General features: G+C 44.7%; 18 protein-coding genes and 1 pseudogene across 20 annotated transcripts; 11 read left to right on the top strand and 8 right to left on the bottom strand.

Moving 5' to 3' along the window:
- LOC8068493 overlaps positions 1–749 on the bottom strand; it is a 6,017-nt pseudogene extending 5,268 nt beyond the window's left edge.
- LOC8079599 (wall-associated receptor kinase-like 8) lies at positions 2,381–5,905 on the bottom strand. Its single transcript, XM_002447184.2, has 3 exons — positions 4,504–5,905; positions 4,279–4,392; positions 2,381–3,744 (listed from the first exon to the last, which is right to left on the bottom strand). The coding sequence occupies exons 1-3, from the start codon at positions 5,492–5,494 to the stop codon at positions 2,543–2,545; spliced, it is 2,307 nt and encodes a 768-aa protein (XP_002447229.1). The 5' UTR covers positions 5,495–5,905; the 3' UTR covers positions 2,381–2,542.
- Positions 6,061–15,451, top strand: LOC8079598 (putative wall-associated receptor kinase-like 11). Of its 2 annotated transcripts, XM_021462566.1 has the most exons (7): positions 6,061–7,391; positions 7,594–7,701; positions 8,089–10,002; positions 10,181–12,305; positions 13,388–14,320; positions 14,526–14,631; positions 14,726–15,451. In XM_021462566.1, the coding sequence occupies exons 1-3, from the start codon at positions 6,443–6,445 to the stop codon at positions 9,288–9,290; spliced, it is 2,259 nt and encodes a 752-aa protein (XP_021318241.1). In that variant the 5' UTR covers positions 6,061–6,442; the 3' UTR covers positions 9,291–10,002; positions 10,181–12,305; positions 13,388–14,320; positions 14,526–14,631; positions 14,726–15,451. The 2 variants fall into 2 exon arrangements, with proteins under 2 accessions (XP_021318241.1, XP_002448661.2); XM_002448616.2 differs by having other exon boundaries at positions 8,089–12,305.
- On the top strand, positions 19,276–20,992 carry LOC8079597 (peroxidase P7). The gene is made up of 3 exons (XM_002448615.2): positions 19,276–19,551; positions 19,960–20,151; positions 20,260–20,992. The coding sequence occupies exons 1-3, from the start codon at positions 19,339–19,341 to the stop codon at positions 20,818–20,820; spliced, it is 966 nt and encodes a 321-aa protein (XP_002448660.1). The 5' UTR covers positions 19,276–19,338; the 3' UTR covers positions 20,821–20,992.
- On the top strand, positions 21,765–31,343 carry LOC8068492 (alpha-N-acetylglucosaminidase). Its single transcript, XM_021464002.1, has 19 exons — positions 21,765–22,225; positions 22,660–22,733; positions 23,423–23,634; positions 23,762–23,883; positions 24,382–24,467; positions 25,459–25,553; positions 25,807–25,888; positions 26,332–26,438; positions 26,679–26,709; positions 26,792–26,909; positions 27,143–27,190; positions 27,889–27,998; positions 28,089–28,191; positions 28,289–28,387; positions 28,571–28,681; positions 29,049–29,293; positions 29,789–30,026; positions 30,335–30,413; positions 30,670–31,343. Exons 1-19 carry the CDS (start codon positions 21,980–21,982, stop codon positions 30,960–30,962), a joined length of 2,499 nt encoding a protein of 832 aa, XP_021319677.1. The 5' UTR covers positions 21,765–21,979; the 3' UTR covers positions 30,963–31,343.
- LOC8079596 (D-3-phosphoglycerate dehydrogenase 3, chloroplastic) lies at positions 32,242–35,713 on the bottom strand. Its single transcript, XM_002447183.2, has 5 exons — positions 34,993–35,713; positions 33,598–33,974; positions 33,366–33,476; positions 33,189–33,284; positions 32,242–33,107 (listed from the first exon to the last, which is right to left on the bottom strand). Exons 1-5 carry the CDS (start codon positions 35,597–35,599, stop codon positions 32,436–32,438), a joined length of 1,863 nt encoding a protein of 620 aa, XP_002447228.2. The 5' UTR covers positions 35,600–35,713; the 3' UTR covers positions 32,242–32,435.
- Positions 52,557–56,038, bottom strand: LOC8079595 (probable isoaspartyl peptidase/L-asparaginase 2). Its single transcript, XM_002447182.2, has 3 exons — positions 55,499–56,038; positions 53,464–53,550; positions 52,557–53,336 (listed from the first exon to the last, which is right to left on the bottom strand). Exons 1-3 carry the CDS (start codon positions 55,892–55,894, stop codon positions 52,806–52,808), a joined length of 1,014 nt encoding a protein of 337 aa, XP_002447227.1. The 5' UTR covers positions 55,895–56,038; the 3' UTR covers positions 52,557–52,805.
- Positions 70,372–77,245, top strand: LOC8068490 (small RNA degrading nuclease 1). Its single transcript, XM_021463127.1, has 12 exons — positions 70,372–70,576; positions 70,669–70,848; positions 70,982–71,071; positions 71,191–71,259; positions 71,620–71,760; positions 74,746–74,862; positions 74,933–75,002; positions 75,113–75,213; positions 75,506–75,640; positions 75,726–75,833; positions 75,916–76,020; positions 76,444–77,245. Exons 1-12 carry the CDS (start codon positions 70,544–70,546, stop codon positions 76,792–76,794), a joined length of 1,500 nt encoding a protein of 499 aa, XP_021318802.1. The 5' UTR covers positions 70,372–70,543; the 3' UTR covers positions 76,795–77,245.
- LOC8079594 (protein COFACTOR ASSEMBLY OF COMPLEX C SUBUNIT B CCB4, chloroplastic) lies at positions 77,248–80,142 on the bottom strand. The gene is made up of 8 exons (XM_021463128.1): positions 79,909–80,142; positions 79,631–79,815; positions 79,449–79,548; positions 79,273–79,346; positions 78,410–78,591; positions 78,269–78,339; positions 77,925–78,008; positions 77,248–77,694 (listed from the first exon to the last, which is right to left on the bottom strand). Exons 1-8 carry the CDS (start codon positions 80,020–80,022, stop codon positions 77,641–77,643), a joined length of 864 nt encoding a protein of 287 aa, XP_021318803.1. The 5' UTR covers positions 80,023–80,142; the 3' UTR covers positions 77,248–77,640.
- Positions 80,402–82,366, top strand: LOC8079593 (UDP-glycosyltransferase 89B1). The gene has a single exon (XM_002448611.2). It carries the CDS (start codon positions 80,785–80,787, stop codon positions 82,240–82,242), a length of 1,458 nt encoding a protein of 485 aa, XP_002448656.2. The 5' UTR covers positions 80,402–80,784; the 3' UTR covers positions 82,243–82,366.
- Positions 84,405–89,109, top strand: LOC8079592 (putative ripening-related protein 5). The gene is made up of 2 exons (XM_021463663.1): positions 84,405–85,120; positions 88,635–89,109. The coding sequence occupies exons 1-2, from the start codon at positions 84,552–84,554 to the stop codon at positions 89,107–89,109; spliced, it is 1,044 nt and encodes a 347-aa protein (XP_021319338.1). The 5' UTR covers positions 84,405–84,551.
- Positions 91,091–92,047, top strand: LOC8068489 (putative ripening-related protein 5). Its single transcript, XM_002448608.2, has one exon. It carries the CDS (start codon positions 91,472–91,474, stop codon positions 92,045–92,047), a length of 576 nt encoding a protein of 191 aa, XP_002448653.2. The 5' UTR covers positions 91,091–91,471.
- Positions 92,270–96,799, bottom strand: LOC8079590 (CDT1-like protein b). 2 transcript variants are annotated; one of them, XM_002447180.2, is made up of 8 exons: positions 96,612–96,799; positions 95,244–95,602; positions 95,033–95,152; positions 94,719–94,947; positions 93,813–94,460; positions 92,917–93,115; positions 92,737–92,827; positions 92,270–92,638 (listed from the first exon to the last, which is right to left on the bottom strand). In XM_002447180.2, the coding sequence occupies exons 2-8, from the start codon at positions 95,585–95,587 to the stop codon at positions 92,581–92,583; spliced, it is 1,689 nt and encodes a 562-aa protein (XP_002447225.1). In that variant the 5' UTR covers positions 95,588–95,602; positions 96,612–96,799; the 3' UTR covers positions 92,270–92,580. The 2 variants fall into 2 exon arrangements, with proteins under 2 accessions (XP_002447225.1, XP_021318801.1); XM_021463126.1 differs by having other exon boundaries at positions 96,616–96,787.
- On the top strand, positions 96,849–99,810 carry LOC8068488. The gene is made up of 3 exons (XM_002448607.2): positions 96,849–97,887; positions 98,161–98,327; positions 99,196–99,810. The coding sequence occupies exons 1-3, from the start codon at positions 96,973–96,975 to the stop codon at positions 99,401–99,403; spliced, it is 1,290 nt and encodes a 429-aa protein (XP_002448652.1). The 5' UTR covers positions 96,849–96,972; the 3' UTR covers positions 99,404–99,810.
- LOC8079589 (reactive oxygen species modulator 1) lies at positions 100,067–102,258 on the bottom strand. Its single transcript, XM_002447179.2, has 4 exons — positions 102,105–102,258; positions 101,900–101,992; positions 100,810–100,847; positions 100,067–100,488 (listed from the first exon to the last, which is right to left on the bottom strand). The coding sequence occupies exons 2-4, from the start codon at positions 101,973–101,975 to the stop codon at positions 100,375–100,377; spliced, it is 228 nt and encodes a 75-aa protein (XP_002447224.1). The 5' UTR covers positions 101,976–101,992; positions 102,105–102,258; the 3' UTR covers positions 100,067–100,374.
- On the top strand, positions 102,493–106,476 carry LOC8079588 (UDP-glycosyltransferase 89B1). The gene is made up of 3 exons (XM_021463129.1): positions 102,493–102,983; positions 103,144–104,281; positions 105,206–106,476. The coding sequence occupies exons 1-3, from the start codon at positions 102,715–102,717 to the stop codon at positions 105,320–105,322; spliced, it is 1,524 nt and encodes a 507-aa protein (XP_021318804.1). The 5' UTR covers positions 102,493–102,714; the 3' UTR covers positions 105,323–106,476.
- LOC8068487 (probable glucuronosyltransferase Os04g0650300) lies at positions 112,693–116,440 on the top strand. The gene is made up of 3 exons (XM_002448605.2): positions 112,693–113,882; positions 114,054–114,548; positions 115,898–116,440. The coding sequence occupies exons 1-3, from the start codon at positions 113,122–113,124 to the stop codon at positions 116,004–116,006; spliced, it is 1,365 nt and encodes a 454-aa protein (XP_002448650.1). The 5' UTR covers positions 112,693–113,121; the 3' UTR covers positions 116,007–116,440.
- On the top strand, positions 124,940–128,769 carry LOC110436266 (oryzain alpha chain). The gene is made up of 5 exons (XM_021462825.1): positions 124,940–125,497; positions 126,559–126,794; positions 126,886–127,026; positions 127,782–128,231; positions 128,337–128,769. The coding sequence occupies exons 1-5, from the start codon at positions 125,032–125,034 to the stop codon at positions 128,436–128,438; spliced, it is 1,395 nt and encodes a 464-aa protein (XP_021318500.1). The 5' UTR covers positions 124,940–125,031; the 3' UTR covers positions 128,439–128,769.
- On the bottom strand, positions 134,901–136,882 carry LOC8079587 (protein IRX15-LIKE). The gene has a single exon (XM_002447178.2). The coding sequence runs from the start codon at positions 136,407–136,409 to the stop codon at positions 135,426–135,428; it is 984 nt and encodes a 327-aa protein (XP_002447223.1). The 5' UTR covers positions 136,410–136,882; the 3' UTR covers positions 134,901–135,425.

The following is a 137,143-nucleotide window of genomic DNA, read 5'->3' as shown; positions in this document are numbered from 1 at the left end:
TCGCCCAGCAGTTCGAATCCGTCGTCTGCGCACAGCGCCGCGCAGACACTGACGTAGTTGCCCTTGCCGCCCCCCGAAGCGGGGTCGTCGTCGCCGCCATGGACGACGAGGGTGGCGAGGAAGTTGCAGCCCATGGCCACGAACCGGTTGTGCGTGGTGGACACGAAGAGGCGCCCCGCCGTGTCCATCACGCCCGCGGACCACGAGCCGTTGAACCGTATGGAGCTCGAGTTCCCCGGGACCGGGAGCGAGACGCCCAGCATCTTGGTGTGGATCCGCACCGTGCCATCGGCGAGGGAGATGCCGACGACCTCCACGCCGCCGTCGCCCACGAGGAGCCTCGGCGGCCGGCCCGGCGTCTCGTCGCATGTGAGGTTGAATCCCTCGCGGAAGCAGCCGTGGCGGGTGCCGAAAGGGTAGGGGACGGTTATGTTGCCGCACGTCTCCGGGCAGCCGGGCAACGCCACTGGAGCTGCTGCCGCCACTGCTGTTGCCACTGTGAACAGCAGGAACACTAGGGAGACGACGACGATCCTTTTTGCTTCCGTGGAAGTGGAACGGCTAGAGGAAAGCAGCTCCATCTTGCAAACGCTGCTCCAGTCCTTGGCATGAGGAAAACGCCGCGGCTGAAGAGTGAAGACCCGCTTCTTGTTGGATCAGAAAACGCGCGCCGGGCCATATGGAACGGGGAAGCTGAAAGTTCGTCGCGATCGCGTATCATCGCGCGGTCCGCGGTCCGCGCTAATAGAGAATATTTTCTTTGGAGAAATTGTCTATCAGAAGAGAAGATTAGAAGGTGATGTGATGACTAGCTATCCAACAAAACGCGTGCAGCATATAAAACTCTGAAGCAGCTGACTTGCTTGGCTAATAATCTTCTTGCTTGGCTAATAATCCATGGCTGAAGTATTGTTCGCTTGGCTAATAATTCATGGTTTGCTGATTTGTTACGAGAGAGAAAAACACTATTGAATAACTGATAGATTTGATATATAAGCTCAAGTGAACAGGCTGCGGTTAGCCGCTTACCTGTTACCACACCCAGCAATATTAAGGGGGCGTTTGGTTGGAGATGTTAAAGTTTAGTATAGTATTTTTATTTTTATTTGACAATTAGTATGACTAATAAAACTTAAAAGATTTGTCTCGCAAATTATTCTTTATTAGCTATGTTTTTAGTTTCGTAAATAGTCTATATTTAGTACTCCATACATGTGTCTAAACATCCGATGTGATGTGAGTTAAAAAACAGGAGCATATTTGACGAACTTAGCCGTATATAGTATATCTACAGTCCTACTGCTTAATAAATTCAAAATGGATTTGGCTTAAATTCTAAACAAAATCAGAATGGCAGCTGCCGGTTTCGAATAGTTGCCTTCTTTTAATCATTGCAAACGTCCTGCTGAGTCCCTTCTGAATCCTGATCAACGATGAGCGCCGCTCTGAAACCCAAGATAGCTGGGTCAGCCTGGTCGGTGGAGTCTTCTTTCATTTACTTAAGATCTTGTTCTATGTTTCTTCTTCTGGGTGAGAAGAACCGGGTGGGGGGTCCTAGTTACTTTTTTATCATTTTGATTTTAAGTGATGCATTTTCCTTTTTTTGCATAACCGTATATGTTGCTGTGATTTATCTCTAAATGGCCATTTTTCAACATATAGCGCTGCTGTGATTTATCTCTGAATGGCCATTTCCTGGTCAAGAGACCAAGATTTACTTCGATTCCATTACAGCATTAAGCCAGCATCAATCATTCAATTTTCAGGTATCAAGAACTCAACACATTCAAGTAGGATGGCGTAACAGTGCAAAGAAAGATGGAAAAATACGACGTGGGTCGTTCCGTCTTGCTTTGCTTGTGCCGTTTGCACCCGAACACATCATCTGGGGTTGCAGACTTGGCAACGAAATCTGGAGGAGGCTAGGTCTCTCATCGGTGGTATCCTTGGAGGTGAACTCCCTGCATACTGTGACAGCTCAGGTGCCGGCCCAGGAATTCCCCACCTTCATGGCTCTAGTGTGTTGGCAAATTTAGAAGGCAAGAAACAACGTCGTCTTCAGATCAGAACTGCAGTCAGTCGACTAGGTCCTCCTATCCTGCAAGCTGGCTGCTGAACAGTGGCGAACTAGGCTTCCCAGGAAGAAGCGGCATATAGCTGCAACATGGTGCACCATCTTCAATATGGCAAGACAAGGCCAAGGCTAGCGCCAGTTTATACTCTGCCATGATCCAGGACTAGAACCTGGAATTTGCCCTATAACCTCTATGTACTACTACTTATACCTTTGAGCCAACATGGGCTAATAAAACATTTAGGTGGGGATCGTCCCCCCCCCCCCCCCCCCCGGTGACCATAAAAAAATAAAAAAAAAATAAAATGAACAAAGTTCACTTATTTACTACTAGTATATAACTTATTGGTTCTACATCAACCATAATATTGTGGAGGTGCACAAGGTATCTCTAAGTTTAGAATTGATGCCAAGTTAGCAAAATGGCACTAAAAGTTACTAAAAAATATGAACCCATAAAATCAAATATCATCTTGGAATTTCAAATGATTGTATGAACTCTTTCTCCAAACTGTATAGAGTAGTTCCTTCATTGCCTTTGCTTCGGTTGTGTGACTGATCTTTTTGAACAATTTGAATTGTTCTTGAAACTCGAGAACTGGAGTGGACCTTTGATCCTGGCACACCTTCAAGAGTTATCTCCACTTGCCTTATTGTAGGCCTTTCTTCACCTTTTAAGCATAAGCATGCTTCTGCAAGCCTCGCAACAACCTCAGCATCGTCAGCCCCTCCCTCTTCAACAATTTGTGGGTCTAGAATATCTAACAAACGATGATCTTTTATCACAGTCACGAAGTGTGATGCTAGGCTTTTGACTTCTAACGAATGAGTAGAGAATACCGGTTTAACCCTTGTTAATAGCTCTGCTAAGATTACACCAAAGCTATAAACATCACTCTTCTCGGTGAGACGACTAGTGTAATAATATTCAGGATCAAGGTAACCATGCGTTCCTTGAATGGCAGTGTGTATCCCTGTTTCATCTATTGAAATTGACCTTGAAGCTCCAAAATCTGACACTTTTGCTGTTAAAGTATCGGTAAGTAGTATATTTGTAGATTTGATATCTCTATGAAACACTGATATGGAAGCTGAGCAATGCAGATATGCGATTGCCCTTGCAGTTTCTAGTGCTATCCTCAATCTGTCTTTCCATGGCAAAGGCCTTTCACTTTGTCCATGAAGATGGTATGATAGGGTCCCATTTGATATGAACTCATAAACTAGTAAAGGAACTTCCGTCTCGAGGCAACACCCAAAGAGCTTCACCACATTTCTATGGTTGGTTTGTGAAAGTATGACAACCTCATTTATGAACTCATCAATTTCCCTTTGAACCACAATTTTGGACCTTTTGATGGCCACAACGCGTTGATCAGCTAAGATGCCTTTGTATACTATGCCATGGCCTCCACCACCAAGGATCCGATTCTGATCAAATTTATTGGTTGCTTGCTCTAGATCTTCTAAGCTAAAAATCTTTGTCCTTTCGGCAATGTCTTCATTTGAAGAGATCAACTGTTGGAGAAGCAATCCATGGTTTCTCTTGAAAAACTTCTGTTTCAATTTCCTGGCTCTTTGTTGCTTAAGTTTTTTGGAGATTTTGGTAACACCAAGAAGTGAAAACAGTAGTCCAAAACCACCACTGATTGCTATTATAGTAATTAAACCTGTAGAAGATAGCCCAAAGATTTAAAATACATATACGAGACCAACTTTTCAAATTACTAAATTGTACTACTGCAACTGTTAATAGTGCCTATGTGTATTTTTTAACGAACCGGTATTGACAGTGTTTTTATTAATTTAATTAATATGAGAAGAGAATAGAAACAGGTAACGTTACCTAGCTGTGAGGTTATTATCTACAGGGAAAAGTAAACATCGATAGCAACTAAACTCAGCGAGCGGTCGGGCAACTCCCTGTGTTTTTAAATACATGATTTTAGGACAAGTTAATTAGTTTAAAGATGAACAAAATATTGGTCAGTTGTGTTTATTTTGTTACAAACACATGGTTTACTGCCGAGACATAGGAGTATTACAATCTTCTAGTCTTTTACTTGTGCTCTTCATGTACAGCTGGTTCTCTAGCTAGTATACTATTACTAAAAGAACGTGATATATATATATATATGCAGCGGTTCATCATTAGTGCGTTGAAGGAAAACCAAATTTTATTTCAAGCAAGATGTATTTGGTACCTGGAACTGAAAGGCTCCTGGTGCTTTTGTTTGGTGAGCATTGGTATGTTCCTGGCACATTGACGCAGGTTCCACGGCATGGATAAACATCCGGCTGTAAACACTCATCGATGTCTGAAACGGCAAAAGGTTATATATAGGTGAAAAGGCAGAGCAGAAGAACTTCAGAAAGTCCTAAAAAAATAAATCTTCTTGAAATGAAATGTGAAAGCAGCAGTATAGTACCTTGGCATCCATCTCTGATGTATGGATTGCCTTGGTATCCTTGGGAACAGCTGCATCGTTTCTTGACATGTTTTCCGTCCGAGTAATATATGAAACTGTTGTTGCTCAGGCATCTAGACATAAACTGAAGAGGCCCGTCCCCGTCCCCGTCGCCGTCCCCTGGCAGCATGTCCTCGTCGTGGATTCGATCCAACCACCACTCCAGCACTGTCGGAACGCTCTGCGGCCAATACGAGGAGGTGGTATTGCTTGGCATGTCGTATCCGTAAATGCTGTACCATGCCTTGTCAACAATGAACGCAGCTGCATGTGTTGTGTCGAGCAGCTGCGATGTAGTAGGAGTAGTAGGCATCGAGACTTGCACGGACACAACTTTTATATGGTACGTAGGGGCCAAGGCTTTGATAGGTGTGCGGCAGAGGCCAATACCCGAACAAGCAGAGATGATATCATCGTTCCTATCGTGGACGCACATGGCGGCGCAGATGCTGGCGGCGTTCTTCTCTGAGCCGACGGGGACGAGCTGCGCCACGATGTTGCAGCCCATGGCCACGAACCAGTTGTATTCGATCGACAACACGAATGGCCCCGCCGAGGCCTGATGAGGGGGGTGTGGGAGAGCCAGAGACCATGTGCCATTCAACACTGGGACTGGAGAGTCGTCGTCGGTGTCAGAGGCTGATGAGAACACGGTGCTGTTGATGCTTACCGTGCCGTCCGCCAAGGAGATGTTGAGCACCTCCACTGCACCGTCGTCGCCCAAGAGCAGCAGCTTCGGCGGCTGCTGCGTGTCGTCGCAGGTGAGGCCGAAACCCTCGTGGAAGCAGCCCACGCCGATGCCGAAAGGATACGGCACGCTTACTTCGCCGCAGCTCTCCCGGCAGCCAGGCAGGGTTACTGGCGGCCCCGCTAAGGCTGCTGCTGCTGCTGCTGCCACCATGAGCTGAAGCGACACCCATCCGATCGTCGCTCGCCGGAAGATGGGAACCATCGATCGTCGTTTCTGAGAGAGGGGGAGTGCTTGACGAGCTGGGAAGGGATGGTTGGGGAAGACTGCAAGAGGAAATCAGCATCATCTTCGCGAATGCTGCTTGAAGAGATCAGGTAATCGGGAAATTTGGCCACTCCACTAGCAGAGCACTAGGCAAGTGTCGTAGTGAGCAGGGAAATTCCAGTGCCGTCACACATCATTTGGGTTACTGGTGAGCGCTGCTGCCGCCAGGGCCAGGGAGGAGCTGAAGCGACACCCATCCGATCGTCGCTCGACGGAAGATGGGAACCATCATATCGTCGCTCAGCCTCAGCGCGAACGAAACCTCTTCGATCTTGTTTCTTCGAGTGGGAGTGCTTGACGATGGCTGGGATGGTGCGCAGAGGAAATCGACGAGCACCATCATCGTCTTTCGCGAAATTAGCCAGAAGGTAAAAGAATTGACCATCCACTATGCAAAGTGTCGTAGTGAGCAGGGAAATTGCAGTGCTGTCACACATCATTTGACTCTGACAGATGCCGAAGACTTCCACGGCGCCGTCCGCCCATCGCGCACGAGGAGCCTCGGTGGCTACTGGGTACTGGCTGGCCCGGCATCTCGTCGCTCGCATGTGATGTGAGGCTGAATCTCTCGCGGAAATGCTGGGTGCATGTCTTGGCAGGTTGTCCATGGAAGGAGCCAAGGAGGGGACAGTTATGTTGCCGCACGTCTCCGACCGGGCAGCCGGGCAACGGCACTGGAAGAGAGGTGCCGCCACTGCTGCTGCCGCCATGAATAACAGGTGGAGGCCGTGGTGAGGGGAGGCAGTCAACACACTGACTACGTGAATTGCCGGATCACATTTGGACCAATAAATATCCTACAACCATAATCTCAATTTTCAGTTAGTCCATCCATTCGACAAACGAAACGCGCAAGTCGGTTGTAAAGCGAGAGCAGAGAGATAGATGACGGTCGCCGCCTCGTCCCGTCGACCGACGACGACGATCGTCGGCGCGATCGGAGCCCTCACGCTTCAGCTCGTGGCGACAGCGGTGGCGGGCCCGATAGCCCTGCCTGGTTGCCCGGAGAGCTGCGGCGGCGTGCAAGTGCCGTACCCGTTCGGGATCGGCCGGGGCTGCTTCCACCAAGGCTTCAACCTCACCTGCGACGAGGCGCAGCAGCCGGCGAAGCTGCTGCTGGGGGAAGGGGACGGCGCGGACCAGGTGCTCGGCATCTCCTTGCCGGACTGCACGGTTCACATCCAGAGGAAAATCTCGTGGGTACAGTACGCCACCGAGTTCAACGGCTCATGGTCCGTTCCGACGCCGCCGGACGACGACGACGGGCCCCTGATGGTGTCGAGCGCGCGCAACTCCTTCGTGGCCTTCGGGTGCAACGTGCTGGCAAAGCTCATCCCCTACAACGCCATGGTCACCTACACCAGCGCCTGCGCCGCCGTCTGCGTCAACACACCCGACGCCTCCTCGTGCTCCGGCGTTGGCTGCTGCCGCACGTCCATCGCATCGCTCGGCGCCGACCTCCCGTCGTACGGCATCCAGGTTAAGCATCTAGAAGGGGAAACAAGTTACTACCATAGAGCAGCTTTCATAGTTGATCAGGACTGGTTCAGCAGAGTCGAGGCCGAGATGGCGAGGAACTTCAGCAACCTGTTTTTCCCAGTCGCTGTTGTTCCGGTGATGGTGGATAGTGTTCCGGTGGTGCTGACGTGGTCGTTGGATCTGATACGCGACGCAGGCTTGTTCGTGTTGTCGCCTATAGGACCCCAATCTTCAGACTTCAGATGCATAAGCTCAAACAGTTTCTCCTATACTATCGATGGAAATTACGACCGAAGACGGTGCAACTGTTCTCAGGGATACGACGGCAATCCCTATATTGCTAATGGATGTCAAGGTAGGTACCACTTTAATTCTGCCTTATCCCACTAGTCATCTCTTTGTTTCGTCCTTTAATTTTGTATAAGTCCTAGTTATACGAATGACTGAGGTGCTTATCTTAGCTAGAATTAGTTTAGTCATTTATGTTTCAGACTGCATAAGCAAAATTATGTGAAATGCTTTATCTTGATGGTTCTGTTCCTTTTTCCCTTCTCCAGATATTGACGAGTGCCAGCTGCCAGATATTTACCCATGTCATGGAACCTGCATCAATATGCCTGGGACATACCGATGCTCATCAAAGAAAAGCATCAGCAGCCATCCTGGTACAAAATACTACTCGCTTTGAATAAAGTTTCTCCTTCAGTGTTTTGAGAACCACCTGTCATGTACATCAATGCATGAGTAGTTCATCTCTAAATACCACTACTTCTATATTTTTCACTTTCCAAATTAGTTTTCTCCGTTGTTAATGTCAAGTTTTAAACATGTGATACAACTCAATTTAAGTGCAAAAGGAAAAGTCTATTTTTTACAAGAATGTAACATGATTTAGAATTAAATCAAGTGACTAGTAATACGGCTCTAAGAAACATTCCAAAAAAACATTTTTTTTCTACACATTTAAGTGACTAGAAAATTTTGAAATGGATGTCATCCTGCATCTAGATTACTGTAATTAATCCTTGACTCTTTGAGTTTATTTTCTGCAGGCTTAATTGCTATAATAGCAATAAGTGCTGGTTTTGGTCTACTATTTTCAGTTCTGGGTGTTGCCAACATCATCAGTAAACTTAAGCAAAGAAGGGCAAAACTCCTAAGACAAAAGTTCTTCAAGACAAACCATGGATTGCTTCTAGAACAATTAATATCTTCAAATAAAGATATAGCTGAAAGGATGAAGATTTTTAGCTCTGAAGAACTAGAGCAAGCAACCAACAAGTTTGACCAGAATCGCATCCTCGGTGGTGGAGGTCATGGCACAGTCTACAAAGGTATCTTATCTGATCAACGTGTCGTTGCCATCAAGAAGTCTAAAATTGTGGTGCAAAGGGAAATTGACCAGTTCATTAATGAGGTTGTTATACTTTCACAAACTAACCATAGAAATGTGGTAAAGCTCTTTGGCTGTTGTCTTGAGACTGAAGTTCCTTTACTAGTTTATGAGTTCATATCAAATAGAACCCTATCCTACCATCTTCATGGACAAAATGAAAACCCTTTGTCATGGAATGATAGATTAAGGATTGCACTGGAAACTGCAAGGGCAATTGCATATCTACACAGTGCTGCTTCCATATCTGTGTTCCATAGAGATATCAAATGTGCAAATATATTGCTTACAGACACTTTAACAGCAAAAGTATCTGATTTTGGAGCTTCAAGGTCAATTTCAACGGATGAGACAGGAATACTTACAGCCATCCAAGGAACTCATGGTTACCTTGATCCTGAGTACTACTACACTAGCCGACTCACTGAGAAGAGTGATGTTTACAGCTTTGGTGTCATCTTGGCAGAACTATTAACAAGGGTTAAACCTGTTTTCTCTTCTCATTCCTCGGAAGGAAAAAGCCTAGCATCACACTTTGTGGCAATGATAAAAGACTATCGCTTGTCAGATATTCTAGACCCACAAATTGTTGAAGATGGAGGGTCTAAAGATGCTGAGGTTATTGCAAGGCTTGCCGAAGCATGTTTAAACTTAAAAGGTGAAGAAAGGCCTACTATGAGACAAGTTGAGACAGCACTTGAAGATGTGCTAGGTTCAAATGTCCACTCTAGTTGTCGAGTTACAAGGAGAAGTCAAAATGCTCTTAAACACCGGCCACAAAACCAAACCAAAGGCAATGAAGGAACTAGACTATATAGCTTGGAGAAAGAGTTCATACAGTCATCTGAAATTCCAAGATGATTTTCGCTTTTGTGGGTTCACATCTTATTTAGTAATTTTGAGTGTCATTTTGCAAATTGGGTCTAAATTAGAAACTTAGAGATGTATCCTTACACACCTCCACAATATTATGGTTGATCTAGAACTAATATGTTATATCAGCAAATAAGTGAATTTGGTTATTGTATTGACAAACTTCGGAGGGCTTTTATCTGGTGTGGCGGACATTCAGTGGCAGCCGGCAAGTGCTGTAGGCCCACTGAGTTAGGTGGGCTTGGCGTCATTGACTTACGCCAGGCGGGCTTTGCGTTGCGCGTTAGATGGCTTTGGTTGCGGCGAAGTGATCAACACCGTACTAGTTGGTCCCTACTGCCAGAGGACAGTGAGCGGCCAGTGTTGGCAGTCTTCCAGGCTACTACTACCAGGCTGGGCAATGGGGAATCCACTTTATTTTGGACAGACAATTGGATTGGAGGGTCCTCGATTCGTGCTTTGGCGCCGGCGGTGTTCGGGGCTGTCCCTAAGCGTTGCCATGCAACTTTGGTGTCCGCTGCTCTAAGAGGCAGAGCTTGGGTCGGGCAAATTAAGGGTCCGCGTTCGATGAGGCTGATAAATGAATTCCTACGTCTTTGGCCAGTGCTGGAGCAGATGCAGCTTTTACCTGGCGTCCCGGATGCGTTCTCCTGGCCATGGTCCAGTGATGGTACATACTTTGTGGCATCTGCTTATGGAGGTATGTTTCTAGGATCATCTTCCCCACTGGGAGCCAAGCTCATCTGGAAAATTGCAGCACCTCCGCACCGCGGGTGCGGTTCTTCTTCTGGTTGGTGTTGCATGGGCGCTGCTGGACGGCGCACAGGAGGCATAGATTTGGGCTGCAGGCCACTAATACTTGTGTCTTTTGCGATCAGGCAACCGAAACTATGGATCACATTCTCTTGGGCTGTGTGTTTAGTAGAGAGGTGTGGGCGTTGGCACTGCGGGACTGGCGCCTCGCTAACTTCTTTCAGGTTGTTGAAGAGAACGCAATGGTCTGGTGGTCAGCAGCCAGAAAAAGGCTTCCAAAGGAGCTACGACGGGGCTTCGACTCCTTCTTCCTGCTCTTGGGTTGGCTCCATTGGAAGCGGCGGAACGCGCGGACTTTCAACCAGGAAGGCTTGTGTGCCCCGCTTCTAGTCAAGCGACTTCGTGAGGAGTCGGATCTGTGGGTCGCAGCCGGGAACAAGCACCTTGCGAAGCTACAGCTTTGGAGAGCTCCCCCAGAGATGTCGCCGCCTTCTGTCCCTCCGGTCTTGCTATGTTGACCGGCTTGGTCCTCTTCTTTGGTTTCTCGGTGTTTGTTCGGTTTTTTAGTTGTTTTTTTTTTACCTCCGGTTAACCGTTTTCTTTCCTTTGGTTGTTTGAGTCGGTTTGTCAACTCTGCTTGCTCTACTGCTTAATGAAATACGTGCGTCTGCACGATCTTGAAAAAAAAGTCTACTTGTTTTTTTTTAGAATCTACAGTCTACCTGGTCGGTGTATGGTATTCATTTTCTTATGCATATACAGTATCCTGTTTGAAGATGTTCATACGCCACAAGCAAAGCAAAACAGAACGACCCAGTCGCATTTTTTCATCTTCCACTGTTACGATAACCTATGGATTGATGTAGGGCTTAATGCTAGTGCTTTAGAATTTTATAAGCTACAATGTTTTTTTTTTTAGGAAAAGCTACAATGTTTTAATTAGTTAGATAGCTAGTCATCACATCGCCTTCTAATCTTCTCATAATTTCTCCAAAGAAAATATTCTATTTTATGCGCTGAACTGCCAGTTTTCTTGTTTTAAAGGCCTACTGTGATGATTTTACTCTCGGTTTTTTTTCCCAGCTTTGCAATTTTATCCTTGTTTTTTCAATCTGCTGTAGAGGGAATGCTGGAGCTGTCATTGGCTGACTGGCGCGGTTGGTTGTTGGTCCAATCAATCGCAGTACTATACGTCGTGGAAAAACCCATGACACTATCCAACGATCAACCCTGTAGCAAAGCAAAGTCCTGGACTCCTGGTCACCCGTCCTATCGAGCCACCGTCCAAGACCGTGACCTTCCACCAACGTGACATTTGCCTAGTTCTCAAAAAAAAAAAGTGCGGGATCACCTTCCTCTGGATCGCTAATTGCGTTGAATCCAGGGGTTTGAAAGGAGCGCTTTGGAATTCTAAGCATACAGGTGTTACGTGTTTGGTTTCTCCAATCCAATCTCTAACACACTTACACCTGTAAATAGTTGTAGATGAAACTATTTGTAGCTCTTGATTCCTTTCGATTTGGTTCAGACTGTGACTGACTCTGTGCACGATTTCCCTGGATCTCGGTTTTTTCATTCTTCCTTATTAAAAAGTTTATACAATCTACCCTCACAGGGGCAGATATGAAGCTGCAGACAGGGCACGGCCCGGCCCAAATATTTTAGAAACAACTCTTCATAAGATGCAGCCCAAACAGCCCGTTAGCGTCCGACGCCTCTCCTCTATTCGGCACCGAAAAGCCCAAAACCTGCCTCAGTCCCGTCCCGCCCACTCCCAATCCCAAATCGCCGACCCGCTCCGCCGCAACCGCGCTCATCGGCCGGCGCCCCTCCTCTCCGACCTTGGGAAACCACGACCGCGCCGAGCTCTGCCGCAACCGCGCCCATCCATCGGCCGCCGCCACCTCCTTTCCGTCTCCGCTAGACCACAACCGAGCCCAGCCGGGAGCTGCCCTTCATCTCTCTGCACCTCCGCCCTCCTGTGCTCCAGCTTCTTCTCACCCGTGGTGGCTGGCGGCCGGCGGGCTCCTCTCGACTCCCGTCCTCCGCGACTGCCTGACTAGGAACCGGGAAGCGGGAGAGTGGCGCGCGGCGCGCTAGCAGATCTGCCGCCGCCGTTCGCTCCCCCCTGCTCTGCCTTGACCGCCGGCTGGGCACTGCCTACTCCACACTGGCAGTGCCACGTCGACCCCAGGCTCCGGCGGCACCGCGTCACCGCCCCCTGCACCAGAGCACAGCTCACGCCTCACGGTGATAGCATGCCTAGTTTCATCATATTTTGTTCGATTCTGAATTTTCTATGAATGAATGCCGATGTCTGGTTCTTAATAATCGCATTTTAGTTTGCAATATTTCATTCATATCGATGGACATATGAGGTAGGATGGAAAGATATTTTAGTAAGATTTTTTAATATTTTTATGTATTGTTTGAACACTTTGAATTTAAATCGCCATTTGTATATCTGTTAGTGTAAGCCTAATATGATTTCTAGCCTTATATTATTTACTAGTCACCCTCTTGCCTCGTTTCTAGATTCTAGTTTGGATCAGCAATAAATCCCCATGGGAATTAGTGGGGATTGAGGGCCTGTTTGGAACATGGGAATATAAAACAGAGGAAAGGAAAAAAATATAGGAATATGATAGATGTGTAGTAGCAAAACAGAGGAATGAAAAACAAAGGAAAACTTGCCAAAAATGTGTTTGGAACAGAGGAATTCTAAACATAGGAAAACTAGATCAATGTGGGTCTCATGAGTGTATAGGCTTAAAACAAAATTGCATGTGTATGCTACTGACACATTTGACCCACCAAACAACTGGTCTGAGAAGCTTCATGTGACATCGTTCAACTGCATCGTTCTCTCATCTGTCATCCAGAGCGAAGGGAAATCAATTGGCCATGAGCTGCAGCTGATAGAATGCATCTTTTCTCCTCAATCGCCTCGGGCTTCCGCAAAACCACGGTTCGGAGTGGATGTTATTTTTCCCATGTTTTGTGAAGCAAGCAATTCCTTTCCTCTGGAATGGTTGGCTGCTTTCCTCCATTCCAAACGGTGTATGATGTCAGCAAAACAAAGGAATGGAATTCCTTTGAAATTCCTGTGAAAATCCTCTAATCCAAACAGGCCCTGAATGCGAAACCTAATCCCCATGAGGAAATTAGTGACTTAGTTAAAGAAAAGAGGATCGATCGTCCTACTCATGTTGTCAAAAGTTTCAGAATCCATTATGAATTAGCTTCCTTTTTGTTGAGTAGTAGTATTGCTGTCTTTTATTTTGCATGCACGGTTTATTTTCTCACCCTCCATACCCATGTGCTTTTGGCAGATAAGCAAGACAATGCAGCTCTGTTCGGGACGCTGCTTAGTGTACCTACCGTCGGCGCAGCAAGGAGGTCGCCATCTCTGCGAGCCCCAGCACAGCTGAGGGCAGGATCAGCAGACTCCCTGAGGACCTGCTCCACGAGATTCTCACCCGTCTCAGGTCTCCCGATGAAGCTGCATGCGCTGGAGCAGTCTGCCACAGCTGGCTTGACCTCTGGACCAACCTTCCCGAGCTCACGTTCAGCTGCGTCCACCCCCTCTCTGTCGAGTCGTTGCTCACCAGGATCACCCGCACCTCGCTGGACCTCCTTGACATCACTTTATGCGCAGACTGTGCTGACGAAGAAGATTGGCCTAGGCAGGTATCCTTGCTTCTTCGTAGCGCCGCACGGGTGTTGCCGAAGAAACTCATCTTTGTGTTGGTGCGCCCCCTAGAAGAGTATGTTGTCAAGCTTCCCTGCTTCGAACACACCTCCTACCGTCTTGACTTGATTGGCAGCCTCCCAATTACATTGCCACAGTCTGGCGAGTTCACTGCGCTCAAGAACCTTTACCTAGAATCATGCTGCATCGGCATTGGCGCTTTGCGCCCTCTCTGTCCGTGCCTGCACATCATGGACATCAGGGATCTTAGATGTGCTGTCACGGTGATTGTTCACTCGCTGTTGATTGAGGAGTTTGGCTTGGAGGTAAGAGATCATGACATCCACCACATTGACATCGCGGCCCCAGTGCTTAAGGAGGTGACATTGGAGGTCGATATTGCCAAATCCTTCAGTTTGTCCTTCTTGGCGCCAACGGTGAAGAAACTCAGATGGGGGTTACTTTTACCCGTGTGTTGGTGTTGTGTTCGATCAGATATGGCACCTCATGGGCATAGAGGAGCGCGAGCTAGATGAATTCTATGCCGTCACACATCATGAGAAGTGGTGCTAATGTGCGTATGCTACTTTCTCTTTAGAAATTTTACACTGAAATTATTTATGTTATATGCAGTCAAATGGTTTTCTCCATGTGATGACAATTTTCTCTTTTGATAACATTGGGACATTCACTTTGTTGGTATGCAGTATGGTCATCTGGATGCAGAATGGAGCATTACACATAACTCATCTTCTAATGACTGATTTTTTCTATTTTAGAGCTGGATCTTGAAACAGAGCAGCATGCTTTTGGACCAATGATGTTGCGTCTTCTTAAGATTCAGTCAACAATACAAAGGCTAATGTGGTGCTAATACGGAACAAGGTAATCATTCGGTTGTTTATCCTGTAGTTATGCATTCTGTTCGGGTACAAAATTTTAGATAGCAGTAAGTAATCTTACTCCATTTTTCTTTTAGGTACGAGTGCCATGCCTGTAACTTGTCCTTGTGAACAGCCCAGCAACTGGAGAAGTGAAGATATCTCTCTGGCTAATCTTGAAGTTTTTAATTCATAGACACCTGCAAGAAGAAGATGATGAAGTTGATTTCCTAAAACTCATACTCCGATGTGCAGTGGCGCTTCGAAGATTAATACTGACTATTTCTGATGATGTCTCACCAAGTGACAATGGCTTTGAGAAGATATGCAGAACTATGAAGGAGTATCCTGATGTGGAATGACATATTGTGGCATTCAGTTCTGAGGGGTTTGTTTATCCATGATGAATAGAAGAATGTTTGTAGATGGCAACTGGTGACATCCTTATGCTTTCGTCAGTTTTTATCTTGCTGATCAGGATATTTATGTATGTGGGTTTCATGACTTAATAAATTTGGTGGTGGGGTGTCATTGCTTATAGTAGATCAAGTATGTGTACCATGGTTATCAATGATTTGTATCCAGATCAAAGTATCTCTAGTTTAATGTGTCTCGCAGTAACTCAATGAGGTTCAACTCCTTTGTATTGCCTTGTCTGTATTCATGTCAAGCAACCAAACAGGCGTGGCCGTGTCTGTACTCATGTCAATCCGGACTGCACTCTCCACAATGTAATGTGCAAAGAGCACTTCAGAATCTCCAATGGCAAATGTGTATCTTTTCAGTATGCCTATGATGAAATGAAATCCAGTTTAACTTTGTAAGAAAGAGCTCATGTAATTCGTGAACTAAATTTCTTGTTTGGTTATCATGTCATTTACTGGTCGAGATAGGGCGAGTTCAGTTTGTTGACGATGCCGCTTCGTTAGTTTTTATGGAAAAAGTAACTTTCATCTGGAGGAACAATTCTGCATGATTTTAATTTTTCTTAACAGGCCAAGCAAGGCAAATTGCTTCAGATTACCTTCATTTATTTATAGATAGATCATAGATAGATTCAGTATTGTCCTCGCATGACATCTAGAACATGCATGTTTTAGTAGTATTTTTTATGCAATTGTCAACACACGTTTCGGCGCTTAAAACTGTTGTTGTTCGCCCGAGGCCCGAGCAACGCAATTAGCTAGCGCGAATGATGCGTGCATGCTCGCACGCGCGCCACTTGGGAGGCACACGCACGGTGAAAAACTAAAGTCTTTCTTCAACTTGCACTGTTGGTGTGCCGCACTGACGACCACTCCATTTACGTTCAAGATGGCACGATGCACTCGGCCGGCCGCCGGCCTTGTGGCGTCTTGCTCCGTTGGAGAGTGGAGACTTGGAGTTGGAGTGGTGGACTGGCCTGGCCTGACGTCTCGTCGCCTCTTATCGACAGATGTCAAAAAAGATGCGTGGAAATTGGCATCACCGTTGTCCACTGTAGAGCAGAGCAGAGCACACCAACCCAATTACTGAAAGCTCAGCTCAGTGCTCTGACTGCTCTCTGTCCAGGCGACCGGTGTAACGGTATCTGCCTTGCTAAGCTTTTCTTTACTGCACATTAGCGTTGGCAATTTGCTTCTGGCTAAACTCGTGGTGTGTTATCCAGATAACTAGCTAGTGCACAATGCGATGTGTTCTCTGCTGCTTAGGTATACCTGATGAGGTTCAGCCTGATGCCCTGATTGGAATTACTAGTTTTTACCGTCCTTAGGTACCCCAGACGACATGTGGTGGGATAGTTTTCTTTGCAATCGCCAGGTGATGCAAGGATTAATAGAGGTTGTAGGCAAAATGAGTCAGACTAGCATCCAATCCAAGCGTCAAGTGATCCGACCACTCCCTAATCCTTTCGCAACGTACGGCGTACTGTGTAGAATAGAAAGCCGAGGACCTACACCTAGTGCCTGCCTCTCTCTCTTCAGAATCAACAATCACTTGCCAGTGTCGGCCGGAGCAAACGCATGTCGTGGTCGTGCGCCACTGGCATGCGCGCGCTTTGGCGGACCTGCATGCCTTAGCTTGCAGCAGCGCATGCAGGTTGCGTCTTGATGTTTTACTCAAGTTTGGCAGGTGCATATGCCAGACACCGCCGTGATCGGTGCTTGGACCCATGGTTCTTCGTCACGACTTTTCAGCAGCCTAATCCATTTTTTTAGTCGCGTCAGAAGATGAATATATATACTTCCACATGCATGATTTGATTTGGTTTTTGAGGGCTATGATGTGATTATTCCATGGACAATAATGTACCCTGCAAATGGGAACTTGAGATGATAACCATCTGGCTGCTAGGTAGGTTAGGACTTACTTTCTCCATTTCAAATTAAAAGTTGTTCTAGCTTTTTCTAGATATTTTTTTTTCTATAAATCTAGATGTGTATCTAGAAAAACTAGAACTACCCAATCTAGATTTTCTCTTTTTTTTTAATATAATCGGCAGCTCTCCTACCTGATTCATTCAAAAAAAACTAGAACAGTATGTAATTAAAATGGAAGGAATAGTACATAGGAGTAGTTGATGTCATCTTCTCGATCGAACTGAATCTAAGTGACTATCTCATTTGTTTCTCTCTTAAGTGAATGCATGCTAGAGCTGCCTGTCTTTCTAAAAGAGATTAAAATTCATTGAATTGAAAGATAGCCTAACTAACGTTCAAGCACAGTTCAAGTGGTAACCTACTAGAGCTAGTTATACCACGTCGGATAGCTGTCAGCGCTGTGATGCAACTATGCAAGTAAGACAAGTTTGAACTGTCATTCACTTCTCAAATATTAAGAACAAGGCTATCTCCAGAACCATATAGTTTAGTGAAGAAGTGAAGACAAAGGGACGAAACCCTTTCAAAAAAAAGACAAAGGGACAAAACTCTGGCACGAGGTCACGCCAAGTTTGGGAGATCCGCAATCATCTTGCATGGGTTGCAAAAAGGTACTCGATCCTATATGAGCACGCCTTTGTTTCTTTGCTTGGAGTTCATATTTGCTTATATTTAAAATGCTGTTGCTGCTGCTAAGCAGTAAGCACTCCGCTTACAGCAAACTGCAAACATGCTGCGCGCCTAATTTGCTGACCCTGGTCATACTACTTGCGACCAGCCGTGGCCACACTATTCACACCTGAGCTTAAGACTAAACGGGGATTTGGGTCATGTTTATTGCTTGATTGGTGGTTGCAAAGTCGTATGCTATGCACCGAAGCTCCACTAGCTTAGCGAGACTGTCCCACATTTTGGCAGTGGCTTTGACATTCATGTCCCGACCTGGAGTACAAAATTGCAACTGGCTGGATCTCGCTTGATCCTCGCTCCAAGATACCAAGCGGGGAGCACTTGAAGAGTGGCCCTTTTTAGCAGGGCTTTCAGCTCTAACCTTCTCTAGCTTTTCAGATGATGAAGTGCCAAACATTAGCTCATAAAACAGCTCTACAAGAGAAGGTGAACAGGGAATAAAACATTTTTAGCTCATAAAACAGTCCTTGGTATTTCTTGTAAGCACTTCCTTTTTTTTTTAATAAATTACAGTAGGGGCTTGGCCCTCCTGTTCTCTTCAAAAAAAAAAGAAGGTGAACAGGGAATAAGCCGTTTTATAATAGAGAAGTGAAGCCTGTTTGTAAAGAACCCCTGCCTACAAATACAACGTTACTTTGTGTAAACACAACTACATTAATTGGGAAAAGACTACTAAATTCTAAAAGTTTTGCGTAACAAACTTACATACATCATCTCGTTTCAATTAGTTGTGTTTTAGTGTGACCAAATTATAGACGATATGCATGGCATCACATAAACACTCAGCTTACCTCTGGTATTAGCAGGCCGCTGTCTCCAAGATCATGCAGGTAGTAATCTTGTAGGTAGAAGTACGTTACAGAGCACAGCAGCAGCATTCTTCTGCATGCTGACAAAGCTTTCTTTCGCTACATGTAACATGTGTCCCCTCATTTCTTGCTTTCGGGCTGTACAGCACTAAGTTTTTTTAAAAAAGGAAGATAAAAGAGCAAACAGAGGATGTACCACCACTGTCCAAACTGTACATGACTAAACCTGACAATGGTTTGGGTTAAAACCGTTTTTTTGGTTTGGTTTTACTTTTGGGTTGTATTGGTTTGGATTGAAACGGGCTTGGGCCAGTTTGGTTTAGGCCCTTTAAAGTGGGCTGAACTGGTTTGGCTGTAAATAATAGAGTTTATAATAATTTTTTATTCTATCTATTTATTTTTTGCTTTTGTTTATGGTTAAATATAAACAATAGCATGAGGTGCTGGTGAAATAGTGGGTTGGAAATATATTTTAATGGGTGTAGCGCATAAGTGGTTTGGTTTGGTGCGGATGATTGAAGTCATGGTCTAATTTGGTTTGGATTTGACTTTCACATATATATGTTTTGGATTGGTGTGGGTTTGGTTTGGATCTCAACCCACTGTCAGGTTTATACATGACAGATAATAATGAGATAACAATAGCAACATGTAAATTTCAAAAAAAAAATTCAAAACAATAGCAACATGTAGGTAGTATAGACACTGCGCAGTAAGCATTCTGGTGATACCGCGATGCCTATAAATACCATGGCGCGTGGAACTATCTTTGCACACCACGCACTGACAGCTCCAGTCACAGAAGAACTCTCTGTGCTTAGCGGGCGGCTTATCCAGCTCCAGCTACCAGCAATGGCGCCCTGCCGGCAGACCTTCGCCCGCTACACCATGGCGCTGCTGTTTGCTGCGGCTGCTGTCTCAGCGCAGCTCTCCACCGACTTCTACGGTGAGACATGCCCCGACGCGCTGGACATCATTGAGTCCGCCGTGAGAGCCGCTATCTCCAAGGAGTCCCGCATGGGGGCCTCCCTGCTCCGCCTCCATTTCCACGACTGCTTTGTCAATGCAAGTGCCATTCATAAGCCGCCTCCAGATTTTCTTTTTCTTTTCTTTTCTCGAGATTATCTAGTATTCAGTAATGAAGTTACATTAAACTTCCATATATGAGTCTGAACTGAATTAACGAACTCCAGTTAGATCTTCTCAACTTCTACTGTTTTAGGGAATTTTGCTTAGGCGTAGCATAACAGAGCATGCTGGTTCAGACGTCCAGTACTCAGTAGACAGTTTTACGTCGGTACTGTTAACTTTACGACAAGTCAGTTAAAAAGTGGCGCGCACTCTGCCGCGTGCTTCGATTTTTCAAATCAAATTGTCTCTGTCGTTTCTAGAAGACGGTTTGCCTCTGAGTACAATGATGGAGTGTCTTTTCGTGGACTAACCGTTGACTGCAATTGCAAACTGACTTTACAGGGCTGTGACGGGTCAGTGCTGCTCGACGACACCACGGGCTTCACCGGCGAGAAGACGGCGAAGCCGAACAAGAACTCGCTCCGTGGGTTCGACGTGGTTGACGACATCAAGGCGCAGCTCGAGGACTCCTGCCAGCAGACGGTCTCCTGCGCCGACATCCTCGCCGTCGCCGCCCGCGACTCCGTCGTCGCCGTAAGCACAGACACCAAGACTAGCTAGCTGCATGCTTCTTCCATTTCATTTCCATGCATGGTTTACAAGCTAGCTAATTAACTGACAACCGTCTCCTGTGCATTGCAGCTCGGTGGGCCTACGTGGGACGTGGAGCTCGGCCGCCGTGACGGGACGACGGCGAGCCTGGACGACGCGAACAACGACCTCCCGGCGCCGACCCTGGACCTCGGCGACCTCATCAAGGCCTTCGCCAAGAAGGGCCTGAGCGCGAACGAAATGATCGCGCTGTCGGGCGGGCACACGATCGGGCAGGCGCGGTGCGTCAACTTCCGCGGCCGCCTCTACAACGAGACCACCAGCCTGGACGCGTCGCTGGCGTCGTCGCTGAAGCCGCGGTGCCCGAGCGCGGACGGCACCGGCGACGACAACACGTCGCCGCTGGACCCGGCCACGTCCTACGTCTTCGACAACTTCTACTACAGGAACCTGCTGCGGAACAAGGGCCTGCTCCACTCGGACCAGCAGCTCTTCAACGGCGGCTCCGCGGACACGCAGACCACCTCCTACGCGTCCGACAAGGCCGGCTTCTTCGATGATTTCCGCGACGCCATGGTGAAGATGGGTGCCATCGGCGTCGTCACTGGGTCCGGAGGGCAGGTCAGGCTGAACTGCCGGAAGACGAACTAAATGCATGGCCGGTGTCAGGTTTGGTAGTGTTGTGATGGGAGTGATCAGTGCGTGTAGTGTGTTGTGGTCTACAGAAGTGCAGAGTTATCTGTTCCTTCTATGATGGCGTAGTCTGCTTCGAACGGTTGTAGTACTACACGAATAAAACGAATGATAAGACTGGTTTTGGATCTCACCATGCCTTGTTTGGGGTCCTGAATTTGTTCTGGTTGATCTGAATCTGATCAACGTACGCATTGCGAGTTTAGAATTTTCAGAAGAAAACACTCCACCGAACCTTGAGTTTTGGCCACCACACCCCTTTGCCATCAAGCCCAAAACTTATAGCTTAGGCCTTTTTGGTACAAGATATGGGCCTCTCTGGGCCAACATGAATCGTATGCGACTAGCTACGTGGAGCAATTTCCTCAAACAAACAAACAAAAAACTACGTGGAGCAATGAGAATAAACATTTGGATGAACACACGTTCTGTTTGGAGTGAAAAACAAACTATGTTCAGACGGCTGAAAATAAATATTCAGACGGCTCACTAGCTGTGTGGCTTGACCCTCTGTGTTTTCAGATCGAGTAGACATTTGAACATACGTGCTTCTGAATAGCAACAAAGATGTTAACATCACAAAAGTTTGGTATCCTCTTATGATAACTAAGCTCAGCCGTCACTGAATCTGTAAATTAAAGCTCGGTGTCAAGTGACAGAGAATCCACTAACTTGGAACAAAACGTAAACGCCTCATATTTTGAATCAGATGAAGAATAATACTAAAATAATCAGCATTCTATCCCCATTTCAATTTTCAATTAAATTTAAAAAGGTTTCTAAATGAAACAAAAAAAAAAGACAAAAAGAGAGAGCAAACAGATTTGACTGACGTCACGGCCCCACCCTACCTCTCCGTTTCCCCTTCCCCGCGCGGCCTGCCGCTCTTGTCGTCTTCGCCTCTTCCGTTCGCCTTCTGCCCGTCGCCGTCCCCAACCCCAAGCTCTCGCCCTTTCGCTGTCGCCTTCCACTTCCCAATCACCAACAACTACCTCCGCTCCCGCTTAGTTAAACCCGTCGTCATGCCGTCCGCCGAGGCGCACTGGCCACTCCAATCCTCCCCTCCCGCTTCCTCCTCCCTCTCCCACTTCTCCAGTCCCTACCCACGGCCGCCGCGATGCCGACGCGGCCCTCCTCCACCCCCGCTTCCCGATTCCTCCAGCTATTCCTGGTCGTCGTGATCGCCTGCGCCGTTCCGGGGGTGAGATGCTCCGACCGGCGGTTCCCGCACCTCGACCGCGTCCGCAAGCTCCACCGCCGGGAGGGCTCGTCATCGGCCGAGCAGGAGGCCGCCGCGCGGGGACTTCTCGCGCGCCTCCTACCGTCACACTCCACCAGCTTCGAGTTCAGGGTCATCTCCACGGTACGCGTGCTTTGCTGCTTGGGGATCGTAGGGTCTGTACGTGATGTTGAACGCATCAGACGTCAGGTGTTGCTTCGGTGTTGCATAAGCATATTAGGCAACGTACTGAGACGTACCCAATCGGCGTTGCATAAGTAGAGTTGCCGAGAGATAAGAGTGCAGTGAGAATGTTAACTAGAATCAGAGACCAAGGAAGCACGCCACGAGGAGGTGAGGATATCATAGAGTAGGTAATCTTAGTAGAAAATTGTTTGTTTATATATGAATTCAGATAACCTATGTAATAATCTTATCCATCGAAAGTGAGGTCTGGACCCTACCCCATGATTTGTAATCTTTGCTATTTGAGTTCATAATGGCTTGTTCATTTTCTAACTACCCGTTAGCTGTTACTGACTGACAATGATTTACTATGTACTCCAATTCATTGATAGGAACAATGTGGTGGGAAGGCATGTTTCATCATCAACAACCACCCGTTGTTTGATGAAGGGACTACAGAAATATTGTATGCTTTCGCTTTATATTTTGTCATGCGTTGCACTTGCAAATTATATCTTCAGCTTGTTCATTTATATTTCTTTCCCAGCTGCAAGCAGTAGCCATTACCACCTTACTGTTTCTTTTCATACAAGAGGATAATCCAGATGCATTGGCTTTATTTATTCTTTGTTATTTTCTGAAGTTTGGTTTTAGGTGAACCACTGTTGTAATTGTGTTTTGAATATATTCACAGCGAGTTGGTTACATTTACTCTAAGTAAATGTGACCCATTAGGTCATTAAAAGATCTGACATGCACCAAACAATGAGTTAGTGGACCACCATATCTTGCAGTATGTTCTCTTGTGCTTCTAAATCAGGACTCTTTTAATTTTGTTTGTTATAGCCTATTGAAAAACCAGCTCATAACACAACTGTGTCTCAGCAGATTCTGCTAGAATCACGTGTAATCCTGTTTGCTGTGCAATTGGTTTATGCTCTCAGTAGGACTGCTCTGCTGTGCAGATGTAACATGCCATCTGCTATAGTATTAGAAAGTTTTGTATTTCATGTCATGAGTTATGCTACTCACCATACAAAAATAAAACAAGTTATGCTACTCAGGCACTCAGCAACACATGTGTGCATCTGTTGGTTTACATGCTGAAATTAGAAACTGCCTAATAACTTCACATTTGTCATTACTTGTTGTCAGGATACTCGGAGCAAGTGGGGTGGAAATTTCTGCTGGCTTTCATTGGTACTTGAAACACTACTGTGCAGCACATATATCTTGGTATAAAACCGGTGGTGCACAACTATCATCCATTCCGCGTCCTGGGTCACTACCTCGTGTTCCTGATGGTGGTGTATTGATTCAAAGACCCATTGACTGGAGCTACTACCAGAACGCAGTTTCATCCAGCTGTAAGCTGATAGCTTACTTATGTTGCAATTTTGGCTGTTGATTCCAGAATTGATGGCATCAAACTTTCTGATGTAAGCTGAACCTTAAACATATTTCTCCGTTTAAAATTATATTTTCGTCCTTTAGATTCTTTTGCTTGGTGGGATTGGGAGCGCTGGGAGAAGGAAATTGACTGGATGGCTCTTCAAGGAATCAATTTGCCTCTTGCTTTCACTGGGCAAGAGTCTATATGGCAGAGGGTTTTTCAGGTATGTATCTTTATTCTTTTTTTAAGCATTCTGTGCAGTGGATAAATTACCACTGTGTTTTTGTGACATTAGTGTGAAACAATGCACAAAAGCAATTAGGAAGGCATTGAAGGAGATGGATTGATGCATAACAGTAAATGCGGTACAGTAGGAAGGCAGTATGGATAAGCAGGCAAAGATGCACATCACCAAATTTCGACATGTAGTGTCATGTTTTGATGTTTTTTCTTGGCAAAATTATTTTGGCACAGTTCTTAAAAATGGCATTTTGTGGTGGAATGAATGGGTCCCTTCTAGAGTAGATGCAACTTCACTGGTTCTTCCTGTTGGCACTATTTATTATTATATTTTATGAGAATATTAGCACTCTTTTATCTAAGACAAAAACAACTCAGGTTATTGCACCTTATTCTCAGGTTATTTCTTTAAATTTACTCATCCTGTTTTGCTGCAAATGGTCTGTGAATAACTTTGTTTCATTTCATTAAATTCTTGAAGAGGTACAACATTAGCAAATCAGATCTGGATGATTTCTTTGGTGGGCCAGCCTTTCTTGCATGGTCTCGAATGGCTAATATGCATGGGTAAGTTACACATCGGATTTGTAATTGGTCTCTCGCATCTTAGCTTTTAATTTTATATGACTCTATTGATTTCAATATTCTTTTGCATTAATAATTTGGCATGCTGTGTCTTCTAAAATTATTTTCATTATTCCTCAACTCTGCAGCACAAGATAGATTGTCATTTTGAATTTTTTTGCTATAAAATACTCTCTCCATTCCAAGTTATAAATTGTTCTGGCTTTGACATAGTATATATCGAGGTGCATAGATAAAGGCAGAATGACTTATAATTTGGAACGGAGGGAGTATGTAGCTGCAATTGGGATGCTCACATCTAGACATGTCAGATTAAGACAGCCAAGGAGACTGTTTATACTCCCTCCATACCCATAAAATAAGTCGTTTTGGACAATGGCACGGTCTCCAAAGTCTAACTTTGACTTCTTTTTTTTACAAAAATATTTATCAAAAAGTGGTATAGTTATATTTTTATGAAAGTATTTTTGAAGACAAATCTATTCATATGGTTTTCATATTTTCAAACTCAACAACTTAAAAGTTATTCATGATTTATATTCCCAATGTTTGACCCAAACCTTGTCCAAAACAACTTGTTTTATGGGTATGGAGGGAGTATGTGGAATGTCAGGAAAATAAGATGTGACTATGAAAGCTCAAGAATTTTTGTTTTGAGCTTTGATTCCCTTTTCCTGAGTCCTATGTTTTGATATTTCTTCTCAAGCATGTTATGACTGAATGTTTTAGCTGCCTACAAGACTTTGTTATCATATTTAGTACTTGTAACTAATAGATAATTACAAGTTACCCATATTATTTAGTTTTATCTTGGATATTGATTTTTTGGAACTCTTTGTTGCGAACATATGCCATATATTACTTATTTTCAGCCCTTTATCTAAAAGTGAAGATACTGGCTTCACATGTTACATGTTTTTCTGTTTTTGCCTTTTATGTATTTACTCTTTAATGACACTTCCTGATTTATCAGATGGGGTGGACCTCTCCCTCAGACTTGGCTTGATGACCAACTAGCTCTTCAAAAGAAAATCCTATCTAGGATGTACGCTTTTGGCATGTTCCCAGGTGACACTTCTACAGTTGTAGCATTTTTGGATTTTGTGCAGTTACATGAGCAACTTTTCTATGTTAAGGTTACAGTATGTGATATAAATATATCTTCATTGGTTTGCACTTCTGTGCGTTTTCAGAACTCCTGCTCTGCCTAATAAAACCAATCTAAATGTTTAATTTCTCAGTCTTTGTTTCTTAGTACATGAGGACCCCCTCACTTTTTGTTACATTTCTAATAATAGACTAAAATCTACATCTGTTGCAGTTCTTCCAGCCTTTTCTGGCAACATCCCAGCTGCATTAAAGTCAAAATTCCCTTCAGCTAAAGTCACTCACCTTGGAAACTGGTAACGACGATTTTCTATCTTCTAAATAACATTGGGATACATGATTTTCTGTGATCAATACTTAAATATAAAATACAGAATCTTGGTTGCAGCTCCTGTTTCGCTGCTGAATTTCATGCAGTTTTGCACCTCCACCTTTGCTGTATTTCAGTTATGTAATTTCGATTGCAACTTTTGCATGCATCTCACATCTTAGCAGTTTGAGCTGCTACCACTGATCAAACTGGAACAGTCACGCTACATTCATAACAAGCTTATGCTCATTTGTATTCTTAATGTTCATTTCACCTTAAATGCTTCATCATATTATTCATAAATGAAGTTAAATATTAATATCCTGATTTGAGACCACTGTACCCTAACACTACTTTTCTTGCTGACATCCTTTGTTTCATCAGTGTTAAGTCACATGTGCTTATTTGACTATGCTCTGTGATATTAAGGTTTACAGTTGACAGCAATCCAAGGTGGTGCTGCACATATCTTCTTGATGCATCTGATCCTTTATTCGTAGAAATTGGGAAGTTGTTTATAGAAGAACAAATCAGAGGTAGGATCTGTTATTTTGTTCAAGTTGATGTCTAACATCATGTGCATGATATTTTAATGCCAGTCCTGTAATCTTGTATTGTTTCCTACCATAAGAGTGATGGCTAGCCATTCTTTTGGAACGAATGATGGCTAGCTTTTACCTTATTAGTTTCCCTGTTTTGTAAGAGTACTTTTTACACCTTTTCATCAGAAGAAAACAAACCTTGATGCATGGGAGTTTTCTTGTACTTTTGTGCAGAATATGGTAGGACAAGTCACATCTACAACTGGTATGATTATTAACCATCCTTCTCACTTGAAGTTCCCAATCAATGAATTTTTCTCATCTGTAATCATTTTTTACTTGTCTAGTGATACTTTTGATGAGAACACTCCTCCACTAAGTGACCCGAATTATATATCTTCGTTGGGTGCTGCAACGTTTAGGGGTATGCAAAGCGGTGACAACGATGCTATTTGGTTGATGCAAGTATGTTCTCTGTGTGTTAGTATTTTGCTTATTATTGGATTTGTCGTAAAACCAGTTATTAGAGATATGAATATAGATCATGGATGTCTTGGTTGTTGCACTTTACTTTTTTACTTCTGGAACTACTTTCAGATGCGTGATTCTCTTGTCCAGTTGAGAGAAAATTCTTCCTCTATTTTCACATTCTTGGATATATGGATATGCAAGGATCTGTAACATTTATTACTCTGCAGGGTTGGTTGTTTACCTATGATCCTTTCTGGGAACCTCCACAAATGAAGGTGAAACTTAATTTCATGGTTTGATAAGATATGAATGCTGATAATTTTATTGGCTCTTTTCATTTGGCTTCTTGTTTCTTCAAAAACATTATTGGAGTAGTGAGGATTGAAATTCATGTGACCTTCATTTTTTAATTAACTGCTTGTTCTAAATGTCATATATTTAAAAATGGAGGGAGTCTGTTGGATATGATATGACTGCAATTAATGTTCCAATGGTGTGTGTTGATCACATTCATTTAGTCAGGGTAAACCTTGTGTTTTCCAATAACATATTATGATTTTTGAAGTAACACCAAGGAGGTACAGTTTGCAGTGGTGTTATCTGTTATTTTTATTTGGCTCATACAGTAAAAACTAAAAAGTCCATGCCTGTAGTGATTTCTTTATGTTGATAGCACAGTATTTTCAGGTTATGCTTGGAGGAAAAAAAATTGATGTCCCATTGCCAAATGATTGACAACCACACTGTATTTCCAATAATCTAATAGTTAGTTCTGCACTCAGTTTCTTCACCTTTTCTGCTGAAACTTGAATAAGTCTTGTGAACTTAAGGTGGCTACTATCTAATACATCAGGATTTTTTTTGTTTCTGTTGTGAGCATGCACCTTTGTTATTGTTGTTGTGTTTCAGGATTCAGCTTTAACATAACCAATTTTTTACTTATCTGATTAAACTTAATTTCTGTTGTTTTTAGGCACTACTGCATTCTGTTCCTGTTGGCAAAATGATTGTTCTTGATCTTTACGCTGAAGTTAAACCAGTGTGGATAAATTCTGATCAGTTCTATGGTGTTCCTTACATCTGGAAAGTTCTCTTTTTCTCATTCTGCCAACTCCATGCATTATTACCCTCCTTTTATTTTCCTAAATAAAAACTCGTATGACCCTTTTTCAGGTGCATGCTCCACAATTTCGCTGCAGATTTTGAAATGTATGGTGTTTTGGATGCTTTGGCTTCTGGGCCTATTGATGCTCGATTAAGCGATAACTCCACAATGGTATACATTGTCAAGATTAATCAGTTGCTTATGCTACCGAGCTAGCTTATATAAATACAGATGGTGATGTTTTACCTATTAACAAATTATATTTTAGGTTGGAGTTGGTATGTCTATGGAAGGTATTGAGCAAAATCCTATTGTTTATGACCTTATGTCAGAAATGGCCTTCCATCACAGACAAGTTGATCTTCAGGTGAAATTAAAAAAATCATTTTCTAGAAGAGCTTCTTGCACAATAGATGTGTTCTTTTTATTCATCTTATCTACTTACTGTGCATCTCTTATTTATGTTTCTATGGAAGTCTCCCTTTGCACAATTGCACTAGCTAATGAATGCAAGCAATTTTTGGGCTGATCAGTTTCGTATCATTTCCAGGTTTGGGTCGAGACATATCCAACAAGAAGATATGGAAAACCAGTGAAGGGACTGCAAGATGCTTGGTGGATTTTATATCAAACTTTATATAACTGCACAGATGGTAAAAATGTAAGATTTTTTTAATATAAAACATGTTTAGCCATTGTGCCATGTGTCCATTGTTCTTCCAACATTACTTAAGCATGTACAAGGGATAGTAGGTTGTGAGCAAGTTGCAAAATCACAAATATCTGGTACACTATGCTACTAACAACCTGGAGTTTTTATTATTTTACACTTAAATCTTACTCTATATTGTAAAGATCTTTGCTAGACAAAATTATTCTGTGAAAATACATTTCTCATTATATTTTTCTTTTTGGCAATTGTTGCTACATGCCAAATATGAATAGAAGTAAAACATCAATATATCCTACTTTTTGAAGATTCGGTGGGTTCTTATCTGTTACTCTTATCATAAATTTTATTCTGGCAGGACAAAAATCGGGACGTGATAGTGGCCTTCCCAGATGTTGAACCTTTTGTTATTGAGACACCAGGGTTGTATGTGAATACTAGACAAATGTATTCTACAATGCCATCGAAGAATTACATAGGGAAGGATGCCTCTAGTGATGCATATGATCATCCTCATCTATGGTACGATACTAATGCCGTTATCCCTGCCCTGGAACTTTTTCTTCAACATGGAGATGAAGTATCTGACAGCAACACCTTCAGGTGAGAACGCAGGTGTTCCAATTGCTTAATCTGTACTGTAAAATAATTATTCTTTCAGTGGTAAAAAATTACAAGCTAAAAAAGTGCTCGTTCAATGTACTATGTGTGAATACAGTAATACTCATGATTGTCAAAACATCAATTCTGTCGTCTGATTTTTACAACTTTACGATCAGATTTAGATGGTCTGATTCTACGATTTTAGTTAATAGAATAAATTTAGTTTTGCCTCATTATTTTCTGCCAACCTACAAACCTTTGATGCCATACAATTCTTTCTATTGATTTTGAATTCCCATTTACCTTAATTCTTACTTTACAGTTCAAAGTAATCCATTCGTATTTTGATGATCATGATCTTACTTTCAAATTTTGGAATTAACCAAACATGTATAAACACTAAAACATTATATGCACAGGATACTGAGGCACCGTCCATTGCACTATTGTTTTGTAAATGAGGAAAGGTTCATAAATGTTTCATCATATTAACAGGTATGACCTTGTGGATTTGACTCGTCAAGTTCTGGCTAAATATGCCAATGACGTTTTTCTGAAGATCATCGAGAGCTACAAATCAAACAAAATGAATCAAGTCACCATCCTGTGCAAGCACTTTCTCAACCTTGTAAATGATCTTGACACACTACTATCCTCTCATGAGGGTTTTCTGCTTGGGCCTTGGTTGGAAAGTGCCAAGGGCCTTGCACGAAACAGTGAGCAAGAAATACAGGTAATCTTTTTCTTTTGCCATTCTTTGAAACTGAATTATGTCTAATGATATGGCATCATTACCATATTTATCAAAAATCCCAAATTACTATAGTTGTGAAAGTAGGAATCGACCTGTTTGATTCTTCCTGTTGTTAGGCTGTTTATGAGCATTAGGCTCAAACTTGGGCCACTATTCACATTGAACCAATCTAAGATTTCATATATGCACTATGGTCATGACCTTGTGATGTATGTCACTCTAGCATTGATGACAAGTAGTCATGTTCATCAAATTTCTGACACACAACTTTGTTGAAATCCTTGCAGTATGAATGGAATGCTAGAACACAAATTACAATGTGGTTTGACAACACGGAAACAAAAGCAAGTTTATTGCGCGACTATGGTAAGACGCATGCCACTTGGCCATGTACTGATTTAGGCCTTGTTTAGTTCCAAAAATTTTTGGAAAATCGACACTGTAGCACTTTCGTTTGTATTTGATAAATATTGTCCAATCATGGACTAACTACACTCAAAAGATTCGTTTCGTCAATTCCGACCAAACTGTGTAATTAGTTTTTATTTTCGTCTATATTTAATACTACATGCATGCGTCTAAAGATTCGGTGTGACAGGAAATCTGAAAAATTTTGTTGCAGCAAACAAGTACTGGAGTGGCCTGCTGCGAGATTACTATGGGCCAAGGGCCGCCATCTACTTCAAGCACTTGTTATTAAGCATGGAGAAGAATGCACCTTTCGCGCTCGAGGAATGGAGGAGGGAATGGATCAGCCTCACCAACAACTGGCAGAGCGATAGGAAGGTGTTTTCAACCACACCTACAGGAGACTCTCTGAACATATCATGGTCGCTTTACATAAAGTACTTAAGCAACACTGATCCACTTGAGCTAGAAGGTACAGGCTCCCCTGGGAAGTCTGCAAGCTTATAAGTAGTGATGCGTGCAGTGGTGATCATGCATCATTTCAGTTTCGCAATTACCTCTTTTTCTTTTTTCTCGTGTTTTTCCTCAAACTCTTAAATATCATTTGCCAGTGACATGGTTCGTACGAATCAGTCATGTGTGAAGTACCCAAGTCTTTCCGTGTAGCAGGACAGGCTTATTTCCTTTTTCTAGTGTTCCTTGCCGTAAAGTTCTCAGTTTTGTAGCCCAATTTAGGAGAGAATGGCCATCGTCCCGGGTGCTGGAATTCTACAGATCCTTCATAAGAATCGTGTTGCTTTTGGTGAAATCCATTGCTGTAATTGGCTGCACTTACCTAGCTGTGGCTGCAGCCGTTGATGCAGAAATTCAAACCAAAAGGTTTCTGTAGATTACCACTGTATGCATGCAGCTGTCGACACGACCTCGATCATCTAAACTAGATGCATGTGTCGCGTGTAGGAATGAAAACGGATCGGATACGGACGGATATCATTGATATCATATTTGTTTTCATATTTTTGGTCGGATACGGATTCGAATACGGATAATGTCAACAATGTCGGATAAGATATGATTGGATGTCGACATCACAAATATACGATTTAAGTATTCGGATACGGATACGGTATCGGATGCTGAATATTCGGACTCGGATACGGACAGATCTAAACCCCTCTAAACGAATTCGGTCTCGAATAAGGTCGGAAAATATCCGTACCGTTTTCATCTCTAGTCGCGTGCATGTAGAATTGGTAAAAATGTTGACACTGCCGAATCTATGGCTTCAACCAACAGTTCCATTTACATTCCAGTCTTTACAAGTGATGTGCTCGTAAGAGCCACGTGCAGAATTAAGATGATTAAAAAAAGTTGTTTAGGACAATGAGATGGTCTCTAAAACCTAACTTTGACTCTTTGTTTTTTATAAAAATATTTATCAAAAAGTGGTGTGTGTGTATATATATTTACAGTATTCTTCAAGACAAATCTATTCAGATGGTTTTCATATTTCTGAACTCAATAACATAAACCTTATTCAAAACAACTTTCTTTACATGTATGGAGTGAGTACCGAATAAACATTTTTTACATGTATGGAGTGAGTACCGAATAAACATTTTAGTACATGTAAAATTATTTCTTACGACCTAGGAAACACTTATAACTGAAAAACACACCAGGTACGATCCTCGCTTTCAATCTCCCTGTCTTATAAAGGCTACATGCAACCAAGCAAACAGAGTAATGTACCGATGAGCCAAGTAAAACAGACAAATGAGCCAAATATGGAGACAAGTTTTTATTAATAAACACCCCCGTTCAAAAGGAGGCAGCAATACTGCACCAAATTCAAGAGCACCACTACAAAAATACTCCTAAAAGCTTATTTCAAGGAGAACCATAAGTCCTCTAGATTGCTAGCTACATCAAAATTGCACACCATGCTTGCAACTTCAAACATACATTTGCGCTTTGCGCCTAGAGTTTGAGGAAAACAAACTCCTCAATCGCTGGAATCTCCCCGATCTTTGTCAGCGTGGCCTTGCTTGGTTCCTCATCAACACCGATAGCCATGACAGCATGCTTGCGAGGAGCAATTCTTCCAACACTCATGAAACTGACATTGACGTTCTCTTCACCCAAGACACTTCCAACTGACCCAATCATACCAGGTTGATCAACCTGCCTGCAAAGGATCAGGCTTCCTTCCAAGCTCACATCCACCTGGAATGCTCCAACCTTTGTTAGATGAGGAACACCATCCTTCACTCTCCCCTCCACAGTGATCTCTCCACTCTCAGATATCGCACTGGGAAATTTGGACTCGACATTGGCAATCTGAACTTGAATGTAATCAATAGGTGTCTCAGGTGAGCCGTCCAACAGGATCCTCTCCTCGGTGATGCGAACTCCCCTCTGCTTTGCGGTGAAGTCAGCATTTACCAGATTGACAAAAACACTGGAGATTGGTTCAATCAATCCCTTGGTGATCATTGCACGGAGAAGTCTAGTGTCAAGATCATCAGGTGCCCGTGCAGATGCATAGGTCACTTTCACAGACTTGATACCACCACCACCAGCAACTAGTTGCACAGCCAAGCGCCCAAGCTTTTCTGCAAGCACAACAAAAGGTGCAAGCTCTGACAGCACCTGCATGAACCAAATAGATGTAGCATATTAAATATCAGGAGGTATATGATTTGGGGTAAGCAGATAACAAAAGATTCATACCTCAGCAGGAACCATTGGCGCGTTGACTGCAGAAGCTGCAAGCTCCCCTTTCAGAGCTCCAATGACAGCTTCAGCTATCTCAATAGCCACTCCTTCCTGTGGAACTTGTCATGTTAAGCAAACTGATAGCTACGATAGAGAACCTGGATGGGTCATTTCTAAGCTAATTCAGTGTACCTGTGCCTCCACTGTGCTAGCACCAAGGTGAGGTGTGACAGTAACATTCTCGTGCAGTACCAACTTGTTGTCAGGTGCTGGGGGTTCTTTAGTGAACACATCAAGAGCAGCCTAATATACAGAAAAATTGAAAAAATATAAGCATGATTCCAGGGAAACATCTCAACGACGGTTCACTGAATTTCATTAGAGCAAGAAACACAAGGAGGCGAGTTAAGATAATCAAACAAACCTGTGCTACTATTCCTGAATCAAGTGCTCTGACTAGAGCTTCTTCATCAATTACACCACCACGTGCAACATTTATAATGCGAACACCCTTCTTCATCTTAGCAAAGGCCTCATCATTGAGCATCTTGTTTGTTGCAGGCGTAAGAGGCATGTGTAACGAGATAAAGTCAGCAGTTGTCATGGCCTCCTCCATGCTAACTAGCTCGACCCCGATTGCACGAGCCCGATCAGCAGAAGCATATGGATCATGTGCAATCACATGCATTCCCAAGCCTTTAGCACGACGAGCAACTTCTGATCCAACCTTTCCAAATCCAAGAATAGCGAGAGTTTTTCCCACAAGAGATACACCAACATACTTGTTGCGCTGCCATTGACCTGTGCAAGATACAATTCAACAAGTAAGCTTCACTGAACAGCATTGAACAACTGATTGATTAACAACTGACGCTAATGTGATAGTGTACTCTCCCAAGCAATTCACAAAAAGAGTCATTTTTTGAAGCGAGAAATAACAATTTCAAGTTTATCTATGTGTTTCATATCTTTTAAAGGTGTATCATACTATCTTGTACTGGTACTCTTGCTTCTATTTCTTAATAGGAACATATAATTGAAACAGAAGCACTAGGTACCATCTAATCATCGCCATGCATGTTAACCATTTCCATGAAAATAATAGCGACACAAAGTTATTCTAAAAGCATCATCTCCGGCTCTCCGCTCTATCCAACAAAAGACGGCTATATTCTGAACATGCCTGCGCGATAGAGGATAGCTGAACAGCTCTATACTGAACATGCCTACAAGATACTAGCTGGTTAGGAGCCTAGCATACATGCACAATACTGTACTTTAATAACAAATTCACAAAAACAGATAAAATAGGCATCTATTCTTTCTAAAGACAAAAAAAAATGATAAATGCAACTACATAATTTGTTTTCTATCTCTCAAAGATGTCACCAGAACATTACTGCCTAGAACTTGTAGTACTGCTGCTTCTATTTCATATACACATGATTGCCAATAATTTAAAGTGAAAAATCAGGCTTCATACTACATTGATAGTAGCACATTTTCGATGTGCCTACTTGAAAATAATACTTGGTAGTTCCTCCAAAAGCCTCATTTCCAATTTGTGAAATAAGAAACAGCTATATACTGAACATGCCTGAAAGATAGAGGACAGTTGAACAGCTATTATGTTATACCGAATCTGTGCCATGATACTAGAATACTAGATAATCTAAGAATGTAGCGTGGGTCCATGGGGAATACGATTTGATAACTCTTTGGGCCACAGATTCGAAAGATAATGGAAGCATCATGTCAGAACAGAAACAGGCATATTTCCAGACTGGAGCGGTGCACTGATGGAAACTCAGTAACTCACCAGCCTTGAGTGAGGCGTCCGCCTGCGCGATGTTCCTGGCCATGGCAGTGAGCAGCGCGATACCATGCTCGGCGGCGGCGACGGTATTAGCGGTGGGCGCGTTGACGACGAGGCACCCATGCTCGGTGGCGGCGGCGAGGTCAACGTTGTCGATCCCGACGCCGGCGCGGCCGACGACGCGGAGCCTTCCCCCGGACGCCTCGAAGACGTCGCGGCCGACCTTGGTGCCGGACCTGACGATGAGCGCGTCGCAGAGCGAGATCTTGGCGCGGAGGTCCTCGGGGGAGAGGCCGTAGGAGCAGTCGACGTTGGCGAACTCCCGCAGCAGCGCGAGCCCCGCGGCGCCGAGCTTCTCGGCCACGAGCACCGTGGGCTTCCCCGCGACGGCTCCCGCGGCGGGGGACTCGGGGGAGGCCGTCGACGCCGCGGGGGCCGCGGCGGCGACCGGGGCGGAGAGGCGCGCGCGCTGGGCGTGGGCGTGGGGCTGCGCGCGGAGCGGGAGGCGGACGGCGGAGGGCGCGGCGGCGGCGCGGGTGCCGCGCGGGGACGGGAGGAGCGCGCGGTGGTGGGTCGTGGCGGCAGCGGTGGTCTGGGACGGCGCCGCCATGGCGGCTGGGAAGTGGGATGGGTGTGGAGGCGGGTCGGGTCGAGGGGTTTGGGGTTTTTGTCAGAGATCAGAGAGAGGGTGATCAGGTGAGGTGTCGAGTGGTGTGGTTCGGTGGGTGCGCGGTGCGGCGCTTGTACTTATAGTAGGAAACTGAGCTGGTGTGGTGACTGTGAGTGAGGCGTGCAGACCGCCCACCTCTACGCACGCTGTACCTACCTTGACGAGCCCGATTTGGTTTGGTACTCGAAACATTGGGCAAAATGGCAAATACAACCAGGGGTACCTCTAGCGGTCCTGCAACGTTATCTCTGGTTGATGTAAAACGTGCACAGCACAGGTGAACGAATCGCATTTTGCATTTTTTTTTTTTGTTTTTGGCTTCAGCAGGGTGCAACCAGGACACCGTCGATGAATGACCCTACTCCGGGGAGTAGAAAGTGCGGTTGGTGGCGACAAAGATCTCCGCACTGCGCACGGGTGTCCTTGCACCGTTTGCCGAAAAGCCCTCCCTTCCTCCATTCCGTCCGCTTCTTAAATCGCAAAGCAAATTAGCCCTTGCTTTAGTCATCTTACAAAATTTTTAAGATTCTCTATTACATCGAATCTTACGATATATATACGAAGCATTAAATATAGATACAAATAAAAACTAATTACATAATTTGTATGTAAATTATGATATAAATTTTTTAAACCTGGTTAATTTATGATTGGTCATTATTTATCAAATAAGAATAAGAATACTACCGTACCCCAAACTAAATTATTTTCAGAAGTAAACAGGGCCTCAGTAAAAGCGACGGCAGGCAGGCAGACTGATGGTCCTCCTGGCGGCCTGGCTACGTGCCGTCTGTGGGCTGTGGCCGTGGCCGTGGTGGGCATGAACGGAAACGGTGGCCACGGCACGGCAGCGGCAGCGGCAGCGGCCAGAGGACGTGCAGGCGTAGGTGTGCCCACCAACACCTCAGTGTCAGCGTGGTTGGTGGCTGCTGGACTGACGGCAGTGATGGCACCGCGCCAGCCGAAGCGGGGACTCTTTCTGGCTCCCCCGGTCCCCAGACTGGCAAGTTGGGCAGATGCCATCGATTGGATCAGATCTCGCGCACCGCGGTCAAGGGCTCCAGTTCCTGGCGGCGCTTGGAAAGTCGGAAGTGGCACGAGCCGTTGGAATTGGAACAACGGGAGATCTAGCGGCTGGTCACTCGTGGAGCTGTGTGCGTTCGGGACTCTGGAGTCTGCACGCTCGCGACACGACACGGTGGGTCAGTGGCTAAACGCACGGTGGTGCCAAGGTTTGGAGGATTTTTTTTTTTTTTGAATTGGCAATGACGGCGACCTAGGCCTTCTTTACTTCCTCACAAAATTTGCAAAAATGTTTACATACATGGAACATTAAATATAAATTAAAAAATAATCAATTGTATAGTTATTTGTAATTTGTGAGACAAATTTTTTGAATTTAGTTAGTCTATGATTAAATAATATTTGACAAATACAAATGAAAGCGCTACAATGTTCACTTTATAAAAAAAATTGTAACTAAACAAGGCCCTAGTGACCATCCTGGTTCTTCTGGTTGCTGACTTGCGAGAGCGCACACACACAAGCTTCCAGACGGCGCCGATATATTACTGTCAAGTGGCACTCTAGATTATGAATAATGGTGGAATCTTCGCGTCCAGCTGTCTTTGTTGGGTTCTGCCTTGCCAAGTGCAAAGCTTCAACCGCCTTGTTGCGGGCTTCACAGTGGACGACTACTACTACTACCCGCGTGCGTGATGGCTTCCACAAGCTGTTCCTACGAATGACCCCCATCAGGCGTGTCGGCGACGGCGAGGGAGCAAGAGTTGGTTCGCGAGCGGCGCTCTCCACTTCGCTTCAAAGCAGAGCCGTGAGGCAGAGGAGTTCCGCTCTCCATGAGCGGGGACTCAAAGACTGCATACTACACTTTGGCCAACCGGCCTGCTGCTGCATGGCTCCCATGTTCATGTCCCCTGCAAGCCCCACCCAAGAGCAGAGCTAGATTTTTTTTTTTTAATGTTAGGAGCGGCCTAGCAATGTTAAATTTTCAAAAATTATAAAATTCACTGTAGATTTCATATAATCACATTCATTAGGGCATCCCTGATGTGTTACATGTACTGTTATGTGTAGAGGATGTCATTCTTATGGAGTTAGCTACCTAATGAGTTATCGGCTGCCATTCTTAGCTTATTTGTCAAACTAAATGTGTGAACCTTGAGTTAATCATGTGAACTTTCAGTTAAATAGTTAATGTTGTTTGGCTTATTGAAAAAAGAAAACTATTATCCTGTTATCTATCCAGCATCTGAATTGTATGCATGTTTAGTTTCTAGCTATCTGTTATCTGAATGTACAGCTACAGCTATTTGCATGTTATATGAATGTACAGAAACTGCTATCTGCTATCTAGAAAGAATAAAAAGTTGTTATCTGAATTCTAGCTATCTGTTAAGTGGAAACAGCAGCACAATAGTATAGAATTGAGAATGGAGTAGAGAATTCTTTGATTTTCCATAAAATAAATATAGTTGAAGGTTTAGGGGATGTTTGGTTGCTAGCCATAGTTTACCGCAACTAACTTTAGCCAAGTGTGGCAAGCCACAAAAAGTGTGGCTAGCAAATTGGTTGCCACACTTTGTCATGCCTAAAGGAATCTTGCCACACTTTTTAACTCTATGACATGTGGAGCCCAAAAAAATCATACCTAAACTTAGTTATCAACCAAACACTTGCCAACTTAGTCAAACTTGTCTAAGGTAAAGTGTGGCAAAGTGTGGCTAGCAACCAAACACCCCCTTACTAATCCAATTTCATTGCTTCTGTGTATGAGTTGTGTTCTTCAGGTACGTGACAGTGAGTGTGTACTGCTACTGCTGAATAAATTAGTAGAGTTGAAAACCATTCAATCTTTACAGGATTATATAGTATTTCTAAGATTGATTTGATGTCCCTTTGAGTAACAGGCTGGTGTCTTTAGTTCTGAAACTGCTTCAATCAAGAAAGGTGACTTTCTTCATTCAGTACCTTGCACTCCAGTTCGTTTTTCAGTAAAAGTGAATTTACATGGTATGATCTTATCTATACATCTTGTAGATTTAAGTCTTGGAAACACAAAAACCTTCTCTGAAAACTTTGTTGTTTGAGTAGTACGAATGGATGGATGAAGATTTGTCATCGGTTGATAGATTTTTTTTATACATTTTCTATCAGAAGCCACATAATGGTATACAAAAACTTGTTTATAGTTGATCTTATCTACATGCAAAGCATTAAACAGCTAAGAGACTGCCCTTCGTCTATGGGTTGTATTATATGTCTTTATACCTGTCTGTATGATAAATTCGAGACGCTTAGAGACGAAACCCTGTCTGTGGGTTGTACATGCCCTTAGGGGTATGGCCCCCGGCTCAAAACCCCCCTGTCTCCTCCCTTGGCACCACCGGCGCTCACCACAACATGGTTGTTGGCACGCTTTTCCTGTGCGGAAGCTGCGTCGGTTATTCTCTTTAGGCCTTGTTTAGTTTTAAAAAATTTTGCAAAACAGGCACTGTAGCAATTTCGTTTGTATTTGATAAATATTGTCTAATCATGCACTAACTAGGCTCAAAAGATTCATCTCGTCAATTCCGATCAAACTGTGTAATTAGTTTTTATTTTCATCTATATTTAATACTTCATGCATACGTTTAAAGATTCGATGTGATGGGGAATCTGAAAAATTTTGCAAAATTTTTGGAGAACTAAACAAGGCCTTAGTTGACATCCAGGTACGGGTGATTTAGGTGATCAATTCAGCATTCGGTGTTTTGTGAATGACTGTTGTACCAAAAACATAGATAACGCTTTACGACGGTGGTTTTTCCATCAAAGTACTGGACTACTGTGCTGACCTGCCTCATCGGAAGCACAAAATGCTTTCTGGCGGGCATCTGCTTGAGCCATGACAAGACAAAGTGGGCACTGAAGTGGGACCTTCAGTTCCTCGCCATCATTTACTCGGTAAGTATTAGTCATGACTCATGAGACCTCATGCCAATAGCTTAAACACAAATTCACCAATACTAGCATCTAATATGATGTCTAGTCCAGGGAGTGTTGAACATGGGCATTATGTTCGTCTTGATATTTATATATTAATTATAAAAATTTCAGTCTACCACTTTTTTGTCCGCCCCAATCGCCACAAAATCGATACCTCTTCCCTCGTGCACCTTTGCATGGCCCGCTCGCACGCATGACGTTGGGCCCGCAACAAGCGCAAGGCTTGGTATTCCACCATCGAAAATATATTGGAGTATGTACATGCTCAACAGAGTTTATCTCAACCATTAAATAATGTTTTCGAGATTTGTGTCATCCTTTCTTTGCTTGTATTTTGTCTGTATTCTTTTTTTTCTTTTAATGTATTGGATGACAGCAGCGCTAACGTCGTGCAGACCCCACCCACGTGATGCTTCTCTTCTCTCACGCTCTCACGACATCCACATTACATCATTTTTCGGTTTCTCCAACCACGTTGGCCACGACATGCACAGTACATCACTTTTCGAGTTCATTCCACCACCTCCTCCACTTACGCGGCTCCCACGACAACTACTAGGTACTGCTACACCCACCATTATTCTCTCTTTTCTGTTACTTTTTTGGGTTGATGCATTGTTTTCTTTTGCGAGGATATGCTCCTGCTTTTTTTTTGCTCTAGGTCACTATTGGTTCATATGAAAGTTTGGTGCAGAGGTTACCGACAAATTACAGTGCTGCCACAAGTATAGATTTTCGTGGAAGGAAGAATAATAATAACTACTTCTTTCGTCCCACAAATAAATATAAATCTTTGTGTTTTTTATGAAAGAATTGAAGTACATAAAAAGCAGTGCAAGCTCCACCATTAGGTAGGTGCTCACTGCACTAAGGTTCATACGCGGCGGCGGCTGTGGGAGAGGTGGCCGAATGAGGATACTGTAAATTAGGGTTAGGAATTTCAATATATACTCTACATGATGATGGGCTAAGATAGGCTGACTTGGGCTAATTTCTGGTCTGCCACAGCTTGTATTCCTTACCGGGGCGGGGATGCGGGGAACAGGTACAGGGGACACAGAACCATCCCTGTCCCTGTCAGACCTGACGGGGATTGATTTCTTCCTGTTTTCTTCCCCGTGGCCCATGGAGGCTAAAATCTTCCCATTTTCATCCTCTAATAGAGGAATTCTCCGCGGAGAATCAGAGATCGGGTCCCTGTTATCATCTTTAGAACTACCCTCTGACCCAAAGTGTCAGCGGGTGAATAATTTCTGGAATGGGTTCTGGTTGTGGTTGTAGAGGAACTTGAAGGCCTAAGTGCAAAGTGTGCGTTCCTACATTTCACTTTAGTCAAAAGTCGTATAAGTGACAAGTTAATAAACAGTGTGTTCCGTTAGCAACGTACAAGGAACTACAGTTTTAGGACATTGATTTTTCTTTTCCCTCCGATTAACATCAATAAACAGTGTGTTCCGTTAGCAACGTACAAGGAACTACAGTTTTAGGACATTGATTTTTCTTTTCCCTCCGATTAACATCTAACTAAATAAAGAAAGCGGAGCAAAATAAAGAACATAATTCTTATCTTTTTCTATTTGAATATTAAGAGTTCTATTTTAGAATACTTAAGATGTGAGAAATCTATTTATATTAGGACTCCTACTCCATACTGGTTTAGACGCAAGTTATTCTAACTCATATGAGCACAGGTTATATATATAAGTCCAGATAAAAGTTAGAGGAAGATAGGCAAAAAAAAATTGGATAGACGAAAAAGAGCCTAAAATATTATCTCTTTATTATTATTATTATTATTATTATTATTATTATTATTATTATTATTATTATTATTATTATTATTATTATTATTATTAATAATATTATTATTATTATTAATATTATTATTATATATAAATTATTTTCTATACGTACGTGTAGTTACTGTTATTTTTAATAAACCAAAATCATATTGTGTATATAGTCCGGTGCACGTACGGAAATTAAGTGGATGCTCGATCGAATTTGGTTTCCTGACGTGCGTTCCACGTCTCGAGGGAGGGTCTCTTCTTTTCCGAAGCATATATATATATTATGTACGCCGTGAAAACATATATAGATCAATCCTATCGGCGGCGGCGGCAGAGTAGAAGCAGACACGATGGGTATGAGGCGCAGCAGGTCGGAGCGAAAGCAGCGACGACGACGGGCCTCTACCGGCGGTGGCGCTGACCTGATCAGCGGACTCGGCGACGACGTGCTGGTGCGCATCCTGGAGCTGCTGCCGGACGCGGGGGACGCGGTGCGCACGGGCGCGCTCTCGCGGCCGCTTCGCGTCCAGCAGCAGGCCCGTAGTGTTCTCGGGAGACAATAAGGGCGCCCGACGGTTCGCCTCCTTCGTCAACAGCGCGATCGCCCAGACGGATCCCGCGGTTCAAGTTGAACACCTGGCCATCTCGTTCGAGACGCCGCACGAGCTCCTGCCGCCGTCCGTCGTCAGCAAAGCCGCCGCACCGAGGTGGATCCGGGATGCCGTGCAGCACGACGTCAAGACTTTCACCCTGGAACTGCACCACGGCGGCGGAGACCGCTTCTGCTTCGACAGCAAAGCCAATCTGTGCGGGCAGTACGCGGTGATGATCCTCGACGACCTTGAGCTTGAGAGGTCAGCGAGGATGGAGACCATGCGCTTGGCACTCGGTGGTGCAACGGTGAGGCTGCCCTCCACGGCAGCGGCGTTCGCGTCGCTCGCAGACCTTACGCTGGAAAACATGGAGTTGGCCGTGGATAGTGGCCGCCTCTTGTCGTCGGCGTGCTGTCCACGGTTGCAGAAGCTGCGCCTGAGAGAGGTTAGTTTTGCTACTGGTGGTACTAGCATAATATTCCTCGAGGAGGAGGATAATGATATGGAGGAGCTGCTGCTGCTGATCGAGAGCGAGGAGCTCTTGGAGCTATCGTGGGAGGAAGTACTGCTTGGCCCGGGGATTCTGAGGCTGAGGACTCCTCGCCTCCGTCTTCTCCGCACGGTAGGCGGCGACCTTAGTGCGCTCACAATCTCAGCCCCAAGCCTAGAGGACCTCTTGTTCTTGGACAGCCAACCTTACATTATTAATATTGAAATTGATGGGGAATTATTGCCGTGCGTTCGGAGCCTCAGGGTTGAGCTGACCTCAAATGCAGACGATTATGCTGGATGCGACGACGAAAAAAACGGCGTCACCTTTGGTCTCTTCCGTTATTGCACAGCAGCAGCATGCCTTGACCTGGATCTTTATGTATTCGAGGTATGCATCTCATCCTGCATGCTCACATCTTTACTCCTATATATATTGCACACCATGCATATTTGTCCACACAAGTCACAACAAAAGTTAAAAAAACACAAGTCCTCACAACAAAGTAAATTATAATTAGTACACAAATTAAACGTCGAGACCACTGGACATACTGTCAACAAAAGTATATATTAGTGTGTAGATATAGTTCCAAATTTTCAAAACCAAATTCAATCATTATGTATTATAGTAAGCCAAACAAAATACTATACCACTTTTTTAAAACCTAGCTTCTCATAGATACATAATACAAACATATTAAATTTGATTTTTGAAATTTAGTGTGTTGTGAAACACCTAGCATGCCTTGTCCTATGCTTCATAACTCTTGGAAACGTTTGAATTAAAAACTGCAATTTGCAATTATTGTACCATTTTCATGTGATATTAACCTATTCTTTTTTATTTTCATACTATTATAGATAAATATGTATTTATATCATAAAATGTTACAATAATTGCAAAAGTTAATATTCTCGTTATTCCAATTTCTGAAAACTAGTTCCAAGTTCAATATTTCTATTAGTATACAATGTTTTGTTTTGTTTTCATGTGTCTAATTTATTTATTTATTTTTACTTTGACCTCGGAATTGACCAGCAAGAAAAACAGTATGTTAACATAATTGAAGGTCGGATTCCACAGCTTCCTCAAGTGACATCTTTGACGGTCCATGTTTATCTATATGATCTGCACTCATTTGGAATCGGAATAGCAGATATCTTAGCACAATGTAGCAATCTCAAATGCCTTCGCATATGTTGCACCTTCAGGATGGTCAGTACCTGCTATACCTAGCTAGCTAGTTATTTCTGTCGTCAAGCCGTTTCTCAGTAAAAATTTCCTAGCTCCGTTCCTTTTTCTTTTCATTTGCATTGAATCAAGTTAACATCCATCCTCTCTGTCCTTGTGCAGGTTAAGGATTTCGATTCACCTTTCTTATGCAACCATCAGGACAATTGGCATTCCCATGCGGCCTACTGCTTGCCTCACCTCGTGGAAGTAGAGTTTATGGGGTTGGCGGGAACTGAATGCGAACTTTGGTTCATGGAATCCATGCTCACAAGCACCACACAACTTCAAAAGGGGACTATAAGTTTTGACCCGAAATCTAGCCTAAAGAATAGGATACATGCTTTTGAGCGTATTCCACCACTACAGGACAATGGGATGTGGACTTGTTGTCACGAACCTTATTTGTCCTTGGAGTGGAAACTCTCTCTATGAGAGCAAGTATTATAGCAGGCTGTAAGCCAACTAAATGCTGAGGTGGAGGAGATAGAAGAAAAGAGAGAGTAAAAGCGGCTATAAGCTTACAGCCGGCTCAGACACAAAAACCAAGAAAGTCTGTGAGATAGACAAGTGGGTCATGTATTAATAGTGATGAGCTAACCATTATATGAGTGGGCTGCAAGAAGGCTGTAAAGAAATCTTACAGTCAGCTGCTGGTTGTATTATAATACTTGCTCTGAGTGTAAAAGTGTGTATTTGCATTGCTTGGGTAGTATAATTAATTGCAAGTAGAGAAAATTGTTCCTTATTTGACACTGAAAAACTTGTTGGTCTCAATTTAGCACCTAAACTTCAAATCTTCCTTATTTGGCCCGAGATTGAAATTTTGGTATGTGGCGCCATTATATCTGGTACAAACATGTTTAGGCGTCATAATTGTTTTCCCCTTTTTAACATGCATGGGCCTTGTTTAGTTCCAAAAAATTTTGCAAAACAGGCACTGTAGCATTTTTGTTTGTATTTGATAAATATTATCCAATCATGCACTAACTAGGGCTCAAAAGATTCGTCTCGTCAATTTCGACCAAACTATGCAATTGGTTTTTATTTTAGTCTATATTTAATACTCCATATATGCATCTAAAGATTCGATGTGACGGGGAATGTGAAAAATTTTGCAAAATTTTCTGGGAAGTAAACAAGGCCTGGTTGCCTTTTCCCTTTATTAGTAGTACCGAAGTGATTTGGGTACTATTTTTTTAGGACCATTTTTGCACTATTTTTTTTAACATGGTTGCTGTCTCTGTGTCTAGCAAAATCTGCAGCTAGCGTGCAGCATCATGCATGGTCAATTGGTCATCAACACGGGAAGAAGTCTTTCCATATATCCTATATACGGACTAGTGATAAATAATTCGACAACCTTGTAGCCATTTATTCACACGGAAAAGTGGAAGCTAGCGTAAATACTACACGTGAACTGGGGCTTTGTTTAGATGCTAAAAGTTTTTGTATTTCGCTACTGTAGCATTTTTTGGCGGCAAATTTTGTCCAATCATAAACTAACTAGAATTAAAATATTTGTCTCGTGATTTATAGGTAAACTATGTAATTAGTTTTTGTTTTTATCTATATTTAATATTTCATGTATGTGCCGCAAGATTCAATGTGACGGAAAATCTTGAAAACTTTTTGGTTTTTTTTTTTTTTGAAAAGCCTGGGACAGCAAGACCCAGCGTCTGCGGGCAAATCAGACCTCTCCGCGTTCAGGCTCACGTCGTACCGCCCGGACAGCAAACCCCAGCAAGATCCCCAATGCAAGGCTGTTGGGCTCCTCGTCGTCGCCGAGAATGAGCGCCGCCGCTGGCTAGAAACGTGGTACGGTACGGTACCTCATGAGCAAGGACGTTCTACAGTACCGGCCGGGTGCTCGTTCACATCCGCAACACGTACGGTCGACTACGATTACGATCCAAACGAACCGGACTCTGACGACGGCGACAGTAGTGGCTACGATGGCAACCCAACCCAGAGCGCCACCACTTGAGCCGCGGGAACAGACCGAGGCATCACTGCTTTCGGGTCCGGCGGTCCGCCGCGACGAGGTCGACAGCGGGAGCTGTTCCGGCGGTGGCCAGGGCCAACACCACGCGGCAGGGACCCAACGAGATCGACGGCGGGTGCTCGTTCACTTTTTTCAACTCCTGGGCTCTTTGCATCATATTCTTCCCATCATTTGACACCCTCCTTGGTCTTGGGATTCTCAGAGTAGAACCCCAACCAGTCTTCCTTTTATGTGGTTTCTTTACTGCTTCAACTTCAACACATACGTACTTCAGTATCAACACTTGTATCCTCAGAAACTAGACCTGATTCTTCCACTGTCATCATCTCATCCTCATCGATTATCTCTTCTTCTTCATCCGATGCTTCTAATTTCATTCTCTTCGGCAGAGTTGAGCATTCTTCAGTAGCAGTGTCGTGACTAGCAAACTTTCTGAATTGTTTCCATCTAGAATGCCTATATTCTTCCTCAAATGTATCATACTGTTTCTTTCCGTCTCTCAAGCCCGATTTAACATCAGTGACCGTAACCAATTATTCGGGAATTATTGGATGGACTGATATGTACGTACGTGGCGAAAATGAACATGCATGGGCCTTCTTCTATGGATGATAATCTGCATAAGGAAAAATTGTGCCCCTCATGCTATCAAAAGGCCGCCGACCTCCAACAACTCCCAATATCCACTTGGTATTCTATATTTTTTGACAAAAACATAAAATTTCATCTCCAACAAGTCCCAATATCCACTTGGTAAAATAGCAACTTGGGAAAAAAAAAAACCCCTCCGCGCGCGTATCCGCCCGCGCTGCTCGCCCGCTGCCCCGCGTGGCCTCGGCCGCGCGGCCGCCAACGCCAACACCGGCGAGGGCCTCACGCCCCGGCTCTCAGTTGCACGGGCGGCCTCCGGGTCCTCACGATCGAGCAACAGGCAAGCGGCCTGCTCTCGCATAGGCGCGTCCGTCCTCGACCGCGACGGGAAGGCGGTCTTGTGGGCAGTCCGACCGCGACCGTGACCGGAGGAGACGAAGAGGGCCGTGGCGAGGGTGTCTGATTCCATCATTGGCCGCCGCGCCGAGCTCGGGCGCCTCCAGGGCTTCGTCGCCGACAACGCGGCCCTCGTCTCCGTCGTCGCCAGGGCAGCTGCTTCCTCGATCCGACGACCTCGCTCACCGCGTCCTCTCCCCGCCCTCCATCGAGCCGAGCCACGCCGCCGGGCACGAGCTCCGTCTCGCCGTGGGTCCGCCACCTCCGCCTCAGCACCCAACGACCCGCGAGCTCCACCGGACGAGCTCCGCCAGGTCGTGGACGCGAGCTCCGCCGTTGGCCTTGGCACGAACGCGAGCGGAACCTGCCGCGGGCGCGAGCGGAAATTGCTGGTGCTGTGCCCGTTCCAGAGCGCTCGCAAGCACACGGGTCCTGGACGACCACCACCCATCCCGACGGCGACATGATGGCTCCCGACGGTCTACAGCGTCAAACAATTTCCTCGGACAGATCGGAAATAGTGAATGACATGCGGGTCCCATAAGTCATTCTCTAGTTTTACCAAGTTGGAATACCAAGTTGTTGGAGATGAATCATTTTTTCACTTGCCAAATAATTTACCAAATTGCTAAAACACGAAATATACCAAGTGAAATTTACAAACTTGTTGGAGATGCTCCAATCAAGCATAAGTTTAACACAAGACAATAACACCCACGTCGTCATGCTTGCATGTCGTGATTTGCGATGACCTTCGTGTATGCACAAAGCAAAATTTAATGCTAGAGACTTCCGTTATGCACAACAGAATGCAATACTCGTTTTTCGAAATTTCAAGTCATTTGAATTTTAACTGAATTAATATAAAAAAATACTAACATTTATGATACAAAATAAGTACCATTAAATTAGTTATAGAATATATTTTATAATAAATTTATTTATGAATATTAATATTAATATTATGTACTATAGATCTAATTAAATTTGTACTGGTTTGACTGATATGTCTTTTATAATTATTACATTTTTCTGCAGAGAGAGAGAGTACTAGGAAGGAAGGCACGGCTGGGTGGTCACCCCAAATAAGACCTTTTTTACTTTAATTTTTTTTTATAAAATAGGAATAATATCACTTTCGTTTATATTTGATAAATATTATCTACTTGTAGACTAACTAGGCTCAAAAAATTCGTCTCGCAAATTACAGATAAATTGTGTAATTAATTATTTCTTTTTATCTATATTTAATGCTCCATATATGTGCCGTAAAATTCGATGTGATTTGAAATATGAAAAATTTTGTAAAATATTTTGGGAACAAGGCCTTGCATCTGTAAGGTTGGCAAGAGAGGAACTATGGTCTTGTTTATTCAAGATTCTTCGTCACATCGAATATTTAGACGCATACATAGAGTATTAAATATAGACGAAAATAAAAACTAGTTGCACAGTTTGATCGGAATTGATGAGACGAATCTTGAGCTTAGTTAGTTTATAGTTGTATAATAATTACCACAACCACATGAAAGTGATACAATATCGTTCATAATAAACTAAATATCGCGAAACTTTTTTCATAAAAAACTAAACACGGCCTATGGCAGGTGTGAGCAGGTACTGTCATCATGTCAGATAAAAAGATACGGACCGCGGAGGGTCTCGTCGGGCCCTCGGCGCAGTGGAGCCCGACGGTAATCCGCCGGCCACAGCCACACCGACCACGGCGGCGGTAGCTTTCGGCTTTCGGCATGCTGACGCTGTCACTGTACTGTGCCCGCATGTACGCCTGTTTACTATTTTTTTTTTGTTGTTTTACCCTATAAAATAGATCTAAATAGCCATGAACTGGGTGCTAAACTTTGAGCATTTAGGACCCGAGAGGTTCAAAATTGGACAAAAACGTCATGAGCCGCGATGCCATGAACTGGGTAGGTTTGGGCCTTGTTTAGTTCGCAAAAATTTTCAAGGTTCTCCGTCACATCGAATCTTTAATCACATGCATAGAGCATTAAATAAAGATAAAAATAAAAACTAATTACACAATTTATCTGAAATTTGTGAGATGAATCTTTTGAGCCTAGTTACTCCGTGATTGGATAATGTTTGTCAAATAAAAACAAAAGTACTATAGTAGCCAAAAAAAACCAAAATTTTGCCAAGCCTTGGTTTACCAGCGGGGCGACTCCCTCATTACAGCCAAATAGCCCTGAATCAGGTGAAATGCCTCCATCGATTTCTACGACTACGAAAGACAGTGTTTACCATTAGCAGTATGACACTAGCAGCGATGCCACTAGCAGTATGACTGCATGAGACCGAGGACACAGGCACTGTTGCACACCGAGGACGATCAGCGCGGATAGAAATGACATGGGTCGGCCATCAGTTCAGTGTGGCGGAATCGGAAAGAGGTCATCACTAGTAGCGTAAACACAATTTTTTTTCAGTCAAGTCAGCATGCTTATGTCTTTATAGTAGTAACAAAGAGAAGAACCAGGAGTATTGTTATATCAAACTCTCCAGAATCACAGATGGCAAAATAAATACATGAGAAACTTGTAATACTCATTATATATATTCCGAAGACAAATACTACATCAAACTATGCAGAATCACGGATGGCGACATAAATACATGAGAAACTCATAATACCCTTTATATCTATACCTAATAATAAAGAGGCAAAATTTCAGCTTTTGTTTTCGTCTGGCAAAATTTTCGTCTGTCCTCTTCTCCGTGTTTTTTCCCCACCGTGCCTGCGCACTTCACGGGCTCTTCAGTTTCCGTTCAGAACTCTACAACCTTGACAATTTCTAATACGGATGCATCCAGTGCAGGCTTTCTCTTCGTCTCTTGAATCCGCATCAAGTTCAAAGACATCTAAAACCAAATCTAAATACAGAGGAAAAGGCACTAGAACATGGATTCGTAAATTTCCAAAAAAATAAGAAGCAAATCTAGATATAAATCGAGACAACCAGAGACAAGATCAGACCACATAACATGGATTCATAAATTTCTACAAACAAGAAGAGCAAATCTATATTTATACCTTTACCGTCCACCGCCACGACGCCTCTGCGCTCGCCGGCCAGCCCATGTCGTCGCCTCCCACCGGGCACACGCCCAGGTCCTCCGTGCATCCCAGCCTGGGGCGGCGCGGCTTGGGGCCACCTCTTCAGCGGGGTTGATGGTAAAGACGAGGAGATCGAGGCCGAGGGCGGCAAGGAAGCCGTGCTTCTCCGTGTCGTCGCCACCGCAGTGCCCTCTCACCAGATCTCGGCCGCAGGTGCCCCTCGCCGGATTTGCACCACGTCAAGGACAGAGAACGAGAGAAGCACGACCACAACAAGAAAGAAGGTTTGCACGCACTGCCGGAGGTGAGCACGAGGCGGGGCACGACTGGCAGCGCTCGAATGAGAGAGGAGTGCGCGGGTGCCGATCTAGAGTGGCAAGAGGACAATAGGAGGGCCCTCTGCCAGAGATGGTGGAGGGCGGCGGTCTAGCGAGCTGGAGAACAGAGGAGATAGAGGCTGAAACAGAATCAATTGCTCACGTGAAGGACGGAGGAGATAAAGGCTCGTCGTTTCGGCCTTCAGCCTTTTACGCCCTGTTTAGATTGGAGATAAAAAATTTTTGGGTGTCACATCGGATGTGTCGGAAGGATATCGGGAGGGATTTTTACATACTAATAAAAAAACAAATTACATAGTTCGTTAGGAAACTGCAAGACAAATTTATTAAGTATAACTAATCTGCCATTAGCACATATAAGTTACTGTAGCACTTAAGGCTAATCATGGAGTAACTAGGCTTAAAAGATTCGTCTCGCGATTTTCAACCAAACTGTGTAATTAGTTTATTTTTTATATATATTTAATGTTCCATGCATGTGTCCAAAGATTCGATGGGACGGACGCAAAAATTTTAGACAGGGAACTAAACAGGGCCTTAGTTTTGGGCCTCAGAGCATGCGCGGGCCCTTCGTATCTAAACCAAGGTCTGTAACCGGAATCGGATAAATAGTCTAACTTTTTTTGTTTTAGAACATGACAACAAAAAAAATCACTCGAGGTTATATTTTAATTTGATACAAATTTAATAAGGTATTGTCGTATTAATAACAACACTAAGTTATATTATGGATATCATACTCATCGTAAAAATAAATTACAATTTTCAAGTTTTATACAAAGGATAAATTATAAATAGAAATTATATCATTACCATGGTCCTTTACCATTAAGGTTTAAAAGTTAACTTTTCTCCCGTTGCAACGCACGGGCATGTTTTGCTAGTATATTCCTAAGACATAAATACAAAACTCTCCAGAATCACGGATGGGGACATAAATACATGAGAATGAGAATGAGAACCTCATAAACCTGCACGCACGTACTACTAGTTACTACTGCAGGTTCTCCATGTACCCCTGTATGTATCAGATTTCTGCCCCTCGGACCTGGTATCGTACTTACGTACCTCTCGCTAACTTGCCTCTCCATGATCCTCTCTCTCAGTACCTCACGCAGCTCCGGGATGTCACGCAGCATACACATGACCTCGACCTCCTCCTCCTCTCCCCGCCTCGCAACGAGACCGAGTGCCTGATCAAGGGATAAAGATGTCAATGGGGCCCGCGACCCGCGACCCGATAGGTATTTACTCTATTAGGGTACCAATATAGAGTGAATCCAGTACCTATGGGTACATAAACGGAGCAAACCCTTCACCCATTGGGTACGCGGGTATGGGGACGTTCTAGTAGTCCCATACCCATTTACCCATGGGTGAAAAATACCTAGCCCAAAACTAAAGAAGCCCACCAGCCACTAGTCCACCGACAGCCCATACACTGAAACCCTATGTAGTGCTAGCAAAGTACTACTCTCTACTACGTGATTTGTATGGACAATGAACTATTATAGTGTTGTGACTAATGGTTGCAGCAGAAATTATTATGTTGCTATTTGCTAGGTATATGGTGAGGTGGCTATGTGACGATGCTTGTGAATTGCTACTACGTGACTGGTGCTTGTGAATTGCTGATGTTTGGCGGGTATGGGTGACCCGGCGGGTCTAATTTACCCACCCGGGTATGGGTCTGGGGAAATTCTCCCACCCATTACTGTATATGGGGATACCCGTAGTGTCATATTGTTGTCACGGGAATGGATCTGGGGAGTTCATACCCGATGGGTATTTACCCATTGCCAACACTATCAAGGGAATACACACCCAGGGTTTCGGTTTCCATGCTGCTGCTGCTGGTGGTGTGGATCGGATGGGCTGGTGGTGGAGACAGATCAGAGGAGGTCCTTTTTTATATCCTCACAAGCCAGAAGCCCGGCGATCCGCCCACGAACCGTCGAGACGATCATCGACGCTCCTCAGCAACAAAACGGTTTTGGACAGGTTAGTGTTTGGGCCTCCAACTCTAGGAACCATGTTGGGTAGCGAAAGTTGAGTTGGCCCAAAACGATAAGTAGATCTCAGCCCATATTTTACAATCCCATGAGGCCATGTTGAGTCGAATCGAATGAAGAAAAAAAACGAAGACAAGGCGCGCGCGAGCACACACACAAAACGACCGAACGGCAAAGTCACAGGAGCCATATAATTAATTAACTTTTCACACTAATTATTAATTATTATTCAGGCCGCATCTGTGGTTGTACATATAGGAAAAAGTTTATAATCCTTGCAACACACGGGCACATATCTAGTGAAGAAAAAAAAAAGAAGACAAGGCACGCAAAAAAACGACCGAACAGCATAGTCACAGGAGCCATATGATTAACTTTTCACACTAATTATTAATTATTATTCAGGGCATTCCCACACAATCACCATCCTTATTAACCTCAGGTCCAATCTCCAATCGCTACCACTAGTGATCAGTGGACAACACTTGTGACCACTACTACTGACAACCCAATAGCAATACTACCAAGTACCAGAAACAGAGATTATGCACATGGCAATCGCAGGATTGCCACATGCAGCACACGTCTCCACCTCCGAGGACTCGCTGGCTCACTCACTCCCAGATGCCGACCTCCATGAATCCATCCTCGGTGGCACATCCCCGGAACATGCCGGTACAGTTAAACCCATAAGCCACCTCGCCGGTGCTGGACACGGCGATGAGCCCCGCGAAGCCTTCGTCGAGGCGCTCCTTGACGCAGTAGTCGACGGCCTGCTGCAGGGGCAGGCCCTTGTACTCCATGACGGCGGCGACGTCGCGCGCGAGCGTGCAGCGGATGATGGCCTCGCCCTCGCCCGTGCACGACACGGCGCACGCGCCGCACGCGTAGGTGCCCGACCCGATCAGCGGCGAGTCGCCGATGCGGCCGGTCATCTTGTTCATGAGCCCGCCCGTGGACGTGGCCGCCGCGCAGGCGCCCGACGCGTCCACCACCGCGCAACCCACCGTCTCCGGCGCGTACACGCTGATGGGCAGCCCGTTCATCACCATGCCAGCCTTGTGGTGGTGGTTGCCGCTGTCCACCGCGGCCGCCGCCAGCGCGCTGCACGTGTCCGCTCCCGTCAGTGGGATACGGTAGTCAAACTGCGCAAGCACGAACAAAAGGGGAAAAAAAAAACAACAGCCATGGTCAGTTTACTGCTGAATTGAATTTTTTTTTTTATATAAATGAAACTAATAGGAGTGATGAGATGGGTGAACAAGAACGAACCAGGATGGTGCCGGCCTCCTTGGCGAGCTTGAGCATGCCGACGTTGTCCTCGGTGATGAAGTAGCTATTGTCCACGGTCTCCAGGCCCTGCAAAAGTACATCGAGTCGACATCAGAACAAGGGTGAAAAACCTTGAAAAATATAGTAAAACCAGTCACATTCCCAACTAATCTCCGAAAGGTTTTAGTAGGGGACCGTTAGTAGGGGCCGCGCTCGGTGCAGGAGCGCAAGATCTGGAGGATTCGGTGCGCGCGCATCGAATCTTGCTGTTGGGCACGGTACGTCTCCGGTGGACCACGGCGACGCGAGGCGACAGATTCCGGTGCGAGAGCGAGACGGACACGACCACACGCCACCCGGGCAAGTGGAGGCCGCTGGTCCCTGCTCGCCCGCGCCTGGATTCCGTGGTGCGGCTCGGAATCCACGACGGGCATGGTTCCGTCCGAGCGCAGACAGAGGGGCATGGCGCGTGAGCCGCACAGTGGTGAGTGGAGCAGGAGCTGTAGTGGAGTACTAGCTGTGCTACACATCTCCATGGGGAGGAACTCAAACGGATCCGTCCTAGGTTCATGAACTGACAAGCCGCCCCAGCTGTTCCACACAAGGTCAGCAGAGCACACTTGTTTAGTACTAATAAGTGGAAAGAATGTGAGACCCGGAGGAATCATGAGCATAGTTTTTCCTTTTCAGCATGGGACAAGGCAGGATTCATCTTGGCAGATTATGCACGTCGTCTTGGTGGGTGCAGTGCTTTGATAGACAAACACAAGTTGGAGTACTACGTAGCAAAGCTTCCTACAAATCTCTTTGTGTAGTGTAGGGGAAAAGGCACCCTTTTGGCCATTTTTTCCAAGACATTTTGCTGCTTTCTCTCCCTATGTTTCCCTCTCGTTGCCGAATTAAAATAATTAACTTGTATAAGAAATTCAGGCCGTGCAGAGTAGGGGGGAAATATATCAAATCCTGTTAAAGTACAATGTATTGAAAAAAAAACAGAATAAAATCGTGCATGTACCAAGTATAATTAATTATTAAGGAAAGGCCAGTTAATCAATTTGGCGGATTCCTGAACAATGCCGAACAAATCACACAGCGGTTGCTTTCAGCTGATGTGAACAACAACTAGCATATGGTCCACAGCTTCCTCCGAAGACCAGGGGACGAAACAAAAGTGGGACAGGCACGTGCACAAACAAAAACAAAAAAAGAGACTAAAAAATTGCACCACATAAATGCCAAAAAGTATGCAAAAAGCAGATTAGTAATCTACTATACTAATTTCTAGATGCAGCAATATGCTATGAGCACTACGAGGCTGTCTACACATGCAAACAAGGCAAAGTTGCGTGCCTTGTTGACTGAAACAAATTAATCTCTTACACGTAAACAGAGCTAGATAAGCATCTAGTCTGTCATGTGTTAACCTGATTAATCATGTTTGGAAGAGGAAATAAGATGCAGCCAAAGGGAAATCCAAATAAAGTCAGTCGGCCAATTTCGTGGACCAGCAGCGTTTTCTAATCTTACGCAGTAGCCATGACAAGGCACAGCTATAGAGTAGGGTCATACAGTTTCCTTGTTGAACTACTAGCAGAATCTTGCTGGAAATTGGACGGCCAGCGGAGATTCACCTTTCAAGACACGGGTCCTACAGCTGCGCTCTGTTACACTAGGGAAAAATAAAAATGGGGCACATGCCTGCAGACGGTTGTCCTGCACCCACGTCATGCACACGGTTTTTGAAGCAGATATTTTAATTATTTACCCTTTCACTAAAATCCGTTTTTGGTTTACTAATCCGGCATTCTCTCGCGTCCAGCCGCTATATATTATACCCGGTCATAAACATTTTTTATTTGTTCCCAATAAAAATGTCATTTTTACTTAATAAATCTGTGTTTGTGGAGGTGGTTTAATTTGCATTAGGGAAGGCATGCACGATTCATGAAGGAAGAAAGAGAAAAAAGAGTCACGGGGACGTCCGGGAGATTAATCAGGAGGGGATTAGTTGGGCGGCGGCGGCGGCGGTGATCACCTGCTCACGGGCGAACTCCTCGGCGCCGTGGAAGGCGAGGTACGAGTGCGGCGACTTGTCCATGACGCGGCGCGCGAGGGAGACGGGGTTCTTGACGGTGGAGACGCCGGAGACGGCGCCGCAGCGGCGGCCGCGGCCGTCCATGATGCTGGCCTCCATCTCGACGGTGCCGGCGCGGGTGAGCGCGGAGCCGCGGCCCGAGTTGAAGAAAGGGTCGGTCTCGAGCTCGCGGACCACGGCCTCCACGACGTCCAGCGCCTGCGCGCCCGCGCGCAGCAGGTCCACGCCCACCTGCAGGCACCGCGCCAGCACGCGCTTCGCCTCCTCCTGGCTGTGCTGCGGCAGGTTCGGGTCCACGCCCGCGCCGCCGTGGATGGCAATGGCCCAGCGCGCCATGTCCGTCGTCGTCGGCGGCGGCTGAATTCTCTCTGTGTGCGTGCGTGCCAGGGGCGGGCTACTTGTACCTTGCAGATGGCTGGCTGGGCCTCTGCTTGTTCGAGGCGTGAAATTCTGTGGAGGATGTGAGGATGGAGAATGCCGGGTGGGAATGCGGGGTATTTATAGGGGTCGAGGGGAGGCCGTGCTCCTGGCGCTCGGCTGTGTTGTGCGGGTGCTCCTCTGGCCCGCCGGACGCCAGGGGGGAATTCAAGCTGAGTTTTGGCAATCTCGAGTCCGGGAGCGGCCGCCTGGCTCTGGCGCTCCCCCTGGTCCGGTCCGGCCGCAAGGGCCAGCGCCGTGCGGATCCGAGCAACTATATTGGCAATTGGAATGCAAATCGTTCTTTTGCCTTGTTTACTTCCACCCAAAATTCAAAAACTTTTTAAGATTTCTCGTCACGTCGAATCTTTAAATGCATGTATTGAGTATTAAATATAAACGAAATCAAAAACTAATTTCACAGTTTGGTCGAAATTTACGAGACGAATCTTTTGAGCCTAGTTAGTCCATAATTGGACAATAATTACCACAAACAAACGAAACAGTGTCCCGAAAAAATTTCGGCAAGGAACTAAACAAGGCCTTTTTAAGGAATGTAATTTTTAAAAATAAATGGGTATATAGTACAAATAAGACAAGTAAAGTAAATTGAATTAGCGGCATGCAAGATTCTTCTGCCATGACTTGGAAGATTGATTCTATAAGCATACTTATATATATGATCAAAAAAGGAAATAACCTAAGCATACAAGTAAACTATCCAACAGACTTGGCCATATGTTTTGAGTGACCGACTAAAATAAGTTGGGAGCCGCTAAAAGGACTCTAGCGGATCCAAACAGACTACCTTACAGAATTGTTGTATAATCCATTTTAAACTATCCAACAATCTACCCATAAAAAGGCTATTAGCTGACTCCCTCAAGTTATTGCAGCTGATCAAAACGGTGTTTAGTTTCTCCATGTCTAACCTAACATTTGGCTAAAACCATGTGCCGTGGAGACTCCTTCGTGAAAAAAGAAAATTGGCCCTTGGCCGTCTCTCGATCGGGCAAAACAAGTCAAGGAAATGCACTCACTGGCTGAGGCCAGCACCTGTGTCTTTCGCATGAATTTACCCAACAGGCAACAGCTTAGGATCCACTTAAGTACGTTGACGGCATACTTCTACTGTCAAGTTATCTTTTGATAAAATAGTCAGCACAAATTACTGTCAAGTATATTCAAAATTGACTCCGCGAGTAAGCCGCTCCAATTGGCTGGTGGTAGCAGCAGCAGCAGACCGGAACCCGGAGTTGCTGGCGCAGACGATCGGGGGGCGCGTGCGATTTTGAGGTGACCAAGCCGAGCTCGTGGATTCCACACAAGCCGCCACACAAAGGCTTTGTTTAGTTCTAAAATATTTTGCAAAATAGAAATAGTAGCACTTTCGTTGTATTTGACAAATATTGTCTAATCATGAACTAACTAGGCTCAAAAGATTCGTCTCATCAATCGACTAAACTGTGCAATTAGTTTTTATTTTCGTCTATATTTAATACTCTATGCATGCATCTAAAGATTGGATGTGATAGTGAATCTAAAAAATTTTGCAAATTTTTTTTTAACTAAACAAGGCCAAAAGCTGGAATCCGCTGGTGCGAGTGCGAGGTCACGCGCCGTGCGGCAGCGGAATCTGTGCCTCGGCCGGCGGCCCGTGATGCGCTGATCTCTCCTCGGATTGCGTGCAGATTCGACCGCTTGGATCGCTGTTAATTCCATTTCTGGGAATCTGGATTCGTTTTCTTTTAAGGGCCTGTTTAGATTGGTAACGAAAATTTTTTGGGTGTCACATCGGATGTGTCGGAAGGATGTCGGGAGGGGTTTTTAGAAACTAGTTAAAAAACAAATTACATAGCTCGTCAGGAAACTGCAAGACAAATTTATTAAGCATAATTAATCTGTCATTAGCATATGTGGGTTACTGTAGCACTTAAGACTAATCATAGAGTAACTAAGCTTAAAAGATTCGTCTCGTGATTCTTAACTAAACTGTGTAATTAGTTTATTTTTTATCTACATTTAATGTTCCATGCATGTGTCTAAAGATTTGATGGGATGGATGAAAAAATTTTGGGTGGGAAACTAAACAGGGCCTAACACAGCACCGTAACAGAGGGGCGGCTTTAAATTAGTAATTTAATTGGTCATGGACTACTGTCGTTTGTGAGATTTGGTGAGCTTGCAGAAATTACTGTACTCCGTGGAATAGGAGTACTCTATACCGTCCACGAAAGAGTCAATTTCTAGAATTGTCCTAAGTCAAACTTTTTAACTTTGACCAAAGTTCTAGAAAAAAAATGCTAAGATTTATAGTATCAAATTAGTACTATTAGATTCATCATAGAATATATTTTCATATAATGTGTATTTTATATTATAGATGTTGTTACTTTTTTCTATATTAAAGTTTGACTGGCACGGATCTTAGGAATTGATTCTTTCGGAGACGGATGGAGTATCAGATACTGGTGCGTGCGTTGCTTCAGATATCTATTTTAATTTTTAAAAACTAGTACTATTGTCTCTATAAAATTTAATCAAAGTTTAAAATTTTGAACTTGACATAAAGCTAAACACAACCTATTATTATTTGAATAAATTTGAAGTATCAAATTGCTTACTAAAGTTGGAGATCTGAAGCATCCAGAATCTCTCGAGCATTTAAGCTGCAGTTAATTTCTTAGGCCTTGTTTACTTCCTCAACGAAATTTTTTCGGGACACTGTAACACTTTTGTTTGTATGTGGTAATTATTGTCCAATCATAGACTAACTAGGATCAAAAGATTCGTCTCGTAAATTTCGACCAAACTGTGCAATTAGTTTTAAATTTCGTTTATATTTAATACTCCATGCATGCGTCTAAAGATTCGGAGAATCTTGAAAAGTTTTTGAATTTTGGATGGAAGTAAACAAGGCCTTACTCCATTCATTTCTGGACACTTGGAGATTCGTTTTACCCCTCATTTTCAGGTGCTAGATAATTTCAGACAAAAAGCATCTCGGTCGCATTGCATCCCTTTCGAGTTTCGACCCAACAAATAACGTCACCGGGCATATAGGAATAGGATGAAGGATGTCATTCCGTCAGGCAGCAGCCAATCGGAATTAGCCCAACATGTGAGGCTTTTATCCCCTTCCAAGTTGCAGGCGAGAAACACACACAAGCTACAGCTAAAGCTAGGCATCGTGCTTTGTGATAACGAATAGGGATTCGTTCTAGTGCAGAGCAGCTCAGTTAGCAAAGAGGAAATTGCAAGCATGCATCAAGAAACAATTAAAAAGATCGAACTCTCTTGGAAAACTATCAGATAAGAAACAAAAGGGAACTGCACGATGATGCCCGCCTTATTTCCAGGAATGACGCCATGCATGATGCTAAGGAAGTGAATCTTTCAAAAATCAACCCAATGGTCATACTATTATGAGTATCATGCTAGATGTATACTACTCGAGACGATTAAGACCCTGTTTGGACCAACTAGACTTAGCTAATAGCAGCTTTTTATATATAAACTGTGGGTGTTTGAAATAACTTAAAATATGCTCTGAGTTGTATTATAAATTGGGCCATTTGGATCAAAACTAGAACTTGTTTTTAGCAACTACTAGTAACTTATCATAATCCATTCAAATATATATGATCTAAGTTTAAGAGACAAAAGAGTGATTATTGTCTAAGAACCTGCAAATAGTTACGCAAAAATAACTGTAAAGGTTAATAAGTCCATTTATTGGTCGGACAATGTCGCTGGCATCTTACCAACAAAGTTGCATCGGCAAGCTGTATTACTGGGCGTAGGGGGAGCAAGTGCTCCCTAAAATAGCATGTCATTCACATCAAAGGTTAGGCACAGTGGCACGAGTTAGTACTGTAATTGGTACCTTCCAGTGTCCTATAGATGTGTCCCGTCGTGAGCGCTCCGTCAACAACTCAACACCAAGCTAGCTAGCGAAGCCGTGCAGTGCGAGGGCTGTTGAGCTGCATTTTCCGGACTCTTTTTGCAGCTGTTCATTTTGCTGGAATGGCAACATGTAGGCACGCTTGCATTGCCACATCACATGCAATTTGTAGGTGCGGTTTATATTAACTGAAGCCACACAGACACGTCCCATGGAAATCCCTGAGAGTGAGAGAGCTCGGCAGGCCGACACGTCGTGGAGCTACTGCAAAGCCCTTTTGCCGCGACAACGGCCAACGAGGCTACTGCTTGGCGGGCAGTACACTGTACACAGGTGTGCAACGTGAGTAGTATGTGACGTTCAACGGCGGCGCTGCACACTGTACAGCGCGAGGCCTATCATACGGATACGGCCGGCTGTGGGGACTGGGGAGCGGTCGGTAGCCAGGTGGGTCCCTGATCGATGGTCCATCTGTCATGCATGCTAGGCTGCTCCTCTGCCATCCAAGGATTCGAGATCCTGCTGGGCTCCACCACGCTAGTGTGGGCCGTCGACGCCAGACACACACACCCCAGTACTTGCTTATAGAAAAGGAGGAAAAGCGGCGAGAAGGACACAGGAGCGCTTTCTATCTCGTAGTAGTGGTGCCCTTCGAGTCACCTCCGCTTATATTAGCTGACGACTGACCTGAGGAACATAGCGAAGGGTACCATAAAAGATGGGTATGGTATAGGAGTATTGGAAAACCAGCAACTATTTTATTAGTCTGTTCGGTCTCTTATGGCATTAAGTAATCGTCGAGGTTCCAAGTCTTAGAAGACATAGCTAGCTTAGTATACATGTTTGTATTTTTGTTGATTTTATTATAAGTGAAGAAGATATGATGCAGAGTATAAACGTGGTACATGGCTTTGTATTTTCTTTTACAGATTTTTTCAGAAAAAATATTAACTATTCAGTGATATACAACATGCCTCTCAAAAGCTACGTGTTTTTTTTATATACATTTGAGTTTAGCAATCTTAAGGTCTGACAGCTTAACCACTCCAAATATTTATTATACATAGGTTGTGTGCATGTCATCTAATACGCAGGGAGTACAAGTTTCTATAGGGGACCACTTTTGTTAACAGTCTCTGTTTCAGCGCCTCACACTTTTTGGATGCACACGCTTCGCCTCCGTTAATGTTTTGGCCGTTGTCTTGCGATTTTTTTTCTAGTAGTGTGTTTGTGTTGATAGGATGAGTATACATACGTATATATATGAATATCTATTTTTTATACCCTGTCTAGAATTAAAAAAACCAGAGTATATATTGAAAAAACAAGCATTAAACACACAGTAGTCTAATTTTAACTTTACTACCACAAGTCCATAACATCATAATCTTGACAGGGACGTGGTTATCCTATTTCCGCTGCACAGATGCATGAAAGCAGTTTTCCGTGTTGCTCTCTCTCGCTCTCATATGATACCGATGCTGTCGTACAATGACATGCACCGAGCCACCGATGCCTTGCCACAGTTACCGTAGTGTACATTATAAGCATCATGCCACTATGATTGTATACGTCTTTAGAAGCTATCATGCCAGTCGTCTGCTTAGATATACTTGTTGCTCCAAATATATACCATAGCTAATTAGGGCATGCACTCTTTCGTCATCTCTCCGGAATGCTTGTGATCTAGTATATGTTATCATAATAACAATGAGTTATAGTACGACTTAAAATGGTCATGGTTCCAAAAATATCACATGCTTTGTGTTGTGGTTCAGTGGTTGTACTAATCAGGACTGCCATATATACATCAAACACACAGTGGCTCACAGTGACTTAATTCCCTTTCAATGGTACAGTCAGCGGTCCTTTTCTTCTGTATCGAAGACGTTGGACACTGCCGGACTTTATTCAGGATCAACCATCTGTTCTGACTTTTGAGCCTTTACCAAAAAACACATCGCCAGCGCTCGGCAGCGAAGAAGAATAGCAACAAAAACCACCACATCAGGTCCCAGCTAGGGACCGTATCGCTTATCCTGGTAAAACTTGTATAAGATCCCTCCGTCAAAAAAAGTATATTGTCCACATTAAGATCCGGTAAAAAACATTTTTTTAAAAAATATATCTACAATTATGATTTTAAATAGATACTATAAGACCACTTTTAATAAAGTTTTATTAGAGTTTTATAGAACGCAGTTCTAATAAAGTTTTATTAGAGTTTGATAGATACTATATGCATTAAATATGCTAATATATCACTATATTACTGATGAGAGATGATAAAAGTTTTATGGGACGAAAGAAAGTTTTACGAACACAAAACTCTTTTATACCGTTTCTGAAATATGAATGTTAAAATAAAAATCAGTATATTTTAAGAGAGAGAGAGAGAGAGTATGGACAGGCACTGCATGTTGGAATCTCACGTCGCAGCTACTAGCGAGTAGCGACGCAGAGGAGCTGGCAGTCGTGGAGAAATGGCTGCGTCGCGGGCCCCCTGGAGATTCGAATCTCGGGGTGGCGTCCACGAACAAGATTGTCTGCCGCGGGCCTCGGTTGCTTGCGCGCACGTGAGCGCGAGCGCGCAGCTTCACTTCGGGGCACACGACGAGCCACATGGCTGTCCTGTCGAGCCGAGCGTGCCGCGGAGGAAGGGGCTGGACGGCGGACACTGACGTGTGGGCCGAGGCGAGTTCACCGTTGCGGGGCTGACATGTGGGGACCGCGCCACCGAGGAAACGAGCCGCCACGCGCAGCACAGGACCTGCCCCCTAGCGTCGTGCAACGGACGACGGACCACACTCCGCCGTGGGGCACAGGCACTAGCAGTGGTACGTACGACGGTGAGAGGCAGCACTGCAGCAGCCCTTGAGCAACTCAGGAGCCAGAGATTGCAACCAAACAGGGTTGTTGCCTACTTACCGAAAAAGGGTTAATTATTGGTTAATTTTTTTTCTTTTAACCTCAGTAAGTATCTTTCACTACGAGCTGGCCGGCATGGACTGATGGACGAGATCTAAAAAATTATCAAGACGTTGGTTGGTATTGTCTCTGGACGAGCCGGTGCTGGCCTCACCGCCGCGCTTGTGCGTCATGAAGGCTCACGGCAAAATGCAAGAAAAAGTCGCCAAGCCAGAAATTCATACTTGGAATGTGAATATGTGATGTTGAAGAAACAGGAACTCGTCACAAAGAGCGTGGAGCCGAACACATCATCGTTTTGCTCAATGCATCAGGTTCAAGTCTCCGCTTTCGGCCTCCAAACACAAGGCTTTGAGGACGCTCTTCATAGAGGCGTCATCGCTGGCAATGTTCGCCCACGGTTGATACATAGGTGACACGTTGCTAGGTGCTCTTCTAGTCACAAATCCATGTGTGTATAATCACATGCATGTCGTGTGTGTATATATATATATATATATATATATATATATATATATATATATATATATATATATATATATATATATATATATATATATATAGTCGTTATGCATGGTTGTTAGTCTGCGGAGGTAGGCCTCTTGCTTCCTGCTATTCATCGAACATCATGACTCTATTAGACTTTTCCCTAAAGCCTGTTTAATTCCATTATTTTGCAAAAAGTTTTGATGTTTTAGCTTATCTTTTTGCAAAAAGGATCTAATCATCATTGCTAAAAAATGCAAATACCCACCCTTATAAAGTTTTAGTATTTGGGACTCTTGAGGTCCAAAACTATATAAAATTGCCTTAGGGGACGAGCCTAACTCTTGAGTCCCAAAACTTTTATAGTGCATCTAAACACTAAGATATATAAAGTTTATAAGTATGTGTAAACTTTATGGCCAAAAGAAGAGGGCCAATGCACTCCAATTGAATCTGTGAAACCACGTTCGTGAAAAAAAGTAACTTCCACTAAGTTTTTTTCGGTATATATAGGCCTTGTTTACTTCCAAATTCTTTTGCAAAATAGGAATAGTAGCACTTTTGTTTGTATTTAACAAATATTGTCCAATTATGAACTAACTAGGCTTAAAAGATTCGTCTCGTCAATTTCGATCAAACTGTGCAATTAGTTTTTATTTTTATCTATATTTAATACTCCATGCGTACGTATAAAGATTCGATGTGACATGGAATCTGAAAATTTTTACAAAAAATTTGGAGAACTAAACAAGGCCATAAGCTTTTACTCTACGAGTTGGTTTAGATATTTGCTTCTGTTGTGAGCTTGATTTTTTGTGTTTTGAAAAGTACAAGGAGTTATTTTTATTTAAGTACAAGGAGTTTTTTGTCTAGTGGTGATACCACTTGTGAAGACAGGAGCAGGAGCTAAAGCCTAAAAAAGTACTCGTCCACCCGCGGCTGTAATGGTGGATCCTACTTCTCCGGAGCTGAATGGGATCAGGAAAAGAGACAGGACAAACAGCCGCCTCTGCAGACATGACAAATTCGAGCGGTTATTTAATCTAATCTCATCAAATTAAAATTGGCAGGCTGAGTTGGCGCCACTGAAGAAAGTACTAGATTCCGAGGACTGCTGTACCTGGTATCGGGGCGGGTGCACTGGACACTGACTCTCATGCAGGCGTACTAACCCTTTGTTTTGCCTAGATTAAAAAAGAATAATGCAGGTGATGGAAAAACTTTTCAAATTTAGGGCCTGTTTAGATTTGGATGTCACATCGGATATGTCGGAAGGATGTCGGGAGAGGTTTTTAGAAACTAATAAAAAAACAAATTACATAGCTCGTCAGAAAACTGCAAGACAAATTTATTAAACATAATTAATCTGTCATTAGCATATGTGGGTTACTGTAGCACTTAAGGCTAATCATGGAGTAACTAGACTTAAAAGATTCGTCTCGCGATTCTCAACTAAACTGTGTAATTAGTTTATTTTTTTATCTACATTTAATGTTCCATACATGTGTCCAAAGATTCGATGGGATGGATGAAAAATTTTTAGGTGGGAAACTAAACAGGGCCTTAGATAGTGTGACACTTTTATTTGTATTTAATAATTAATATCTAACTATAGACTATCTAGGTTCAAAAGATTCGTCTCATAAATTAAAAACAAACTACTTGAAAAGTTGGTGATGAAAAATCTATCTAGCCTTCCAAGAATTGTTTACGGTTAGTAATGAGAAATCTTAAAAAGTTGAACTAAACAAAGTCCTATTGTAAATGTACTGAAAATAGTAATGAAATCCATCTAGCCCACCGGGAATTTGTCTGGCAGTAGCTGGGCCTGTTTAGATCGGAGATGAAATTTTTTTGGGTGTCACATCGAATGTGCCGGAAGGATGTCGGGAGGGTTTTTTAGAAACTAATAAAAAAACAAATTACATAGCTCGTCAGGAAACTGCAAGACAAATTTATTAAGCATAATTAATCTGTCATTAGCATATGTGGGTTACTGTAGCACTTAAGGCTAATCATGGAGTAACTAGGCTTAAAAGATTCGTCTCGCGATTCTCAACTAAACTGTGTAATTAGTTTATTTTTTATCTACATTTAATGTTCCATACATGTATCCAAAGATTCGATGGGATGGATGACAGTGCCACAGGACAGGAAGACAGCACGAGCTGCCCGTGCCATGGGCCGACTTGGTCTTGTACGTACTCTTGTTCAGAAGTTATTATCTGTTTTATTTAAACTGCTGAGTAGCAACAGGCAAGTAGTGCCGTCAACCAGTACTTAAATTCATCCACGTAACAATAGTCAATTGTGTTCTGTCGCGCAAGCTTTGTGTACAGCTGAGATCTGATGTCTACTAGTAACGCACACCAAGATTGGCCAACACGTTGGCCGTTACTTCTGGATGGCCATGTTACATGCTATTGAGGCCTTGTTTAGTTTTAAAAAGTGAAAAGTTTTCGGTACTGTAGTATTTTCTTTTGCTTATAACAAATATTATCCAATCATAAACTAACTAGGATCAAAAGATCCGTCTCGTGATTTACAGCTAAACTGTGTAATTAGTTTTTGTTTTCGTCTATATTTAATGTTTAATGCATGTGTCACAAAATTCGATGTGACGGAGAATCTTGAAAACCTTTTGGTTTTAGGGTGAACTAAACAAGCCCTCACTCTAACTCACGGGCATGTCTCTTGGTGAAAGCAGAGGCAGTATTTGGTTCCTAGCGGAATACTCCAGAGGCCAGAGATTACTCCAGAGGTGAAATTCAGCCCACTAGTAGCTGCAGCCTGCAGCTGCGCCAATACTGTGCGATAGCAGACCACAGTTGGTCAATCTCTGTTCATCGCTGATTACTGTGCATGCAGTAGTAGGCTAGACCCTTATTTACTTCCATCTCAAAACCTATTTTTTTTAAGATTCTCAGTCACATCGAATCTTTAGACGTATGGATAGAGTATTAATATAGATAAAAATAAAAATTAATTACACAGTTTGGTCGAAATTTACGAGACGAATCTTTCAAACCTAATTAGTCTATGGTTAGACAATAATTATCACAAACAAACGTAAACAGTACAGTATTATTAATTTTTTTTTCTTTCACCAACTAAACACGGCCTGTTTGTATAGCGCAGAGTCACGAACTCAGCAAGACGGCGCTCGCGCGCACTCAGCCGCACGAGCACGACACGGCGCCCGCCGCTGGTCCTCGGCGCGCTTTCTGTACGGAGACATGAGGGGGTAGGCAGGGTGGCGGCCGGCAGGCGTGCAGCGTTCCAGTGACCGTGGCCGTCCGTTTTGGGCTTTTGGCAAGAGTAGCTGGCCGGCCGCCGGCGCGCGCAGTGCAGTGGGATGCGCGCGGGCAGAACTTACGGCGAGATTCCCGCGTTCCTGCGTACTAGTGGTGGTCCCGGGAAGCTGTGCGCGTGATTCCCGAGGGAGAGAGGTCGGCCGTGTGTCGTGTTGCGCTTGCGCCCACCAGTGCCAAGAGCCCGAGATCCTCCTGGATCTCCATCTCCTGCTCAGCCTTGCCTGGAGCCGGAGCGCCTGGAGGCCTGGACTGGACCCTGTTTACTGTGCCGGATCTATCGGATTGTCTCAAGGAACAGCCACAGCCCACAACCTTGTTTGGATCACGGGAATAACATAGGAAAAAAAATGGAGGAATCTCATTCCTATAGTATTTTTCACTGTACCGCTGTTTGGAACAAAGGAATCAGCTTTATCCATTCCACACAAAAGGCAAACAAACCTCTACTTTTGGAGGAAATAGAAAATGAGGTCTGAGCTCAGGGAACGAACGAAGCTTATGTGCAGTGGTTCTACTTCATCAAAGTGCTACAAATATACAAATACACGACATGAAAAGTGAGCACCGTAGTTGTATAAACTTTTGACAAATTACAGAGCATTCATGTGTAAATAAATTTCAAAAAAATCATAAACATGTAGAATAATTAATCATTCATTAAGTATTACATTATTTTTATTTTTTGAGGGTGATTTACATTATTATTTATTATTGGTCTACCGTCAGCTAAGAGATATAGTACTTTTTTTTGTTCTAAACATGTGAAATTAGTGCTTACCTTCAATTTCCTATACTCTTCTCATTCCTACGTTCCAAACACACATTTCTATAAAATTTCTTCTCATCTCATTCCTTTCCTATTCCTACATCCTCTCCTATTCCTGTATTTTCTATTCCTACATTTCAAACATGCCAACCTCTCGTGCCTATAAGAATCTTGTCTGCGATTGCAATGCGTGCCATGAACGAATCTGCACAGTTTCTGCGTTGCGTGTTTGGTTGTTTGCATCCCATGAGGCCCATAATACATGCACTAGCAGGTGCATATATGCTGGAGGAAAAACGTGATTGAATACCTGACTGACTCTCCTAGAGGACTTTATATAGTTGGTTGGAAGGAACGCTAGGGACATGCAGCCTAATCAAGCGTATCCACCTGGCCTGGCTTTAGTGAATGTAAGATGAGAATCATGATCCGTATGCCAGACTTTCAATTTAGGTAATGTTTAATTTCTTTTATACCCGCTCATGCAGCCTAAGTAAACAAGTTTTTTCTTTTAGAATTCATTTCTATTCAATCTATATACATGATAGAGATGGGTGGCTCTTGAACTTGACTTGGGGTACCATTCAGATCTCCAAACTCTTAAAATGCACTTTTTTATCATGGACTTGTGTTTCTATTTCTATGTCTTGTAGGTCCCAAATTTTAAAAATGCTAATTTTTAGGTCTCTAGAATTGTCTCAGTGTGTAACCTAGGTCCTTGAATAAGTCATAGTGTGTTAGTTAGGTCCAAATATACTCATTCTACTTTGGATCACAATGCCACACATTCTTGACCAAGACATGAACTTAAAGGCAAAGCAATCGTTCGCCTGCATCTTTTGCTTAATAAGAAGCGCAGGCTTTTCGCGTTGCCATCACCACTACTACAATACATTGCCATACTAAATTATTAGAACGCGGCGAGGAACAGGGAGAGCATGAAGATGGATCTAAAAGTGGGAGAGAGCATTTAGATGGAGTGCTAGAGATAAACAAGTGGATGGGTCAGATCTCATTTGTACCTAATTGATATAGTTTGACAAATTTAAGGGCCTCAAAAAGTTTTTTAAGTTCTAGACCTAGATGCCACTCTAAGACAAGTTCGTGAACCCGAAAATACGTTTTTGGTATTTGGGAACCTAGATGACACCACAAGATAAGTTTAAGTAGTGAAAAGTGCATTTTAAGAGTTTGAGGACTTAAATGACGTTATCGCAAGACAAGTTTAATGACTGCTAAGCATTTTATTCTATATATGATACAACAACCATCGCCAAACAGAAGCATCGTAAATGTTTTCGTTTTGATGATGATGATGATGATGATGATGATGATAATGATGATGGAGAGTCGATCTTTTGCACGACAAAAACGAGGGACACGGGACGTACAAGCCAGTCACTTTCTCGTCAGCAGAAGGGAGATGGTTTAAACGTGGCACCTTCAGCTAGCACATTATTATCACGGCGGAAACGCACGCACGCGCGTGGTGTGGCCGTGTAACACAGGGCAGCAAGCAGAACAAAGTCACGTACTCATACCGCCGTGCCTAGGCCTAGCCTTTCGTTTCCATCCAATGGGCTACCGTCACGACGACACAAACTCTTGAGTGCCGTGCGTGCTTAGGCTAGGTCGAGCATTTCTTTTTTTGGCGTGATATTTTTGGTTGGCGCTAACAAGAATCTATTCGTTTGTCTCAAAAGCCATGACTGAAATCGCTGATTTAGTATTGCACATATAGCAGCGACGACGCAGAAGATAAAGCCTAGCTTATGTCAGAGATAACATTCTCTTCTGTCTCGCGTACAATTAATACTTTGAGCTAGCTAGCTTGAGGTGCGTAACGTAATACGCATGCATGCTGCATGCGCGCTGACGGACCGGACGCGATCACGCGATAGATGGTCTGGTCCTGGCACTTGGTTGTAGTAGTATATGACGAGTTGACGACGGTACGTGCCCCTTGTGAGTTGTTGTGATGACGTGCATGAATGCATCCCGGATTGGCTTCTGACTTGCGGGCGCGCCCGCGCTGACCGTTCCGCTGCGCTGAGGATGCCACGCTACTACTACGCTAGAGATTAGGGAACGCGCTCGACGACGGCTTTGTTTAATTTGTTGATCATCTCGTGTTGTGCCGCAGTATGTACGTGTCATAGGATATGGAATTATTAGCTATATATGCCTCTGAGGAGTCTCTGACTTTGAGGCGGCGGCGACTGTTTCCCGCCGCTATCTGGCCAAGCTCTCGCTGATCGAGCATCACATTAACAATTGCGAATGATGATGAGCACGCACACGCGCCCGAGTTTAAGCAAGCATCGATGGATACGTATGCGTCTAGTCTTTGAGGACGGACGGACGTGCCGCCATCCGTTTTCCCATCTGATTTTGATCTTGACGTCATCGTGTCCTTGACGACAGCAGAGCTGATCGATTGGAGGCTGGTTGGAGTCCAGCTCAATCGCCTAATTAAATTTGCATCGCATGCATGCCTACCTCCGTGAAGCCGTGAACGTGATCTCTAGAGCGTTACTACGCCCTAGCGCTGCTGACTCATCGTCGCCTCCCCCTCTGCATGTGAAGCATCAACACGGCACGGGACACAAAGCCGAGCTGCCAAAAAAAAAAAAAAATCTGGATTCAGGAACGTCAATTCAAATATTTTTTTTAGAAAAGGAAGGTCAGTTTTTTTTTGAGAATCGAAAAGGAAGGCCAGTTAAAATCTTACCGCTGATGGTCACAACTCACAAGTCACACGGAGTTTGTTATTGTTGAAAAAAATATTAATCAATCCTCTCGTTTAGCTGGGCCAGTGCAGAAATCTGTCGAAAATATTTGCGGATCGAACCCAAGACCCACATGTCAAAAGAATGAAAGCCCATGCTTTCAAGCCAGCGCGGGCCTCTTCAATTTCGGGCCCAAGTGTCAAGAACCATCGATGGGCCACCGGCAACCGTGTTATTCATTCGGCCCGGCTAAACTCCTGGGTGGGGGAAAGGGTTTTCTCCGGCCGTTTTCCCGAGCCGCCGGCCACAAGACCACTGCCGCCGCCGACGCCGACGCCGACGCGAAGACCGACCGCAGGTCCGCAGCAAGCACTCGCGGATACTACTACTGCCTCCGTCCCCCGCTGCACCCGCTGCTTTTCGTCTCCGCGCAGTCGTCCGATGGCCAAGCGGCTCGCTGCCGCCGAGAAAGAGGTAGGGGCGTCGCGCTTGCAGTCCTCCGAGCCGGGCAGGCCTCCTTGTTTCGCTTACCCGTTTGGTCTGCTTCCGTTTGTGCGTGCGCCCAGGTGCTCGTCGAGGTGGTGCGGTTCACGCAGAAGAACGGCCTCAGAGGCTGTGACGGCGGGTGGAAGGATTTCCTGGCCCGGAACGACAGGAAGTTTGGCGCGTCGGTGAGCGACCCCAGGAAGCGCACCAGGGATGTGCTGCTCGCCTTCCTGCAAACCTTCTCCAAGGATTTCCAGAAGGTTGGTTACCCTTTTGTTTTCTTCTTCAGACTTCGGTTCAGCATGCCTGGTTTCACTGTCAGCTGCTGTAGTAAGCGGTTTCGTACTGGTGTTGACTGTGTTGAGAGTATAAACCTCGCGACGCTGGTTACAGTACTTCGGCAAATTGGTGAAGCGTCATAAGGAAAGAAGTGATGTTCAGCAGTATATGACTGATTTCCCTGATGAAGTTTCTCCCGAGCAGGTGATGTGTATGCTAGATCATGCCTTTTTCGAATTTCTGCATTACACTGAATAAGGTTGATGCCTGGGTGTCAAGCATCAGTTGGTCAACAGTTGTATTGATGTACATGCTAAATGCAGAAACTTGTTCAACTGACGGCAGAGCACCCGGAGTACAGAAAACACTACTGCTTCCCATCATACCAGGAGGTATGAGCTTTTATTGTGTTTCTGTTAATCCATGGATGATGTATTAGGCCCTTTTTGGACTGTATATTTTCCTTGGTGATATTTTTTTGATGTATCCTATTCATGATTTCGTGACGAATTCTTAAACAGTGGAGTCCAGTAATCTTCAGGATTGCTAATACTCTGTCTAGAGTTGCACCTTGTCTTGTACTGTTCACAAAGGCATGCTTTTTGCTAGTCAAAATTCTAAAACAAATGACCGATTTATACTTTCATCTCCATGATGGATGAACCCATTTTGTGTCCATATTGTATTGCTTGTCTGATAATTGATAAAAACAATGAAACTGTTCCATAACCAGCAATTACTGATATTTTCAGGGGTGGAAAGTATTGAGGATAGGAGAAGTCTCTAGTTTAATGAGCTCAAGTGCTATGTTGGCAATTGACTGTGAGATGGTCCTTTGCAGTGATGGCACAGAGGCTGTGGTCAGAGTATGTGTTGTAGATGACAAGCTCAAGGTAGTATATTATTTAAACAAGTATGTTAAGATTCATGGAACTATCTTGTGCATTAATGATAAGAATAAAGTCTTATGACATTAAGTTTCTGTCAAAACTTACAAAATACATATTTCCTTGGCATTTTTTGACTATGAATGTGGTATGAACCCTAGTCCATATCGGGCATAGGGAGGATAACCATTGCCAAGAGGAAGGCCGGGCAAAGTCGGCATGGAGGGAGACTAGAATATTTGGGGGTAATTGATTGTTTGTTGTTCATTGCTTGATTCAATCTCAACTGGTTACAGGGTATAAATAGAGGAGCTCAGCCCCTAGGCGCCCAGCCTCTAGCTCCTTGTTTCTCTCCCCAACATTAACTCTCATTAACTCTAATCTCTTCCCCAACATTAACCCCTAATTGGCAGCTTAACTGCCATTGATTACAGCAGCATGCACCTCCTAGGTTACCGTCCTGGCTGCATCTTGAGCCCTGGGATGCCCTTGGTACTAGCGCCTACATCACATCTCTCCCCCACTTGACGAGCAGCTCGTCCTCGAGCTGGAAGCTTGGATAGTGGCCGACGAGGCTGTCGATGTCCTCCTGGATCCCATGGGAAGAACCCAACAGCTAGCTTTAGGATGTAGCAGTCAACCAGGACGCTGGGCCTGTCCAGCAACACCAAAACAGATGACAGAACAGAGGAGATGGCTGGTGTTGGTGGCGGTGCCACATCCAGCTCATCAAGCCTAGAGATTTTTTGGTGAACGTCCGCCGCTGTCATGAGCGCCAGCTGGACAGCGTGTGGATCGTGAAGGCGCAGGGTTGATCGCTGCCCGCATCTTCCTTGTGGTGTGCCTTACCAAGAACCCTCGCACTGCCGCCTGTAGCCATACCGCTGCTTGGAGTTCATGCTCTGACTTCTCCATGTGAGCATTGTAGCAGTTGAACATCACGACGAAGCGATCCATCACCTCTATGAGACGACGAGTCCCCTCAACGAGGGCAGTGATTGGCTCATCACTTGATGGTGATGGATTACCGACAGCAGAAGCCATAGGAAAGGATCCCTGACTCAGGACATGAGGTGGCGAAAGTCGTTGGTGAGGCTAGGGCGGATGGCATGGTGGCTGCTGGGTTTGGTGGCAGAGAAGAGGTGGAAGAGGAGCGCCTGGAAACCGATACCAGATGCTATGAACCTTAGTTCATATCGGGCATAGGGAGGATAACCATTGCCAAGAGGAAGGCCAGGCCAAAGTCGGTGTGGAGGGAGACTAGAATTTTGGGGGTAACTGTATTGTTTGTTGTTCATTGCTTGATTCAATCTCAATTGGTTACAGAGTATAAATAGAGGAGCTCAGCCCCTAGGCGCCTAGCCTCTAGCTCCTTGTTTCTCTCCCCAACATTAACTCTCGTTAACTCTAATCTCTTCCCTAGAATTCTAAGGGCATGTACAACCCACAGATAGAGGTTCGTCTCTAAGCACCTCAAATCAATCATACACTCAGGCAGAAAGACAGGCCATACAACCCATAGACGGGAGCTCGTCCCTATTGTGTTTAATGCTTTGCATGTAGCTAAGATGAAATATAAATAAATTTTTGTACACCATTGTGTGGCTATTTGATAGAAAATATATCAAGAATAAATATAAGCAACATGATTACAGTATTTTTTTTAGAAACCATCAATATAATAATTATATTATATATAGTTGCAACACCTTTTATCCAATTTCCTTTGTTTCCATAGCATTGCCATAAGTGCTTGATTAGATACATTTGATTCGAGAGAGATGAACTGCACCACCAAAGCACATTGGGCATGGTGATGACAAATTACCATGGTGTTCTTGATCTATCAACCGATGGCAAATCTTTATCTTTCGTGATTGAAGCAGTTTCAGAACTGGAAATCGAAATGGAAGTGCAAGGTACTGAATGAAGAAAGTCACCACTCGTGATTGAAGGAGTTTCAAAACTAAAGACACCAGCCTGATTGAATGGTTTTCAACTCTACTGAATTTATTCAGCAGTAATAGTACACACTCATTGTCACATGCCTGAAGAACACAACTCATACACAGAATCAATGAAGTTGGATTAGTAAATCGTAAACTATATCTATTTTATGGAAAATCAAACAAATCTCTACTCCATTCTCATTTCTATACACAGAAACAATGCTACCTAAAAAAATAAACATCACACTGATGATAGCTGCGAATGCACAAACTAACAAACACCTTGATGGCTAGAAATCCCACCCAAGATTGACAACGAGGAGGGGTCTCAGATGACAACAGCGATGCGGGGCTGGTGTTGTGCTAGGGGATTGAGGTGAGAGGGTCACCTGGGACGTTGGCGGAAGCTCGCCGGCAACGGCGAGGCCCGAGGATGCGAGGGCAGGGATGAGGCGTCGAGGCAGTAGAGAGAGGGTTGGGGCACCGGCCGGTCTTAGCCAGGTTCCTACGGCGGCAGCGTCGCCCCATCTGAGCAGCACGATGGAGGCGGCGTCACCGGTGGAGACGAGGAGGCACGACAGAGGCGGCACCCCATCTAGTGACAACTCCCTCCCCCGCGCGCCCAAACCACGCCTGCATCGGATCTGTGCGCTGTCGAGTCGGAGAGATGAGCCGTAAAACGCCTGAATCCACCTTTCGTGCCTCGGAGCACGGGCCTTCCCCGTCGTCTCGTGAGACGACACGACCTCCGTCATCAAGCCACGGCAGGGTGATTTTTACAAAAATAGAGGCGACCCGTTGTACGTGCCCTAATTGCATGCAGCTGGCTGTGCATGCGCCCCTTGGGTTTTAACCCCTAACTGGCAGCTTAACTGCCATTGATTAGAGCAGCATGCACCTCCTGGGTTACCACCCTGGCTGCATCTCGAGCCCTGGAACGCCCTTAGTACTGGCGCCTCCACATCACAGAATCAGTGAATCATGTCAGAGCTTTCCATCTTTGTTCTAAGGTCTCACCAAATTCTCCCTTTTTCTTCTCCAGGCTAAGCTGGACATACTTGTAAACCCCTCAAAAGCTATTGCTGACTACAGAACAGACATCACTGGTGTATCTAAGAATGATTTAGAAGGAGTCACATCATCATTAGTTGATGTTCAGGTATGTTGTCTTTAACGGCTTAAGCATTTTCTCTGAATTTTATCTCATGGAAGTTATATTCCTTCTCTAGAAATCGCTGAAGAGAATGTTATCGAAAGGAAATATTTTGATTGGCCATAGCTTGCATAGAGATTTATGCGGTAAGGTGTGGTTTTCATTTTGGGTCTGATCTATCTGATGTATCAATCGGATGTGTACTTTGTGTTTACTTGAATATGCTTAATTGGTCTCATTCTTTTCTCTTTTGCAGTCTTAAAGCTTGATTACTCTCAAGTTATTGATACAGCATACATATTTAAGTATGCAAATTTACCTACTACTGCATCACCTTCCTTAAACAGTTTGTGCAAGGTATTGGCATAAAGTCACAGCACAGCATCTGTCTTCTTATCTGCTTTTGCTTTTCGAGATGAAAAAGTTTTGACTGATGGTGCCAGTTAAAACTTAGTTCAGAAATCAGAATAGTGACTGCGACCCCACTTTGTCTTCCCTATTTCTCCCCTGATTTTGTACACAATAGTGCTTGATATAACTATATGTAGGGAATTTTCTACTTCTGTTTTAACGGGGTTACTTTTCAATGATATGTGATTGTATGTAATTATGAATGATGCCTTAATCTGTTGATTCTTTGTCCTCCTAGGCTATTCTGGGGTATTCTGTTCGAGAAGAAGGAGAACCACATAATTGCTTAAAGGATGCAGAAGCTGCGATGAATCTAGTTCTTGCAAAACTTAAGAATGGGTTTAATGACCCCATTGAAATTGCTGCAAGTAGTGTAAGTGCAAAAAAAAAAAAAAAGTTCTTAAATCTCACCAATATTACAGATGATGCCACCTTAATTCTTTGTGATAACTTTCTAGGTAATTGAATCTGATGTGGTGAAGTTGCTTGCTCATAGAATTCCAGTGTACCTGCCTTGCCAAGAGCTGTGCAAAATTTTCTCTGGGAACCCCAACATTGATGACAAGGTTACCTTATAAGTTTTAATTATGCACCAAATATGTGTGTTTTTATGCAATTATTTAATAACAATTCTTTCCTTTTCAACAGATTGATTCGCGAATACGAGGTGAATTTTATTCCACATGTATTTCATTCAATGACGTAGATGAGGTAGAGAAGGCATTTGAAGAACTGGATGGCCAAAAGACTAAGGTACATATAAGGACCACAGAATCATTTTCACAATTGAATATTAGAACATATGAGGAAATACACTACTTTTTATTGTCTTTTGCTTACCATCTTATTGGTTTAGTATCATCAATACTTCCTCCGTCTCATAATAGATGACGTTATGGGATGCGTGCTGATCAAACTTTCTCAATTTTGACTAGATTTACAGAAATTACATGCAATATTTATATCTCCAAATAAATTTATTATAATAGTATATTCAACGATCTATCCAATGATACTAATTATGTATTATAAATATTAATATTTTTTATATATAATTGATCAAAGTTTTAAAAAAGTTGATTTCTCGGTAAGCGAGAATGACTTCTATTTTGGGATAGAGAGAGAGAGAGTAGATTATTAACCCTCTGCCCTTTATCCTTCTCTTTAAACATGCAGGACTCAGGTGGGAGACTTCAAAAGCATGTAGTGCTGAAGCGTGACAATGGAGATGTCGTAAGCTTCTACGTTCGGAAGATGGTATACGGTTCCTGGCCCAAACAGCTCGAAGTTCCAAAGAATAGACCAGAGCCTACGGAGGATTCAGAGCCAAAGAAAGAGCATGCCGAGGGAGTTCAGCAAAAAAAGAAGAGAAATAACTTCGTGAGAGATAATGAGGATCCAGAGCCAAAGAGGAGACCAGAGCCTACTTTGGATCCAGAGCCAAAGAAAGATCATGCCGAGGGGGTTCAGCAAAAGAAGAAGAGAAGTAAAAAACACACAGACAAGGAAAATGCGTCGGTGGTGTAATGAATAACTTCGTGAGAGATACTGAGATATTCCTGTTACTTATGAATGCAGAGAGATTGGCGATGCTGTACTCTTTGAGAAGGTCATTTTGAGGTGTTTGATCATGGCTTTGGGAAACCCCTTTGAAGAAGGGCTGTTCTGGGCTTCTGAGTTCTGACCATGGGGAACCTTTCTCCTTTACCATATAGCATGCCAGTTTACCTCATCTCCAGTGCTTAGTTGCTGCTCTGCTCTGGTTACGTGTTTCTGCTACATTGCTAGTCGTCCACTTACTGTCTGCTAGTGTTAATTTGCTTATTGCATTACACTGACGGAGTTGAGTTTGAGGTTCAGAAGGTAGGATATTGTTAGGGAATTTTGTTTGAACAGATTTGACTGCTATTTTGTACTTTTGTGGTAAGGATTTTGCTCCATAATTTGTTTTCACGAGTTGGACATTGCTATTGGCACTTGTTATCACGCGTGCTATGCATGATTTACTCATATTTACTGTAACAGTACTATCCGTTTTCATATTTGGTTGTACATACTAAAAAAAAGGTATTGAAGCCATGTACTGTGGCTGTGTAGACATTCAGGCTTCAGATAACCATCTGCTTTTGAGAATCGGTTACTAGTGTTGTGATCAAACTCTGCTGGACCTGATGGCTAAACGGCCGAAATCCAATAGAACAGGATGGTCTCAGCAATTCGCCAGTACCCAGACATCCACTGTTGACAGTTGCACGACTATGAGGGTTTGGATTTGCAGGCTCTGGTTCAGCGTACACATGAGGACGATGATGCGCTCACTAGTTGCAGGAGACAGGAGATGGCGAACCAACATCAAATAAGTAGTCCAGCGTTTTAAGACTTAGACAATGTGGCACCCAGCTTGTCTGCGATCATTGCGATCCAAGCCTGCAAGGAAAGATCAAGTGGACGATAATGCAATGGCAAACTGAAGTTCTTCAAAGTGCACAATCTATCATCTATGGATAGCAGTAGCAGTGTAGCACAGTTCATAATTCTCGGTACAAAGCAGAACAGCCATTTTCTAACGTATTTTAGGGGAAAAAACATGAACTGGAGTATTTTATTTTACACAAAAATCTTAAATGCAGATATCATAACCTATGTAAAGGGTATACCTGATCAATATTAGTGAAACCTCTTATAGTGTCGCCACCAACAATTGCAATCCCTTTATCACCAATTGGCTGCAATATCAGTGCCTACAGAATATAAATTATGTTAGACTGCTTTGGTCAAATATTGCAGATAATCCCTCCATCCGGCTTTTGGATCATGCTTATCTGGACATAAATTAAGACTTCTTCTACATTTTGATTCACAAGTAAGTAGATTGTGCCTTTGACTTTTATTCTTCGTAAGGATAATTAAAAAAAAATCAGCTACTGAGACAGAACAAGTATCAATTGCTCGAATATATACTTCAATGCAACAATATCTCTAAATAAAAGTGAATAAGCACCTGTGTGTTAGCAGGCAAGAACGGCAATTCAGACCTCCCAGGATACAGAGCAAGATTTGCCAGATATGATTCTGCCAGAAGACTATGGTGAAGATTCTGAAAACAAATGGAAAAACCTTCCAAGCAACAAGATGTACTCACGCTTCTTGGATTCCATGGCACTTTTGTAAAGAGTGCCTTGGATGAACTTTTGTGCATCCACATTAAGGGCATTACCATCTTCTGGAGATCCTGCAGCAACCCCGATTTGAAGAACGCAATTACCTCCATACACAATAACCAATGATTTGCAACAAGTTGCAGTAGTGAGGGAATCCCATGTCCTATTTGTAAGAAAAATAAGGAATAGCTAGCTTCACAACATAAAACCTTTGTAAAACTGCATATACGAAGTCGTGGATTCATACAAGTCAGGGCATGATAAGATAGTTAATGGTTACCACCACAGGTTTAGTAAACTCACATATATATTCAGTTAGTACAACATTATAATTGTCAGGCAGTGGTATTAGGAAGAGTACCACACGATCACCAACCACTCTAAAGCAGCGGTTTCACTAAAAGATGCATGCAATTATTCAGAGTCCAAACTCAAATCGCAGCTGGCTATTACTTGAACGAACTGTCACTGTCAGCTGCTAGTATCCCATTAGGTGAGATTTTCAGAGCAAATACCCAAAAGCACTGCTTTATCTAGAAAGATGTAAGCATTTATTCAGAGTCCTACTTCGAACGGCAGTGGACTATTATTAGCAAATGGAGCTATCACCCATAGCCATACATTAGGTGAGATTTTACGACCCAAAAGTTAGCATTCACTAAAAATATGTATGCAGCATTGCAATATTCAGGGTTCAAACTTAACTGGTAGTCAGTTTGGCTATCACCTAGCAGTGGCACATCAGATGAAAATTTTTGGATAATGATTTAGGATCACTCTGAAGCATGCAGTGTTCAAATGGTAAAATAAGAAAAAAAATTCTATATATTGGTAGATCATTTACCAAAGAAGTTCATGGAGAGCAGAAGTTGACACACCCGGATTAAGTCGTTTACACTCAACACCTCTAGGAACCACCTAGGAAGATATTTAGAATTGTGGAATCAGCCAAAGACATGAGAACATGTCACTCATAAGTTCATAACACAAGAACGTGTGGTTCAAAATCTCAATTCTGACCGGAGAAATGGATTTCGGACGGATGGATAACCAAACGAGGCCGGCAAGAATGTCAGTCACGGAGAGAGCAAGCGTCAATATGTCGGCCCTCGACTGCGAACTGTTTAGAGGGGAAATAGAACAAATAATTAGTAGTACACCCAAACAGCATCAATTCTGGATGTTAGCAGGCAAAGGCAGACCTGGAGGCGTCAGCGACAGCGGCGATTCCAGAAACAGCGCGGTTGAGGAGTACAGCGACGAGGGATGCGCCACCGACTAGAATGGGCAGGCCGCGGACGAGCGTGTCGTTGCGCCGGACCCAGCCCTCCACCCACTCCTGCTGCGGCGGCCGGAGCGCCCTGCTGATGCAGCGCCGGCGCACTTCCTGCACAAGATGGAGAAGGAAGGACCCAATTACCGAATCCGTCACCCCGTCGAAGGCAAGAGAGGACAAAGCTAAGGGCACGAGAACACCCACCATGGTAGAAGACGACGGCGGCGGAGAGAACGCTCCGGAGAGAGGACCGCAGCGGCCGTGGCGGGAGTAAACCGGCCGGAGCGGGGCAGAGACAATGCCTCTGCTCAGCTCCATGCCGCCGAGGGACGAGCCCGGAGCAGACGCAGCCCGCAGGGCAGGGCGATGAGCGGAGGACACGGGACGGGACAGTCTCCGAGTGGAGGAGGAGATGGATGAGCAGCAGCAGGACGACTCGTTTCAAATGGGCCCGGTCACGGACCATATATTCGGCCCATCTTCTAAGCGGCCCGGGCAAAACTAAGGCCTTGTTTAGTTGCCAAAGTTTTTTGGCAAACGCTACTGTAACATTTCGTTTGTATTTGATAAATATTATCCAATCAGAGTAACTAAACTCGTAAGATTCATCTCGCAAATTACAGATAAACTGTGCAATTAGTTTTTATTTTTGTTTATATTTAATCCTCCATGCGCCGTAAGATTTAATGTGACGGGGAATCTTGAAATTTTTTTGACATTTTTTGAACTAAACAAGGCCTAAATGGCGTGATCAACTGGGGGGAAAATCCAGTGCATACTGGATGCACACAGCATCTATGCAAACTGCCTACACTCAAAAAAGAAAAAATCTATACAAACTGCCATCCTGGCCGTATTTTGAACCGAATTTAGTATTTTCCATCCAAGATCCAACTACCATACCAAGTGGTCCCGACGGGACCACCAACCACCGAATTTTTTCCATAAAGAACGAACCACGCGCGGATTAGCTCTCTGCTTCTCGTTTCCGATTTGCAGTCTCGGCAGTCGCCCTTGCCAGCGACCAACCGCGCCATCGCTCTCCCGCCTCCGTCTGAACCTGCCACCAAGCATCAAGCCATGGAGACGGCAGCGGCACCTACCACGGCGCCGCACGTGCTAGTGGTCCCCTTCCCCGCGCAGGGCCACACGCTGCCGCTCCTCGACTTCGCCGGCCTGCTCGCCACGCGGGGCCTCCGCCTCACCGTCGTCACCTCGCCCGCCAACCTCCCGCTGCTGTCGCCTCTCCTCGCGGCGCACCCCGGTGCCGTCCGCCCGCTGACACTTCCGTTCCCCTCCAACTCGTCTATCCCCCCGGGTCTCGAGAGCACCAGGGGCTGCCCCCCGGAGTACTTCCCCGTCTTCATCCACGCGCTCACCGCGCTCCGCGAGCCCGTCCGTGCGTGGGCCAGGTCACGCCCGTCGTCCGACGACGACCCCATCGTCGCCGTCGTAGCCGACTTCTTCTGCGGGTGGGCGCAGCCGCTCGCCCGTGAGCTCGGCGCCGTGGGCCTCGTGTTCTCGCCGTCCGGCGTCCTCGGCGCTGCCGTCCCTCACTCGCTCTTCCGCCGCCTGGTGAGGCGGCCTGCTGCTGCTGCCGAGGGCGGCGACAAGGAGTCCTTCGTCGTCACGTTCCCGGCAATTCCCGGCGAGCCGGCGTACCAGTGGAGAGAGGTCTCCATGGTTTACAGGTGGTACGCGGAAGGCAGGGAGGAAGACGAGCAGGTCCGCGAGTTGGTGAGGCAGAACTTCCTGTGGAACCTTCACGACAGCTGGGGTTTCGTGTTCAACTCGTTCAAGGCGCTGGAGGGGAGGTACCTGGAGCAGCCGCTCGAGGACCTGGGCTTCAGGCGCGCCTGGGCTGTGGGCCCCGTAGCACCTGACGCAGACGCCGCCGGCGCGCGCGGCGGGGAGGCGGCCGTCGCGGCCGCCAGCCTCGGCGCGTGGCTGGACCCGTTCCCGGAAGGCTCGGTCGTGTACGTGTCGTTCGGGAGCCAGGCGGTGCTGACCCCGGCCGTGGCGGCGGCGCTGGCCGAGGCGCTGGAGCGCAGCGCCGTGCCGTTCGTCTGGGTCGTGAGCGCCGGGAGCAGCGGCGTCGTCCCCGAAACGTTCGAGGCGCGCGCGGCGGAGGCGGGCCGCGGGATGGTGGTGCGCGGGTGGGCGCCGCAGCTGGCGACGCTGCGGCACCCGGCGGTGGGGTGGTTCATGACGCACTGCGGCTGGAACTCGGTGCTCGAGGCCGCCGCGGCGGGCGTGCCCATGCTGGCGTGGCCGATGACGGCGGACCAGTTCGTGAACGCGCGCCTGCTCGTGGACGAGGCGCGCGTCGCGGTGCCCGCGTGCGCGTGGGGTTTCGGCGTCGCGCCGGACCCGGGCGAGCTGGCGACCGTGCTGGCCGACGCGGTCGGGGAGAAGGGCCGCGACGTGAGGGCGCGCGCCAAGGAGCTCGCGGCGGAGGCCGCGCGGGCGGTGAAGCCAGGCGGGAGCTCGTACGCTGATTTGGACGGGTTAGTGCAGGAGATTCGGAATGTTCATTGAATTCGAGCGGATCGTCAGGATAAATTGCTGCGCTGGCATGCTGTATAATTAACTGTTACACTGTCCTGGTCGACTATAATCACGTTCAATAACAAAAGTTTGTTTCAAAGGGATGCATTCTTCAGTCTGAAGGCTTCATTTTCTTTTTGATAATTCGAGGTTTCATTTGTTTTCTCAGCATATCTAAAATATACTTGCAAAGAACATTTGCATAATAATCCCATAAGAAAGGATACTCATAGTTTTCGGTGTGCATTTTTTTTTGGCGAATAGTTTTTGTAACTGACGGCACATGATTAGGCTTAACTTCCAGCAGCTTCCGCGTCCCTACACCACTTAAAAAAGTGTAATTGAGGTCCGTTTGGCACAACTTAGGGCGTCCCAAGGACTAGCTATTTGCTAGCTATTATGACGCGGACAATAAAAAAGTATGAAAGAAAATAGTTACTAACGATGAATAAATAACTAATATATTTTACATAGTTCAAAAATATATGAGAGGAACATGTGAGTCCAATAGTACATAGAAAATAAAAATATAGTATAAAATAGTCATTGCTTTTGTTTCTTACCTCCATGTCATCTAGTTACATAGCTAGCACCATTGAGGACGCCCTTAGGTCAATTTTAATGTAGATTCTATGGGATTTCATCCACATTAAGTACAGTGCTACATCAACAGAAATAAAGATTTTGCATGTATCGAGAAGGGGAGAGAATTGTTTCCAAAACATTGGAAACCGAATAAAACCCCTACCGAAAGCCATTAGTTCGTTTCATCGCGTGCATGAGAGAGATAATGGTGAGACTCCCAAAGGCTAAAATAACTCTATAAAACTATACACTGAGAGAGATACGTTTTATATTAAATTTCACGTCTTGAAAATTGAGAGGTAAAACCTTGCATTAAAAATGGTCTTATTCTCAAATACTCCTTCCTATAAGTCGGAGCACAAGAAGAGCCATATTTTGCGGTCCTGACTATTTAATTTGTCTAAAAATGACTTTGGCTCTTTCACTGTTTATCGGGAAAAAGTTTCTCCTAAAATATTTGGTACGACTTCTGTAACACTTTACAAGAACTGTTGTTGGAGCGAGATCTGAAACCGAAGCCGTGCGAAACTGGTAAGCAATTCCGATCACCAGACTCAGCTGCAGCTCGCGTACGCGAATTTTGGTAGCACCCACCCGAAATGTTATTTTTTATTGAACAAATGTGGTCACAGATGGTTGCTTTTTTTTTTTTGTCACAGATGGTTGCTTGGTTGTTGTTCTTTCCTCCCACACAAAATGGACAGAACCTGCCGGGGAAGGTTTGGCCTAGGCCACAAAAACTGAACATGTGCAAAACATGGGAAAAAAAGAGAGGAAAACACTATATACACGGAAGTATATTTCCCTCAAGCACTTCCAGTCTCAATAAGGTTTCATGGCCCACTCTACAAAACTCTTGTATTTTAAAAACGGTGTAGAAAAGTTTTATCTCCATAAAATTATATCTACTCCCATAAAACTCTCACCATCTCTCTCTTCATCAATGTAGTTGCCACATCAGCATATTTAATATGTATAAAACTTCTATAAAATCTCCATTGAGACAGGCATTAGAGCCGGTGGTACCCCAAGCACGAGCCTCCTCTTTGATCTTACCAACTAAAATGCCACCGGGGAATGATATTGTTAAAAAAAAAATAGTGTGTTCCGTTAGCCTGTTCGCTGGTTTGAAAAGCTATGACTGAAAATATTATTCGTTGATTTATCGTGAGAGAAAGTACAGCTAGGTAGAGGCTCAAGAGAAGCTGCTCCAGATCAACCAGCATGCAACAATTGGAGCCAGGATGCCTCGTACGATGGAACCAATCAGGCCCGACATTGGTCTGCATCATGGTGAGGAGCAATTTGTGATTATTCAGTGCGAATTTTGTCTCGAGTTCTCCAGCCAATTTCCAATATGAACATGAACTTAACCTATGTGAACCCCCGACGTTTGTGTACAACAAAAATCTTCTCCACTCCATATGTTTTTTGAGGGGTCACTCCATATGTTCACATCGAACGAGTTCAAACAATTTTATACGGCGCGACAAAAAAAATACTCGGTGGTGAAAGGATTGCCGTCTCCGGTAATCACATCGATCAAACCATTCCGTACGCCATGCGCATCAGTGCAAGTTCAAACTGATGTACCAAGCAGAAAGGCCACTATATATATAATCCCATGCGCGATTAACCTCAAACCATCAAACAAAGCAGAGCACGAAAAAAAACAGAGTGACAAGGAGCTCGAGCATTTCTTCAGGCAAGCAAAGATGGCCGCTGCAGGAGCTGTATCCGCCATGGCCCTGTTCTTCCTATTCATGCTCTCCGCCTCCCAGATGGTGTCCTCCCTTCGCCCCGGCGTTGGCCTCGGCACGTGCCACGCCAGCGGGTACCTCCCAGGCCGCTCTGGCAATTGTGAGAAAAGCAATGATCCGGACTGCTGCGAGGATGGCAAGAAGTACCCACAGTACCGATGCTCGCCGCCGGTGACAGCGAGCACCAAGGCTGTGTTGACACTCAACAGTTTTGAGAAGGGTAAGGATGGCGGCGGCCCGTCGGAGTGCGACAATGCGTACCACAGCGATGAGGAGAAGGTGGTGGCGCTCTCCACTGGGTGGTTCAGCAACATGGCGCGTTGTGGTCACCAAATCAAGATCAGCGCCAATGGAAACTCCGTGTACGCCAAGGTGGTGGATGAGTGCGACTCCGTGCACGGCTGCGACAACGAGCACAACTTCGAGCCACCATGCGATAACAACATCGTCGACGCCTCGCCGGCAGTGTGGAACGCCCTTGGACTCGACCAGAACCTCGGGATGGTGGACATCACCTGGTCCGAGGAGTGAGGTGTCGTGTGCATATGTTGGCACTTGGCATGTGCCGTGTGCATATAATGAGAGGATACATCAGATCGTTGGCTCATTGCCTTCACTAGTGTATTGTATGTGTGTACTGCATATATATATATATATATATATATATATATATATATATATATATTGAATACTCTATTTCATCATCAAACTATAACGTGTCCTATGTTTTCTATATACATAATAAACATTTATATATCTTTTACTTTATGCTTAGAGATATACTATGTCTAAATATATAGTAAAAATAATGCATATAGAAGAAACCATATCATGTAATTTAAAATGGAGAGAGTACTGAATAAATAGCACATGGTGAAATGAAAGGTTGTGTTCTCTAAATACACAAAACTAGTAATGCACCTTAGAGCTGAGTCACAAAGATGAGCTTGCCGAACTTAGCTTATATGTCTATCCATATAATCCTTACGTGCCAAGTAGACAAAGCACCCCTCAAATTAATCCTCCCCTAACCAATCGACCTGCTCACGCCTATATCTAGTGGGCATGTTATGGCTTCAATGAATATACCGTCCATATATTCGACAGAATCCATGCATCATATATTGTTCTAGCTCAACAATTACAATCCAAGCCAGTGGTATGTTGTGTCCAAGCTCTAGAACCACATGAAACATTCCACAAATTCCAAAGGTCGGAACACTGCCTACTAGGTTAAAGTCTCAATCATTGTAGTCCACACAACATTACCCCTACTTTTTATTTTTGCAAAGATATCCACAATAGATAAATCAGGAGGGGTTGGTTTCACATCATATGAATGTTGGTTCACAAGCATTTGCAAGATCAAGGTGAAATCCAAGGTTTTTGGGGGTAGCCAAGCTCACTGAGAGCTTGGTGTAGGATGAAGTCGTGGACATGATGTACGCATCCTATGCCTATGCCTTAGGAGAAGGGGAGGGGACCTTGACCTATGCCTTAGGCCACTGCACTACAACGTCTAGCACGCGTGTGCACAACTGGTACCTGCTACACAATGGAGGGGGGAGGCAAGATCTATGACTGCCATTTGAGAGAGGGAAAGGGTTGTCAGACGGAAAAATGGAGGGTCTAATTGGTTGCTTACATAACTTCTCTAGGCCTCGCAATGCAATTTACTTATGCTTGGTTACTTGCACAAGTTTTTATGTAGGCTAGAGCGACTCTCCTCAAAGCAAGCCTAACACATGTCCTACAATTTGGCTAGGTCCTGCTTATCCGACTATCCAACCTCCCCATGCACCCGCTCCGTCAGCATAGTCCTGCATTATTTATGCATGCACCCAATTGCATATGTGAGGAGCCTAGCCGGATCTGGTTTAGGCAACTAACCCTGCCATTTATATGTGAGGAGCCTAGCCCAACCTGGTTTAGGCAACTAAATTAAGCCCTTAGTCATCCACCGGAATTAGCTTTATTTACCGGCTCAATCTTTTTAGACAAATTTAAATGCAATCATTTTGAAGAATAAATAAGAACTCCTTTTTTTCATATTTTTCTATTTCTATTTTGCTTCTTTTTTTCTTTTGTTTAGAACTTCACATCTACTTAGTCTATGGTATCCACCGGGCAAACACAAATTTGATTATCTTCTATATTTTACAAGTTGCGGCTAGTTCACGACTCTATTTGCAAGCTACTTTGGTAACTTCATTTGTCTAATGATTGTGATCATGAATACTCTAAGTTTTGTTTCTTCGTAACAAAAACAAAAACAAAAACGAGGCGCTTCTAAAAGTCGTTAGTGTAGGAAAAAGAGTGATCACAGACATTAAAAGTTTTGTTTCTTGGTATGGGCACTTTTCATCGTTCACCTCCAAGTGTGTTTGTGCTATAACCATAGCAACGTGCATGGCCACAAGTAATTTTTTTTTAAAAAAAACTCATACAAGGGAGAAAAGAAAAGAAAAAGAAAGAAAGATGATAACACAATGAGAAGAATAGACCAGCATAAAGCAACAAGGGATGCATATCCGTGCACCTCACGCTAATTTGGCCTAAAAGGCCCAACAATGCATCTAATTAAAACCAACCGAAACAGACTCCTGAGACGAGGTAGCAGCAAATTTACTCAATTAGGAGTACTAGTATAGTGCCCGTGCTAACGCTACGGCTTAATTTTAGGATGCTTGAAAAACAAAAACTATAGTTCGAAAAATATTTTTTCATGTAACAAGGCATAATAGAGCTATTTGTCTTATTATGAGCATCTATGTTACATTTTGTTTAACTCTTTAATCATGTACTGGACATCTTCGGGGATGTTGTCGAAACATTCGTTTGCTTTGCTCGCCAAAATGTCCACCAAAAATTCCATCCTCAGCGAAGTTGAGTGCTGTACTTGGCAAATGATAATTAGTTATTATTATTTTTGTAGTGTAAGATATGTATTGTTATAGGCTATATATGCTTACACTATTGATTTGTTGCAAATTTTTGCCGTCCCACAACTTCATAAAGTTGTATACAAGAAAGTCTCCCAATTTCCTGGACAAGAGTAGTTGTTATTGATGTGCACAATGAATGAATGAAATAACCTTTTTACTGACAAATGTGAAATGTATTACGAGTGGTTACCAGTATTTATTATTATCTGTAACCTTTGTTACAAGTGGATATTCTCGCTTCCATTTATAAATATTGCCGCTCCACTTTGCATTTGTCAGTCCCATGGCGAGACCGAGTCTTCTAGCAATAGTGTGTAATGTAGGAGGTAGCAGCAAATTTACTCAATTAGGAGTATTATCTATAAAAATTGTCGGCACCATGGTGAGGACCAATTTGTGGTCATTCAATGCAGGTTGTTTGTGTTAGAGTTTATCGTTTAGGCCTTGTTTGGATGTAGTCGGATTTACATCAATTCACATGTGTTGAGGTGGATTGGAGTGGAACATGAACTAAATTCCACCCCAGTCCACACCAACACACATGGATTGAAGTGAATCCGACAACATCCAAACAAGACCTTAGGGTAAAACTGGTACGGCCGAAGTTTTTTCACCCTGAAATCTCCAATTTTCAATATGGCTAGGAAATTGACATACGTGAACCCCACGTTTCTGTGTGCCTATAACAAATCTTCTCTACTCTATACGTTCCCATCTAACGAGTTCAAACCATTTCTTGCGTACGGCACCACGAAAAACATTAGTTGGTGAACAGATTGCCGTCTCCGGTAATCACATCGATCAAAACATTCCGTACGTCATGTGCATCGGCGAAAGTTTTTATACTAATGTTGCAAGCGGAAAGGCCACTATATATAATCCTATGCACCACTAACCTCAAACCATCAAGCAAAGCAGAGCACGAGAAATAGATAGGAAACAGAGTGAGAAGGAGCATTAGCATTTCTAAGCATTTCTTCAGGCTAGCAAAGATGGCCACTGCGAGAGGGATAGCCACCACGGCGATGTTTCTCCTAATTGCCCTCTCCGCCTCCCACATGGCATCCTCCCTCCGCCCCGGTGTCCGCCTCGGCACGTGCCGTGCCAGCGGGTACCTCCCGGGCCGGTCTGGCAACTGTGAGAAGAGTAACGACCCTGACTGCTGCGAGGATGGCAAGAGGTACCCGCAGTACCATTGCTCGCCACCGGTGACGGCTAGCACCAAGGCTGTGCTGACGCTCAATAGCTTCGAGAAGGGCAAGGACGGCGGCGGCCCGTCGGAGTGCGACAATGCATACCACAGCGACGAGGAGAAGGTGGTGGCGCTCTCCACCGGGTGGTTCAGCAACATGGCACGCTGTGGGCACCGCATCAAAATTAGCATCAATGGCAACTCCGTGTACGCCAAGGTGGTTGATGAGTGCGACTCTGTGCATGGTTGTGACGACGAGCACAACTTCGAGCCACCGTGCGACAACAACATCGTCGATGCCTCACCAGCGGTGTGGGACGCCCTGGGACTTGACCAGAACCTCGGGATGGTGGACATCACCTGGTCTGAGGAGTGAGAGGGAAATGATGGCTGTGTTTGCTCCATCTGTTGGCATTTGATACGAGATGTGTACATATATATGATTAGAGGATAGGTCGGTGGTTTATTTCCTTCACTAGTATATTGTAAGCATGCCATGTCATTACTGCTTATGGATATATATGTCATTGTTGAATATTGAATAATAACGCTTGAGGTAATAGGGCCTCTAACTAAGTTGATTCTGTGGCTTCAATATCACTCCTCAGATCATGGGTCATATTCTCTGTGGGAGCAAATTTCTAGTTAGGGTTAAAAAATCTACTCGTCTGTCTCAGGTCTAGCCCCAGTTTTGGTTGATCACAGGTACTAGATGGCGAAGATGTCACTAGCACCTATGCTCTGGATGCAAGGTGGTAGTCCTCAACCTCAAGCTAGTGACCCGAGTTTGTGTCCTTGTCATACTTTCCGAGGTAGGCTTCTTAGAACGTCGGTTGTAGTTGCAGTCACCATGATGGTAGTCACAACCACAATAGCCATAGTTGTCACGGTCGTCATGGCCATCATTGCAATGGTCATTGCACATAACGTGGTGTTTGTTCCCGAGCTCGTTCTAAGTTCCCGCTCATGAGTCTTAGCTGATGTTGATCTAACAGTGGACTGTGGACCGAACCAACAAGGCATTAGGGCTTATTTTGTCAATTGTGACAATTGGTGATGTCATTGGTGTAGTGTGGAGACAAGAGGGCGAGCAGGGGCTTGCGCCCCGCCCCCAAAAAAATGTTGTATATATGGTTCTCATCTATATATCTCATTAGTTCTCACTAATCACTACAAATTATAATTATACGTAAACAAGCTTTCTCAATCAATTCTATACTGTTTTTTTCTTAAATATTGCCGCTGTTCCAAAATATATATAAGACAACGTTCTAGATGCATTGCTTTTACTTTATATCTAGACATAGTGAATAGCAAAATCTATGTATTTAAAAAGTCAAAACATCTTATAATTTGGAACGTATGTAGTACATCTCTTGATAGTCTAATGCTAAGTGTCTAAATAAATAAAACAAATATAATGTGAGTTGTTGATCTATATATGAACAATATCTTTTTTATCTTCATTTAGGCATGTCGTTTTTTCCAAGATGAAGAGATTAATTTATTGTAGTGTTTTTAAGCCGACATTAAAGTAAAAAATAATTAAGCTGACTGCTGACATAAAGATCTGGTGGTATTTTTTGAACACTCGATGAACTGGTCTAAATCAGGGCTCCACTCGGTCTGAATTGGCTGTTGAATAATGTAGAGCGGGAACGTGAACAGTAATCCGTGAGCAGTAAGTAGCCATCCTACGAAGAGTAGTGAAACACTGAACAGTTAGGCGCGAACAGTAACACTCTTGTAAACAGCCACCGTAAACATTAGGGAACAGTGGATGTGCCAAACCATACGTCCAATTAATCGAACCAGACTCCTCACGGTCGTAAATTTTTAAATACGTAAATTCACCGTCACTAAGTGATATCACGAGCCGTCTCAAATTACCTTCTGTGGCGTAGTGCGGGTCATTGGATCATCAACGAGGTGGCAGCAAGTTTACTCAATTATCAGTACTACTTTTCAACTATGGAATAATATTTTTTTATTACAATAAATCAGCATTAATATTAGCACCAGCCAAATAATCAGCCACCATAGCAGGAATTGTCGCCACCATGGTGAGGACAAATTTGTGGTCATTCATGGTGGGGGTAAAAGTGGTACAGCTAAAGGCTATATTTTTTCCCCGTGAGTTCTCCAATTCCAATATGTCTATGAAATTAACCTAGGTGAACCCCATGTTTCCGTGTCTGACAAATCTTTTCCACTCCATATGTTCCCATCGAAAGAGTACATACCATTTCAGACGGGCATACGACACATCTAGATTTTTTTAAAGATAAAAGATAGTTTATACCCGACTTTATCTACCAACTGGTAGAATTAGACCAATTATTACAAAGTTTAGCCCATAGTCAACAACAACGAATCATGTTTGTTATCACCCATCTTAGACCACCTATTAAACAAGTCATCTATACTCTAAGGAGACGATATCCCAAACATTAAATATACAATACGCCACAAGAATTTGGCATATAAACAATCGAAAAAGAGACGTTGAATACAGCACATAAGAACGGATTACCGTCTCGAGAATGGCATCCACTCAAACCATTCCGTACGCCATGTGCATCAGTGCAAGTTCATACTAATGTAGCAAGCAGGAAAGGCCACTATATATAATCCCATGCACGACTAATCTCAAAACCATCAAGCACAGCAGAGCTCGACAAACAAAAAGAAAAAAAAAACAGAGTGAGAAGGAGCTCGACCATTTCTTCAGGCAAGCAATGATGGCCACTGCGAGAGGGATAGCCGCCATGGCGATGTTCTTCCTAGTTGCCCTCTCCGCCTCCCACATGGCATCCTCCCTCCGCCCTGGCACCGGCCTCGGAACGTGCCGCGTTAGCGGGTACCTCCCTGGCCACTCTGGCAACTGCCAGAAGAGCAACGACCCAGACTGCTGTGAAGATGGAAAGAAGTATCCACAGTACCACTGCTCGCCACCGGTGACTGCGAGCACCAAGGCCGTGCTGACGCTCAACAGCTTTGAGAAGGGCAAGGATGGCGGTGGCCCATCAGAGTGCGACAACGCGTACCACAACGACGAGGAGAAGGTGGTGGCGCTCTCCACAGGGTGGTTCAGCAACATGGCGCGTTGTGGTCATCAAATCAAGATCAGCGCCAACGGCAATTCCGTGTACGCCAAGGTGGTGGACGAGTGTGACTCCGTGCACGGCTGTGACGACGAGCACAATTTTGAGCCACCGTGCGACAACAACATCGTCGACGCCTCACCGGCGGTGTGGAACGCCCTGGGACTCGATCTAAACCTCGGGATGGTGGACATCACCTGGTCCGAGTGAGGCAGTTGATGCCTGCATTTGCTCCATCTGTTGGAACTAGATACGTGCCGGGAACATACATATGATTAGAGGATACAGGTCGTGGGCTTATTGCCATCACTAGTGTACTGTATGCATGACATGTCATTGCTACATATAGATATATGTCATTATTGAATAATGAATAAATACTGCATGAAGTAATGAAAGGCTTTGTTATCTAAATGCATACAGGGATACGAATGTGCTTCACACCAGCATTACACACCAGTAATTTCTTCTTCATTTTTCATGAGTAAATATCACAGAGCAGATGCCAAAGTTCAGCTGAACTCCACACAAGTTCATGGGATTACCACAGTAAGCTCACAGAGAAGCTAGTGCGAATTTGAGTCAGGGAGTCAGCATTGAGCAGGTCAACAAAAACACAGATTTGAAGTCGAATCAGACATGAGCCATGCAGATGCTTACATGGTGGTAATGAGCTAATATGGGTTTCATTAGTGGTACATACATATAGATAATTTCTTCAGCTTGAACCAATCGCAGCTATCTCATACAGGTTCTACAAGCCTCGCCCGAACTGAATTCTGATCTGTTATAGGCTCGATGCTGCCATTTTAGAGATAATATGTCAGTATTCTGCTGAAAAAACTTTAAATAGAAAAAGATAAAGAGGGATGCTGTCTAGTAATACTAAATAAACTTACCTATAAAGTATTTCTCCTCCATTTATCACCTTCTTTGATATCAAAGAAGGAGCCAGATCCTCTAAAATATGCAGCTGCTCTTCTATCTCCCCTATTAGTAAAAAAGACAATACGATCAGCATAGCTCAGGAAACATCAAGTATAATTTGGAAGGTACACGGATCAAGTGATCCTCATTACCAATCTCTTCTATCTCCAAGTTGTTGGCAAGAATATTGTGGAAAAGTTCCTGTTTCGTGATAAGTGAATTCTTGGTAGAACGAGAAATATCGCAGACTATGTCAAATGTGGTATGTAGCGAAGCCATCCTTTCTTGAGTATCCACTGAGTCTACTTCATTGATTTTGTCTTTATCAGTAAAGAAGACAGGACTATCTTCCTGCAAGGAAAAGGTTCATTTGGTCAGGAAATAACCAACAGGCAAATGAACTGGAACAACCTTGGAATTGTAATTCTTCCAACTATTATTACAGGCTACAGCAAAAGAAAATAACAGAGCGGGAAGCAAGACATCTATTAGTCAGACACCATGTCATACGTAGAAAACCAAGAGTAACACTCCTTGTTTATAATGCATTTGAGCATTTCTACAGACAACAAAAGAGAAATGGTCATTCTGTCTAACAAACTTATTACTGCACCTCAGGGTATAAAATTCCAAGTTTATTGGTAAATTGCTCTGATTATTAGTAGTCTGATGTCTGGCTTTTTCCCAAAGCATCAACAACTGCAGTGCTACCATTCTAGGAATTATTGAACAGTCATATATACCTATTTCCTGAATATTGTGTTAGATGAAGCTAGTTACTAGTTAGTTAAGAAATCTATTTGACACAACCCACATTAACGTTGTTAAGATACAGAATTAAATGCAGAAAGAGCTGTCCATAGTTATTCCTGCAAACTGGGTTTTTAAAGAAATCAGAATCCAAAGCACAAGCATTTGTTAGTAGTGTATGTTATTGACTATAGCATCTGTGATCTTCTAGCATGCAATTATGTGCTATACAAACAGATAACAATTTAATGTGATGGATGGGTTGTCAAAAAAAAAGTGATGGATGGGAATCAGATACCTCAAATGACTTGTTAAAACTTGATGAGTCTTCTGAGATTATGCCCTTTTCAGCTGTAGTCGTATGTTCCATTCCATCATAATAAGAAGGGCTTCCTCCTTCAAATTTTAACGATGTATTTAGTGATCTGCGGGCAGAACTGGCTGAACGTGGTTCACTAATGTGTCCACATGTGACCTTGGGTTTCTCAAGTGGAGTCGGCAATGGCCTATTTGGAGTCTGCATTGCAGGTGTTCCAGACAACAATGGTGACTCTGAGGTCCCTTGTTTTGGTGTACTCTCTTGACAACAAGAGGTCAAATGACGGCTTGGAGTAGCAGAAATTTCAGAGTTCACTGGAGCTGGAGCATGTTCATCTTGCTTTTTAGGGTTTCTGTCTGACCCTTCTGTATCATAAACGTTCACAGAGCTCAGCTCTGCTGGATCAGATAGCAATTGAGTCTTTTCAGTTCCATCAGCAATGATTTTCTGCGACATGAGTTTTTGAAAAGATTGTGGAAAGTGGGAAGCATTTGAGAGTTCCTCCTCAGCGGCACCCTGCATAGGTGGCTCAGCAGCATGCCCATTATGTACTGCCTCAAGATATAACTTATCCCTTGGCCTTGAATTAAAGGGTTCCGGTAGGATTGCCTCAGGAATATCTGCACCCTGCATAAATAACAATTTGCAATGAGAATGCTGAGTGAGTCATTAATTTATCATGGCTTGAAGACTAACATAATCAAAAGTGCATATAGGTCAACCCCTAAAAAAGAACATATAACTATATAGGTTCACTTGAAATGAGAAGACAGAACTTCAGTTAAAATGCTCTTAACAAATTAAAGGAAATATCATACATTCATACTGTGAACATCATTAATTAACTACTACCTAAGCAAGGGCTAATTAAATTAAGTTTAGTACCTTATGATGAGCATCCAAAAATCTCAAAAGCTTTGAGTAAAAAGCCTCGCAAATTGTCATGGATGGAGACTGATCAGGGCTTGTGCATTCCACAACATCCATTACAAGTGTGATTTCCATATCAGCATACATGCATAGGCTCTTCTCATCATGTACTAGTATCCTCTTTATCTGGATTGCCTCTGGGAATAAATGTTTCATCTGGGCCAAATGACTGTATAACAACTTCCTGTAACGCAGAAAGATTATCATCCAACTGCAACAAACAAACAAATAATAATAATCCATATAGATACTTTCATCGTCATTACTACCTTTTTGCGAGTATCTCCACCTGGGTGGCAATATTATTAAATGTAGCCATCTTCTTCCGTAGGTGAAGCAATCTTATAGAACTCTCCATTCTATTGAAAAGATTCAGCAAATCCTTGTGTCTTCCATTGTGAACAAGAAAGACAAGGTGAATAATCATGGCTAGGCAGCACACACAGCATGAGATATTGAGATGAGAATAGAATGACTCACTTCTCAAGAAGTTCAATGCTTTCTGGAAAAAGAGATCGGCTACCACTAGGCGAAACACTTTCATTATAGTCTTCTTCATCTGTCTCACCCTCATCTTCCACCAGCTGATATGCAAATCTGTCTTTGTACCTCTCTGCAAGCAAATTCCTTGCCAGTGAACTCACAACAACCCCTTTGCTTCTAGATTCACGTTTTTCTGGAGTGGGTGATTCGATTTCACTTCCACCATCTTCTGTCTCAGCTTTCATCTTATGCACAGTTGCAGGGCTACTTGAATCATTATCATTAGACACTTGAGAAAATCCTTTCTCAAGGTCAAGCTGAGTAGTATTTGCCTCACTCATTTTCAGCTCCAAACACTACAATAATGGGACCATAAGTAATATGCTCCAAACTAAATCAAACACAGATCCTGAATGCATAGAATTACGTGGGTGAACTTCATAAAGTAGTACAATACAATGTTATCCAAGAGTAGCAAACATCAACATATATGGCCATACTCATACCCATATCCCCTAGCAATGCCACAAGGTACTTCACAACTATCCAATCACGAATAAATATTAATTACTTCAAAAAAATCTACTTGTGGAAATATACATGAATTAGGCCCAATCTGTGCAGGATATGGTTTTGGGCACTGTAGCACTTTCGTTTGTATTCGGTAATTATTATCCAACCATGGACTAACTAGGTTCAAAAGATTCGTCTCGCAAATTACAGGTAAACTATATAATTAGTTATTTTTTATCTATATTTAATGCTTCATGCATTTGTCTAAAGATTCGATGTGATGGAGAATCTTGAAAAATTTTGGGAACTAAACAAGGCCTAAATCCAGTGTTTTACATCCACCAGAATTTAGTGACAAGAGTGTGACAGAATGCGAGGTATCTTAAATTCGTTACCCCACCCCCTCCCCTACACAACAAAAACGCTGGACAGAGATATCTGCGCTAAAGGAAAACACATGTCCTATGAACTATGAAGTGCGCTAAAGGAAAACACGAAATTCTAGTTTGCCATCCCGCAAAACTGAATCCAAAATTCGGGTGGAAATAATTAACTAAATAACTGAAAATTTGAGTGAGAACTGGCCACAAATTCCGCAACCCTAGACGTTACCTCAAGACACAGCACAACAGCTGACCAGACAAACCACTGCACCACTCAAACCAGCGCTTGCTGACTAAATAGCTGCGTCACTCAAACCAGCGCCTGCCCACTAAACAGGCGAAACAAATGGCCCTCCGGAGGGCGCATGGGAGCACACCCGTGTGGCAATGGGAGTGTGGGACACGAAACGAAAGCATCGCATAATTCGCAGAGCACAAGCTAACAGAAGACCAGATCTTGAAAGTATACCTACAGATAGAGCTCGGGGTGCGCTCGGTGTCTCGAATCCGGAGGAGCTACGGCGCTCCGGCTCAGGATGTCGCCACGGGACTCGGCCGGCGGCGGCGGTAGTGGAGGGGAGGGGGAGGGGGAAAAAACGAAAGCGGAGGGCGCGGACCGCGGAGTACCGAAGGCAAACCAAAGCGAACGCATCTACAAAGTCGAGCCCAACGGCTATATTTTCGGGCCACTTTTATACGTCATCATAAACGAGCCGTGGGCCGTTTTGTGTTTCGCGTTTTCAGCCCACTTTCCGTGCTACATGTAGGCCGGCCCATTCCGACCCATAGTTTGTCTCCCCCACTACGGCCGAAACCGGATCGCAGCGAAAATGGATGCACGGCAGGGGTGCGCCGCCGACTCCGAGCTGGAGCTGGCGCGGGCGCGGGCGCGGTGCGTCGCGCTGCAGGACCATCTTGCCGCTTCGCCGGACCTGCCACGCCATCCCGCGCTCCGCTCCCTCCTCCGCCTCGTCGACGCCGAGCTGCGCTTCCTCTCCTCGCTCCGCCCCGCCGCGGCCACGCCGCTCTCCTCCAACCTGCCCCACCTCGCGGCGCTCCACCTCGTCCTCACCCACCCAGCCGTGCGGAGCCCGTCCCGGCTCTCGCCGCTCCCGGGGGTCGACTTCGCCTGCGCCTTCCGCGGCCGGCCCGCGTGGGTGCTCGTCTCTGCGAGCAACCCCGTCAGGCTCGCCTGGGCCCCGCCCGGGGGCCTCCGCGCTCGCTTCGCTGCGGCGCTGGACGCCGCGCGCGGTGCCCCGCCCGCTACGCGTCCCGAGAAGCTGCTCCTCGTCTTCTCCCGCGGTGTCGGCGTGGATATCGCGCGGGGGCTCGCCGAGGACTTCGAGGCCGTGGACACTGACTTGCTCGAGGAGTTCATTGGCGACTCCGAGGAGGAGGATGGGGACGGGTGGGTTGCCGTCAGCTTCAACCCGAGTGAGGACCTTAGGAATTTCAGGGCGTTCGAGATTGATGTCGTGGAGAGTGCTGGCGAGGTTTTGCTGCCACCAGAAGCCGCGGTGGCTGAGGGAAGTGCTGATGAGGAGCCTTTGAGTTTCGAGGGAGCATTTGGTGCCTTTATGGGGAAGATGCGGAGGGAATCGAGGGAGCTGGTGAATTTGGACACCACCGCGCTGGTTGCTATAGTGTCAGGGATCAGCAATGGCGGGGTAGGGAAGCTGATGGCTACACCTGAGGCAGAGACCAGAGCAAGGTTCAAGTGCAACTACAAGTTCGTCATGGATCAGGTCGCTTGGAAATGTTTCCTTTACAGCCGAGGAGCCAGTCTTTCATCACCCAGTTCTAAATATTGTTGATCAGTTGTTAACTGCAATCAAGTACACAGATTTAATTGTGTTTCATTGTGATTTCTGTAAGGAAGCCCACATCAAACACTTACTTGAATATTCAGAAAATATGTTTCTGCAAAGAGTGAATCTATATTAGAGAACTGTGTACTACTTACAAAAGAATACCATGCTGTCGATCTTGTCTTGAATTATTTCATGCTTGCTTTGTAGGCACAACCCGAACTGCAGTTTCCAATACTCATAGATTTGGGGAAAGCAGTGGAGGGGAAGCAATGTATCATATGTGAAACTGTCAACTTGGAGTTCAAAGAAATTGTTTCGATGTGTGGTGGAGCTGAAGAGAACATCAGAGCAAGACATTTGTTGAAACAACTCACGTAAGTTCTGTTACATAGCTAATTTGATTTCTGTGGGTACAGTATTTTGTGCCACTATATAGTAGCTCTAATTTGGAATTTTGAGGGCGATTCTTCTGTTAGCAGCTTTGAATTTTGAGTGCGACTCTTCTGTTACCATATATTGCTTACAACGTTTAAGACATAACACATCATCAGGTTTCCTTTTGAGAACTTACACATGATCAAGTTCATGAAGCGGACTTTTGCTCTTTCATTTCCTATCTTTATGTGCATTTCATTTGTTAGGTACATGTAGTGCCCAAAGGTTGTATGATATTCTTGTTCATCTGATCCTTATACTGAGTGATATATGTAGAATTGTAGATGCACTGAGGTACTTCAAGATTGTTTGTAGTAAAGTATTGTATGATTTTCATTTCAACCTTGTGTTTTGTGGACATGTCCTTAGTACTCCTACACTGGCAGCCCAGTATAAGTTTCATAATGAACTCAATATGAATTGGTCGAACTGGTACTTTCATTCTGTGTACTTAAAAATGTACTCCATATTTTCGAAATTGGTAGATAACTGAAACTGCTTTTGCTTCTAGTAACACTGAGTGAAACATGCTGCATCTGCTAGCTAGCTTTTTTCCTGCCCTCTTCATCTGCGCAAATATTTGTTCTCGAACCTAGCTAATATTTTCCTGTCCATATAAATTGCTGTCATATCCCAGAGGTACTACAACCGTGGTAGACTAGGAACTCTCTTATTTTCCACAAGTCACTGTTTATCATATCCAGTGTGTTTGGAGCTTGCTAATGGCCTTGAATTCATTTTTTTAAACCACGCAAGTACGCAAACTGTATCTTACAGAGTATGTACCAACACTTTTTGGACCTGCAGCACTGTCCCAGACAGTCCTTCAACACGAATGATGGATCTTCCAACCACAAGGAAGCTCGCGATGAAGACCAAAATTGTTTTTGGCACAGGTGACTATTGGCGAGCTCCTACTTTGACTGCTAACATGGGATTTGTAAGAGCTGTTTCACAGTATGGTTTGCCCTTGCTAACCATCGAGCACCGACCTCGGGCATTGATTGGTCTGTGACAGTGAGTATGCCATAACTAATTACAGGTGTTTGAGATCCGAGAGTTGTAATTCTTTTTTTTTTTTTTTGATTCATAGAGAGTTGTAATTCTGCCTCTTCTGAACATGAAACTATCTGAAGTTCTGGCAATTTTAGTTCTACTCCTAGAACTATGGTGAGGTGATGTCCTAGTTTACTCTAGTGTCTAGTCCTGATAGCTTTGTCCACAACTGTATCTCGACCCACTGGGAGTTTATTCGAGCGACAATGGTTACTGTCTGTACTTAGTATCCTTGACGACAAAGTCAAGCATAGCATATGTAGGAGTAGCTTTTAAGTCTTCAGCATAGCTATGTACAGTGAGAGAAGAGGTGCAGTATAAAATAATGCAGTATGGATGAACGCATGAGCATGACACATTTTGAAATGGCTCGTTGACAGCGTTAAGTGTTACAACTGATTATGCATACTGAATTGCTAGTCGTACGAGATTATTTCAACTCACAGGACATTTTTTTATCGCGAAAAAACAAACTACACGATTAATCATCCATCAGTGTGGAGCGATATAAACGAAAATACAAAAATAAAATATGCTGCGTCAACCTTGGCCCTGGCCGGCTGCCCTTTGCATTTCAACAATAGCATATAGCTGCCATTACGTTTTGAGCGATATTACATCCATCTAGCAAGAAAAGTATTATTGATGACCATAAGAAATCCTTACATTTTTCAAACAAAATCATATTAGAACATAAGACGCTATATGTGAAATTGACGATTCTCGTACAGATGAACATGGATTATATTTCCATCCACACCAACACTGGGGCATAACTTGATTGTTCTTTCCAACCCTGAGCTATTAGCTGTTAAATTGTACAGACATTGAATAGTTTTGACTGAAGCCACCCAGGGTAGCACTCAAAATCAAGAATCCTCCTCTGAAGCCCATCGACAAAGTCGTGTTCAGAAAAAGGAGGGAAACAAACTAGTAGGATTTTCCACAGTGAATCAAGCTCCCAGCACCCAAGAAAAGACCAAAAATTGCAGCGCTGCCAACAGTGGTTTGTCCAATGTATCTGATCTTTAGCAATCCAGGGATCTGTGCAACAGAATATCAAACTGATTAGCATTCATGATAACCCCAAAAAACAACTCTAAATTTTTATTTCAGATAGTGCACAATCAAGTAAATCTTAGCTAAGGTTAACGAAGTGCACAATCAAGAGTCAAGACCTAATCAATTTGAATCCTTTGAATATTGAAGGACAGGGTAATCAATTTATTTCCTAGTACTGTTTGGAAGCATCAGTATCCAAAAGTTTATGAAAGAATGACACGAAACCAAATATTGAAAGGGAAATCACATAGAAGCCCTATCATAGTGGTTTTGTGTATAACAAAGCAAACAGTGTATGAGTACCTTGTATCTGAATGCCTCAAAAGTTCCATAGCAAGCACCTGCGGAGGAAGAAGGAAAAACATGTCAATTAGTAACTTGGTACTCTTATGCTATGGCAACAGAAAGAAGAAAACATATACCATTTATTTCCATGATATTCGTATCCTAGGAGGCACATGGGCACAAGAGCACTTTGAGAACTACCAACTCCCTCCGGTCATACAAGGATGAAATTTAGGACAGAAAAAGTTACACTGCATGCAGGCTAATTAGGCTGCCTTAAACAACTTCTAATGAGCGTTGGGAATATAAGTAACTTGATTAGAGCTACACCTTGAAAGCAACAATTGCATAATAGTTATTGCACGAAAGAAGCAAGCCAAGCATGTTAGGTACTCCTTGATGCACTGGTCAACACAATCCCCATAAAAATAATAAAAGTCCACAGACACGCCTTTTCTGCCTTATTACAAAACCCAAAAGTAATGACTATCAAGGTAAGAAAGCCAGACTGGTAGCCTAATACATGACCACATCCACCCCTTCAAGTCATCAGTATTCTCTCCACGAGCTAAATACAAAACCACCAAGCGAATGACAACTTTTTGACAGAAAATACCAGTAACTTGGCATACAGACAATTCCATATGCTGTCATCTTTCCATTACAATGGAGTCCAAATCAGGAAACTAAACCAAAATTCGAATATATTAATTGGTACATTCCAAAGTGGCACTGAACAAGCTTTTGAACTTACATTTTTCATCACAAGTCCTACCCACCACCAGCAAATTAACCAAACCACGTCACATCAAATCAGCAACAGCCCTTAAAGCACAAGCAATTGGACAAATAAACTCAACTAGAGCATCGATATATTACACCTCCAGAAGATGCTACCTAAGCATGAACTCTTAACAAAAGCCACCTTGTTATTACATCTGTGGCCGCCAGTTAACCAGACAAACCAGGGATCAGTATAGCTAGCTCGAGAAGATCCCTGAAATCACACACTAATCTACTTCAACAAACACACCCACGGGCGAAGCACCTCGAACGGATGGATGGATGCCGCAAGTCTAGGGTTTAGGGGTTTAGGGAGGAAGGTTACCGACGGCTCCGCCGACCGCGCCACCGATGGCAACTCCGGCACCCACGCGCGCCAGGCAGCTGTCACCTCTCGCCATCACCACCTCCTCTGATCCTGTTGCACTTGTAATTAGATCGGATCCGAGTAGAAATAGCCAAATAGCTTAAGTTAGGGTCATTGGGTCCTTGGTTTCGCACAGCAGTGAGGGAAGAGAGGGTGGGGATACCTGGTGGGAGCTCGTCGCCGGCGAGCCCGACGAAGTTTGGCGGCGGCGGCGGTAGCCCAGTCGTCGCCGAGAGAGACGAGCGCACTAGGGGTGGACGGGAGAAGAAAGGCAGTTAGTAGATTCCTCACCTGGTTTTAGTGAAAGGGGCCGACTAATTCCCTGCTGGGCTTCGACGGGCCTTTAAGCCGGACCGAGATTGACAATGCCTTTCAGACCATGAACACTTGAACAGAATCAAGCCCAGGGCCCGAACGGGTTTAGTCCAGGCTTATTATTAGTGTTGATGGTCATATAGCTAATTATTAGTATGAATATGATCCACTTGTTAGTATAAGTGGTTGAAGGTGCAAATTGTGAAATGAGTAGTTGATGAAGGCAATTACTAGCCAGCTATGTGTACGTCAGGGAACCGGTAATTGCCTTCGTGTCATTACCGGTTCCCTGACATACACGTAGCCGTGTGCGTTCGTGTTGTTTGGTTTTGGGCACGCTGTCTGCTGTTGACGTAAAAGACGACCGTTTCTACCGGCGGTGAAAACGACACTGGCCGTCTCTCCGGTCTCTCCACCCGGCATCCGCCGCTCTGCCACACTGGCCCCAGGCCCCAGCCATGGAGGCGGCCCCTACCCCCGAGGCGGCGCCGCACATGCTTGTCATCCCCTTCCCGGCGCAGGGCCACGCGCTGCCGCTCCTCGACTTCGTCGCCCTCCTGGCGGCGCGCGGCCTCCGCCTTACTGTTGTCACGACTCCGGCAAACCTCCAGCTCCTCTCCAATCTCCTCGCCGCGCACCCCACCGCCGTCCGCGCCGCCACCTTCCCGTTCCCCTCCCACCCGTCCCTGCCCCCGGGGCTCGAGAACACCAAGGGCTGCAGCCCGAGGCATACAATTGCAGGCGGGGCGGGCTCTTAACGAGGCCCGCATGTTTGGCCCGCAAAGTTTTTATTCGTGGCTGTAGTGACCCAGCTGCAATATTTTTGTGGCCCAACATCTTTGAACCCACCAAGTCTGTTGGGCAAAACGCAAAGCCCGCAAGGCGAGGCACTTCCCCGCCTTCGTCCACGCCTTGGCCGAGCTGCGCGGGCCCATCCTCGCGTGGGCTAAAGCGCAGCCCGATCCCGTCGTCGCGGTCGTCGCCGACTTCTTCTGCGGATGGGCTCAGCCGTTGGCCCGCGAGATCGGCGCCGCGGGGATCGTGTTCTCGCCGTCCGGCGTCCTCGGCACCGCCGTCCCGCACTCGACCTTCCGCCGCCTGGTGTGGCGCCCCGCGGAGTGCGACGACGACGACGAGTTTAGCGTCTTGTTCCCGGCGATTCCCGGCGAGCCGTCGTTCCAGTGGAGAGAGCTCTTGATAATGTACAGGAAGTACATGGCCGGCGCTCTGGACGAGCAGGTCGCCGCGTCGGTGAGGCAGAACTTCCTGTGGAACCTTCACGACAGCTGGGGGTTCGTGTTCAACTCGTTCCGGGCGCTGGAGGGGAGGTACCTGGAGCAGCCGCTCGAGGACCTGGGCTTCAGGCGCGCCTGGGCTGTGGGCCCCGTGGCACCTGACGCAGACGCCGTCGGGCTCGCCGAACTCAGCGCGTGGCTGGACGCGTTCCCGGAAGGTTCGGTCGTGTACGTGTGCTTCGGGAGCCAGGCCGTGCGGAGTCCCGCCGTGGCGGCGGCGCTGGCCGAGGCGCTGGAGCGCTGCGCCGTGCCGTTCGTGTGGGCCGTGGGCGGCGCCGTGGTCCCGGACGGGTTCGAGGCGCGCGCCGCGGCGGTGGGGCGCGGCGTGGTGGTGCGCGGGTGGGCGCCTCAGGTGGCGCTGCTGCGGCACCCGGCGGTGGGGTGGTTCCTGACGCACTGCGGCTGGAACTCCACGCTGGAGGCGGTGGCCGCGGGGGTGCCCATGCTGGCGTGGCCCCTGGTGGCCGACCAGTTCTTCGACGCGCGGCTGCTCGTGGACGAGGCGCGCGTCGCGGTGCGCGCGTGCAAGGGCGGCCTCGGCTTTGTCCCCGACGTGAGCGAGCTGGCGTCCGTCTTGGCCGACGCCACCGGAGAGAAGGGGCGCCACGTCAGGGCCCGCGCCAAGGCGCTCGCGGCGGAGGCCGCCCGTGCGGTGAAGCCAGGCGGGAGCTCGTACGCTGATCTAGAGCTGTTGGTGCAGGAAATCCGGAAGCTAGCTAGCTCACTGCAGGTTCAGGACTAAATTCAGAAATAAAGATTAGTCTCATGCCTTGTTTAGATAAAAAAAACTTTTTAGATTGGATAGAACTAACTAGGTTTAAAAGATTAGTCTCATAAAATACAGTTAAATTATATAATTATTTTTTAAATTTATTGTAAGATTCGATGTGACGGATAATTGTGAAAAGTTTTTAGACTTCTGGGTGAACTAAACAAGGCCATAAAGCAGACATTCAGATTTAGGCCTTGTTTAGTTGTGAAAAGTTTTGGATTTTGGCATTATTGCACTTTCGTTTGTATTTGAAAATAATTGTCTAACTATAGATTAACTAGGCTCAAAAGATAGGTATCGTAAATTACAGATAAATTATACAATTAATTTTTATTTTTTTATATTTAGTGTTATATGCATGCACCACAAGATTTGGTACGACGAGAAATCTTAAAAGGTTTTTAAATTTTGGGTGAACTAAACAATGCCTTAGTTGCTTTCCCGTTGTTATAAGGAGTACCACTGTACTTGAAGAGAGCATCAGGAAAACTGAACATTTTTTTTATAAAGGGTCGAGTATGTTAGCTTGTAAAGTCATGGCCGAAACTGTTCGTCTATTTATTGCGAGAGAAAAACACTTCCTGAGATATGCTCAAGCTGAACTTGGTTGTAGCTTGAACTTGAATCTACCTCTACAACGATTGTTTACTTCCAAAAAATTTTACAAAATAGAAACAATAGTAGTTTTATTTGTACTTGATAAATATTATCCAATCATGAACTAACTAGGTGTAATTAGTTATTTCTTTTATTTATATTTAATGCTCTATGCATATGCTGCAAGATTCGATATAATAGAGAATGTGAAAAATTTTGTAAAATATTTTGAGAACAAGGCCAGTTTCGCACTCACAGTTCTGTTCATCTGTTGTACGTTTGCAGGAGCTGAGCAGCCAATGGCGCATGCTGAACTCCCATCTACCGCTTGTCCTGCGCGGTACAGAAATAAAGCAATCATCTTCGTCGATAAAGCAGATACTTTCAGACATTCAGGTTTAGTTGTTTTCCCCGTTGTACTACCGTACTTGAAGAGGTCATCAGGAAAGCTGAACTTCGCTGTAGCTTGAACCTTAATAATTGCCTGTTCCAGCGTCCTGAACGATTTAGAGACATCAGTAACCACTAACCACTGCTCTGAGAGCTTTCTCATGCGTGCACACGAGTAATTGGTTTCTGTTTGGCACTCACAGTTCTGCTGTATGTTTCGCAGGAACTGAGCAGCTAATAGCGCATGCTGAACGCCTGAACTCCCATCTACCGCTTGTCCTGCGCACTTGCGCGCGCAGTACAGAGCAGCACAATCAGCTCTGTAAGCTGCACCTCGCGTAAGCACCCAAACTGGCATCTTCTGACGGTGCTCGAGGTTAGTTCGTCAGTGTCGCTGCCCTTTCAACAGATGCCACATTGCCACTGTACAAGACTGCAACCGCAAGCATCACGCACATTGTTTTCAGCTCGATTCCCATGGGATCTAACTTCACCACACTGAAAGTTCATGCAAGAAGGGCAAGTGTCGTGCTCACCAAATCATTTGAACGCGACCTACTCAACTACCTCTCCCCAGCCCAGATTCCTACTGGGCTGGCTCTAGATTTGTGAAGCTGCAAGTGAGAAAACAAACACTAGAGGAGCCGCCATCTGAGGAAGACGAGAAACATGCGGTGTCCGATTCCCAAATGCCGACGTTTGAGTCGACCTGCCCGGACCCCCCAATGCCATGACAATTTGACGGATCATCTGATTAGGAAAATTGGCGAGGCAGCAACCCATGTGCCTCCCCTGCCGGCTTTCCAGGGCGAGCTGGAGGAGAGGAGAGGAATCTTGGCGTCCCCCCTGCTTTTAAGCGCGTCTGCTCCTGCATCAGCATCGATCAGGACCTTCCAATCACTAGTTGTACCCAGTACCCCTTTTCTCCCCATTGTTTCAACCCAAAGCAAAGCCAAGAGCCTTCCCGGGCTTCCTCAGCTGAAAACCCGCGGTACCTCTGCAAAAACACGTTTTGACGCTCCGCTGGAGCCGAGTTGTGAACCATGTGGGCAAATTCCCTGGAAGCATATGGGTCATTAGGTCATCTGAGAGCTGGCAGCTAAACTACTCATGTATCTTGCACTAGAATCAAATTACTGTCTTAATCTGAAAGTGTTAGATGCTGAAGAAGTAAACTACTTCTCAAGTTAAGTTACTCCCACCACTTTTACAACTGTTTCCTGACCGACAAAATCTGTTATGAAACCTGATGTCTGATAAGCCTCTCAAAGTCGAGGTATTTATTGTCGAATGGTCTAATCCATGCAACATGATCCCAACAGAAATGAAATGCCCAGGGAAAGAGGAACATGTAACGTCAAATGAAAGCTTAGGTCTTCTTGCCTAATGTTAGGGTCAGGGCCATGTCTCTGCATAGCTGAAGATTTGGCCTGAGCCACCCGTTAAGTCAAACAAGTTGGTTATGGGCTCAGTGGAGGTGTACTACGACCTCATATGATTGCTGTCGTCTAGTGCTTGTTGGATTGTCAAAAAACAAATTAGTGCGGTTTTCATAGTGGAGATAAAGTTTGATGTGCCATATGACTAGACTAAAAATGGAGTTATTAGCTACCTCTAATTGTGCGCAAATTAATGTGGAAACAGTTAGTTGGAAGGCCATAGGCATGCATACTCTATTCGTTCTAAATTGTAAGTCGTTTTAGTTTTAGTAAAGTACATTTTTAGTGTTCAATTTTCAACCCTGAACTACAAAACTGGATAATCAACACTTTCTACCTGCCAAAACTAGACAAACTTTGTCCTTTGGTTGGTTTCTTAGGTCCTTTTCTATTTTTCATAGAAAATCTGGTTTGATCTCTTAAATCTCGTAATTAATTTATTTCAAATTAGAAAATGTAAAACTAGTATCAATTTGTTTTCTAAAGATGTTGTCAATATGTTTATGATTGATATATTGTTATTTGAAACCTGTTAATTTATGCTTCTTTAGCTTTATTGCTTGTAGTCATGCTCATTATATATTAAAACAAATAAGATCCAAATAACTTATATTTTCATTTTGTAAATACCTGTACCCCTTCCTTCCTTCCATTTCATCTATAAAATGGGAAAAAGGGTAGAGAGCTTCCCTGCTGGCTTGTTAAAAAAATAAATTAATTAAAATTTTAGAGATCAAACCATATTTTTATTGTTTGTTAGAAAACCGCCCTTGAACCAGTTAGAGGACTAAATTTTTTGGGTTTCAATAGTTGGAGGATATCCGTTACCCAATTTTGTAGTTGAGGGTTGAACATCAGACGTACCTGCAACTTGAAGGTTGAAAAATATACTTTACCCAACACAATATAAATCTATATGCACAAACCAAAACAGATGTATTACTAAGACATGTTTCATGGTGGATTTGATGAAACGAATTTGATGTTGTAGATGTTGGTGTACTTTTTAATAAACCTGCTTAAAATTAGAGAAGTTTGACTTGAAATTAAAGCAAGTTATATTTTGGAACGGATATATATAGCATACTTCCACTGATTAGAATTGCTGGAGCATGAGTTCAAACAACTAAGTGGTTTCTGTAATCCATCCAACTTTATAGTTTTTACCTCACCATTTTGTTATTGAGTTGATGGATACACCACTATCACTACTTCTACTTCGTGATTATAGGAAATCTATTAACAGTGTAGGACTTACGAGTCAGAAATTACAGTAAGTGAAGTAGTAGAAGCGTTTCATGAGAATCTCCACAGGAAACCTATCAGAATTCAGAAGTGTAGGACTCACACATCACAAGCACTGAATTTGAGCTGTCTCTTGCAATCAACTGATATTACCATCGCTGATGTCGCTAATCTTACAAGCGAAGCATATTATCATTATATTCGATAGACATATAGATATAGTGTCCTCAGCATCACTTGATAATGAGCTACTGAGATTCTCCCGTTTCTGGGTACGTCTAATCAAACTAGCAATTTCCGTTTTTGTCCAGCCTCACGAAATGGAAACATACCAATATGGAGGATTGAAGCTTAAGCATACATCACCCTCCCTAACCTTTCCTTACAAAGCTTACACCGAAATCACATCGCAAAAGCTGAAGATTACGTGATGATTGAACCAAGACACCAGGGAAAAAATTGCAACCCACCCACTCATGGAATCTGAACCCAAAGGGTCCTTTTTTTTTAGGACAAATACAAAAGTACGTGTCCTTGTTTACCAATGTGCCAAAAATGCATAATTGTCCACCCCAACAAACACACATCGCCCGTCCCGTTTCTTCTCCCAAGTGTCGCTATTCTTTCTGTAGCTTGCACACACCGCCACAGTCTCAGACATGTGCAAGCTCAATCAGAACATGTGATCAGTACAGAGCAATAGTTAATGGTAGTTACTAGTTAGCGAGCATTGGCAGCTCGTTTCCTGGATGCAGAGACCGGGAAAAAGGAAGGAGCAAGAGCAAACAACCGCCTTTCTGCCGGAGAAACAACACGCTCCCCATGATGACTCCATCGACCTGCTCCCGATGCTTCCCTGTCGGCTCCTACCGCCGGCGCCCGGCGGATCTATAGTTTTTACTCCTACCTTACCAGCTTACCTGCTGTTGCTTTTGCTTATTCGCCTGGCTCTTCTTGCTGTCGCAGTAAGTGTAACTACACAGCAAAAGAATTTCAAGCTTTGCACTGGAGATAACCTGAGCCCGGCCCCCCTGTTTTGCCGTGTTTCCCTTGAGCTAGAAGCGTTGCCATCTGCTGGCATGGCACGGACGGCGTTTAGCGTAAGCGAGGACGCTCCAACTACTGCTCCCTCCAACCAGTGGTGCCTAAAGAAGGCCATGAGGACGATTAGTTAATACTGAATGCTTAAAAGCACGGAGATGAGCAGCAGAAGAAGGGAAAGAGATGAGGGTCCGGGAGACTCCACCTAACTGCAATTGCAACCCAGACGTCGCTTTTTCCCTTCAGCGAATGAATGATTAATTCCACGAGCTACCTAGCTATAGCTAGCTGTTAACGAGTGATTATGATGAGCACTTTACCATATGGCAGTTTAAACAATTGGAAAGACTGTGGAAAGGGGGGAGGGGAAAAAATAGTGAGTGACCCATGCTGTTCATGTGATCGTACTATGAATTATATTGTGGAGCGAGTGACGCTTGTGTTCTATGTTCACGTTTCACCGAACGGTCAGTACGTCAGGCTAGGCAGAAACGATTGTTCAGACTTGTTCGCAGAAAAGAACTGACCAAACCTCGGAATATATGTTGTACATAGTCCATTTGTAAACCGACTTGGTCGACGGGAGAGAGAAAAAAAGAAGACATTGCAATGCAACTGAATTGTAAGAAAAATGCCGGGTCTGCTGGTCTACTCCTACCCCTGAATTGTTTGTTGCACGGACTGGTAGTTCAGATGCAGTAGTCACCAACGAAAGCCTCTTGGGCGGCCGGTGAGCGTCGCAACAAGACGCGTGCATGCGTAGGTATTGCAAGCAAGGAAGGAGAACGTATCCATTTCAAAGACCGCAATCAGCTTATGCTTATGTCATGTGCATTTGGCATTATTGCTGGCTAGATGATGACCGTTCTTGATCCAGACATTCAGCTCAGCTCAGCTCTGCTCTGTCCTGTCCATCTGTATGCCAAGACTTGTTGGCTTTTGTCTGTATCCGGAGTGGTAGACCGTTGACAAATGGCAATCGATCAGAGCTCTTGATAACTGCAGCGAGCCCCGCTCGATATGCACCATTGGTCAAGCATCCGTTCCTTGAAGTCGTTTGCACAGTGTTCCTTCGCTCGATATGCACCACTGTCTTGCGCTGCCCGTTTCCGGCTGGTTTCTCGCCCGAGATCCACTCGTACAGTACAATCTGGTTCTGACTTCTGAATGAATGGAGCAGAAGTTTTGTTTTCCTGCCATATCTGTCTCCGAGAAAGGAGATCTCCCGTTTGCAACTTGCCCATTCGAGTTCACGGACAGAGGATCTGGCAGACATGTTTCCTGATGCAAAGAAAAAAAAAAGGCTGACAGCATTCAAGCCTGAAGAAGGGTAGTGCAAAGCATAGCAAATTCTATGCCTGGAGGTTAACGTAAATGATAGGGAGAACATGGTACAGTTGCTGCATTTATACTCCGATCCAAACAGAGTGTTCTTTTAAGATCCAGCATTGGCGTGGATCCGGCAAAGCGTTATTACACTGCATGGGCTCACACGTGAATACCATTCCCTAATCATCAGTAAAGGCAAGGCAAGCGACAATGAAACCCTGCAGCAGTTTAAAAGGCCGCTGGTACCGCAACATGGCAGCACAAGCTTCAACTCCTTCCAAATCAAGCTCAAAGCCTCAAACTACGGATACGTTTGTAGCGAATAAAGCTAATCCAGAGCTAAAACAATAGCTCTCTATCATATTTTTTAGTAAGGTGTATTAGCATTTTAGCATTTTTTTAATTATTTTTGCTTTAACATTAAGCGCCACCTCTAAATTCATCGTTTTTAGCAGACAAATTCACCAAAATGGTAGAGCTCCTCAGAGGGTGCTCCACCAACTTAAGTTTGATGAAGTTAAAGGAAATTACGTATCTATATCACTAGTTACACAAGGTACTAATTCAATCTAATTTTTTTAATGTCCTTTCTTCCCTGGACGCTTCTCTTCTTCCCTGCCTCAGCCTCTCTCTCCATCGGCCGGCCATGGCCCAAGAGTAGTACTCATGTACTCCCTCTATTCCATTTAAAATGTCATTTTTATCTTTTAGATTTTTTTGTTAGGCTGTTTATTTTATTTAATTTTTTATGTAAATAATAAAATAATAAATTATTATTAAAGTATTTTTATCGACAAAACAAGTTATAACAAAATAAATAATATTTATATAAAAAATTTAAATAAGATGAACAATGAAACAAGAAGTCTGCAAGTTAAAAATGACACTCTGAATAGGACGCGGGTAGTATGTATGTTTGTTTGTTTGGGTGGGTGGTGAGCCAAGGCAGCAACCAATCGCATGTGTGTGCATGGTTTTTTTAGGTCATGAATCTAGACCACTACTAAGAGCAAGACTAACAATATAGTGCTCTGCTGGTTGTATGTACACTTATAGCCTATCTATGAGCTCACTCATATAGTAACTAGTTCACTTATGATCCATTTGTTAATAATCTAACAAAATTTCATAGTTCGTGTATATAAGATGGTTGCAAGTTTACAATTTACAGCTCATTTTTGTTCTCTTTCATCTCATCTCTCCGTCACCTCAGAACTCAACCCACTTACAACTCTTTATACTTGCACTAATCAAGCATGAGCATCGCCAACGGAGCACGGGATCCGGTGGATAATCAATCTACCATGATAGCAGCTTCTTGGTTTATCGGTTAAACCCATGCGCCATGCACACCTAACAAAAAACTCCACACATGATTGGTTATCGCCGTGGAGCACGGTAAAGAGTTTTTTTAGGATGGAACTTGTCTACACTATTTTTCAGTATATGAGCGTCTCGAAAACAGTGACATAACATCCCTATTGAGACCGCCGTAACTAGCATTTGAAAAAGATTACAGGGGATCTTTTTATTAGCTCTAACTGTGATTTGTTAAAACTTAGCTTACCCATTAACCCTAAATGGATGAGAGTTACTACTAATCTTTAGCGGTTAAGGACAGTGTTCTGCCTATTCCCGGAAAGACCTGAGACGAGGATGCGCCGTCGGTCGAACTGTAAACCTGCAACAATCTATCATTCCATCCTCCCGTCGGAAACGCTGGGAATGGCCGCCATTTCAGACCGTGCGGCCTGACACGGCGGGCGCCGTGTCTGGCGCGTCCTCTGTCCTGGACCGGTCGAATTCATGAATTGCTTTACGCTACGCTTTCGCCACGGCCTCCCCGACTCCTCCACGTACCCACCTTGCAAATGATGGTGCGCTCCGGTTCGGCAGCGGAGCGTACGTACGGCGACAACGCGGAAAACGAAACAGATTTATTGCGGGTGCAAGCGGCGCCCCGTCGGTCGGTCGGTTCTTGTGTCGTTCCAGACGATCCCAACGCAGCAGGCAGCAGCTGCCACCGCAATGCACACATTCATCGTAGCACCGGACCACTGAATTCAATGGCGTTTACCCAGCCAATACGGAGGTACTCGACTGACAGCACTCACTCCGGGAGGGTTTAAAGAATGGAGGTAAAGTGAATGGCCTTTTCTTCGCAGTGCACGAAATGACGAAAGCGTGTTTTCCTGTCAGCGCACGCACACTGCCTAACGGCCGAAAATATTCCGACCCTTTCTGGACGCCAGGGTCTACTGCAGTGAGTCTGAGGCCACCGTCAGCCACCCAACTTGGGTGTCCTTTTCCCTCCGGGCGCTTCGCGTCGCACCAGACCGGCACTGCTCCTCTCCGCGCCGCTGCCAATTGCCAAATTCCCAGGGGACGGAATGGGGCCATCGCCCATCCCCACCACACCATCCGCCACCAGCCGCTTGCCCTTCCTGGCTTCCTCCCCTGCCGCTGCCGCGCTCCTAATAATTGCATCACCCCGTGCCCGCCCTGCTTAATCCTGCTGCAGAAGTAGCCATAATCCTGTGCCTGCCACCTCCCTGCCTGCTTATATCACCACACCAGCTAGCTCCCCATCACCGCCACCGCCGACTACTGCTGCTGCCACCGCCCGCTGGCTGGCTAAAAGCGCGTAGGCTGTGACCGACTGCGAGGGCACCGCACCGGAGAAGGAGCACGCCCGCGCCCGCGCGAACCGCAGCGCAGAGGCAGGGGACTTGTCCGCAGGTCGGTCGATCGGTCGGCATGAAGCTCCCGCTGCTGCGGCCGCTGTGGCCGGGCCTGGGCCCCGCGGCGGGGCCGGCCGACGCGGCGCCGGAGCCGGCCAAGCCGTCGCTGCCGGCAACGTGGCTGCTGCTGCACGCGCTCTTCTGCGCCACCTCCATGGCCGTCGGCTTCCGCTTCTCCCGCCTCATCGTCTACCTCCTCTTCCTGCCCACCCCGCCCATCAACCCCGCCGCGCACCTCGTCTCGCTCGTGTCCCCACCCGCCGTCGTGCTCGCGGGCGCCAACGCCACGGCCATGGCAACGATCACCACGACAACGACCACGACGACCACCGTCACCACCACCACCACCGTGGCCGCCGAGATCGGTGACCACCCGCAGCCGCAGCACCACCACCACCACCACGGCCCCGTCTTCGTCGGCCGACATCCGATCCGCGTCCGCGCCTGGCCCCACCCGGACCCAAGCGAGCTCCTCAAGGCGCACCGCATCCTTGCCGCCGTCCAGAACGCGCAGCGCAGCACCAAGCGCCGTGGCGCGGGACCCGCGAGGCCTGTCATTGCCGTCACCCCGACCACCACCTCCGCGCTCCAGGTGCCGTCGCTGACGTCTCTGGCGCACACCCTCCGCCTCGTTGACGCCCAGCTCGTGTGGATCGTCGTCGAGCCGGGCCACCGCACCGACGCCGTCGCCGCGGTGCTGTCCCGCTCCAACCTCGACTTCCTCCACATCACCGGCGCTGGCGACTCCACGGCGAGCCTGCGATTGCACGCCCTCAGGTACGTACTACGCTTTACGCAGGCTCCAACCACGAGATGGGATCTCACGCACGCACGCCTCTCATAAGTCATCACCTCTTGCTCATCAACTAGCACCATTCCTTCCTGCTCATAATTCAGATCTCCCTCACCACCCCTCTGCTCATTAATTAATAATTAATAATGCAACAGGGAAATTCGGACGAAGCGGATGGACGGCATCGTGGTGTTCGCTGACGAGAACAGCATCCTCCGTACCGAGCTGTTCGACGAGGCGCAGAAGGTGACCACCGTGGGCGCCGTGCCCGTCGGCATCCTTGGCGAGGACGACGGCACCAGCGAGTCCTTCCTCCAGGCGCCGTCGTGCGACGCGGAAGGGAACCTGGTGGGCTACCGCATCTCGGAGGAGACCGTGTTGCCGGCGAACCGGAGCGACATGCTGATGTCCAGCAGGCTGGAGTGGGCCGGCTTCGTGGTGAACGCGCGGGCGCTGTGGGAGGACACCAAGGAGCGGCCGGTGTGGGTGCGCGATCTCAGCGCCATCGACGACGCCGACGCTCGCGCTGCCAGCCCTCTCGCGCTCGTCACCGACGCCGGCCGCGTCGAGCCGCTCGCCAGCTGTGCCCAGGCGGCTCTCGCGTGGTCGCTGCGTTCCGACAGTCTCCACGAGGTCAAATTCCCACACGAGTAAGTTCGCCGGAGACCTCGCCTGCTACTTTGGAATTTCGACTTTTACAAAATTGCCTGCAATTAGTAATTAATAAATGCCTGATAATTAATTGTCCATTCTAGCTAGTTGAATGCTTTTAGATCTAGTACAAGAGTTGGTTTCGTGGTGCGACACGAGGTAGTACACTTTAGTTGCTCAAATTATGGTTGGCGATGGTGGTCATGGCATTCCTAATTGATTCGGTGGGGGTGGTGGCATGATCCCTTGAAAGCAATTTGCGTAGGCCTTGATCACATGCGCAGCGCGCATAACAGGGACTTTTTTAAGAACAAATTCCACAAAGAGTATTGTTAGCACTGTCACAGAATACATACAGACTACAGACTGTGAGTTGTGATCTGTCAATCTCAGTCTCCACTGCCTGACCCCGCCGGTGGTTGCCGTTTTCATAAACAGAGAGTTGGCGTCGTTGGTTCCTGTTCCTTTCGTCTTCGTGTCTTCGTCTCGTAGCATGGCGCCTTGTGTTATAAATTAGCGTTCCCTAAATACAGCCATGATATTAGGATGCATTCTTTTTTTAATATAAGCTGAACAATGATATTATATAGTAGTACTATTAAACATGCAGGGTGACACTTCATTGACTGAGAAAATCGTTTTCCTTGAAAACAAATCATTTCATGATCTTCGTGGTGCGTGTTGTTTAATCACAAAAGGATTATATAATTGACGTAGTACACCTTACTTTCTCCAAAAGCTCTCTATTTGCTCCACATGCCCACCTAATCTAGCTGTCCTATGCATTGTGTCAAAAGCAGAGCCAGGTCATTCTAAATATTCATACCTATCACTTCAATTAACATACCCTTCCTACTCCACCGATGGAACATTTCTAGACCATTCAGTACTATTTTTTATGCAAAATGCGCTTGTTATGGTTACTTTGGTGCGTTTAGTTGTTCTGTCATGCACACAAATTCAGATTTCAAGGTTTGCAGTGCTGAAGACTGAAACGTGTTGTTGGCATATCTGATCAGTGTCATAAGATAAGAGTTGTGAAGGTTTGGTCAATGCACGCCTAATTAAATTGAAGGGACCAAATCTGAGATCTTATGTGTCAGTGGCACATATTTTGAACATACACATTCAATCCAAATAACAATAATTGATGAAACAAATACTTCGTGGTGCCGTGGGTTCAGCTCTTATACCGTTCTTCGCTTGTCCTGTCTATATTACCATGCTACTAGACCATTACGTATTTGACTTAGGGATCACATATGCGCTCCTACTAACTATGTTAAGTTGTTGCTGCTTTCGCCATACAGTAAATCCATGTTTAATCATGTGCACATTTTGTCTGCAGGTGGAAAATCGATCCTCCACTGCTGAATACCGGTGCCCGTCAGCAAACTGTTGAACCAGAGACACAACCGATGCAAACTACTCTAGCAAGCACTGAAGACCAGCACTAGAGGACATTTCTTTTTTTTTTTTCGTGGACAGTACAAGTCAGAGCAAATCAGGCAGCTGTTGCCCCCAATATTTGTCAAAAGTCCACAGCAGTTGCACACTGATGCACCGTCGGTGCCAACCGCTGCCAAAGTAACAGAAGCCGCCTCAGCTCAGCTCATTTCTTTGGACTCTACAGATAAAGCTACCAACAGTACATGTAATCTTGGACACTTCGTCGTCTAAATCCCTTTGTATCGACGTATAAAAAATAGGTAAAAATTTTAATTATCCGTACCTTCGTTCCCCCTTGCTGTAGAATAGCATTGTAGGCATATTGTTTTCGTGTAAAATAGATGAGAGCAGGGACTTGCAAAAGTCTTGTGGTTTGGGAATCGAAGCATTGGTTGTACACTTGTATGAAATAATGAAGATCCAGTTTTCACTTCGTTTTCTATACTCTTTGTACGCACTGTATGTGAAGATGTTTGGCGGTGCAAATTAATTGGTCAATTGGTCTTGGTGTTCCTAACTTTTGAAACCAGCTCATCAGCTATCCTAAACCCTCAACCTGTGGTTACCTTTGATTTTTCACTGTCAAAGTCAAATGTATTCTAGGTATTGGCTGCTGTGTCTAGTACTACCACAACTGAAACATTCCGTTTTAGATACATATTTTATTGGACTCATACTTTTCAAAGCATTAGGCCAGTCTCAATGCATAGTTTCATGGCACAGTTACCAAGACTATAAACTAGTTAATCGAGCCACATGAGTTTTATGAGGATGAAACTCCTCTCTCATCTGATGAAACTCCTTCATTTAATGACTATGTCAAGTCAGCAATTTTGTTTATGTGGCACCCTATTTAATGTGCATGACACTCTAATGAAACATGCATTGAGACTGACCTTACCTCCTTCCAGCGGTCCTAAATTTTCCTGGAGCCTGCAGGATTTTTGTCCAGAACTTAATTTCCAAAGTCCTGTCCAGACCTCCAAAGGTTCTTCAACCTTGTATAAACTTGGAAATTGGAAGTTGCATGGTCGCGTGGACCTGGGCTGTCTGACATTTGTTGGAAGGAATTGGCCCTCGACTAGGAGGCTTCAAATTGGAACAAGAAGCCTATCTCTTGTACTAGTAGAGTTTAACTTGCCAGCCCGGTCCACGTGGTGTGCGTATACTGCGAGGCGAGCCATAACGGGCCCAAAACTTCTTGTGCTAGATCTACCCAAGCGATCGTCACGACAAATCCTATCGATGGGCCGTATAGCTGGTCTGGACCAGTGATGAATCCACGCATAATAGCCCACAGCTCACCATCCACCTCTTTTTCCATTTCTGATGAATGAATCTTCTAAAAGACTAAAAGTAAAATTGTAATAAAACAATATACAGCTAAATTCAAAGAGTGACTAAATTGGGTGGTTGGGTGTATGACCACATTTCCCTCCCAACCAATTGAGTTAGGTTCACTTTTTATTTTTCATGAATCGTTAATGTGAAGCGATCACAAATAAGTCAACATCATCAAACAGCGACAATGCAAAAAGATGAGAGAGAGAGAGATGAGAGAGAGAGAGAGAGAGAGAGAGAGAGAGAGAGAGAGAGAGAGAGAGAGAGAGAGAAACGGAATAACCCGGAGACGTGACTGGGTTAACCGGCTAACTCATCAGCTTCAGAGTTCACAGCATATTTATTAGGTTCAAAGGCTAAAACCTGGTCGGCGGGAAGGTAGAGTACTAGAGTGCAAATGAAAAATGGCACGAGAAAGCAACAGAGAGAAGCGCTGTTGCAGTGAGGCCTTGTTTAGTTTGCGAAACTTTTTGGATTTAGTTATTGTAATATTTTTATTTTATTTGGCAATTGGTATTCAATCATAGATTAATTATACTTAAAAAATTTGTCTCATAAATTATATATAAATTATATAATTAATTATTTTTATCTATATTTAAAGATCCATGTGTAAGTCTAATGGCACGAAAAGATTTTTTTTTTTGGAAACTAATGTGACATTTCGTGCTGGAAACTACATCATGTGCACTTACTTTATTATTATTTTTTTCTCCACGGTTTGGTTGGCCTGTTTTCGGCCGTAACGCGGGCATCTTTCAACCTCAGATGGGTTCACACTTGACAGCTCAACTTCACACAACTCATCGGATGAGGCCCATGTTTGTACGCTACCGGCTACCGCAAGTCCGTAACTAGGCTCAGCAGCTATTGCTGTTGACCCGGGAATTCTTGTTGGACAGATTCACGTGGTATCGCTTTTTTTTTCTTTTGTTTTTTTTTGTGAAAAGAATTGCGTGGTGGCTTGATCGCTCAGTGATGATCTACGTTTGCGTATGAGCTTGTTCTTGCTGGAGAGCCTGAAGAAGAAACTTTCGGGAAAATTGACCGCAGTCCGCGGGCCTTATCTGAATTCTGAACCTGACTTTAGAGGAAGGGCATGATTTAGGTTTTGTTTTTAATTTTATTTTCGTGGAAGAGAGGAAAGAATCTGATTGTACAGTAGTTATGTGGACAAGTCCGAATCTGGACACGCGCCGTTACACTCAGACGTTTTCCTCTTTCGGTTAAGCCCCCGTTTAGTTCAAAAAATTTCTTTTCGTTCCGTCACATTAAATTTTTAGACGCATGCATAAAATATTAAATATAAATTAAAAATAACTAATTATATAGTTTCTATGTAATTTATGAGACGAATCTTGTAAACTTAATTAACTCATAATTAAATATTAATTATCGAATAAAACGAAAATATTAAATAAGTCCTAACTGGTCTTGCGCCACAAAGCGCCCACCCCCCTACCCAGCTACCCTGTTTATGATTTGACACTCAAAAAAACTGTGTATGGTTTTCTTCGTACTGTGCAGTGCTCCAATTCGCAACAAAAAAAACAAAATTACCAACAAATTCTCGGCCCCGAGGCAATTCCCAAGCGAAGGAGAAGGAGAGAGCCTGGCATTGGCAATCGGTGAAGCCGCCGTGGACCGGTCGTTGTCCGAGACCTGAAAACGGAATCCCCTCGTCACCCGGAGCTCGGCGATGGCGAGGACAACCACTACCGAAATATCCGGTGGTTCCAGTGGAGCTCGGGTCGCCCAGCCCAGGGCCGCGTGTTGGCGCGTAGTGCCGAGCTGAAGAATCCACCGGTTCTCCAATTCACAAGGATGACGGAGGAGACCGTCGTGTCTGATCCGTTCCACGGTACAGGAGCGTGGCCATACCATATGCGTTGCGTTGCGTGCGCCGCCAGTGTGGCTGGCTTTGGCCCCGCGGCACGGCACGCTGCAGCGCCGGTTTTACACATGGTTCCGATCCATCCACCGGTCACTTCTGCCTCAACGGCGCACCACAATAATATCACATGATGGGGTGTGCTCTCTGCATTGCATTTGCATATCATTGAAGTCACATGCCTGCCGTATCGCTCTCTGTATTTGGACAGATGAAATCTACCAGTGCCGATCTGCGTTATCTTCCTGCCGGCGGGTCACAGAGGCACATGCCTGAACCAGTGAATCCTACAGGATACAGACGCTGTCTCACAAACCGATACTTGGGATGTTCGTGCGTCGTGCCCGCACCGCAAGTTGCATGGCATTTCCGCGCAGCCTCCCAGTGTATTCACCGGGTCGGATCTTTCTTCCCAGAGCGAGATGACCACCGATCAGGCAGCAGCCAGAGCCAGCCCAGTGGACGATCGACATGGCCAGCACCTGCTGCACTGCATCAAGTGGTGGTGGTGGTACTATCCCCGTATGGGTCGCCGTCGTCCTTTGCCTGCGGCGCGGTGGGGGCGGGGGCGGGGGTAGATGGAGCGAGCGGTCGTGACTACGCTGCAGGCGGCTGCCAGGGCGGCCCTACCGCCGACTGCCGTGACAGGCACTACCGGTGCTGCCCTTCACGTTCCCAAGCAAGCCCTGTTTCAAGTGTCTACGGCAGTGGTAGAGCTATCTTGTTTCTCAAGTCGACAGGGACGTCAAATGAGTTTTTATCCCGCGTAAAATATAAATATCTAGCAGAGAACAGCTACTAGTTATTATACGCACTACTGGTTGCGATAAGCCATGCTCCAGCCGCTGAAGGCTTATCACAAACGCAACCCCAAGTTATGAAATGAGCAAAACCAAGGGCAACTGCTATTGACCATATATAATATTATCATCGGGATAAAAACAAAACGATTTTTTTTTAAAAAAAACAAACTCTTTTTTAGACTAGTCACTAGTACTAGAAAAACACCCCGGCATTACTACGGTGGCGTGCTTGGCTAGTTCGCTGACTGGCGATGGTCATCTCCTCACGGCTCTCGTTTTCCCCGGGAAGAATTTTTTTTTTTTAGCTCCTCACGGGTTCCGGTGTGCGGGGCCTCCACGCATCAGCCAACCAATGGCCGCGATGCCTCGCCGAGATTCCGACGACTCGGTAGATATTTCATTTTCGTTATTCAAATAAAGCAAATAGATATTGTCCTCTTCTCTTAATTTTTTCCACACCCATGCGACCGGCACCGTTTTTTTTGTTTAATGAGATTCCAAGGTGCGCTTTCTTGCGTCTATCAGCCCTGTGGTCGTCACTGTTGCCCCGTACAAACATCAGATGTTTGATGCTAATTAATTAGAATTATTCCCATATTCTGGGATGAAAACACAAATATTTCTATTCCCATGTTATAAAATCACACCCTAAATTTTTGTTCCTAAGGGTTAATTATAAAACCAATCACATGAAAGTTAATTCGTGAGTCAAATCTATTAAGTCTAATTAGCCATGACTTATACAATTAATTTTACAATTAACGCATGTTGAGCAGCTTTGTACGTTGGAAGTACAATACATGAGAGTTCGTCTAGCGGTAGCTAATACTTATATGGTATGTTTAGTACATCTCTGCCTTCAGCTCTCGCGACAGTTTCGGTGAAGCCAAAGGTACTCTACCAGACACTTTATAAGGAGGAGTCACTTTCTAATAAATAGTCACCATAGCCATTTTTTAATCATGAGCCAAAGCCAAAAAAAAAAAACCCCTCTTTGAATGATCTAATTCAGTTGCTTCCTACAAATGTTTCTCTATAGAATAGTGAATCGGAGTGGTTTCTCAACACTTTGTCTAGCTAGCGCATGACATTATTCAGATTTACGAGTTAGTTCACTTAACTGATAAGACATAACTAAAAATAATGTTTGTTAATTTATTGTAAGAGAAAAATATTATTATATGGCTGACAGATTCGACACATATAAGCTCAAGCGAACAGACAGTTTGTTTTACATGAAAAATCATAGACATAGCTTGATTTCTTTTTTAAAAAAAGAATGTAAATCTTTTGTTTTTTTAGAATTATAGGGCGTTGCCCTGTCTTAGCATTAGCAAAGACAACAGCATTCGTCTTTACAGCATCCAGGTGGACTGTAAACCTTTTGTGGATGAAGAACAATTCACTGTGGTCCATTTGAACTGGTTGATTTGAATAGGACCACTAGGAAGATTTCTAGGTTAGAGGGAAGGTAAGAAACAAATAGAAACTACTCACGTGCGGTACATGGGATGGGAGTGATTCTGGTCTATAAAAAGCAGAAAGACTGAAAACGTTTGTAGCTAGAATTGATCATTCTGTGAATGTTTGGCAGCAGGGCCGTCCATAGCATTTTGTTAACCCGGTGCAAAATTAAGTCCTATATATAAGAATATTTGTTTTAGAAACAATCTGTTTTGTTAAACACATCAGAATAATAGAAACTACTCACGTGAGTAACTTCTTAATTACATATTGCAAAAAAACGAGAGTTTCAACTACTAACCTACTATTCAGTAAATATCATTAAAATCAACCTTGGTCATAATATTGTAGCTAATGCTATTGTAAACCTAATCATTTTTAGTATGTCATTGTAGTGCGCATATAAGATCTCAATTGTTTCAATTTGAAAATAAAAAGTTCAATGTGTTGATACCACGATCACTTGAATAGTTAGTAAAATTATAGATGCAAAACTTGTCATGAATTTTTGGATGCAACAATCTTTATGCTTTTGATGAAAACAATAGTATTACTACTTAAACCATAATAATCTTATAAGAGTTTTATAAACTCCACTTTATATTTATTTTATTTAAACAATAGTTTTATACATTCATGGTTCTAAAATTGTAGTTACATACTGTAGTCCGATTTGTTTTGTAAGTTTAGTTCAATCGTGGTATCGGTGAACTTGTAATAAGTTATTAGTATTATCTAAAAATCTTTCAGCCCAAATGTTGTTCGAAAACTCGTGTTCCACGCCTTTGTTAAAAGCAGAGACCAAAACATTGATAGGACGGTGGTACACCCCGCCACTCGTATTTGTGTTAGAACAAGTATTATAGTGGGCTGTAAGATAGCTAAATGATGAGGTGGAGGAGAGAAGAGAGGAGAGAGAGGAGAAGCAGCCTGTAAGCTTACAGCCAACCTAGACACAGGAACCAAGAAACTTTGTGAGAGAGACAAGCGGACCATGTATTAATAGTGAATAGCTAACTATTGTATGGGTGGACTGGAAGAAGGTTGGAAGAAACCTTACAGCCAGCAAGTGGGATGTATTATTAAACTTGCTCTTAAAAGCAGATAACTGCAACTGCATGCAGCTCAAGTTGTCATTGGTGGACTTACATGGAAGTGCGTGCATAGTTACAGCTCAAAATTTTGGCTCCAAAATTTTTTAACCCCGTTTAGTTCTTAGACCTCAATTCTACAAAAATTTTTCTCTTTAGGCTGAAAAATTTCAAATCTAAACAGACCATAATAGTATCATCGTACAAATGCAATGCAAGCGCCCCCAACACCCGTATAATAATATCATCGTAAATGCGATGCAAGCCGCTCCACCATCCGCAGGCGCCTTTTACTGCGGCCTTGTTTAGTTCACTCCAAAAACCAAAAAGTTTTCAAGCCCGTCAATTCGAATCTTGCGGCACATGTATGAAGCATTAAATATAGACGAAAACAAAAACTAATTGCACAGTTTAGCTGTAAATCACGAGACCAATCTTTTGATCCTAGTTAGTCTATGATTAGATAATATTTGTCACAAACAAACGAAAGTGCTATAGTAGCGAAATCCAAAATTTTTTCACATCTAAACAAGGCCTGCGTCTACACATTAATACGGTGCCGTTTGGATCCCATGATATTTTTGAGAATCTGGATAAAAAAATGACGAAAAAAATATTAGATTATGGGATTCAAAAGAAATATCTGAGTTAAAATTCCCCTAAAATTAGTACGGTTTGGACAAGATACTACGTATAATTTTGTTTTTTTCTATGAAGATTGTGAGACCCTCGAAGGATTCAAACGGGGGTCGCCGTACATGCGGGTGTGCTGCGGGCGGGGGAGGACCACGGCGGGACTGGAGCAGATGATCCTGATCATCCGATGGCGAGGAATCCTCATTCCTCGGGAGTGTGTTCACACCTCATCAAGTCCTCAACAACCGGAATCTTCCCGCCCCAATGCGACACTCTGCTCGACTGCCCTCTGCCGCTGCGGCCTTGCCCCCGTAAATGCCCAAGGGCAGGGGGCCGTCCGTCTACAGAGGTTGGTACGTCGCGTTCCGGTGTGCACCATGCTGTCCACTGATTGATTGGTTTCTTGCTACTGGCCCTCCTGCCCGCCGTTCATGCCAACTACTCCTACTATACTTGCCGGTGGCAGTGCAAAAGGGCACCCTCAAATTTCAATGGCCTTGTAATTTTTTTTAAAATTTGGACAACTAACTAAGCTCAAAAGATTTATCTCGTAAATTATAAATAAGCTATATAATTAGTTATTTTTTATTTATATTTAATATTCCATACATATGTCACAAGATTCAATATGACAAGAATTTTTTTTTGGATTTTAGATACAACTAAACAAAGCCAATGTGTCATGTGTGCAAGCTACTTCCACAGACAGTTCCACTGTGTGCCAGTGCTATACCAGAACACGGCTCTCCTTCGTGATTTTTTTCTACTGTTCGTTCATAAGGAGCGCCAATGCAAGAACAAGAAGCGTGTCCCAACACGGAACCGTAACGCGCGTGCGTGGTCGTGTTCTTTGAACAAGATACTCCCCGCCCGGCCGGAGCCCGGAGATAAAAAAAAATCCAAAACTTTATAAGATTCTCCGTCACATCGAATTTTACGGTAAATACATGAAGTATTAAATATAGATAAAAAAATAATTAATTACACAGTTTAACTGTAAATCACGAGACGAATCTTTTAAGTCTAGTTACTTCATAATTAGACAATATTTGTCAAATAAAAACGAAAATGCTACAGTGTCAAAATCCAAAAACTTTTTGCATCTAAACAATAATCCAGCCGGCATCGTTTCCGACTCTTGTTGTATCCGGCGAACGACTAATTATAAAGTGCAGCGGCTGCCGATTAAACAAACAGTGGCAGTAATAATAAAGAGTACACCGAGCATTCCAGTCAAAATCATCCACCTCCACGTTACCACCCCGTCACCCCACTTCTCGGCCTCTCCTTCCTTGTACCTGGTTTCGATTTAAAAAAAACTGGCTAATGCGGGATTACCATTTGGACCGGTAGGCTACTGCACGCATTCATTCACAGCAACACGTCACCGAAAAAAAGAAGAAGAAAAAAATTAAAAGAAATTATTGGTCGCCTTCAATCCAAATATCCAATCCAACCTGTCCACGTCCGCGCCACCTCCACGACCCCACGACCAATAAAAAACCAACCCAAAATATCGTAGTACTGGCGACTGGCCCCGTAGATTAGATGTGAATGAAAATGAATTAAACAACACTTTTAAAATAGCCAATTAAATTACACATTTAAAATAGCCAAGCGACGGGGTGAAAAAAAGAAAAAACCCAAAGGGATCACGGAATCTGGGCCCACCACTCCCACGCCCCCACTTGTATAAAGCGACCCGGATACCAGCCCGTCATGGAAAGAAAAGGAAGGGCCTCCTGTCCACCTCTCATCCCTCCTCTCCCTAGCTAGCAAGCTCTAGCCTTCCTGTAGCGCGTCGGAGATGGGCGCCTCCACCACCACGTCGCTGGCGGCGGCGGCGGCAGCGCTGCTGCTGCTCGTGTCGCTCGCCGCGGCGGCGGACATGTCGATCATCTCCTACGGGGAGCGGAGCGAGGAGGAGACGCGGCGGATGTACGCGGAGTGGATGGCGACGCACGGCCGGACCTACAACGCCATCGGCGAGGAGGAGAGGCGGTATCAGGTGTTCAGGGACAACCTCCGCATCATCGACGAGCACAACGCCGCCGCCGACGCGGGCGTCCACTCCTTCCGCCTGGGGCTCAACCGCTTCGCCGACCTCACCAACGAAGAGTACCGCGCCACCTACCTCGGCGTCAGGACCAAGCCGCAGAGGGAGAGGAAGCTCAGCGCCAGGTACCACGCCGACGATAACGAGGACCTGCCGGAGTCCGTTGATTGGAGGACCAAGGGCGCCGTCGCGGAGGTCAAGGACCAGGGCAGCTGCGGTAAGCTTTCATACCAATCTCCTCCCTGCCTTTTTTTTATTGCTCTCCTGCGGTTGAAAGCTGACCTGCTTAATAATTCTAGATAGAACATGGGTAAGTTGTTCGGGCATGTTTTCTATATGTTTCGCCCGAAAAAACTGTAAAGTCTGTTCATCCGCAACTTGCAGTAGGTAGTTTTTATTGTTATCCACATGAGGAAAAAAAAGGGAGTAGGGGATTTGTGTCTTCTACGGTTCTACCTGAAGGTCAACGCTAAGCGGCAAGCTTCTGCTTCTGCAATTCGTTAGTCGTGCCTTATAATGGGTGGGAGGTTGCAGAGATGGCACGCATATAGATTAGTACGCTTTTGAATTCGAAGTCCATAGATAGACACGCTAACAATTACTTCAAATAAAATTATTCTGTTTGGTTACAGCTTTGTTTCGGTTCTAGAGCTAATTTTATGGGATTTGTTTAACTTGGTCCCGTGTCTTGTTTTATGTGACAAATATTACTGCAATGATTTTCGATACAGTAGGTGTAAAAATTATTCGTGTATTTGATCTGTATTGTCTTGCATGAAAGGCGACATATACTATGTTAAGTAGGTTCATCGAACATGGACATCACCTTGCTCCTTGTGAACTCCAGTGAGGCAGTGACCCTGCTGGAAGGTGCAACCAAGAAAAAATATTACTCCACACTAATAGCAGTCGCTGTCTAGCTGACAAGGTGGCTGGACCAATATGCTCCTTTTCTCCTCTGGACAAGCTCACTTCATGATTCCAGATATTAGCCTTGGAAACGACTTTCATCACGGCTCTTGTGGCCGTTTCACGTTCCTATTGGTCGCCTGTCTCCCTCGGCATCCTATTCATCACCACAAATTTCTTCTCTTAAATAAAAATATGCTACGCCCATAAGATATTTTCCACTCTATTGTGGGTAGCTTTCACTCTTTTGATTTTATAACTCTGTGTTGTTACTTGGCTGGCTGCCTTTTTTAAATTGACGTGCAGGATTAAACAATAATGCTGATGACATATTGACATTGAAATCTAATCTATGTTTATCTCTTCCAGGGAGTTGCTGGGCTTTCTCAACAATAGCAGCTGTGGAAGGCATCAACCAGATTGTTACGGGCGACTTGATCTCCTTGTCTGAGCAGGAGCTTGTCGACTGTGACACTTCATACAACCAGGGGTGCAATGGAGGTCTGATGGACTATGCGTTTGAGTTCATCATCAACAATGGTGGAATCGACACAGAGTCTGATTACCCTTACAAGGGCACAGATGGCCGGTGTGATGCCAACAAGGTATTTTTCGCTTCATGGTTTCCCTTGATTTTCCAAATACCAGCGTCATTTTTTCTCTTACTGCTGGTTTTGTGCGTTGGGTTCATTGCAGAAAAACGCGAAGGTTGTTACTATCGACAGCTATGAAGATGTACCAGCGAACAGTGAGAAGAGTCTGCAGAAAGCAGTTGCAAACCAGCCCGTCAGTGTTGCTATTGAGGCTGGTGGCAATGCATTTCAGCTCTACAGCTCGGTAATTGACACTAACCTTGCTGCTGGATTCATCTGTGGACCATTTGGTTAAATTCAGAGATGAATTTATGGAATCATCTAGTATTTGACTATCAGTAGGTAGCGATTAGTTGATGGTATCTCCATGACCGTAAAAGAAAGACCATCTGCCTTGAACAAGACATGCACATGTTAGGTTGAGTCACCTAATTGCTTTAAAATTGTCCCCATCATATCGCTTTGCTCAAGATTATTTTCTCTACAAGGAATGATTCTGCTGTCACTCTGCAAGTTGCAAGTGTTACATCAATTATAATACCTTGTTCATACCCCTGACTTAGTTTACTAAATCCAGACTACATAATAGCAATGCAATACAATAGTGCTTCAGTGCCCCACCACTTTGCACGAATCATGCTGCTTTATTTTTGTCGAAGACTATACTGCCCCTCCTTGGCTGGTTCCCTGCGAAGCATTTTTAATGGTACACAGTTTTGAAGTGTTTTTGTGAGGGCTTTTGGAAAGATGTGCTTTGGTAAGAGAGTGGTGTCAGCTATCATCCACTTCCATCAAAAGCTGGGCAGAAGATCCTGAAAATGTTTTCCCTTGTCATAAAGTTAAATAGGCATTTTCAGACAAATGCATTGTCCACAATTTCGCAGATACCTACACCTACTCCATCTTGTTTTTTTATCTCATCGTTCGTTGTTGTTACTATTAGTGTCAACTCCATGAATCAGCTGTCTTGTACTGATGACTAACATTTCCTGGTCTCAGGGTATCTTCACTGGAAAGTGTGGAACAGCGTTGGACCATGGTGTCACGGCCGTCGGCTATGGCACAGAGAATGGAAAGGACTACTGGATCGTTAAGAACTCATGGGGCAGCAGCTGGGGCGAGTCCGGTTACATCAGGATGGAGCGCAACATCAAGGACTCCAGCGGCAAGTGCGGTATCGCCGTTGAGCCATCGTACCCCCTGAAGGAGGGCGCCAACCCCCCGAACCCTGGCCCGACTCCGCCGTCCCCCACCCCAGAGCCCAGCGTCTGCGACAACTACTACTCGTGCCCTGAGAGCACCACCTGCTGCTGCATCTACGAGTATGGCAAGTACTGCTTCGCCTGGGGCTGCTGCCCGCTCGAGGGCGCCACCTGCTGTGACGATCACTACAGCTGCTGCCCCCATGACTACCCCATCTGCAACGTCCAGCAGGGAACCTGCCTCATGGTAAATGATCGGAACATTTCATGGTCTTTTTTTCTTCAGTTAGCTATGAAATCATTGTAAAGTTTCGTCTGATTCTAACTGACAAATTCGCTGCTTAACGAACAGGGCAAGGACAGCCCACTGTCAGTGAAGGCTACGAAGCGCACCCTGGCCAAGCCGCACTGGGCTTTCTCTGGCAACACTGATGGCATGAAGAGCAGCGCTTGAGAAAACGCAGCATGGCATTAAGGCCGTCAACAGCCAGGGTGATTAGAGCCCCAGCATGCAAAATGATCACCTGGTCGCTCATCCTTGACTAAAGCATGGCTCGGCGGTCGCTGTTTACCTATATCCCTATAGTAGGTACTCCTGTACATAAAGCCTGAAAAAATGGGTTCAGTTGTTTATCGAACTCTGCCAAATTTGCTTTTGCATATAATGTAAAATTCAGCTAGCTCTGCTAAGCTCCTCGCTTCAGTTCGACAGAACTGCAATTGATATTGATGTTATGGAAATTGATATTGGAACAATCAGCAATATTATGCTTATATTCATTTCTTGGGCGTGCTCTACTCTGTGCCGATGATATCATCCGATGGGTTTTGTACTTCTTACTTATGAAGTGAACGATAATAGGTTGCCTGGTCCCAGTTCTCAGCTTGATGTTATGATAATCATATGTGATTTCAGTTCTTTGTCTGGCATTGGTCTGTTTTTGTGTCTGTGTCTGTGGGCTGTGGCTCTGTGTGTTGATAACTCGAGCTTGATTGCATCAGTGAACTGCGACTTACAACAGCAGACAGAGTGTTAGCAGCAGGGAAGGAGAATAGAGAAATTAGGGAGTAAAGAGAACATAGTTGCCTTTCAGAGGACAGCTTAGCAAGATAACAAAATTATGTTCTCTCCTTTTAAGGATTACAGAGGCATAGCCTCAGCGACGCGCGTGCTAGCGGATCCAGTTATCATCATCGTGTTGGGCTTCCTGGGCCTGGCCTGCCTAGCAGGCCTGTCGACAGCTTCAGAAGGGGAACTCGTTGGCGGATTGTCCACAGTAGCACGTACTATATGCAGAAAAAGTCCTTATGTCTCTCTTATCATTAGCCTATTAATCATATTAATTCAGTCCACATAGGACCGAATTTATAACTTAACAATCTTTTAGTTTCCTGAGCAATATCGTTAAATCAAAACATATTCTTGTACCAAATTTTGCTATCAACGGTTCAACGCACCGGTATCCGTGCTCGGGCGTCGTGCCGAGCCTTTTCGTGCTTCTCCTCTTAGGTTTGCTGGCTAGTGTTGTTGTCGCTGCAGTTGTGCTCTTTCTGGTAGATGCTTTGCCACCGAGGTGTTTCCGGCGGATGCTTTGCTGCCGAGGTGCGTTGCTTTGCCACCAAGGATGCATCTCCGGCATGTGGGTCGTTGAGGTTGCTGAGGTGGGGACGGATGCTTGGCCGTCGGATGGTTGCTTTGCCACTGAAGACGCGTCTCCGGCTGGGTTGGTCGTCGAGGTTACTGAGGTGGAGACGGATGCTTGGCCGTCGGTTGGTTCGCTTTGCCACTGAGGACGCGTCTCCGGCTGGATTGGTCGTTGAGGTTGCAGAGGTGGGGACGGATGCATGGCCGTCAGTTGCCCCTTATCTGTTGCGGCTCCGAACACTGCTGACTACCTAGGTGTTGAGTTATTCTTTTTATTTTTGGCTTAGCTGTTGGGGTTGTTAGGTGGAGGATCCTCCCTCTCATGTTTCTTGCTTTTGTTTGTGTTTTGGGTTTCAATGGTAATTCATGAATTACTTGCGAACTCATTGTATCGGTTACCTGCCGTTTCTTTCGGCTCTTCTTCTTAATGAAAAACATGTGAAGTCGTGATCTCGAAAAAAAGTGCCAAGACTCAAGAGATAGCTAGGGGAAGGGGGAGAACCGGAGGAAGCAGCAAGAACAGAACAACAGCATCAGAGCAACGCGACAGGAATTCGCGAGGAGGAGGGGGGAAGACGATTATGGATCAGTTCGCTTGACTGAAAGTCCCGCGACCGCGAGCGATTAGCTGTTCCACGTTCATTTAGGGGTGTGACACCCTAGCTATTCTATTCATTTGGAGTATTGTCTTTGACTCCACGCTTACAGACATGCGCCGGCTTTCTGGCCAGGGAATAGTTTTCTCGATACCCGATCCCATGTGATCAGATCCGTGATGCAGTTGTTTACCGTTACAACGGACTCAAGGTTGTCCATCTCGTCGGTACGATACGAAGCACCCTGCGACTGCAAGAGTCAATGAATGAACGACGATTTTATGCGCGTCAAACATGCAGAGAGTAGGAGCACAATGCTAAGGGTGTTCAGTTGAAGTTGTTAAAGTTTAATAAGTACTGTAGTATTTTTGTTTTATTTGATAATTAGTATCTAATTATAAACTAATTAGGATCAAAAGATTCGTCTTACAAATTACTTTTTACCTGTGTTTTAGTTTCGTAAATAATTTATATTAATACTCTATCTATATGTCTAAACATTTAATATGATAGATAATAAAATTTAACAAAAACAACCAAACGGGTCCTAAAACTCGCATCGCTATTCGCTAAAGGTGAAGATGCCCGGAGCCGGAGGACAGTCGAGCGTTTTCACGGCTCCAAACTGTGGGCGTACGTACGTCTGTCCTCTGTCGTCGGCGTCAAACCAGAGTAGTACTATTCGAGTTCAGTCGGTCCACGCCTAGCCACCGAGGCTTCTCCAGCTATTCCTAGGTGTTTTTCTCTGGGGAATTATTACTTATATCTGGCTAGATGGGATTAGACTAAAATACGGCTCAGAAGACCCTCCAAAGAATCATGTGTTGTTTTCAGTAGTTCAGTGACAAACACATGTGTTTACTATACTCCCTGTCCTACTGGAATATCATGACTCGTTGAACCATGGAATGGAAGCGTCAGAAATCCATCCTCGTTCGAACAAACTGGCTTTTATTATTTTTCTTTCTCCAGAAAAAAATTGTGAAGTCCATTGTCCTTATTTCACACCAAACCAAGTATTCGTATGACTGATTATTGCCTGGAGACGATTATGTACCCTTTATATACGTGTATATATATATGGTTTCCTTAGATCACGAGCAATCTGTATATATTCTCATTTGGGGTTTTAGTTCCCTTCTCGCCAATATCAGAAACAGACATAAAAGTACGACGGATTAGGTCTATTTAATAGGATACGTGTCGTGAAAGTAGGACAATTTTAGTACCACAAGTTCATGATGTGGTGCTTTCTGACCTAACGAAGCCGAAAATTAAAACTCGGTGCGCATGCCAAACAGGACCGAGTTAACTGTTCAAGACTGACAAGCTGAATGCGGTAAAGCGTGGTGGTAGCGGTACTTTGTCATCTTGAATACGAATGCCAGGGCCGTTGATTGCTGTTGCAGTGAAACCCTGCCGGCTTTCGTATCTGTCATAACATGCATCATCCACACAACCAAGACATCAGCATTGGATGAATAATCCTCAACTGCTGAAAGATCCATCTGAAGCAGCGAATCCAAGGACAACGGATTTAAAACTACTAGCTTCATCAGTCAATACGGATACAAAAAGTTCAGCCTATAAGACAAAATGATTACTTAGTAATGTCAATATAGGAGTTAGCAACGCAGATCCAACAACGGCAGACCTATCGGACCCTAAAATTGTTGATGTTCTAGCCTTGTTTAGTTCTTGAAGGGAAAAAATTCGCGACACTGGAGCACTTTCGTTTGTTTGTGGTAATTATTGTTCAACCATGGACTAACTAAGCTCAAAAGATTTATCTCGTAAATTCCGACCAAACTGTGCAATTAGTTTTTATTTTTATCTATATTTAATACTCTATTATGCGTCTAAAGATTCGATGTGACGTAGAATCTTAAAAAAAAATAGGTTATAGATGGAAGTAAACAAGGCCTAGTAAAGGCTGACGTTGTGGCGCGTCTAGTGATTTCTGCAGCACAGCGAGGGCACGCCACGACGAATCTGCTGCAAGAACATACCTAAAAAACGCGCCAAAAAATGCCATGCAAATCAACCCCCCAACAAAAAATCTATTTTCGCCAGGAATCAACCTCGGCTTGACACTCTCACACCTCAGTGCATTAGCCATCTAAACTAGGTAACTTTCTCGTATAAGATGCACCCGCAACCCTATTTATTAAGGATAGACTGGAAAAATACTCTCTAATTAATCACTCTTCGGTAAGCACAAATATGTTCTAAATATTAACGGTTTCAGATATATAGAGAGTATTATATTAATAAAAGGAGGGCGAAGGGGGGTGAAAAAAATGTACCAGGATAATCATATCAAAAATTATACTCCCTCTATCCCTAAATAGACAGACCTATAAGACAAAACCAACGTATATTGATAGAACGAGGGCAAAGGGGTGAAAAAATATAGCGGGGTAATCATATCTAAAATGCTACTTCCTCTATCATTAAATAATTGTCGTTTCGCTTCTTGAGAAATAATTTTAAATAAATTTATAAAAATTACTAATATATTTTATTATAAAATTAATATAATTAGATAGTTCGTTGAATTTATTTTTGTAATAATTTTATTTAAAGATACAAATGTTACATGCATTTTCTATAAATTTAGTCAAACTTAAGACACGAACACTAAAAAATGACAATTATTTAGAGACAGAGGAAGTATGTTGGATGGAGCACTAATATCTAATATAATTAATATCAATATTATGGTGGAGCGATAACCCCATATCATACTAAAAAGCAATATATGTGTTTATTTCTAATACAATTATATTTCTTCTAATATATTTATATTCACATAGTAGTAATTTATACCAATTTAATTTTGAGTTACCTAAAGGCAAGAACTTCTATAAAAGTAAAATTATAGCAACCTGCAAGGGGTGCAGTTTGACACACTTAAAAAGTTAATAATATGATATCATGAAGCCAATTGAGTTTGCTGAACTTGACCGAGGTTAAAAGTTTTTGGATATTGTAGTACTTTTATTTTATTTTACAATCATTGTCCATTCATGAACTAACTAGGCTTAAAAGATTTGTCTCGCAAATTATAGATAAATTGTACAATTAGTTAATTTTTTTATCTTTATTTAATATTCCATGTATTAGCTCTAAGATTCAATATGATAGGGAATAATTTTAGGTTCTAGGCTGAACTAAATAAGGCCCGACTTAATTGTTCAAGACATGGATTAAAAGCGTGGTGGTTTCGGTAGTTGTCCCATGTCCGCACAAGAAGCGGGCACGTCTATTTGTAGCTAAAACTTTTATTTGCTGTCCAAAAACTTAACGATCTTATCTGAAATATTATCGAATTCACCTTAATTCACGTACGGTGGCATGAATTAGAGTGGAGTTCAAACTAATTTCCACTCTAATTCACTCCAATACATATAAAATCACATGTGTTGAGAGTGAATTAGAGTAGAACTTAGTTTAAATTTGACTAAATGGAAAACTCAGCTGTTAACGATAAATATGAACGGTGAATATTGTATTTGTTATTAATGGTGCAAGAGTAGTCCCTCCATCGATAAATGATTATAATTTCAAAAATACTAATGAGTTAAAAAGGCATGTTAAATTTGATTTATTTATGATACCAAATACGGTTATTACCTTTTATTCATAGGATATATCTAAATAACGATGGTTTCATAAATTTGGTTAAACTTTAGATAACTTGATCAAGGACAGAATTATAATTACATATCTTTCGTGACAGATGCAGTATTAGTTAATCCTCTACACTGAAATCATCTTGATAGCACTAGTGTAAGAATTTTGCCATCCAAACTCTGTTTTCATAGGCCGGTAGTTTTCCGACCTCTGTCACTAACAATTCCATCTGTTAACTAGGTAGGCAGAAAACTGTCGACGTTAGGCGTTGGGGGTTGGAGAGGTTAGTTGGAATGTCACCGACTCACCAGGCCGGGTTTGCCTAAAAGAGTCACCAGCACCAAATGGGTGGCCGCCGGTGGGGTTAGCCTGTAACGTCGCCCGTTCGTACCCGTGCCACTATCCAGTTTATGATCTGTCCTACTACAAGTTGTTCGAGCGAGTCTAATCCTACAACCATAGCGTAGGAGAAACCTAGCATGGCCATAGCCACGGCCGGCACACGGGAGGAGACAAGCAGCGGCACATCTGATCTGACGACGAGCAGGTGGTAGCAATGCAGAACAGGGCACGACGTGGTCATCAATCGTCATCAAGCTGGAAAAAGGCCCTTTAATAACGCTTGGTCGTTAACGTGCGATGCCAGTTTCGCTTGTTTTCGTCAGTGCGTGCGGCAAGACACAAGCAAGAGGAGCGAGCTGGGGCCTTGGGGGGGGTCCCGTCGGTGTCAGCTCGTGGCCGCTTCGGTTCCCCGTTTCAGGCAGCAGGCAAGAGATGCATAGCCGATGAGCACGAGTGGTTGGGCGGTCCGATCACACGTTGCTGCTGTAAAAGACGGGCAACTTTTAACGAAACCGCCGGCGGCCGCGGCCGCACGGACAACACAACACATGCGAGCGGCGCGCGGGCGTCACAGATCTCTGGTGACTCATCACCGAGGCGATGCTTGCGAACCTACACATGCGCAGCGCATCAGATCGGGACGAAGCCGCCGCTTTACCGCCTGGCATCGCCAGGCGAGGCACGCGACCGAACGGGCTAAAAAAAAAAAGAAATGCCACTGTACTGAGACGAGATCCAACCACCACCACTGCACTGCACCACACACTCCGTTGTTCCTTGTTCCTTCGTTCATCCTGGACCTGGATCCCGGCATCCCGCTCGGCAATCGCCGTCTCACCGCCACCACCACCACCAGCAAGCAGCTACCAAATCGTTCCTACAAACCGTCGGATTTGTCATTGCATGATCACATCCTTTTCTCCTGTCAGTGTAATGTGAACCGATGTGTAAAGCTAGGAGCTAGTATATATATTTTCAGGGTTGTTGTTACATCACTTCTCCTCTTTTCCTTTTTTTTGTGTGTGTGGTGAAATCGTATTACCAGGGTTGTTCTTACAGTTCTTACCCCCAGAAACAAAACAACAAATATATATATGCAAGAAAAAAATACCCAAAAAAAAAATTAACAGCTGAGTGAGGAGGAGCGGTGAAGATTAGCTAGCCAAGCCAAGAAGGGCGACTCCGTGGCTGTCGGCTAATGCCTTTGACTGACAAGTAAATTTTACTTGCGGCGGCGGCGGCGGCGCGTCTTCTCCCCCGACTCCTCCGACGAGCCGCCGTCCTCCTGTCCGGCGCAGAAGGCGTCGCCAGCTCCGGCCCCGGCACCGGGGATGACGAAGTGGCCGAGCGACGGGGTGCCGCTGCCGGCGACGCGGTTCTCGTCGCACAGAAACTCCCTGCTGAGCACCTGCTCCACCTCGAACTGGAAGTCGTGGACCAGCACGTCGGTGGGTCGGCCCTTGGCTGCCGTGGCGCCGGACCGCGCCAGCACGGCGGTGGTGAAGATGGACGGCATCCGGCCGGGCGAGTTGGGGTTCCACCCGGAGGGTCCGTCGATGAGGACCATGTCCCAGGGCACGTCGTAGAGGTCGTTGGGTAGGTCGTTGATGGCGAGGCGGCACTCGGAGAAGAGCAGGTTCTGGATGGGGCGGCACTCCTTCCGCCGCGACGCCCGCGCCGCCGCCAGCAGGTCACGGAAGTCCCGCACCTTGGTGGTGTAGGACACGTCGTAGGCTTCCATCCCCGGGTGACGCGGCTCCAGGTACTTGACGTAGAACTCGTTCTCCTCCAGGAACACCGTCCGCCCGCCGTGGTTGAGAGCTAGCCAGAGAGGGGACTCCGCGCCCAGCCCGAACACCAGCAGGTTGCAGGGCGCGCGCGCGCGGAGGACCGCGGAGATGGCGCGGATGTCCGTGTCCGACATCCGGTGCGTCGCGTTCGAGATCGACGCGAAGTGGACCAGCGCCTCGAACACCGGCAGCGGAAGCCCGGCTTGGCCACCGCCGCCGCTGGAGCCGGAGGAGGTGGTGGTGGTTGAGCTCGCTGTGGATGCGGAGGCAGAGCCGGGCGCGGTCGCGAAGTTGGAGGTGGTGTAGAGGAAGGTGAGGAAGGTGGCGAAGGCGAAGCAGGAGGCGAAGACGACGAAGAGGACGCGGCGGTGGCCCGACGCCGCCGCGAGCTTGTCGCGGGTGCCCATAGACTTCATGCCGCCCGCGCTCGCTCGCTGTGTGCTCTCTCTCCGCGGTGGCTTCACGGCGACTCGGTCGATCTGATTTTTTTCCGGGGGCTGGACTGGGCGACGAGGGAGTCGATCGAGCGAGCAAGAGAGCTAGGATCCGGAGAGAGGCACAAGGGGGAAAGAAAGGTCGTCGTCGTCGTGGACTCTGTCCCGGCTGGGGAGCTGGTCAGGTAGAGTAAGGAGGAGCAGGAACGAGGCAGCGGAGGACGAAGGCAAGAGAGCATCCCCCTAGTAATTATGGTGTCAGCGGCTGATTAGCAGCTGTTGTTGCCCGGTCCTTGGCTCGTTTGTTGGCTAAAAAGCTTTAAAGAAATCACATCGTGTCAGGTTTGTTGGTGCGTTGCGGATCAAAACAAATCAAGGGGCTTTTAAACTTTTGGAGGCTGTGGCGTTTCGTACTTAACCATCCTTGGTCATCGTATCGTGTGCTGTATGATGGGGCGCCACCGTGTGACTGTGAGTGGTGGGTGCTGTCGCCTATAGCTTGTAACAGGAGTACATCGTGCCAGTCTGCCGGACGCATGGTATGGTATGGTATGGTATGGAAATGGAACGCAGGTGCCTCACGAGGTGCCGACTACTCACTAGTCACTAGTCACTGAAGAAAATGTAGTTTTCGACCAATGAGTCAATCAGCCACTTCAACAGATACATTCAAAAATACTATTATTTATTAGGATTTGATAAAACTCAAGTGTCTA

Source organism: Sorghum bicolor, chromosome 6 (assembly GCF_000003195.3).
Source record: "Sorghum bicolor cultivar BTx623 chromosome 6, Sorghum_bicolor_NCBIv3, whole genome shotgun sequence".
NCBI lineage: Eukaryota > Viridiplantae > Streptophyta > Magnoliopsida > Poales > Poaceae > Sorghum > Sorghum bicolor.
The sequence above is the reverse complement of the archived record's forward strand: the minus strand, read 5'-3'. Positions and strand labels throughout refer to the sequence as shown.

What these genes read in the sequence shown, in the direction of transcription:
- LOC8079599 (XM_002447184.2), bottom strand. Translation starts at nt 5,494, where the DNA reads ATGGTTCCCATCTTCCGGCGAGCGACGATCGGATGGGTGTCGCTTCAG. An exon ending in CATCAGAGATGGATGCCAAG is followed by an intron (nt 4,393 to 4,503) that starts GTACTATACTGC and finishes TTGCCGTTTCAG; the next exon opens with ACATCGATGAGTGTTTACAG. An exon ending in CAGGAGCCTTTCAGTTCCAG is followed by an intron (nt 3,745 to 4,278) that starts GTACCAAATACA and finishes TATCTTCTACAG; the next exon opens with GTTTAATTACTATAATAGCA.
- LOC8079598 (XM_021462566.1), top strand. Translation starts at nt 6,443, where the DNA reads ATGACGGTCGCCGCCTCGTCCCGTCGACCGACGACGACGATCGTCGGC. An exon ending in TATTGCTAATGGATGTCAAG is followed by an intron (nt 7,392 to 7,593) that starts GTAGGTACCACT and finishes TCCCTTCTCCAG; the next exon opens with ATATTGACGAGTGCCAGCTG. An exon ending in AAGCATCAGCAGCCATCCTG is followed by an intron (nt 7,702 to 8,088) that starts GTACAAAATACT and finishes TATTTTCTGCAG; the next exon opens with GCTTAATTGCTATAATAGCA.
- LOC8079597 (XM_002448615.2), top strand. Translation starts at nt 19,339, where the DNA reads ATGGCGCCCTGCCGGCAGACCTTCGCCCGCTACACCATGGCGCTGCTG. An exon ending in TCCACGACTGCTTTGTCAAT is followed by an intron (nt 19,552 to 19,959) that starts GCAAGTGCCATT and finishes CTGACTTTACAG; the next exon opens with GGCTGTGACGGGTCAGTGCT. An exon ending in CCCGCGACTCCGTCGTCGCC is followed by an intron (nt 20,152 to 20,259) that starts GTAAGCACAGAC and finishes TGTGCATTGCAG; the next exon opens with CTCGGTGGGCCTACGTGGGA.
- LOC8068492 (XM_021464002.1), top strand. Translation starts at nt 21,980, where the DNA reads ATGCCGACGCGGCCCTCCTCCACCCCCGCTTCCCGATTCCTCCAGCTA. An exon ending in GTCACTCACCTTGGAAACTG is followed by an intron (nt 25,889 to 26,331) that starts GTAACGACGATT and finishes TGTGATATTAAG; the next exon opens with GTTTACAGTTGACAGCAATC. An exon ending in ACAGACAAGTTGATCTTCAG is followed by an intron (nt 28,388 to 28,570) that starts GTGAAATTAAAA and finishes TATCATTTCCAG; the next exon opens with GTTTGGGTCGAGACATATCC.
- LOC8079596 (XM_002447183.2), bottom strand. Translation starts at nt 35,599, where the DNA reads ATGGCGGCGCCGTCCCAGACCACCGCTGCCGCCACGACCCACCACCGC. An exon ending in CTAGCACAGTGGAGGCACAG is followed by an intron (nt 33,285 to 33,365) that starts GTACACTGAATT and finishes CAAGTTCCACAG; the next exon opens with GAAGGAGTGGCTATTGAGAT. An exon ending in CGCCAATGGTTCCTGCTGAG is followed by an intron (nt 33,108 to 33,188) that starts GTATGAATCTTT and finishes TGGTTCATGCAG; the next exon opens with GTGCTGTCAGAGCTTGCACC.
- LOC8079595 (XM_002447182.2), bottom strand. Translation starts at nt 55,894, where the DNA reads ATGGCGCGCTGGGCCATTGCCATCCACGGCGGCGCGGGCGTGGACCCG. An exon ending in AGGAGTTCGCCCGTGAGCAG is followed by an intron (nt 53,551 to 55,498) that starts GTGATCACCGCC and finishes GTACTTTTGCAG; the next exon opens with GGCCTGGAGACCGTGGACAA. An exon ending in AGGAGGCCGGCACCATCCTG is followed by an intron (nt 53,337 to 53,463) that starts GTTCGTTCTTGT and finishes GTGCTTGCGCAG; the next exon opens with TTTGACTACCGTATCCCACT.
- LOC8068490 (XM_021463127.1), top strand. Translation starts at nt 70,544, where the DNA reads ATGGCCAAGCGGCTCGCTGCCGCCGAGAAAGAG. An exon ending in CCTTAAACAGTTTGTGCAAG is followed by an intron (nt 75,214 to 75,505) that starts GTATTGGCATAA and finishes TTGTCCTCCTAG; the next exon opens with GCTATTCTGGGGTATTCTGT. An exon ending in ACCCCAACATTGATGACAAG is followed by an intron (nt 75,834 to 75,915) that starts GTTACCTTATAA and finishes CCTTTTCAACAG; the next exon opens with ATTGATTCGCGAATACGAGG.
- LOC8079594 (XM_021463128.1), bottom strand. Translation starts at nt 80,022, where the DNA reads ATGGAGCTGAGCAGAGGCATTGTCTCTGCCCCGCTCCGGCCGGTTTAC. An exon ending in TGCCATGGAATCCAAGAAGC is followed by an intron (nt 78,340 to 78,409) that starts GTGAGTACATCT and finishes GTCTTCTGGCAG; the next exon opens with AATCATATCTGGCAAATCTT. An exon ending in TCTTGCCTGCTAACACACAG is followed by an intron (nt 78,009 to 78,268) that starts GTGCTTATTCAC and finishes TATATTCTGTAG; the next exon opens with GCACTGATATTGCAGCCAAT.
- LOC8079593 (XM_002448611.2), top strand. Translation starts at nt 80,785, where the DNA reads ATGGAGACGGCAGCGGCACCTACCACGGCGCCGCACGTGCTAGTGGTC.
- LOC8079592 (XM_021463663.1), top strand. Translation starts at nt 84,552, where the DNA reads ATGGCCGCTGCAGGAGCTGTATCCGCCATGGCCCTGTTCTTCCTATTC. An exon ending in GTGGACATCACCTGGTCCGA is followed by an intron (nt 85,121 to 88,634) that starts GGAGTGAGGTGT and finishes TGTCCGCCTCGG; the next exon opens with CACGTGCCGTGCCAGCGGGT.
- LOC8068489 (XM_002448608.2), top strand. Translation starts at nt 91,472, where the DNA reads ATGATGGCCACTGCGAGAGGGATAGCCGCCATGGCGATGTTCTTCCTA.
- LOC8079590 (XM_002447180.2), bottom strand. Translation starts at nt 95,587, where the DNA reads ATGAGTGAGGCAAATACTACTCAGCTTGACCTTGAGAAAGGATTTTCT. An exon ending in GTGGAGATACTCGCAAAAAG is followed by an intron (nt 94,948 to 95,032) that starts GTAGTAATGACG and finishes TCTGCGTTACAG; the next exon opens with GAAGTTGTTATACAGTCATT. An exon ending in GTTTTAACAAGTCATTTGAG is followed by an intron (nt 93,116 to 93,812) that starts GTATCTGATTCC and finishes TTTTCCTTGCAG; the next exon opens with GAAGATAGTCCTGTCTTCTT.
- LOC8068488 (XM_002448607.2), top strand. Translation starts at nt 96,973, where the DNA reads ATGGATGCACGGCAGGGGTGCGCCGCCGACTCCGAGCTGGAGCTGGCG. An exon ending in ACAAGTTCGTCATGGATCAG is followed by an intron (nt 97,888 to 98,160) that starts GTCGCTTGGAAA and finishes CTTGCTTTGTAG; the next exon opens with GCACAACCCGAACTGCAGTT. An exon ending in CATTTGTTGAAACAACTCAC is followed by an intron (nt 98,328 to 99,195) that starts GTAAGTTCTGTT and finishes TTGGACCTGCAG; the next exon opens with CACTGTCCCAGACAGTCCTT.
- LOC8079589 (XM_002447179.2), bottom strand. Translation starts at nt 101,975, where the DNA reads ATGGCGAGAGGTGACAGCTGCCTGGCGCGCGTGGGTGCCGGAGTTGCC. An exon ending in CGCGGTCGGCGGAGCCGTCG is followed by an intron (nt 100,848 to 101,899) that starts GTAACCTTCCTC and finishes CTTCCTCCGCAG; the next exon opens with GTGCTTGCTATGGAACTTTT. An exon ending in TTGAGGCATTCAGATACAAG is followed by an intron (nt 100,489 to 100,809) that starts GTACTCATACAC and finishes TCTGTTGCACAG; the next exon opens with ATCCCTGGATTGCTAAAGAT.
- LOC8079588 (XM_021463129.1), top strand. Translation starts at nt 102,715, where the DNA reads ATGGAGGCGGCCCCTACCCCCGAGGCGGCGCCGCACATGCTTGTCATC. An exon ending in ACCAAGGGCTGCAGCCCGAG is followed by an intron (nt 102,984 to 103,143) that starts GCATACAATTGC and finishes CCGCAAGGCGAG; the next exon opens with GCACTTCCCCGCCTTCGTCC. An exon ending in AGCTAGCTAGCTCACTGCAG is followed by an intron (nt 104,282 to 105,205) that starts GTTCAGGACTAA and finishes GTACGTTTGCAG; the next exon opens with GAGCTGAGCAGCCAATGGCG.
- LOC8068487 (XM_002448605.2), top strand. Translation starts at nt 113,122, where the DNA reads ATGAAGCTCCCGCTGCTGCGGCCGCTGTGGCCGGGCCTGGGCCCCGCG. An exon ending in CTGCGATTGCACGCCCTCAG is followed by an intron (nt 113,883 to 114,053) that starts GTACGTACTACG and finishes ATAATGCAACAG; the next exon opens with GGAAATTCGGACGAAGCGGA. An exon ending in GAGGTCAAATTCCCACACGA is followed by an intron (nt 114,549 to 115,897) that starts GTAAGTTCGCCG and finishes TTTTGTCTGCAG; the next exon opens with GTGGAAAATCGATCCTCCAC.
- LOC110436266 (XM_021462825.1), top strand. Translation starts at nt 125,032, where the DNA reads ATGGGCGCCTCCACCACCACGTCGCTGGCGGCGGCGGCGGCAGCGCTG. An exon ending in CAAGGACCAGGGCAGCTGCG is followed by an intron (nt 125,498 to 126,558) that starts GTAAGCTTTCAT and finishes TATCTCTTCCAG; the next exon opens with GGAGTTGCTGGGCTTTCTCA. An exon ending in CATTTCAGCTCTACAGCTCG is followed by an intron (nt 127,027 to 127,781) that starts GTAATTGACACT and finishes TCCTGGTCTCAG; the next exon opens with GGTATCTTCACTGGAAAGTG.
- LOC8079587 (XM_002447178.2), bottom strand. Translation starts at nt 136,409, where the DNA reads ATGAAGTCTATGGGCACCCGCGACAAGCTCGCGGCGGCGTCGGGCCAC.